At 36.2% G+C, this 144,179-nt stretch overlaps 1 long non-coding RNA gene across 1 annotated transcript; it reads right to left on the minus strand.

Annotated features, from left to right (window-relative positions):
• Positions 1-15,430: 15,430 nt before the first annotated feature.
• Positions 15,431-118,989, minus strand: LOC309871612. The gene is made up of 4 exons (XR_014315375.1): positions 118,899-118,989; positions 90,760-90,844; positions 15,872-15,927; positions 15,431-15,579 (listed from the first exon to the last, which is right to left on the minus strand). It is a non-coding gene; the product is annotated as an uncharacterized lncRNA (long non-coding RNA).
• Between the last annotated feature and the right edge of the window lie 25,190 nt (positions 118,990-144,179).

The following is a 144,179-nucleotide window of genomic DNA, read 5'->3' on the forward strand; positions in this document are numbered from 1 at the left end:
TAGTTCTTCAGTCACACTCACCATATGTTTTTATTGTTTTGTTTTGGTTTTGCATTTCCAACATGTTTCAAAGGCTCAGTAGCTACATGGGGCTAGTGGCTAAGGGGTTGAATGGTGCAGACAGAATAATTCCATGACTGCAGAATGTTCTATTAAGCAGAACTGTTGGAGAGTATGACTTTGCTTGATAAGGTGTAGTCATTGGTTATAAACTAGATACTCTTCAGAAATGGCAGTCTTCACAATTTTCCGTAGCAACAGATTATTCAATATGTCAGTCTGCAGCCCAAATTTTACTTACATGCAGACATACAAATATATGTACAGATACATATACAGATATAGATATTGATATTTATTCTACACAGATATCCAACTCCTCACATTCATTCTAAGGAGGAAAAGATCAGTCAGTCTGTATCAGCAGAATTTTACATCTGAGTAAGAGATGGTTTCAGTAATTCTTTGTAGCTTTTCCCCCATGATTGAAATTTTCCTGGCTGCTATAGTCTCAATGCGGATTTTGTTGGAGAGTATAACATCTGTAATTACTGTATTAGCTCACAGAAGGGTATGTGCTTTTGTAAGTGTCATTTGATATTTGCATGTAGCATTTAAATTCCTCCTAGTGTTAATGCATCACAGAGATTTTTGCATTATTTCTGGGTTGTTTCTTTTCTTTTCTTTTTTTTTTTAAAGATTTTATTTATTTATTTGATAGAGAGATCACAAGTAGGCATAGAGGCAGGCAGAGAGAGAGAGAGAGAGAGGAGTAAGCAGGCTCCCTGCTGAGCAGAGAGCCTGATGCGGGACTCGATCCCAGGACCCTGAGATCATGACCTGAGCGGAAGGCAGCGGCTTAACACACTGAGCCACCCAGGTGCCCTTCTGGGTTGTTTCTTTTGTTAATTTTGACTCTCCCTGCAGCAGGCATTTTAGGAATTAGTGGAAAAGTTAGACTTTTTGTTTTATAATGCCATTGACACTCAATAAGCTTAATAAAGAAATGAGAACTCAAGAATTACGTGAGGAGATTTTTAATCTCTGGTTTACTGTTTCTTTGAATTAATTATTGGAGAAATAGAATGGGGTCCCAAAAATCTGATCCTCAGAGTTCAAGGGAGGGCAAGAATGAAGACAAGTGTAGGCAGACATAGTAAACTGCAATACAAGTTGATTAAATATCATAACAAATACATCTTACCATGCAATCTCTTTTGAATTTCACATTTAGTTTTTATCGTTTCTATGAATGATGTCACTGGGATGGCTAATTTCCCCAGACTTAGAAGTGAAAGCATGTGGGGTACATGAAGTTTCACTTACATGCGAAATCTTCCTTATATTTGTGTATCATCTATTTTGGCATTTGGCACAATTTCTTACTAGTATCTTCAGTGACCATGTGTTTATTTCCATGAATGGAGTTGTTCATCTTACAAATCTTATCTGACTTTAAATATTTTTAATCCTATTTTTGATTTTTTGAGGAACCTCCATAGTGTTTTCCACAGTGGCTACACCAGTTTATATTCCCACTCACAGTGCTGGGGTGTTCCCTTTTCTCCACATCCTCACCAACACTTGTTATTTTTTGTCTTTTTTGGGAATTAGTCGGAGTCATTCCAACAATTCTGAGGTGATATCTCATTGTGGTTTTGATATGCATTTTTCTAATGATGAGTGATGTTGAGCATCTTTTCATGTGGCTGTTGGCCATCTGGATATCTTCTTTGAAGAAATGTCTGTTCATGTTTTCTGACCATTGTTTAACTGGGTTATTTGTTTGTTTTTGTTTTCGTTTTGTTTTTGTCTTAAGTTGTAGAAGTTTTCTTACACATTTTGGATACTAACCCTTTATTGGATGTGTCATTTGCAAACACCTTCTCCTATTCGGTATGTTGTCCTTTAGTCTTGTTGGTTGTTTCTCTTGCTGCACAGAAGGTCTTTATTTTACTGTAGCTCTGATAGTTTATTTTTTGCATTTGTTTCCCTTGCCTCAGGAGATATATCCAGCAAAATGTTACTACAGTCATTGTAAAAGAAATTACTGCCTGTGCCCTCTTCTAGGATTTTTATGGTTTCAGGTCTCATGTTAAACCTTAATCTATTTTGAGTTTATTATTGTGTATAGTATGAGAAAGTCAACTAGTTTCATTCTTTTCCATGTAGCTGTCCACTTTTCCCAACACTACTTGTTGAAGAGACTGTTTTCCCACATTGCATATTCTTGGCTCCTTAGTCAAGGATTAATTGACCATATAAATATAGGTCTATTTCTGGGCTCTCTATTCTGTTCTGTCAATCTATGTGTCCATTTCTGTGCCAATACCACACTGTTTTGATGACTACAGCTTTGCAGTACATCTTGATATCTGGGATCTGATACCTCCAGCTTTTTTTCTTCTTTTTCAAGATTGTTTTGTTTCTTCTTTTTAAGATTGTTTTGGTGGTTCTATATGTATTTTAAGATTATTTGTTCTAGTTCTATGAAAAATGCTGTTGGTATTTTGACATGGATTGAGTTAAATTTGTAGATTGCTTTGGGCACTAGGGGCATTTTAACAATATTTGTTCTTCCAATTCATCTGCATGGAATATCTTTCCATTTATACTCATGTCATCTTCAGTTTCTTTCATTAGTATTTTAGTTTTTAAAGTACAGGTCTTTTCCTTCTTAGGTAAATGTATTCCTAGGTATTTTATTATTTTGGTGCAATCATAAATGGGATTTTTTTCTTAATTGCCCTTCTGTTATCCCATTTTTAGTTAGTAACAGATTTCTGTATATTGATTTTGTATCCTGCAACCTTACAGAATTCATTTATCAGTTCTAGTAACTTTTTGGTGGAGTCTTTAGGGTTTTCTATAAATAGTATAATGTCATCTGCACATAGTGAACATTTTACTCTTCCTTACCATTTTGGATACCTATTATTCTTTTTTCTTGACTGACTGCTGTAGCTAGGGCTTCCAGTACTATGTCAATTAAAAGTTATGAGCATACACAGCCCTGTGTTTTTCCTGATCTTAGGGGAAAAGCTCTCAATGTTTCACCATTGAGTGTGATGGTAGCTGTGGGTTTTTCCTATATGGTCTTTATTATGTTGGGGGATATTCCTGCTACATCAGCTTTATTAAGGGTTTTTATCATGAATGGATTTTGTACTTTGTCAAATACTTTTTCTGCATCTATTGAAATGATCATATGGTTTTTATCCTTTCTCTTGTTTATGTAATGTATCATGCTGATTTGTGAATACTGAACCACACTTGCAGCCCAGGAATAAATCCCATTCAATTATACAAATTATTTTTAAAAATCTATTACTGGATTCAGTTTGCTAATATTTTGTTGAGGATTTTTGCATCTATATTCATCAGGGAGAGATATTGACCTGGAGTTCTTTTTGTTGCAGTGTCTTTATCTCATTTTATAATCAGGGCAATGCTGGCTCACAGAATGAATTTGGAAACTTTTCTTCCTCTTCTATTTTGTGGAAGAGTTTGAAAAGAATAGGTATTAACTCTTCTTTTAAATGTTTGGTAGAATTCACCTGTGAAGCCACTTAGTCCTGAACTTTTGTCTGTTGCAATATTTTTTAATTATGATTTAATTTTATTGCTGGTAATTGGTCTGTTCAAATTTTCTATTTCTTCTTGATTTGGTTTTGGGAACTCTTCTGTTTCTAGATATTTATCCATTTCTTCTAGGTTGTCTAATTTGTTGGCATACAATTTTTCATAATATTTTCTTATAATCTTTTTTTATTTCTGCAGTGTTGGTTGCTATTTCTCCTCTTTCATTTCTGATTTTGTTTACTTGGTCCTCTCTCTTCTGATGAATCTGGCTAAAGGTTTATCAGTTTTGTTGATCTTTTCAAAAAACTAATTCCTGGTTTCATTGATCTTATCTGTTGTATTTTTTTAGTTTCTATTTCATTTAATCCTGCTCTAATCTTTATTATTTCCTTATTTTTATTGTTTTTGGGTTTACCATATAATTCAGTAGTTCCACTACTGGGTATTTACCCAAAGAATATAAAACACTAATTTAAAAAGATGAATTCACCTCTATGAATATGCAGCATTATTTACAATAGCCAAATTATAGAAGCAGATCCACTGTCCATTGATAGATGAATAAGTAAAGATGTGGTATATAAGTATAATGGAATATTACTCAGTCAAAAAAAGGAATGAAATCTTGCCCTTTGCAACAACATGGATGGATCTAGAACATAATGCTAAGTGAAGTAAATCAGTTAGAGAAAGACAAATACCACATGATTTCATTCATATGTGGAATTTAAGAAACAAAACAAACAAAGAAAAAAGAAAGAGACAAACCAAAAAAAGACTCTTAACTATAGAGAACAAACTGATGGTTACCAGAAGAGAGGTGGGAGGGATGGGTAAAATAGGTGAAAGGAATTAAGAGTGCACTTATCATAATGAGCACTAAGTAATGTATAGAATTGGGGAATCACGATATTATATACCCGAAGCTAATACAAAACTGTATGTTAACTACATTGGAATTAAAATTTAAAAATAATAAAAATCAGTAAAAAAGTATTTTAAGATTATATGGATGAATTTGTTTGTTTTTTTTTCATAGAAAGGATCTTGCACAGTAATCCTTTGACCAGCTTTGGCACTTCTGTTCTTTGTGAAACCTCCCTGGGGCTCTTAGTCAGGGACTCATTAGCACATTCACTATCGTACACCCTTAAAATTAATAATTCAAGGTGATCTTACAGAATGCCTTAAAATTTTATAACTTCTAACTGGACTTCCTTTAAAAAGCTTATAAATTTTTAAAATTGTAATTCAAAACAAAATCAAAGAACACAGATAAAAAATGTTATCTGTTTAAAATGAATGTTCATAGTCTCTTTCCCCAATTCGTGCAAAGATATGCACTACCAATATCAGGGTTAGATCTTTTTTCTATAAATATAGATATATTCTATAAACATATATTTATGTATATATGCATTATATATTATATTTGTATATATACTAATATTTGTAGAAAGTTATATATTTAAAGATATATATAAATATATGCATATTTATATACCTCTTTGTAAAAATACATATATATTTATACATGTATATATACACACACACACATATATATATATACACATGCTTTTCACAAATCAAGGATCACATATTATATGTATTTTATTTTACTTTATTTTATTTTTAAAGATTTATTTACTTATTTTAGAGAAAGAAAGAGTGTGCAGCGGGAGGAGCAGAGGAGAAGAAGAGGTAAAGAATCTCCAGCAGACTTCCTGCTGAGCATGGAGCCTGATGTAGGGCTCAATCTTATGACCCTGAGATCATGACCTGAGCTGAAACCAAGAGTCGGACACTTAGACCGACCCACCCAGGTGTCCCAATATACATTACTTTATATGATGAATTTTTTTACTCTACTATTTATCCTGAATGTATTTCCTGTCCTATAACAACTTAAGAAATTAGGCTGTCCTAGAATATCATTTGTACTATTTGCAAAGAAGTCCACTGTTTGCAAATATCATAATTTAATTTGATACTACTCCCATCATTGGATAATTTGGTTGTCTCTAACATAGTGGTTTTATCAAAAATGACCTTTTGATTTGCTTACTCTAGTACTTTCTATATTAGGAAAGAAATTTTTGAAAATTATTAGAAATAGCCAAATTTTAGTATTCTTTGATTCTTACATTACAGACCCCCTTAATTATGCTCATCCTAAACAATAATCCATAACTCGTTTGAGTAGACCCTTGTGGAATCACCTGTTCACTCAGTATTCAACTCAACTTTTTGCCTGCATGCCAATGCCTCTTTTCTACACTCCCTCTTGCTCTCATCCTCTACCTTCCTAAAAAATCTACTCCTATGAATCTCATTAATAAAAAAGCACATTTAATGAATAATTACCTAATTTTTTCTTCCTGAGGTTATTTGCATTTTAACAGGGATCAGACCCTTATATTAACATGATGACACTCTACTGGAGGAATTGTAGGCATCTGCCAAAAGTCTGGGAAACAACCCTTATAAACAAATCATATAATGTATTGCTTATTCTTCTGATTTTAAGATTTCAGGAGCAAATGTTAGCTGCTTTCTATTTATTTGTTAGTTAAGTTTTAAATAGTTTTCTTATGTGGGTCGAGGTGGCAAACTAGAGAGTTAACATCTTAGGCAAAAATTATATGATGTTGTAATGCTGGAATGTCTATTATGGTGCCAATCATAGAACATATACATAATAAATATCTGTTGTTTAATTGATCAATTAATTGTACTTCAGGCTATGCTCAACCATCTCTAGATTGTTGACTTTATTTACTTTTGCTGTCAATCTTGCAATTCCATTACAGATCACATGCAGGAGATGCCCTTGAGCTAAGTTAATGGTTCCTTCATGTACAGGAGAAAGCATGGTCTTACAGAATCAGGAAAATTTGTACTGGGTCCAAATAGAGGAAACGAGAAATCGTGGTAAACAGGAAAAACTTCATTTCCATTGTGCAAAAAAAAAAAAAAAAAGATGAATGAAATAAGACCCTACCAACAGTCCAATACAAAGCCCATCATTTAAGTGACTTATTAGTATAAATATAATGATAGAATAATATACATAGTAAAATGGAACCAGAATCGGCTTGAAGAGGTCAGTTAAATCCTCACACAAGGGACACTGCTTGATCATGGTATTGAAGGATAAATGAATTTGCTAGTTATCTGGGAAGAGAGAAGGAATACAAGGCACAGAGTAGCAGAGGATCATATTGGAGATGTGAGCCTGGCATTATCACACAGATTCTGTGTGCTGTGTTAAGGAGCTGGGGTTCAATTCTCTAGTCCAGTGCTTCATCATCTTAGCTACATGTCAGTAATGTGCAGGGAGATTCTAGAAATACAGATGTCCACCCCCACCTATATACGTTTGAGGGTGGGAAGCAGAGATGTTAGTTCAACCTTGGATGTGGCAAGCTGGGGATACCTATGAGGCAATAAATATGGAGATGATGAATTCTCATGAGTGGTTGGATATATGTCTGGAGCTTTGCAGAAGTCTATGAGATCTGAATTTCTGTGGGTACAGAGAATGCATGGTTCATTAGCCCAAGTATAGGTAAAGCTATACTTGAGACCCATTATAACAAAATATTAGTTCTGTGATCTTGGGAAATTTCCTGCTTCTTTGAGCCTCTGTTTCCTAATTTGGAAAGGAAGATGTTCGGGAACCAAATAAGATCATAAATAAGAGAATGCTTTGTAAAGTTTTATGCGGCCATTTAGCCTTGCTATTATCTTTAACCACTCATATGTATATGTACGCAGAAGAAAATATAAGACCAGTATCAAGTGATCTGTCTTCAAGTTTCATTTGTCATTTTCTACCTAGGTGACCTTGATGCTTGACATCACTCCTTACATTCATAAATGAAAGCTGAACAAGATCAGTGGTTTTGAAACTTTGCTCAATGGAGCATTAGCATTTTTCAGCAAGATATCTCAGGGCTCCCAAGAGATGGAAGAGTAGCACAAGAGGAAACTGTAGTAGTCTTACTTTTAGTTGGCTTATTATATATTGGACTTTTTTTGTAAAGTTCTTTAAAAGAAAATGTTCTGAAGCTAAAAACAAAAGGTCTGAAAACTTCTGATTTAGGTACTCTCAAAAAAACCTCCTTTCTGGAACATCCTATGGTTCTACAGTTTTCTAAATGATCTGCTGTCTCCAAATCTGGGCTCTCAACACAATGTTGTTTGAATGAATATTTATGAAAAGGCTCCCAAAGCTATGAGATGATTTTCTAAAGTTGTTTCCTGACCATATCCAGAAACCAAATGATATTATACCTATATCTATATTCTGCCACATTATTGAATATTTTGTTTGTTACGTTTTATGTAGAAATATTATAGGTCAGGGATGGCAAACATTCATCACACATGCTAACTTTAGTGGTTGTACAGGCTCTGTGATGATCTGATATCTGCTCCTGCATTTGGGTTCCCTGGGAAAGAATGCTTGATTGACTATTAATTTCTACCATAAGCATAGAAAGAAGAACACAGGCATGTGTATCAATTTTTTTCCATTTTTCTCACAGAAGCAAAAATTTGATTCCAGAGTCACCAGTACAGCTTGATTCCATATATGCTTCCAACTTTCACTTTTGTATATATAGTTCTATGACTGTGGGGAATGCTAATGTCACAGATAAGATCTCTTATGGCACAAGGGAATTCTGTTCTAGCATTAAAAAAAAAGAAGTTGTGTTAATTAAATGTAAAAGAACTTCCTTGACCTGATAAATGGTATCACCTTGGGGGTGAAAGGCTTATCTCTAAGGTCAAGAAGAAGGTAAGGATGTCTGATCTCATCACTTGCATTCAACAGTGTATTGGAAGTTTTTGCTAGACTGAGAAAGCAAAATAAAGTTTCTGACAAAAGCCTTTTATCCAGAATATGTAATGAATTCTTACAACTCAATAATAAGAACATAATCCAATTAAACATTGGGCAAAAGATCACAGCAGACATTTTGTTAAAGAAGATATATAGATGGTAAATAAGCACAAGAAAATATGCTCGATATCACTGAGAAATGCAAATAAAAACTGCAACGACATACCCCTATACATCAACTAGGATGGCTAAAATAAAAAAAGATTGGTTATACAAAATATTGGTGAAGACATGGAGCTACTGGAACTCTCATATGCTATTGGTGGGAAAGGTATAACAACAGTGGGAGACAGTTTGACAGTTTCTTAAAAAGTTAAACACATACCTATCATTTGACTCAAATATATCACCCAGTCCTAGGTATTTACCCAAGAAAAACAAAAGCAAGGTTGACTCAAAGACTTGTATACAGTGCTCATGGCTACTTTATTTTAACAGCCCAAAACTGGAAAAAACCCCAAATGTCTACCATCACCACTTGACACTATGTAAATGAATAATAAATTGTAGTATATTCACAGAATGAAATACTTCTCAGTAATAAAAGGGTACAAAAATGATATATGCAAAACCAGAGATAAATCTCAAAATAATTTCTTGAGGTGAAAGAAGACAAAATATGGATACTATGTAATTATTCATAAGAATTCTAGAAAATGCAAATTAAACTGTAATAATAGATCAGTCGTTGCCTTGGAACAAAAGGGGTGGGGGGATGGCAAGGAGCAAAGAACAACAGCCGGAAAGGATTAAAAAAATACATGAAAAATTTTGGGGGGATTTAATGGATTTTGATGGGTATGTTCATTGTTTCTATTGTGGTGATGGCTTTATTAGTCTATACATATATAAAAACTAATCAAAATATTACCTTTATATATATGCAGTTTGCTGTATGTCAATTAGTTCTCAGTAAAGTTGTAACACAAATTAATTACCCATCGCTCTTGGTGACCATATTAATCTTCTACTTTTATTTCATTAGAAAGAAGCCCATAACTTGCTATGGAACTTGAGCAAGTTACTAACATCACTGGGATTCAATTTTCTCAATTTGAAGAAAGAATTGACTTCTACCATGACAAAAAATATTTTTCATCATCTCTAGTCTATGATAGGTAAGCCACACTCGGGAAGATGGAGGAAATCCTAAACTCTGATACTTATATCTTGATGATGAAAATTTTCCAGGATAAAGTTAAGAGTGGCAGCATTACCTATTTGACACACAGACTATGATTTAGGCTCTTGTACCATTAGCTCCCATGGATTCTTCCAGTGATTCCTCAGTTTGTGAGGCATCTGTAAAAGATTATGTGCCAACTTGGCCAACTCAGTCCCAAGATGAAAATTCAATTGGCAGGAGGGTAAGAGGGGATCTGAGGTCCTTGGGTCATTTGAGATTTCTGTTTAGGCTTCATACATTACTATATATTTTTAGTATTCATGAGATTGACATTGATGTGGGCTGAAAAATCTAAAGTTTTTAAAATTCTGTACCAAAAATCTTTCTCAAAATTTAAAGACAATGTCCTTAGTAATGATAACAATAAAAAGAAATGTGAATAATTTTACTAATATTAGTTTATTCTCCAAATTATAATTTTAAAGCCAAACAAATAAATAATGCTAGCATTCACTGAATGCTTACTTCATTCCAGGCACTGTGCTTAACATTTTGCATGTCATGTAATTTAATCCTCAAAACTCTTTAAGGTTAGTATTCACTGTCTTAACAAAGAAAAACAACAACAAAACAAAACCTGAAGCATTACACTGCTGAAATCCATGCCTAGCGTTACGCAGCTAGTGAAACACCAGGCATGAACTAGTCTCACTACAGTATTTACAGATCATGACCTAACCCAAACATGGTTTTTGGATTCTGTTCCATTCCACATCCCAGTGCCAGCACACATATCCACAGAGGACATAAAAATATGTCACAATCAGATGAGAAAGAAAACATCTGCATTGATAGTGCCACCTTCCATAAAAGTTTCAAAAACAAAGGAAACTGTCAACAAAACAAAGAGGCAACCCATGGAATGGGAGAAGATATTTGCAAATGACAGTACAGACAAAAGGCTGATATCCAGGATATATAAAGAACTCCTCAAACTCAACACACACAAAACAGACAATCGTATCAAAAAATGGGCAGAAGATATGAACAGACACTTCTCCAATGAAGACATACAAATGGCTATCAGACACATGAAAAAATGTTCATCATCACTAGCCATCAGGAAGATTCAAATTAAAACCACATTGAGATACCACCTTACACCAGTTAGAATGGCCAAAATTAGCAAGACAGGAAACAACATGTGTTGGAGAGGATGTGGAGAAAGGGGAACCCTCTTACACTGTTGGTGGGAATGCAGGTTGGTGCAGCCACTTTGGAAAAACAGTGTGGAGATTCCTTAAGAAATTAAAAATAGAGCTTCCCTATAACCCTGCAATTGCACTCCTGAGTATTTACCCCAAAGATACAGATGTAGTGAAAAGAAGGGCCATCTGTACCCCAATGTTTATAGCAGCAATGGCCACAGTCTCCAAACTGTGGAAAGAACCAAGATGCCCTTCGACGGACGAATGGATAAGGAAGATGTGGTCCTTATACACTATGGAGTATTATGCCTCTATCAGAAAGGATGAATACCCACCTTTTGTAGCAACATGGACGGGACTGGAAGAGATTATACTGAGTGAAATGTCAAGTAGAGAGAGTCAATTATCATATGGTTTCACTTACTTGTGGAGCATAGCAAATAACATGGAGGACATGGGGAGATGGAGAGGAGAAGGGAGCTGAGGGAAATGAGAGACTATGGACCCTAAAAAACAATCTGAGGGTTTTGAAGGGGTGGGGGTGTGGGAGGTTGGGGGAACCAGGTGGTGGGTATTGAGGAGAGCACATATTGCATGGAGAACTGGGTGTGGTGCAAAAACAATGAATACTGTTACGCTGAAAAGAAATTAAAACAATAACCTTTATAGGTCTCATACTTATCATTTACAGGTATATCCCAAATGTCAACCAAATTAATATTGTTTTTTTAAGAACAACATAATATTGACTCAACACTTCTATCCCTTCAGGAAGTGGGAAATCCATGCCCTTTCCCCACCTCCCCACCTTCTGAGAGATGTTTATTAACTGGTGCTTTCATGTAGGTCAGTAGTTCTCATTTTCTATTCTTGCTGGACTCTGAGTCTTACTGTTTTCTCATCCCCAGCAATGATTCTTTTTGCTCTGTCTTACACAAAACAGGAAGGGGTAAAGTCTTTTCCTTGATTTCTTCAAAATCATGTCAGTTATTTGTGTAGATGATTTCTCTGAAGTTTTAAGGCAATGGAAGAAGGCACAAAGTCATAGAAAACATTTTAAAACTGAATATTAGATAATCCCTTCCTTAAAATTCCTTCAATTGCCCTAAGAAATTATTCATCGACTAGCTCTCGTCAGGCTCCAATCTCTGCCATATAATTTGGGCACTTCCCTTGTGTGACTAATCCCTCTCTTACTTTTCTCATCCTCATTGAAACTCCTAAATTTGTGATAACTCTTCAAGCTGAACAGTTAGCTAACACTTCCACATATTTCCTTTCAGAGTATAAGCCTTAGTCCTCATCTTCTACACCACAGGCAGTTTCTTTTCAAAAACATTTAGATCCCTAAGAAAAACTCAGATGCCTACCACTAATATACACTTTTTAAAAATCTCATTTCATATTTAATGTACTAATACCATGCTAATTTTGAAGTTACTTGTTTGGTGACCTTAACACAAACCAGAAAGTAAGCATCAATGGCCCCTGGGAAGCCAAAGTTACCATCTCAGGCAATTTACTCATAAAATTAAAATGGTAGAAGTAGCAGGAATGATCAAAATGATAATAAAAACATTTAAAGAGTTTGTCTTAAATGAAAAAAAAAAAAAAAACCCTCAAGAGCCGAAGTTCCTTTAGTAAAAATGCAGAACTTCCATTTTTTTCTTTTATTTTCAGCATAACAGTATTCATTATTTTTGCACCACACCCAGTGCTCCATGCAATCCGTGCCCTCTCTAATACCCACCAGAACTTCCATTTTTTAAAAAACAGCTATAACAAAGAACTATAAGAAAAGGTCCTGGATATGACATGCTCTCAAATATGATAATACATCAGTGGATTAACCTATCATATGATGAATCTTGGAAAATAGCAATCACGATAAAATAAGATGCACACAAAATAAGTCTGCTGTAGAAAGTAATAGGAAAGAAAAAAGGAAACTAAGACATTACTGTGGAAAAAAAGAAAAAAAGCAACCATCATTGGAATATAAGAGCCTAGATTTCTTTTTATAACTAGTAACTAGCAGAGGCAGTATGAAGTTTTTAATTCAAATCTTTGAAATTCACTGCTGGTTTTTTTTTTTTTTTAAGAATTTATTTATTTATTTGTCAGTAAGAGACAGCACAAGCAGGGAGAATAGCAAGTGGAGGGAGAGGGAGCAGACTCCCCACAGAGAGCAGAGAGCTGGATGTGGGGGTTCCATCCATCCTAGGACCCCAGGATCATGACCTGAGCTGAACTGAGTTTAACCAACTGAGCCACCCAGGCACTCCAATATTAGTTTTAAATCCTGCACCACCTTCTAGAAATCAGCAGCTGTATGATGTAAATTTTGGGGGAAAAAATCTGGTTGATTTACATATTTGGCCACACATTTTAATAAACATAAACAAATATTAATTATTGACTGCCTACTCTGCATAGCAAAATCTTTAAGAAGAAGATGCCATTGACCTGGGCTTTAAAGTATAAATAACATTTACTATGTTTAGAGACACGGGCATTCCAGGAGGAGGGAGCACACTAGGAAAGGCACAAATGTGCCAATTTTTATTCCATCAGGAGGATACAAGATTACCATAAATGGGTAGAGTATAGCTCCTATAATGAAAAGCCAAGGGGTCACTTCTCCAAATGAACAAGTGATTGAACAATTCATTTAAATTAAAATAAGTACTTCTTAGGAATCCTTATAGAGTAGATAAAAGATGAATTTTCTCTCTCTCTTTCTCTCTCTCTCTCTATTTTTTTTTTTTTTTTTTTTTTGAGCGTGTTAGAGAGGTTTGCAGAAGAGGATTCAACATGCAGGCCAGTTACTAACAAAGGTATGTACAAAGATATCTAAACAAATTTACAGGTGTGTCTTGTGATATGAGTAATATCATTGTCTAATAAAATATCCAGAACACATTTTTCTTTATGTATTTATATGAATAGTTATTATTTACTCTATGCATGTTATATTACTTATATGTTACTTATCAAGTAACTCCAGATACCTGCATCATCTAGAGTTAGTACACAAGGAAATAAATAATAATCCTCAAGTAATCTAGTGCTCATTCCCACAAAGTATACATGCACCATATCCCTAAAATTTCAGTTGCTCTTTCCATTCTCCTTTAGCTGAAAGACCTTGTTTAGCCATACTTTAGAGCAAGAAGTGGTCTAGGGAATTTTATTCCTGGCAACTCACCTTAGTGCTCTGTCCATCTCACTTATTTTTAAGTAATATGCTAATGTTTGAATGTTGATGTTTCAAAACAATAGCTTTCTACAAATGATATAGGCACAAGTACACAAAGTATCAGCAACCTGTTATATTTCATGTAGACTCAAAAGTGCTTTACACCAAGTTCTAGTAAGATACAAAATAATTTATTCTGAAAAGTATTATAGTCTACCTTTTGATATTTTAAGAGTGCATTCCTTTCTCTTATGAATTCAAATGCTGTACTCTCTGGGCTTAACCTCTATCTCAAGCTGTCAAGATGATAACCATCTGTTTGATTGGTAATTGTTCTTTTTATTATGTTTGACACACTTTTAATTGTTTATATTGACTTATTCTTCTTAGCAACTGTTTGTGGTGATCAGAATATTTAGTAAATGTCTTTCCTGCTTGCCTTTGAGGAGATGGTATAAATCATGTTCAAAATGTATTTTAAAAAATCATTACCAAGACAGTATAGTGAACTTTGTACATGAAAAATGTAAAAAGTTTTTTGTAAATTTGCCCTTGCTCCCATATAGAAACCTTAAGAACAGGATTTAAAGTAGATAGTAATCTAAAACACACACACACAAACAAAATCAACTGAACAAGCAATAGGGAAAGATAAAAATTTGATGATCAACAAAAATTTCCATAGTGAGCTCAGAAAATTAGTGACCAGTTTGCTGAATTAAACAAAACTTGTAAGGCAATTATGTTTTCCACTTGGATTGTCGCATCTATCACTTTCTTCTTCCCCCCTTTTTCTTATCCAGGAATGGAACAGTAGTGGAAATTCTGCCGAAACTCTTACACATTACAAAAATTGCCCAAACAGCTTTCTAGAAGTTGTAGAATCCGAATTACCATCATATCTCTATAGGTTTTAGATGCATATTTATACAAATTTTATCTAGTTGCCACTTACAGCAAAACCGGACAATTTTCTGTCCTCGACTATACATCTAAGTTTTTGTACCACAAAAATGTACACCATACCAGGTTCTTTTCTAGAACATTTTCCTGAAACCCAGTGATGTTCTTCCCTCTCCCACCACAACATCCCACTGCTATGGGATGTAACTGTCTCCTTTAATCCCCCAGCACAGCAATGCCAATAGGACTTTTCATGGAGGAAGTACATAGGCAACTCTTGAACAACCAACTCTCCTGCAGATTGACTTTCTCCTCTAGTTTTGCTCCCTGATGCCCAAAGCAGCAACCTGAGCAGACATATCCTACATCATCAGATGAGAGAGATAAATGAACACTTTAGGGGGTAATATGAATTTTAAGATTGAAACTGAGGAAGAAGATCAAATCCCTCAATCTTTTTTACAGAACTAAAAAAATATATTGTGTGTATACTTACCTGATGGCAATCAGTAATGCTCTCTCTGTGCAATGAAATTAATCTCAAAGCTGGTGGGAATTATTTCTGACTTCAGAACACCAGTTCCTTCTGCTATTATCTGCTATAATAGCTCTTCAGAGATTCTTCTGGCTTTGTGCTGTGGACACTTACTTCCTGTAAAAATGGTTGAACACATGGTTTTATTTTGTGAAGGTTGGGCAAATTTAATCATATTGTGTTTTCATAAAACACAAAACATAAAACAGTTTCATGTGAAACTGAAATTGGGCACAAGTAGAGAATCGCTTTCTCCCCACTTATTTACCCTTTGCATCATAGAGCAGGTGCTGATATCTCAAGATGAGAGGAACTCTACATTTTAAGTCATTTGGGATGTTGAAGTAAGTCCTGAGTGAACAGGAAGGTTGGATGAGTCAACCAGAATTTCAGAATTGGCTGGACTTACTTTGGAGTGAGGACTTGCAGCTGGCAACTGGGCAGTGATTCAGGAGATAGCTACTGCTAAAAGAAAAAAATAAAATAAAGTATGAGACTTACATGCTTATAATCAGCTTCTAACCTTTTTAAAGACAACCTTCATCCTTTGTGGTGGTTTCTTTTTCCATCCAGAGGGTTTCTGGATATTAATTTTAATCTGATTTCATCAGGACACAAATGTGGGGTGAATAAAGGGCAAAACATATGAGTAGCAGAGGGATTTTATCTGAACCTCAATCACTTACTGGTGTCTCGGGCTGAAAATACCAGAAAAATGAAAGTGACAGAAATAGCTAAGAGCAAATTTAAGAAGAGATGCTGGAATGCTCAAATCTAAAGACAGTTATTAGAAGAAGGAGAAACTTGGAAATCAGTAAATGTAATGTGAGAAGAAGTTTGTAGAAGAGGAGGTGGAGGAGAGAGGAGGGAATCATGGAGAGAGAGGACAAGAGACATAAGAAGAAAAGGTATGGATTTAATTACTTGATTAGAGCTGGGTCCTCAACTCTGATTAGAGCTATGTCCTAAGCTGTCTGTTATCATAAAATGACCCCAGTATCTCAGTATGGTACAATAACATTTTTTTCTCTTATGCTACATGTCTATGGCAGGTTAACTGCCAATGGGCAATTCATCGACTTCATCTAGGATTTGGACTGAATGAAAAAGAAGCCTTCTCAGAGGTTTCAGAGGGGAACAGCATGATAAAAATCACAGTACAGAAAGCACTGAAAGACATACTTCACATCTGCTCACATTTCATTTGTCAAAGCAAATCACATGGCCAAATCTAATGTCAATAGGATGGGAATGTATATTCTGAACAATATATAATTGTCTAACATTATGCAATATCTAAAAATGTTTTGATTTTCATAATAAGATAAATAAATGCCACTTCCCTCTAGGGTAGTCTTGGCTGGGGCATTTTGTACAATGTTTACATTGTAAAACCTAGAGTTAAGGTTTTTCTGGTGATCTTCTCATAATTAGACTGGGATTATGGGTTTTTTGGGGAGGAAGATCACAGAGGAAAAGTGTCATTCTTATCACATGATATCAGGGTATGTTTTATCAACATGACTCATCATTGTTGATGTTAACCTTGGGGGAAGCCTTGTCAGATTTTTCCACTGTAAAGTCCTTGGTTTTACCTCTTTTCTACACTGTACTCTGGATGGAAAAAGAAACCATCATAACGGAAACAACCACTATGCACAGCCCACACTTAAGGAGTGTTGAGTTATGTTGCACCTATTTGGGGGCATTTCCCCCTCTTCACAGGTGAGGATCTGAGATTTAAAGAGTTTAAGAAGAGCAAGTTGACATAATTAAGTTGCATCAAGATCGAAACCCACATCTACCTGACTTATAAAATTATGCTTTTTTCAGTACAATGCAAAAAAGAAGCATAAGAATCAGGAAATGGTTAGAAAAGCAGAAGGATACATCTATGAGTTGTTTCAGTGAAGCATGTTGAAAGTCCTGGCCCCTTGATACTAGAGACATTCAGATAATGATTCCTTAAATTGCTACTCACTAGCACTGGACTGGAGAGTTATATTCATTGATATTTATAGCACTATGCCATTATTGTGCTGATATGGCCTCCTCGTCTTTCTACAAATATACCCTGACTTCATTCTAATCACTAAACCACTTTTCAAAAGGGAAACCAAGTCCTTGCAGCACTGTGAGGGGGAGCAGAGGATAAAAGTGATTTTATCTTCACTTTGTAAGGCCAGAGGATATCTTCTAAGCTTCCAAATAATTTTTTTTTTTAAAGAGAGTTATAACCCTAGATCTGTCTAATAAAGAGAAGGAATATTTCTGTCATAGAAATAGTTTTTGACAAATGAGAAAATGTCACTGAGCCTGAGAAGCAGACCAATAGCATATCGGGGGCAGGTGAAAATTCTGTGAAGTTTTTCCTTTTTATGTGGAGATACAACAGAATGTTGACATTTTCATGTATGTGTCAGGTTCCATATCCAGTTTCTTATGAAGTGTCATTGACAACAACCACATAACAGTATTGAATTGTGTTTTCTGAACTAGGATAATATGCCTCTTCTGACAAAAACTAAGTTACAGAGAATGTACAAAGATAAAACAGAGTTTGAGGAGATTTTCTAGATTTCATATGATGAAAAGTCTTTTTTTTTTCTATCAATTTTCATAAACAGAATAGAAAGTACATGGTGTCTGAGTCATAAGTGCACATTATATATTTAACTGTAATATTGTTACAGGATTTTTTTCTCTCTATGTCCATGGTTCTTGGTCAAGCTGCTTCAAAGAACAAAGAGATAGACCAGCAATGGTGGACACCCACGCAAGGTTTATTGAACAATAGCAAAGTGATAGTACAAAGCTCCAGGGGAGGGAGGGGACCCAAAAGGGTTCCACTGGAGTTTCTACACACAGGGAGTTTTATAGGCTTGTTGGGGGACTGTTTTAATCTGATTAACCCTCCATGCACCTGTCATCCAAGCAACCTTTTGTCACATGGGAAAGAGTGGAAGGCTCCTTCCAGGGTAGTATAAAATCCTTTTAAAGGTGGTTTCCTCTTGGTTGGGGGGGAGGGTTGGTCCTTGTCACTGCCTGCTTGTCTTCCAACTATCCTTCATCAATATGATACTTCTGTATATGATTAGTTTAAATATTCTAAAGTACAGTAATTTCCAAATAAACTGAGATCTTGGCAGACAATAAGGAGGTCTATTTCTTATACTATAGAGACATTTATACTTTCAGAAATAATTTTCTTCTTCAATTGCCAAGATTATCTGGACTTTCTAAGATTGTTACATTAATCCTATATAAGCATTGAGGTTTTAGGGCAGTGACTGTTTTGTTTATCATTGTGTCCCAGCACATGGTACATTCTAGAACACTATATACTTAAATGTTAAATGAATATTGAATAAATATTTTCAAGAGAGAAGCACTGTGTAAATTTAAGATAGTCTTAAAATACACAACTACATCTAATACGAAAGGCTAAAGGCTAGGATCATTAATTTTCTTTAGATCAGACCAGAACTTATTTTTATGAGACTGAAGTGGTGCAGGGTGAGACACCCCATAATGTGCCACTTGGCATAAAGATTATTTTGAGTTAAAAGTAATAAATACTCAGCAGATGCAGGAAAAGCTGTCTGCCTCCCCCATAACTGCCTAAATTTAAGTTGGAAGGCAGAGCCTGCCACAGGAAGAGAGCTATTAACGGAGACTCTCTGCTTAAGGAACCTAGCTGCGTAACAGGGCAACCTGGTTTTTCCAAACATCTCTTTCTGCTTTCTTGCTAATAAGATTTTTCCTTTCTGAGGGCGCCTGGGTGGCTCAGTGGGTTGAGCCTCTGCTTTCGGCTCAGGTCATGATCCCAGGGTCTTGGGATGGAGCCCTGCATTGGGCTCTCTGCTCAGCGGGGAGCCTGCTTCCTCCTCTCTCTCTGCCTGCCTCTCTGCCTACCTGTGATCTCTGTCTCTGTCAAATAAATAAATGAAATCTTTAAAAAAAAAAAACAAACCAGATTTCTCCTTCCTGTGTCCTCAGACCCTCCACCTCTCCGTAGCTCCAGTAAACTTCCTGTGGCCTCATTGTCTTTGGAATTTCTTCTCTGTGTAGATTCCCCATACGTTTGTGATTACACTGAATTTTCTCCTGTCAGTCTGTCTCATGTCAAGTTAATTCTAAGTCCAGCAAGAAGAACCACATAGCAGAGGAGGGTCTTCGTCCCCTACAAGACCAAGTATAACACAGTCTGTATCACATAACTTGTGTGACAACATGTCTTCTTCCAAATATCCTGACCAATGGCAAGAATCCCAAAGGTAAATACTGATTGATATGGGATAGAGAGGCAAAAGAAAAAAATTGTATTTCCTTATTACTTATAACCCATTGTCAAGTCTTAGAAACAGGCAGAGTGACCTTCCTCTGGAAACTCAGCTGCCTTGATATTGACAGTTTACCAAGGGCAAAAGACAATCTTAGCCTGATCCCTCCCAGGATCCTGTAAATCTACTTCAAACATATAGGAATTTCTTTGGAAACTTCCTTTATCTTCCCCCTCCAAGATATATGTTAGTAAGCATCCTTCAAGCATACGGCCCACTGATACACATCTGAAAGATCTCAAGGGTGACTTTTTACTAAACAGTGATAACTTCTAGATATTTATCAAAAATAAATAATCAGGGGTGCCTGGTTGGCTGAGTGAGTTAAGGCCTCTGCCTTCGGCTCAGGTCATGATCCCAGGGTCCTGGGATGGAGCCCTACATCGGGTTCTCCGCTCAGTGGGGAGCCTGCTTCCTTCTCTCTCTCTGCCTCTCTCTCTGCCTACTTGTAATTTCTGTATGTCAAATAAATAAATAAAATCTTTAATAAGTAAATAAATAAATAATCAGAGATTTTGTCAGAGATTAACATTTGAAGATATAAGGGTGTTTGTTACATAATACTGAAAATTTTGAATAAAACATAAATGGTTAATAATATGGAATTGCCTAAATAAATTAGGAAATAGTCATTCAATAATTTATTATCCACCCCTTAAAATGAAGTATCTGTATATGCAGAGGAGTGGTGTTGAATCCTTGTTTTTCCACTTTCAGGTTCTATGACCTTGAACAAATGTCTTAACTTGATTGTGCTCTAATCAAATTCACACACAATCATAATTTGAAGAATCAAATTGTTGTACAGGCTTATTACAGAAAAACAGCAGAATTCTGACTGATTTTTTCCAATTTTTATTCCTTAGAGGCTCTGCTTTCAGCTCCTTTACCTGATTCTTTGGGTATTTGCCTCCATACTTCCACCACTCTAAAGGCAAAGAAAGAAACAAACAAGCTTGGTTTTTAAGTTTAAGGCATTATCTACTGACTTCCTACTATGGAAACAAAATTTAGCTTTCCTTCATTGCCTCTATTCCCAGCACATACACTCAATCTCTCTCTCTCTCTCCCCTTTACTTTCTACCCTTTATTCCCAACAGAGCTTTATTATAATTTTGATTACATCATAATTTTGATTACATCACTGCATCACTGTATATAGCATTAGGACATAAACATGAGCCTTAATGAGTCATATTGGGTATTATTATTACTTTCATTTTTCTAAGCAAGTTTTGGTTTTCCTAGTTGCCTTTAATTTTTTTTTTCTTTTTGGGGTGGTGGTGTTTATTTTTAGCTTCCTATGTATTTGCAATTCTTTTATTCACAAATATTTCCCCAGTTATGCAAGTCTTTTTTCGATACACACATATACATTAAGCATTAATTCCATCCTCCTAGATTCCCATGTGCCTTCTGACTTCCCACATCTGGACCAGCTAATTCTCAGCTGTTTTTCTGGGGCCTCCCTTCCCAGTAAGCCTAGGAATTCTCTTTCCATCTTTTGCATGAGATTTCCTTTTTTCCTGGATTCCATGTCTTCCTCTCTCTTAGTTTTCTTCTTTGTTTTGTCAGAGCACAGATCCCCCAAAGCTGCTCATAGAAGATAAACTTTTTAACACAACATGTGTCTGAAATATAAAAAACTTCACTCATATTTAACTAATAGTTGGCTAGGAGTGGAATACTAGACAAGAAATCACATATCCTCAGAATTATGAAGGCTTTGATATATTTCCTTCTAATGTCTAGAGTTGCAAATAAGAGATTCAATAACAAAGGCTAACATTTTATCAGCACTGACTATGTGTCAGTTATACTTCTGTATATATTGATGGTTATTATCTCATGTAATTCTCACAGCAAATGTTTAAGGTAGGTGATATGTTTAATATCCATTTTACAGATAATGGAACCTGAGACACAAGTTTGGAGTAACTTTACCAGAGTTTTAGAGCTACCGAGTCTGGGATTAGAATCCAGGTAAACCAGGTAGAAAGTTAATGCTCTTAATCATGATTTACTGACAATTAATTAGTAAACTTTTCAATGAAACATGAACTTTTAATTTGAATATTTTTGTTATTATTTTTATTATTTTGCAGTCAGTGTCCCAAAATGTCACAATGCTATGTCTTGTGGTAGGTCTTTTCTCTTTCATTGTCACATGCATGTAGTGAGATATTTCAATCTGGAAATGCTGTGTGCTTCGATGCTGGAGAAAGTTCTTGAATTATTTATATATTCTATTTTCTCTATTCTCTGTTTCTAGATTCATGGACTGGTCCCCCTAATTTTCCTGTACTCTGTTCTATTTTCTATAGCTTTCCCTTTTTGCTCTTCTCTGTACAATATTTCTCTGACTTTATCTTCCAAAATTTCTTATGAATTTCTTAAATTCTCCTATTATATATTAATACCCAAGAACTTTTCTTTGTGTTCTCTGAATGTACTTCTTTAAAGCATTCAAGTTTATTTTCCCTCAGAGGTTTATTATCTCATGGATATATCTCATATTATTCATATTCACATCAATCAGAATATTTTGAGTTTTTAAAAGCATTTCACCCAAGTTGCTGGTCTTAATTCCACCTGTGTTGTATTTGCGTAATACCTGGTGTCCATAGACTATTTGTAATAGAAATGTGACCAGAAGCTTTGTGCAGGTGGGTGAAACTTGTTGGCAGGACATCTGTGTAGTGAAATGACTGGGCTGTTTCATTAGACTATTTTTGATGTCTGTGTCTTTCAGTTTTTCTTTTGGGCTTGGCTGATTCCTTTTCTTTTCTTTCTTTTTTTTAGGATTTTATTTATTTGACGGACAGAGACAAAGTGAGAGAGGGGGAACATAAGGAGGGGAAGTGGGAAAGGGAGAAGCAGGCTTCCCACCAAGCCGGGGGCCCTAGCAGGGAGCCCGATGCAGGGTTTGATCCCAGGACCCTGGGATCATGACCTGAGCTGAAGGGAGATGCTTAATGACCGAGCCATCCAGGCACCCAGGTCTTGGCTGATTCCTAAGCAGTAAGTATTCTAGTCACCTGCCCACGTGGTTAAGAGTCTGGCTGCTAGCATTTTGGAAGGCAAGTAGGCAAAGAGAGCCTTGGCATACACAAGGTATCGACTTCCCTGCTTATAACATAGCACCCTACTTTAAATGTAGTAGTGTTTCCCATTTGAGGGATCCTCCGTCTTACCCTTTCCCTGGACTTAACATTCAGTATATCTCTGGGGAGGGGTTTGGGAAAGGAGAGGGAAGAAGCAGGTATCTCTATGGATGGATCAGGAGTCCATGTCCAGGGCTTGAAATGCGGCTTCAACACTATCATCCATTTTTCCGTTTGTTTTTTGTTTTTTTTTTTTTTGCTTCATCTTCCCTTCTTTTTGTTGTCTCCCCTGAGTTTTGAGATCAGTTACGAAAGGCAAAATAAACTGCTTTTCTAATTTTCTCACTACCAGGTTGACATTCAGCTTTCTGAATTTATGCAGATCAATTACACTTGTTCATCTTCCTTTTACTGCTCTCCATTCTTGGTTATGGTGTATATAAGCATTTTCAAAAACTCCCCTTTTGTCATTTTAATCAGGTTTGAAGAGGTGACAAAGGCAAAAAGTGTATGTGTGTGTGCGTGCATGTGTGTTAGGGGGGAGGACAGTAAACCTGCTATTCCTAAATAGTACTTTCTGTTTAAGTGCTTTAAGCTTTGTTTCCTCGTATGAAAATGAAGACAATACCTTTTAGGGTTGATAAGAAAATTAAGACATTAAATGAGAGAAATGAGCAAAAACACTTAGACTAATGCCTTTCATGTAGCAAGTTGGTCATTATTAATATACTCTGACAAGGTATTCTAAGGATAGACACTCTAAGTTAAAAATTGAAACATATTTATTTATGTATCTATCTATTATTTTTTTAACTGAAACTTATTTAAATCAAAAATGTGTTTAAAGTTTGGGTATCCATTTGGAAGGAACATAGCAGGATCTTCCTGCAACTGGAGATGCCTCTAGGCTATTATTCTCTTCTGTCCTATCCCCCTCTCTCCCTGGACACAAGAATGTCCAATTTCTCTAGCTTCTTTTCATCTCTGGGTGTCTCCTCTATTCTCTTGTTTCTCCCTCCAGACAAGCTTTCTCTTCTTAACTTAAGGTGCTTACAGCTGAAAATGGCCTCAAGCTCCAACATAGATCTTCACCTGCCTGCCTCTTTCTGTTCCTCAATTCCATTTTCTCAGGCAGCATTGGTGTATTGGTCCTACTTGGCAAAGAGTTCATTCTTTTTTTTTTTTTTTTTTAGTTTTTTTTTTTTAAAGATTATTTATTTATTTGACAGAGAGAGATCACAAGTAGGCAGAGAGGCAGGCAGAGAGAGAGAGAGGAGGAAGCAGGCTCCCTGCTGAGCAGAGAGCCCGATGCGGGACTCGATCCCAGGACCCTGAGATCATGACCTGAGCCGAAGGCAGCGGCTTAACCCACTGAGCCACCCAGGCACCCAAGAGTTCATTCTTGTTCAGTTAGCCAGAAGTTGGGACCAGGTCATAGGGCTACCCCTGCAGGCAATGGAATGAGGGTACCATGGAGTTAACAGGTACCTGAGATACTGTAATTTATAAGAAAAATAAATATTTGGTCGTTCAGATGACCAAAATAGATTTCTCATATATTTGGTCTTTCTCCTTGGTCCCTCACTTATGGCTCCCAAAACTCTGGCTATTTTCTAAGTGCTGAGTGTGATAAAGGTGTTTTTTCTTATGTTTATAAGGTGACTTTGGAAAACCGCCTAATGGGAACTTGTTGCCAGTGAAACTAACCAAGTGATTAGAGACTCGAACTTCTAGTTCCCAACCCCAGATCTCCTTGGAGGAGAGACAGGTTAGAGATTGAGTCAAATTTTCCATGGCCAATGATGTTTATCAATCATGGCTGTGTAATGAAGCCTCCATGAAATCTCAGAAAGCTGGGTTGGTGAATATGTGGAGATTTGGGGAGAAAGGTGCACCTGAAGAGGGCATGGAAGCTCCATGCTCTTCCCATATACCATACCTTGCCCTGTGCATCTCTTGCATCTGGCTGTTACTGAGTTATTTAATTTTATAATACATTTATGATATAGTAAACAAAACATTTCTCTGAGTTCTGTGAGCCGCTCTAGCAAATTAATTAAACCTGAGGAAGGGTTCATGGGAGCCTCTGATTTATAGTCAGTCAGTCAGAAGTACAGTAACAATCTAGGCTTATGACTGGCTTCCTGAAATGGGGAGGGTAGTTTTGTAGGATGGAATACTTAACCTGTGGAATCTAACGCTATCACTGGGTAGATAGTGTCAGAATTGAGTCTAATTGAGTTAAATTCTGGGACATCCTACTGGTGTCTGAGCATTGTCTATCAAAGGTGTAGGGAACTACCTTCCCCAAACATTAGAAATTTGGATTCCAGGCACCAAAAGAGTACCTTTAGTGCTGCTCATAATATAATCTTAAGAAAAAAGAGAAGAGAGGGAGGAGTCAAGATGGCAGAGAAGTAGCAGGCTGAGACTACATCAGGTACCAGGAGATCAGCTAGATAGCTTATCAAACCATTGAAAACACCTACAAATCCAATGGGAGATTGAAGAGAAGAACAGAAATTCTAGAAACAGAAAATCAACCACTTTCTGAAAGGTAGGACCAGCGGAGAACTGAATCCACAGCGATGGGAAGATAGACTGTGGGGGGAGGGGCCGGCTCCTGGCAAGCAGCAGAGCAATGCAGCATAAAATCATGACTTTTTAAAGTCTGCTTCATGGAGGGACATCGCTCCAGAGGCTAAACTGGGAGGAAGCCCACGTGGGGCCAGTGTGGCCCTAGGTCCTGCAGGGTCACAGAAGGATCAGGGGTGTCTGAGTGTTGCAGAGCTTGCAGGTATTAGACCGGGGAAACTGGCAACAGAGACAGAGCCAAGGAGTGAGCTCTCAGCTTGGGGTTACCTTGAACTGGTCGCAGGCTGGGTGAGCTCAGAGCATGGCCACAGGTCAGGGAGACAAGAGTGATGGGGCTCTTTTCTCTGAGGGCACACTGAGGAGTAGGGCCCTGAGCTCTTGGCTCCCCCAGGCCAGAGACTGGGAGGCCACCATTTTCATTTCCATCCTCTGGAACTCTATGGAAAGGGTTCAGGGGACAAAAGTTCCAGAAAGCGAACTGGAGCAGATTACATTGCCTGGCCCCTGGTAAGGGCGGAGCAATTCCACCTGGGGCAAAAACACTTGAGAATCACTATAACAGGCCCCTCCCCCAGAAGATCAACAAGAAATCCAGCCAAGACAAAGTTCACCTACCAAGGAGAGCAGAAGAACTCCAGTGGAGGAGAAAGCAAAGCACGGAACTCATGGCTTTCTCTCCATGATTTTTTAGTTTTGCGGTTAATTTAATTTTTATTTTCTGCTAAATTTTTAAACTTTTACCCATTTCTTTTTTAATGTTTTTTTAACTAGTTTATCATATATATATATATAATATATATATTCCTTTTTATATTTTTTTCTTTATTTGATTTCTTTTTTTAATTTTTTTTTTTTCTGAACTTCTTTTTATTCCCTTTCTCCCTCCCACGATTTGGGGTCTCTTCTGATTTGGTTAAAGCGCATTTTCCTGGGGTCTTTGCCACCCTTTCAGTATTTTATTTGCTCCTTCATATACTCTTATCTGGACAAAAAGACAAGGCAGAAAAACTCACCACAAAAAAAAAAACAAAAAAAAAAAACAAAAAAAAAGAACAAGAGGCAGTACTGAAGGCTAGGTACCTAATCAATACAGACATTGGTAATATGTCAGATCTAGAGTTCAGAATGACGATTCTCAAGGTTCTAGCCAGGCTTGAGAAAGGCATGGAAGATATTGGAGAAACCCTCTCTGGAGAGATAAAGCCCTTTCTGGAGAAATAAAAGAACTAAAATCTAATCAAGTTGAAATAAAAAAAGCTATTAATGAGGTGCAATGAAAAATGGAGGCTCTTACTGCTAGGATAAATGAGGCAGAAGAAAGAATTAGTGATATAGAAGACCAAATGACAGAGAATAAATAAGCTGAGGAAAAGAGGGCGAAACAGCTACTGGACCATGAGGGGAGAATTCAAGAGATAAGTGACACCATAAGACGAAACAACATTAGAATAATTGGGATTCCAGAAGAAGAAGAAAGAGATAGGGGAGCAGAAGGTATATTGGAGAGAATTATTGTAGAGAATTTCCTTAATATGGCAAATGGAACAAGTATCAAAATCCAGGAGGTGCAGAGAACCCCCCTCAAAAATCAACAAGAAGAGGTCCACACCCCGTCACCTAATAGTAAAATTTACAAGTCTTAGCATCAAAAAGAAAATCCTGAAAGCAGCCTGGGAAAAGAAGTCTGTAACATACAATGGTAAAAATATTAGATTGGCAGCGGACTTATCCACAGAGACCTGGCAGGCCAGAAAGAACTGGCATGATAAATTCAGAGCACTAAATGAGAAAAACATGCAGCCAAGAATACTATATCCAGCTAGACTATCATTGAAAATAAAAGGAGAGATGAAAAGCTTCCAGGACAAACAAAAACTGAAATAATTTGCAAACACCAAACCAGCTCTATAGGAAATATTGAAAGGGGTCCTCTAAGCAAAGAGAGCCTAAAAGTAGTAGATCAGAAAGGAACAGAGACAATATACAGTAACAGTTACCTTATAGGCAATACAATGGCACTAAATTCATATCTCTCAATAGCTACCCTGAATATTAATGGGCTAAATGCCCCAATCAAAAGTCACAGGGTATCAGAATGAATAAAAAACAAACCCCATCAATATGTTGCCCTCAAAAAACTCATTTTAGACCCGAAGAGACCTCCAGATTTAAAGTGAGGGGGTGGAAAACAATTTACCATGTTAATGGGCATCAGAAGAAAGCTGGGGTGGCAATCCTTATATCAGATCAATTAGATTTTAAGCCAAAGGCTATAATAAGACATGAGGAAGGACACTATATCATACTCAAATGGGTCTGTCCAACAAGAAGACCTAAAAATTTTAAATATCTATGTCCCTAATGTGGGAGCAGCCAACTATATAAACCAATTAATAACAAAATCAAAGAAACACATAAACAATAATACAATAATAGAAGGAGACTTTAACACTCCCCTCACTGAAATGGACAGATCATCTAAGCAAAAGGTCAACAAGGAAATAAAGGCCTTAAATGACACATTGGACCAGATGGACATCACAGATATTTTCAGAACATTCCATCCCAAAGCAACAGAATACACATTCTTCTCTAGTGCACATGGAACATTCTCCAGAATAGATCACATCCTGAGTCCTAAATCAGGTCTCAACTGGTATCAAAAGACAGGGATCATTCCCTGCATATTTTCAGATCACAATGCTCTGAAGCTAGAACTCAATCACAAGAGGAAATTTGGAAAGAACACAAATACATGGAGACTAAACAGCATCCTTCTAAAGAATGAATGGTTCAATCAGGAAATAAAAGAAGAATTGAAAAAAATCATAGAAGCAAATGATAATGAAAACACAACTGGTCAAAATCTGTGGGACAGAGAAAAGGCAGTCCTGAGAGGAAAATATACAGTGGTACAAGCCTTTCTCAAGAAACGAGAAAGGTCTCAAATACACAATCTAACCCTACACCTAAAGGAGCTGGAGAAAGAACAAGAAAGAACCCCTAAGCCCAGCAGGAGAAGAGACATCATAAAGATCAGAGCAGAAATCAATGAATTAGAAACCTAAAAAACAATAGAACAAATCAACGAAACTAGGAGCTGGTTCTTTGAAAGAATTAATAAAATTGATAAGCCCCTGGCCAGACTTATCAAAAAGAAAAGAGAAAGGACCCAAATAAATAAAATCATGAATGAAAGAGGAGAGATCACAACTAACACCAAAGAAATACAAACTATTATAAGAACATATTAGGAGCAACTCTATGCCAACAAATTTGACAATCTGGAAGAAATGGATGCATTCCTAGAGACCTATAAACTACCACAACTGAAACAGGAAGAAATAGAAAACCTGAACAGACCCATAACCAGTAAGGAGATTGAAACAGTCATCAAAAATCTCCAAACAAACAAAAGCCCAGGGCCAGACAGCTTCCCAGGGGAATTCTACCAAACATTTGAAGAAGAACTAATTCCTATTCTCCTGAAACTGTTCCAAAAAATAGAAAGGAAGGAAAACTTCCAAACTCATTTTATGAGGCCAGCATCACCTGGATCCCAAAACCAGACAAGGATCCCATCAAAAAAGAGAACTACAGACCAATATCCTTGATTAACACAGATGTGAAAATTCTCACCAAAATACTAGCCAATAGGAGGATTCAACAGTACATTAAAAGAATTATTCAGCACGACCAAGTGGAATTTATTCCAGGGCTGCAAGGTTGGTTCAACATCCACAAATCAATCAATGTGATACAACACATTACTAAAAGAAAGAACAAGAACTATATGATACTCTCAATAGATGCTGAAAAAGCATTTGACAAAGTACAGCAGCACTTCCTAATCAAAACTCCTCAAAGTGTAGGAATAGAGGGCACATACCTCAATATTACCAAAGCCATCTATGAAAAACCCACCACAAATATCATTCTCAATGGAGAAAAACTGAAAACGTTTCTTCTAAGGTCAGGAACACAGAAGGCATGTCCATTATCACCACTGCTATTCAACATAGTACCAGAAGTCCTAGCCTCAGCAATCAGACAACAAAAATAAATTAAAGGCATCCAAATCAGCAAAGAAGAAGTCAAACTATCACTCTTTGCAGATGATGTGATACTATATGTGGAAAACTCCAAAGTCTCCACTCCAAAACTGCTAGAACTTGTACAGGAAATAGTAAAGTGTCAGGATATAAAATCAATGCACAGAAATCAGTTGCACTTCTCTCCGCCAAAACAAGACATCAGAAAGAGAACTTAAGGAATCAATCCCATTTACAATTGCACCAAAAAGTGTAAGATAACTAGGAATAAACCTAATCAAAGAGGCTAAGGATCTGTACTCAGAAAAGTATAAAGTACTCATGAAAGAAATTGAGGAAGACACAAAGAAATGGAAAAATGTCCCATGCTCCTGGATTGGAAGAACAAATATTGTGAAAATGTCTATGCTACCTAAAGCAATCTACACATTTAATGCAATCCCTATAAGAATCCCACCCATTTTTTTCAAAGAAATGGAACAAATAATCCTAAAATTTATATGGAACCAGTAAAGACCTCGAATAGCCAAAGGAATATTGAAAAAGAAAGCCAAAGTTGGTGGCATCACAATTCTGGACTTCAAGCTCTATTACAAAGCTATAATCATCTAGACAGCATGGTACTGGCACAAAAACAGACACATAGATCAATAGAACAGAATAGAGAGCCCAGAAATAGACCCTCAGCTCTATGGTCAACTAATCTTCGACAAAGCAGGAAAGAATGTCCAATGGAAAAAAGACAGCCTCTTCAATTAAATGGTGTTGGGAAAATTGGATGGCCACATGCAGAAAAATGAAATTGGACCATTTCCTTACACTACACATGAAAAGAGACTCAAAATGGATGAAGGACCTCAATGTGAGAAAGGAATCCATCAAAATCCTTGAGGAGAACACAGGCAGCAACCTCTTCGACCTCAGCCACAGCAACATCTTCCTAGGAACATCGCCAAAGGCAAGGGAAGCAAGGGCAAAAATGAACTATTGGGATTTCATCAAGATCAAAAGCTTTTGCACAGCAAAGGAAACAGTTAACAAAACCAAAAGACAACTGACAGAATTGGAGATGATATTTGCAAACGACATGCCAGATAAAGGACTAGTGTCCAGAATCTATAAAGAACTTAGCAAACTCAACACCCAAAGAACAAATAATCCAATCAAGAAATGGGCAGAAGACATGAATAGACATTTCTGCAAAGAAGACATCCAGATGGCCAACAGACACATGAAAAATTACTCCACATCACTCGGCATCAGGGAAATACAAATCAAAACCACAATGAGATATCACCTCACACCAGTCAGAATGGCTAAAATTAACAAGTCGGGAAATGACAGATGCTGGTGAGAATGCAGAGAAAGGGGAACCCTCCTACACTGTTGGTGGGAATGCAAGCTGGTGCAACTACTCTGGAAAACAGCATGGAGGTTCCTCAAAATGTTGAAAATAGAACTATCTTATGACCCAGCAATCACACTACTGGGTATTTACCCTAAAGATACAAACGTAGTGATCCAAAGGGGCACGTGTACCTGAATGTTTATAGCAGCAATGTCTACAATAGCCAAACTATGCAAAGAACCTAGATGTCCATCAACAGATAAATGGATAAAGAAGATGTGGTATATATATATATTTGAATACTATGCGCAGCCATCAAAAGAAATGAAATCTTGCCATTTAAAACGATGTGGATGGAACTAGAGGATATCATGCTTAGTGAAATAAGTCAATCAGAGAGAGACAACTATCCTATGATCTCCCTGATATGAGGAAGTGGAGATGCAACATGGGGGGTTAGGGGGGTAGGAGAAGAATAAATGAAACAAGATGGGATCAGGAGGAAGACAAACCATAAGTGACTCTTAATCTCTCAAAACAAACTGAGGGTTGCTGTGGGGAGGGGGGTCGGGGGGTGGGTTTATGGACATTGTGGAGAGTATGTGCTATGGTGAGTGTTGTGAAGTGTGCAAACCTGGCAATTCACGGATCTTTTATCCCCTGGGGATAAAAATACATTATATGTTTATAAAAAAAAAAGATGAAAAAAAAAGAAGAATTTAAAATGGTACTTATGGTACGTTACATGTTTAGTATGTATATGTGTGTATATATATATATGTTCATATATATAATAATAAATATACACTCATGAGATTGTTGAAAGAGTTAAATGAGAGAATGCATACAAAGTATTTAGCATAATTTGTGACACATTATAAATATGATAAGTATTTTATGTTATTTAAAAAGTGCTAAAGGGAAGATAGTATTTGTGATTTCAAAACCCCCCCAAGAAGTATAGATAATGGATTTTTATTTTCTTATTTATACTTCTTTCCAATTTCTTTTACAATGAACATGTATTTTTTGTAATCAGAAAAATAATTTTATAAATCTACTGATATAAAAAAAGGAATGGATATATAAAAGTGTAGCAGTTGTCTTTAATTTTATCTTCAAACCACAGGATCATTTACTTATTTGACAGCTTGAAAACACTTTCTATAATAACTCATTTCTGCTATTTTCCTATTTTTTTCCAGTTTTTGAAATTTTTATGGTAAGGTGAGGGAACTTGAAAGTATGTGAGCTTTGTGATAGAATAATTTACAAAGTTTGATTTTTCAGTTCTATGTATCAGAGTTTCCCAGTTCTATGTATAAAAGCTCATAAAGCTTTGAGCAAATATTCAAAAATAAAGAGTTGCAACATAGGAAGAACTATGTCTAAAATCTTTTTACCAAAATTATGTATTTAAAAATGACAGAATTAATACATTAATACATATAATGAATTAGTGTTATCTTTTTTCTGTTACTCTGGCATTCACTACCATCTTGAATATTATTTTCCTTTTTCAAGACAACTTACCTTGTTTATCCAATTCCAGAGTATAATTATAAACTCAGATTCTCAGAAAGGTAGATTAAATGTCATCTCTGAAAATCAGAAATTTTCTGATGAAAAAGTTCAGGCTAAGAATTTTCCCCCCTTTTCTTGGTAATAAAACTAATAAGCAACGGTATCAAATATAAAACCATAGTTTCAGATTTTAGCTTGATACCCTTTCCGTTGTAAGCCTCTCCTACTTCCCTGTGGTTTGTTCATCATAAATTTCCAGGTCTTTACCGACTTTGCCAAATTAGATTGCTTTTTAAAATGTTTACTAAGGCACAGGTGATCTTTGCGGCACCAGTGGGTTGTACAGGTTGATTCTAAATTTCAAAACTCATAGCCAAGTGGGTAACCACAGCATTTTATGAGAAAAGGAAATGTCAGCCTATACCATTCAAGTTGTATCTACTTACCCAAATGTATTTCTTTTGGAGAAAACAAAATACAGTAACAACAAAAATCCCACATTAAAGCAGATTGCTTTGGGGTGCCTGGGTGTTTCAGTTGGTTGAGTGATTGACTTTTGGTTTCTGCTGAGGTCATGATCTCTTAGGATCATGGGATCAAGTCCCACATGGGGCTCCATGCTCAGCAGGAAATCTGCTTGAAAATCTGCCTCTCCTATGCACACACACATTCTTTCTCTCTCATAAATAAATCTTTTAAAAATTTATAAAAAATAAAGCAAATTGATTTGCTTTCATAAAATTGACTCTGTGACTCATAACTAATGCTTCCTTTTGTGCTGGGCATTCCAGGAAGCTCAGAACTAATCAAATCCCTAGTGAGGTATTTTGGCATTAGTGTTTTTTTAGTAATGTGGCCTCCCAGCTTCATATTCTTTTCCTACCTTCATTTTCTCTGTTCCTTGACCATATCATTTTTACTGACATTGTTTCATAAAAAATTTCAAGTACTTTTCTGGAATAAGGCATTATCTAAACAAACAAGTGAAATAATTTTCTTATGTTTTTTTCCAATGCACCTGTTGATATAGGTATATACAATTTTTAAAAAACCTGTTATACCTTATTAAATAATAAGTGTATCTTCATGCCTTACTCAGTGTTCACTATAGAAAGCTTCCATATTGCCTTTTGTGAGGTTATGAAATAAAATGAATAATTTTAAGACTTAAAGTTCTTTAGCTGTGTAAATCAGCATTGCCCTTGAATCTCTGTTCAGTTCAATTTTATCTATAAGGCATATCTCTTTCTATAGTTCTTGATAGATATTGTAATTCAAGATAGAATATATATGAAGTTATATAAATAAAATAAAGAGGCATATCAGATATACAAACATGCCCTCAAAGATTATTTCAATTTATATTGAACAGAAATTATATAATTTGTATTTATGCAGATATCTCACAGAAAAATTGACAGGGGTATCCAGAAAATCTTTTGGTTTGTAGCTCAGATTAAATCACCCACTGAGCCTCTTTTTTTTACACACATGTTCTTTTAGTAGAGGCTCATTAATTGTTGTTGTATTTACTTGTGTCAGCAAATCATACTAGATAAGGTATATCACAGGTCATTTTATTCTAATTATAATTATCTGTATTGTGATATTAAGATATATGAAAATTATAGCTTTAATTCCCACTAATGTGTGAGTATACAGATCTTACTGTTAAGAAAACTGTTTTATGTTTGTAATTCCACTATTAGTATATTTGTATGATACAATATAATAAAAAATGTGATTCCTATATAACCCATAGGCCATATATATATATGAAACTATAGTTTCATATATATATATGATATAGATTATATATATAATCTATAGTTTCATTTGCCTAAAAGTATTTTCATATATATTATGAATATTATTCACACATATACATAATACATATTATTGTTAAATCCTCAAAACAGTACTACAAGCTATATAAGCAAAATAGTATAAACACAACTTCAGAAGTGTAGACAGTGAATGCCAGAGCAATCATGTGACTGATGGCCAAGCAGTAGTAAAGTGACAGTGCCAGAACTGGAAGGCAGGTCTCTTCACTCCGGGTCCAGGATGTTTCCACTGCAAGCCACTATAGCTAGCTTCTATGCTTCTAAAAACCACCTGCTCCTTAAAATGACACAGAACTTCTTATGACCTCATCCTGTTCTTTCTCTTGTTAATACTAAACAGGAATAACTAAGGAAATGGAGAGAGGTTTATATATCTGTCCATCACTACCAATCTTCCCACATTGCATTTACACTGGGAGAAGACTAGTCATTTTTTAAAATTAAGGCCTGGACTTTCTTGGAGTCTTCTCAGCCATGTATATCTAAATCCTGCACAGAAACTTTCAGTTTGCATACAATGAAACTTCTCAGAGAATTCCCTCTATACATCAAAACATCATCTAATATAGTGTCATACATGAGTTTAAAGAACATATTTCTTCTGAAATAAGGTAAATTCAAAGCTAAATCAATCATATGAAGTGCATATATTCTGAAAAGAAAAACTATAATGCTAATAGGTGTAAGGGCCTACTTAGCCAGAGGGAGCCATTTTGTGTTTATGCAGTGAACTTAGATTGACTCTGCCCCTCCCAGAGGAACTTACTTGCAAAGCCCAGATACAAGAATGGGTCAGGCCAGGAGGAGACATCCAATCAGTGGGGCACGCATATATCTATTAGGGTAAATTGAAATTCAATTGGCCACCCATGTGTGACCTAGCATGACTGTGCAGTTGTCTCTGTGTGTTGCTGACCTAGCATGACTATGCAGTTGTCTCTGTGTGTTGCTGACCTAGCATGACTGTGCAGTTTTCTCTGTGTATTGCAATCTCATTGGCCACCTGTGTATAGCCAGGCTCAACCACCTCTATAAAAGTTAGTCTCTGAGGCTGGGAGGGATCGCCTCTTTGTAAGAGATGGCCCTGATGGGTCAGTTTGATTCTCGATGCTTGGTGCAAAATAAAGCTTTGCTTGACCTTTGCTTTGCATCAGTCTCGCTCCTTTGATTATGGACCCTAACAATAGGTATTTGAGATTCTTTTTTTATTTGTTTATTTGGTTCATTTTTGTTTTGAGATTCTTTAAATGTCTTTTATTCTTTTGAATTTTCCAAGCCTAGCATCTCAAATTTACATGTAATCAGAACTCTTGAATTTCTTCCCGGCCCACCACACAAACCAGGTGTGTGCAGCCTTCCAGTCTTCTACAAATTATAAATGGCCTCTTCATCCTCTTGCTCAGTCCAAAAACCGAATCTCATTCTTGACTCCTCTCTTTAGAGGAGTACATATTAGTGAAAGTACATCCTGAATTTGACCACTTCTGATAACCTGTACTGCCATCCTTCAAATTTTACCTAAATTTTACCTCACTAGCCACCTACTTGGCTTCCCTGTTTCCATTCTTGCCTATTCCCGTTTTCCCACAACCCCCAGCCAGTTCCCTGTGCAGCAGCTGGACGAGTCCTATTAATACGTAATTCAGATCATATCATTCTGTTCTTCTCCAGTGGCTTGCTTAAATTTTTCCCCAGGCCTGTATAAGATCTGGCCTTGGCCAGCATCTCCACCTCTTTATCACTCCTCTCTAGCACCATTCCTCAGTCACAGTGGCCTTCCTGTTCAACATTTCTCAGCCTCTTTTCCTGGCATATACTTCCCCAGGTCTTTACAGAGTCCATTTCCTCAATTCATTCCTATCTCTGCTCAATTTAGAGAGTTTCTCCTGACTCTACTCAAAATATTGCTCCTTCATCTTTCTGTTCTTGTCTGTTTCCCTGCCTTGCTTTGTTTTTCTTCATTGCACTATCACTACCTCACTTCTATTGAATGTACATTAATTTATAATCTGCTGTCCTCTTAAGGATGTTAGTGCCACTAAGGACAGGGACAACATTGCTCGGTGCTCCATCCCTAATGCTTACAGCAGTTCCTGCTCAACAAATATTTTCTTTCCAGTTATAAAGTAGTACTTTCTAATTAGAAGTAACACGCATACTTTTGCTAAACATAAATCAAAACTCCAATTATAGACTGGAAACATTCTACAAAGTGCAGCTTTGACAAAGGAAAAGAATGAGCTGTCAGGAGAATTGAGAGGTTAAGTGAAGAAAGTGGAAGCTGAGCAGAGCTTGACCTGAAACAAGGCATTATAGAAGCTAAGGAGAAGAGAAATAATGGAAGAAAGAAAATAAGACTGCAATTAAAAATAGAAAGTTCACTGAAGGCCAATTTCTGTGTTACGAGTGACTGAGTTCCAGAGAGGACCAGATCTATAAAAGGCTGTGGAAAGGGGTTTGACACTAGGCACAGACTGCCAAGGTTATTACTCTGTAACAGAGCTCTGTGGACCCTTTAATAATGATGGCAGGCACTCAGTGCAAAGGTTAGCTGCAGAGGACACCTGAGATGGAAAGTGAACAGCAAAGTGCATGACATGATTCGGCTTAAATCTATTAACTGTATGGCAGAAGACTGAAAAGTTCATTACGTAGATAGAGATTTCAAGCAGAACAGGCACATGAGATACGGCCCCAACTGTTTTCAAAGATCAGGTTTACTGGAATCTAAAATGAAGTTAAATCCAAAATATCCACAAAAAGAAACTATTCAAAGAGAAATGGAACTGGTAAAGGAAGAAAGGTAAGAGAGAGATGGTTCACACACATATGCATATTGAGTTGACTATCCGTGGGCAAATGGTGTTGTGAGGAGAGAATAATAAGAAATCTGAAAATGGCATCAGAAACACTGCGCATGTGAGCACATACACACACACACAAACACACTCTCACACATGGTGTGAAACAGATGAACCAGTTTAAGATCTCTTGATAACTATTTGGCAGCACTGTGAATTCAAAGCCAGAATTCCTGGGGTTTAAAACAGGCCAGATTACAAATTAGTTGAGAGATCTTATGTGAATCATTTCACTCCTCTAAGCTTAACTCTTCTTATGGGTAAAATAAGAGGATTTAATTACATGATTCCTAAAGTCTATTGCAATTCTAACAATCCCTGTAATTATAACCATTGGCATTGATTTGAGGTAGGTGAAGTAAATCACAATTGTAACACGGCTCCTAAGGATTAATTCTTTTTCTTATTCTGCTTGTAGTCAATCAAATAATCATTTACCATCCACCTATCCTTCATTCAACAAACATGTTTGAGTAACTTCTATATGCCAAGCACCACTCTAGAAGTTTCAACAATGTCCCTGACCTTAAAGACCTTAATATGATAATCTTCTACCAAAGGGGTTTAACACTATAGTTTTTAAAAGTTAATTGTTTTCAACACTTAGGTAAGACTCATTTGGTCAACTGATAAATTTGTTCATTTGCCAACATGCAGATTTATATATATATATGTGTTTGCATCTGTGTCATCTCCTGAATCATACCGGAATTTTATCTGCCAGGTTTATGCAAATGTGTGTGTGTGTGTATGCATATATATACATGCATATATATGTATATATATACACAAGAGTATATATGTGTATGTGTGTGTACATATATATATGTATATATGAAGTATATATACACATGGATATATGCCCTCATTTTTCCATAGTATTTATAGCTCAGTCCTACTGACTTATACATAGGACTCTAGGCCCCATTGCATTCCATACTTGGTCATGGACAAAAGAATACTATTACTTGAGCAAGAAACCTGTGTCCTCATTGAGCTGAACCTATTGGGTGGCTCGTGTACAGCAGAGCCCCCTCCCAGGGACTCAAGTTGTGCATTAGCCTCTCTTAAAAGTCTATTCATTTCTGCCACTGATGCCCATATATTGAAGAATGAACTCATTTCTCATTCCTTCCTCATCTTGAGAATGGCTCCTATGACTTGGAGATTTTTTAACAGTCCTCCCTGGCAAGTTGTCTTCTCCTTATTCTGATTTGCCACATACCTAGCATTCACTCAATTTTACCAGGACTTTGTTTCACTTTGAAGTTTTTATTATCAGAAAAATAACTGACTCCTAAACATCTAGACAAGACTATTTTGATTATGGGATTTATACCTCTTTTTTAAGGAATGAAAAAAGACACCTTTCTTTATGTAAAACCACCTGCTAAATAAAAAACTCATGCTTATTTAAGAGCCAGATAGTCATTTCCTCCTGTTCTGTTCTATCTAATAATCCAGAGATGTCTGGTTTTAAAGAGAAATATAAAACTTTGAATAAGAAACATTATTATTTGCTTTACTTAAAAATAAATATGAATACCAAATAATAGACAAATTACTATTCCAACATAAATTATATTTTTCTTATCCTTTTGTGGAAGGTGCTTAATACCACTGTTCAATGGCAGACATGGAAATGCACTGCTCAGCTCTGCCTTCAAAGAAGGACTTGCTGTAAATGTAGAGAATGTGGTCAGCTGACAGCCTCTGTGCCCTGGGTCTGGGTTGTGCTACCAGGCAGCTGTGGAGAAGAGCAGATCTGGTAGCTACGGACGAGGGGACTCTGGAAAGTTGAGTGGAGGAGTGAGATAAGAAGCACCAGTTGTTTTCCTGAGACCAACGTTACCTGTGGCAGCTACAGCCTATCCTACTAACCTCTCTTTTCTAAGTTTCTTTTAGGAAAATAAGTCCACCAGAATATCAGAGGATATGCTGCCAAAACAAGCGGAGAAGGAGATGGAGGGAGTATACAAATGGACTGCGGTAGACACAGAAATGTGCTGCCCATCCTTCCTCAAGAAATACATTTCTGCCCAGGTGCAAGGAAGCAGAGGATAGCAGACAGCCCCTCTTCATTGGCTTCTTCAGAATTTGCCTCAACTTCAGGGAGCCAGCGCCTCAGTATTTGAGTGGTTGGCAACCAGTGATTGAACAACATGAAGGTATAAGCACCTGTCCATTTCAGCCCATTGCAAATTCCTCTGATGGTCAATATTTGCTCTGGACCTCCCATTATGTGTGCAGAGGCCCTGACAGACCTGCATCACGATCTGAAGCCCTCCCCAATCTTGCTTCCTACCCACCCTCACCCCCCACTCACTTCTCTCTTGAAGAGGTTTTGCTTGTCTTACTCCATCTCAGGACCTGCTTTCAGGGCACACAACCCATGGCACTCACCCCCTCTCTCACTCACATGTGACAGTGTCTCTTACTTTGCATCCTCACCTCTTAGGCTAGAGGAACAAGGAATGTTCAAGGTAGCCCACAGCACAGAGCTCTGATGGTCAGAGTCTGGCAGAGTGGGAAAAGTCAAAGGGCAGGAATAAAATTATTTCAGTACTTTTTTACTTTTTATCTCAGTCACCAGGTACAAATACCATTGTTAATGGCATGGGAGATTTTTGATGGTCTGAAGTATAGATACCATGCTGCTTGGGGTAATAGACAAATCTTTAAGAAATTGACCCATCTTCAAATGTTCTGAGGGTACTGGTTGGTTAAAAATATTTGCAGTGACTCCTTTAGTTTAAAAAAAAAAAAAATGGCCACAACTATTCTGATTAATGCTATCTCAAGGTTTGGGGAGCAGGAGTGGTAAGAAAACAACTTTTACTGTTAGCCAAAATGTATTTTTAAAAATATCTGAACTTAATGTCTTCACATTGAAGATAACATTCCTTCCTCTTCTCCAACCTCTTAAACAGCTCCTGCTCCCACACCTGTTACTGGTGTTTACTCTTTTTCATGGAACTTAGCACTGCCCCCTTGGCCTACCACATGCAATTCTGGAGAGTGGCTTACAGTGCCTGCTTTGCCCAGGGCCAGCCCAAGAAGAAAGGGAGCCAGGCCAGTTGGTTCAAGCACTTCTGTAGCTGAGAACCACACAGATGGAGCACAGCTTCTCTCCACTCTGGGCTTTTCCACTTTTCCAAAAAACTTTCCAAGTGAGAGCTGAATAGGCTGATCTTCTCTCATGTTTGTTTCTTCATCTATGTATTGAGGACTTTCACAGGCACAGGCTTGCTTAACTGAGACGGCAGGTCCCACACAATGCCTGGCACACAAAAGCTGCTCAAAAAGTGTGTGTGCTTGTTTAATTATTCTTGGCCTTCTATCGGGAATGTATAAAGATATAATGCATGTTCCTATCTGAGCCCATGTACCAGTCACAGCTAACAAGGTAAAAGGGAAGGGAACCAATCCTTAAGGAGACTTCCTTTTGGACTTAAGCTATCATGCCTTTGCTTTAAAACTGCCCCACCCCATTCCCATCCTTTCTGATTCCAAACTCTCCATTATAATAATTCCAAGGAGTTCTCAGCTCAAGGGGATGGTAAAAAGTACTCAAGTGGCCTACCCTAACTGTCTTAAAAAGAAAACCAATAAACGTTCACAGCCTCTAAGAGTTTGGATGGCACCTACTATAATCAAATACATAAAACGTCACTGGTTTACAAAGTGTAAGAATTATTTTTTATTTGCCATTTATTATTCATTGTACACTAGATACTGACATTTTATTTCCATTCTTTCATCTGCCTTATAAACCTGTGCACTGGAGAAATGGTTCCTAGAGAAGTGAGGTATATAGTGTGGGGTCACACAACCAATCTGCTGTCGATTTTCTGTAAAGTTAATGCTGCTTAGGTTGCATTTTGTTCCTTTCATCTTCTCTTGCTATCTTTCTTTACTATCTGAAATTTTTTTATAGTGATTTGCTTTGGTTCTTTTGTCTTTTTTTGTCTCCATTATAGGTTTTTCCTGATGGTTCGTTCATGGCTTGCATAAATTATTTTATAGTAGTTACGTTTCTATTTTAAGTTGATACCAAGTTAACTTCAGTTGTACTGCAAATGTTCAGTGGTGGCTGCCGGGGTCTTCCTGGTCTCTTCTTTTCCCCATCCCACCCTGTGAACCAGTCATGCCTGAGGGGATCCCTCTTGGTGTCAAGGCCAGGAGCATAGGTACCTGCACAGCAGCAGCAGTGTCAGTCTGGGGGCATGGACACCCACGCTGTGGCACCAGGACTTGGGGGAAGTAGGGTGAGAAAGGGAAGGGTGTGGCCCTGAGGGGGATGAGGAACAGCTCCTGCTTAGGGAGCACACAGTGGCATGGAATGTGGGCAGCTCTGTCAGCTGAAGTCCTTGGTAGTGAAAGTCGTAGGTGCCCATGGTGGTGGTGAGAGCTTTTGGGGTCCTCAGAGGTGAAGGCTGTTGAAGTTTCCCTATTGGAGATATTTGTGGTAAGGGGATCCCTCTTGGCCCTAAGCTGTGCCAGCCTGTGGGATGGGGTGATGCAGGTAAAAGGTTTCTCATACTTTTCTAGGCAGTCATCTTCCATTTTTTTGTTCCACTGGGTTGCCACAGCTTTGCAATTATTCACCGGAGCTATTCTCATCAGTGAATAGTTATAATATTGTGGGGATTTTTGAGAGGAGGCATGAAGGCTAGGACTTCCTAGTCTGCCATCTTTCCAGTGTCACTCCTCATGTTATTTTTCTTAAAGTGAGCATCTAAAATTGGATCAACTCCTACAGCAGTAAGTGGCAAAGCTGATTCAAACCCAGATCTGTGATTTCAAAGCTACTCCTTGAAGTTTTTTTCTTCTCATTTGTTTATAGCTTTGTTCTGTTCCTCCCCTATTATCACTCCCATGAGCCTCTGCTCTCTTTCCATTGAAACCCTTCCCCCGTTGCCAGAAAACATTACTGAGTCACTCGTTTTATCTTCTCACCAAAAATGAGATGGTGATGCTTCGCTGACAATTCCTTTTCTCTGATAATACTCTCTTCTGGAAGCAACACCTTATACCATTTGTCAAAATTCTCAGAATATGAATAGTAAGCTCCTTGCTCCCTACGACCATCCACAGACAAAGCTGACCTCCAGAATAACCACCTACCTTCTTTAAATAGCATTTGTCTCCAGTGTCCTCAACAGCTACATTTCTTAGTAATTTTAACCTCTTCCCCTACTGGCGTCACAGTCTGACGACCTTCTGAATACATATGGTCTGTTTCTCTACTCCATTTAAGCCACCCACAGGCATGACCACATCCTGAAACTTGGCATGCCTCAGAATAACTCTGTATTCCACTTCTTCAAAACAAAATTTTCCCTCCTCCCACCCTAGGCTCTTTTTCATTCTTCAATTATTCTAAAGCTACTAATTATCTTCCTATAGAAAGGCAAGAAGCCCGTTCATTTTGTTCCACAGTGGGTTCTTGCTGCCTCAAATGTATTAAATCTAAAATCTACTTGGTATTTTCAAAAATAATCTACATTTGTCTACTTATGACATTTTTTAAAAAACCGTTTTCTTGATTTTTTTTTTTTCTCCCTCCTCAAAGATTAGCTAACTGGTATTAACTTTCTAAATAAAACCTCAGCTCCTACTTTACAGGAAAGATGGAAAGCAACAGGCTATCTAATCTTCTCTCTGCTTCTCAACAGTTTGGCTTTACAAGCTCTTATTTTCCCATCCATCTCAGAGGAAGAGATTCTGTTTCAAGGCATCCCTTCAACTGTGGCCCCTATCCCCTCCTTTGTCACCTGTTGTCATTCTGACAACTTGCTCCATCAATTATTTTTGTATTTTCTATTACTCTCCTCCCTGAATCATTCTCCTGTGTCCTAGATTGTGCTTTCTACCATTCACTTGAAATGACTTTTAATGGCATCCTCTAGGATTGACGGTGTAACCTGGGCTTCAAATATGTCAATCTCTTCAGTCCTAATGAAAGATCAAGGAGGGTACAAAGGTGTTGGGGGGGCTTCAACGAGGTTCCAGAGTGCACAAGAATACAGGGACCTACCAAATCTTTAAGGTAACCAACATTATGATAAGTAATAGAAGTTTATCCAAAATTGGGATGATTATTTCCATCAATTTTTAGATTTTAGGACATACAGCCAGGTAATCAGGAAAGAGTGCTAAAGCTGCTGAAGAATTTCCTAGCTGAGGAAGATTACTGGTAACTGTCCTGGACCTCACCCAAGGTACATAAATCCCTTTAGGCAAGAAAGCAGGTGTAGGAACAGGAGCAGCAATATGCACAGGTGTCTCAGTCTTAGAAGCACAACTATGTCTCCATATATCATTTTCAAAAGGTGAATAACTGAAAGGACATTTGAGATTCATCCAGCCCAGAAGTGAGTAATAACCTGTGGGCTATATTCTTCCCATAACTGATAAGCTTCCTTTGGCCTGCATTGTGTCTCTCAGAATAATTGTATCAATACATTAAGATCTGGAGAATTTACATAAATGTCATCTTTTGGTTCTTAGAAAATGTTGGTAGATTTCACAGGCTAAGAGTGAAATTTCAGCCAGAAAACCATTGGTTGGATCTGAGTAATGACTGCCTCATTAGATGGGCTATGTGCTCTTCTGTTCACCCTCATCCTTATCATTCATTCAGGAGGCACCAACATCTGGATTTCCCAGGCACCAACATCTGGATTTCCAATTTCTGACTAAGTCCCATGTCCTAATATTACAAATGATGAAATTAGAACCCAAGGAATTTTTGTGGTAACTCCAAAGCCATATAAGCTAGTCAGAGGTAGTGTCATACCTGCCTCCTAGTGCTGTGTTCACATTCTACATTGGTTCAAAAGCTTCTTTAGCCTAACATTTTTGATGTACAGAGCAATGAACCTAATGCTATTGGAGGTACAGAATTCAGGTGACACTTTTTGCCATTATTAGCTTTCAAGCCATCCGTTTGGAATAATGCAATTCACTCAGGAAGTCTTGTCACTGGGCAGATCAATAGCTCTGACCTACTTGATTATGTAACTTGCAATTGTGTTTTCATTATAAAACTCATTACCTAATACAGAGAGAAAAAAAAATCCTCACTTATCTTTTTTAGAATCTTTTCTCAAGCTACGTATGCTAAAGGTCAGGGTTCCTTTCCAGCGATATAGCAACCATTTTGGTTTTTGATTGGGCAAAGAAAAAGTAAGATTGATTCAAGTAAGTCTGATTCAACAATTTATTCTCATACTGAATACTTAAATTCATATTTAGATGGCTTTAGGTATGTCATCCCGGGAATTCTTTATTTCTTTAGCAGCTTTATACATTTTATTTGTTTTTGCCATAAGAAGTAAAAAGAAGGGAGACTTCTCCATTCCAAATAATGATATAGGATTCATCCTTATCTTTCCCTTCCCACCACTCCCTTCCATGCATTTCTCTTCCTCACCTTCCTCTCCCTTTCCTTCTTCTTCTTTCTTTTTAAAATTCTCTTCCTTCCCTTTCCTTCTTTAATCATTTATTGGTTGCTCACTGCATGGTAGTCATTGTGCAAGAAAATCTAAGGTAAAAGGAGACTGATAAAGAACAAGGTTAGATGAATGAATCCACAAATTATGTAATACATTAATTAATGAAAAAATAATTTAAGACATATATAGCAGACACTCTCAGTGTTCCACTCCTATTCTCTCAGATCCTCTTACTATGCATCAGCTTGACTTTCAAAGGCAGCACTGATATCTTTGTTGGTGGGTTGCCCTCAGAAGCCAAAAATGCCTATACTGGTACAGGGGTAGCTTGTAACCAATGACAAATCAGTGTAGGAATAAAAATACCCAGATCCCACCTTCCTGGATAAATTTTGCGGTTTTCCATAGTTTCCCAATGGGATAGTAATTATCAGTTACCCACAATAGTTGACTTAATAACATACTTCTTAAAGGCTGCCTTCCTTCCCTGACTGCTTCCTTCCTTATCTGTACATGCCTCTTGCACCTCTCAAAAGACTGCTTAACTCAAATCCTGGTCCCAGACTGCTTTGGAGAACCACCGAACTAAAGTCCTATGGGAACTTAAGAGAAAACAATTATGCGTGGAAGAGTTGGAGAAGGTGCCAATTTAGGAGGTGACATTTGAACTAGGTTTTAAAAAAATAAATGGAGTTTGCCAAGTACAGGTTATGAGATTAATAATACTAGCAGCTAAAACACTTTATATCTGCTTTCCCCTTTGTTTCCCAGAAAAGTTTGTTTTTTGGTTTTTTTTGTTTGTTTGTTTGTTTTGTTTTTGTAAAAATTCTCCATTTTTACAAATGAGGAAACTGGGGTTTGGAGAGATTAATCAAGTTACATAAGGTTACTCTCTCTATAAATGGCAAGGCTAAGATTTAAACACAGTATCATATGGGTTCAAAGGTATAGCTCTTTGTGACAATATACTACAAAGAAGAAAGAAAGCAGGCTTTCAAAGCAGACACATTTGAGCTTCAACCCTCCTTTGTATTAGCTGTGGGTCTTTAAGTGAAAATTAACCTCTAAATCTGTTTTCTCCACTTAAATTTGAGATTACTCTGAAATACTCTGAAGAATGTTTTCATAAAGTTTAATGGAAGTATAACATGTAAAGTACTTACTAAAATACTTGACATAAGAAGGCACTCAGCAAATATAGTAGTAGTTGTTATCATGACATATGACTATTATAAGCAGATGAAACTATTTATAATACAAAATAAAAAACAAAATCTTTTTTTAAAATAAAAAGCAAAATAAACTAAATCTTTTAAAAAATGATTCCAATTTGAAAAATAGTGTGTGCAAAATTTAAATATGGATGTTAAATGTGTGTGTGTGCACACACCTGTGTGTGTGTATGTGTGTGAGTGTGTGTGTGTGTGTGTGAGAGAGAGAGAGAGAGAACAGAAGGTAAAGAGAGGAAGGTTAGGTTATAGCCCAAAAAGGAATACTTAAAGGTGAAAGAGGAAAGCAGTTCAGTTAGTTTGACTGAAGTATATGTGGTCAGCATTTTCTCTGAGGAAATCAATATCTAACTGTGATAGCCAGCAATAAAGTTTTGAGGTTGCCTGACTCCAGTTCAGTGCTCCTTCCACTGAGTTAAGTTTTGATTGAGGAAACAGAACAAGGAGAGACTGGGGAAGAACTGGCTAGGACAAAATGGCAAAGACTTCATAAATACTATCTTTTTTGGGAGGTGGGTAAGAGAAGGTAGGACCGAGAGAAGGAATAAAGTAGGATAAAGAAAAAAAACCCACAATTTGGATGAGAATTGGTGAAGAGCTTTAAAGCAAAAATGGAATTGCCATGAGAGGCAACTGGAAGCTAGTGCCAACTAGTAATTTATTACTGAAAGCTTTTAAATGTCCAACTCCATCATGAAATGAAGGTTAGGAAAACTCAAAAAACAATGCTGTTGGCGTATGTGTGACTGGATTAAACTTCATAGAAAGAATAGGTAATGATGAACCAGCTGCTGTCTGGAATCTGATGGCAGTTATAAAAATATATCTCTGTTCCTAAAAAAGTTGTTTACTAATTTTTAAATTAAATTTAATTTTTTTTTCAGTTTTCTAAGATTCACTGTTTATGCACCATACCCAGTGCTCCATGCAATATGTGCCCTCCTTAATAACCACCACTGGTTGTTTATTAAATTTAAGAGTTTGCTCCTTCTTAAAACTTTCACTAAGAAGACTTCTGCCTTTCCTTACCAAGAATTCTTATACATGTTATTTGAAAACCTCTAAGGTTTCATAAATATTCACATATACAAAGTGAGTACTGATAGAGTGATAAAACTGCATGCATGAGTCAACACCTTCGAATTTATTTCCATAGTCTACAATTTGTAAACCAGAAAACAGCTTGATTTCTCATCTGCACCTTCTAAGGTTTCAGAAGCATGACTGATTAACTCCTGAATAAGGGAATCATGGCTTGGTACCAATAGCAAACATGTTTCTAGTTTAAAAGGGAAAAGCATGCTTGAAAAGCAAAAGCTCCTTATATTGACAATTATACTATAATCTATAATCATATTTCTGGAGAAAACTTCTTTCTGATATATTATTTTCCTTTAGTTAGTAAATATCTAAAGAAATCAATCCATGTGGTCATGAAAGGACAAACCAATATATATTTTCATTACTTGGACAGCTGGCCATGTGTCTTTTTAAAAAAAAAAATTAAGTATAGTTGACACACAATATTACATTAATTTTAAGTATACAACATAGTGATTCAACATTTCTGTATATAGCATGCCTCTCTATGCTATGCTCACCACAAGTATAGCTACCTCTGTCACCATATGAAGCAATTATGAGATCATTGACTATATTCCTTATGCTGCACCTTTTATTCCTGTGACTTACTCATTTCACAATCAGGAGCCTGTATCTCCCAATTTCCTTTGCCCATTTTGCTCAACTCTCCAACCCCCTTCCCTGTGGCAACCATTAGTCTGTTCTCTGTATTTATAGGTCAGATTCTGCTTTTTGTATGTTTATTCATTTGTTTTGATTTTTAGATCCACATATGAGTGAAGTCATATGTTTTTTTTTTCCCCCTCAGTCTGACTTACTTCACTTAGTGTAATATATGCCAGGTCCATCTATGTTTTCACAAATGGCACAATATCATTCCTTTTTATGCCTGCATAATATTCCTCTGTGTGTGTGTGTGTGTGTGTGTGTGTGTGTGTGTGTGTGTGTGTGTACCACATATTCTTTATTCATTCATCTTTTTTTTTAAGATTTTATTTATTCATTTGACAGATAGAGATCACAAGTAGGCAGGGAGAGAGGAGAAAGCAGGCTCCCCGCTGAGCAGAGAGCCCAACGTGGGGCTTGATCCTAGGACCCTGAGATCATGACCTGAGCCGAAGGCCGAGGCTTTAACCCACTGAACCACCCACATGCCCCTCATCTTTTGATCATATGTCCTTTTCCCCCACTTTATTTTCAGTGTTCCAAAATTCATTTTTTAAGCAACACACCCAGTGCTCCATGCAATACATGTTCTCCATAATACTCACCAATTTTGAAAATTATGTATAAGAGGCTTTATGGACAAGTTCTAAGAGGGTATACATCACCTTTAATCTCATTTTATTGGCCAAAGTTTACTCACAAGGCCCCATTTAACTGCAAAGGAGGCTGGGAAATATAGTCTACTGAATATCCAGCAAGAAAATGAAAGATGTGGTGGTATCACCCAGCAACTTTTGCCACAACAGCCAACTGCTTTATACTTCTTAATGTCAATGCTGGAGTCTAAATGAATAGAAAATTTATATTTACCAATATTTTGGGTGAAGAAATATAAAACCACCAGCTAATTTTTCCAAGTGCTTTGATTTGTCATTGTCTGGTTTTCAGGAATGAGAATGAGACCACTTCTTAGATTTTGTACTACTATTGACAGAATTACTTAGATTTACTTATTTTAGTTTGCCTAAACCATATAATCATGAGCTCTTAATTTTTAAAGTGATTTTCATGTATCCTACTGCCATTATTGATCTAAGTAGAAATCAAAAAGTAGTTTATGATACCAAATTATCTCATTTATGTTGACTGCGGAAACTCTTCAATCATAATAGCACCAAAACAAGAAAGCTTCTGACCCCTCCTTTCTAAAAAATACTCTAACAGTTTTCTTTCTTTTTTTTTTTTTTTTTGTCTCTAAATTACACTCTGAAATCTGTACTATGCTATAATTAAAAGAAGCAGCATTCTTTGGTAATGGGAATCATGGGAGTGTTCTCAGACCAATTTATTTCTCAGCTCAAGTTTACCATAAGAGCTGTTTTTGGTTCAGGGACTCTCAAGGGAAATCAAGAGAACCTCAGGAACTTGTTCAGAATTTCCAGGTTAAGTGGAATGGGAAGGCTGTGACAAGTGGCTGTGCCACCTGCAATCTGATGAGCAGCCAGGGGCCCAAACCAGAGCATCTTCCCGGATATCTGCTAATTGCTCCTCTATGCACACACATAAATCTTATTTCAACTTGGCCCACCAGTGAGCCAGAACTTTAGATGGTCTATTTCATTAGGATGTTATCATTACTGTCATTAAAAAATTTCAAAACTATTATTGGAAAATAACCTACAGAAGAAAAATGTTTGTTATATACTATGTCAATAATTCTTTGTCTACTGAATGACTTGAGTAACAGTAGTTAGTCTTCTCAGACTACAATGGCCATAAAATATGTCTTTCTGGGAAGTGTCACAGGACATTTTGTCACAGCACTCAACTCATAATTTTCATTTACTGCTTCTAAATTAATGATAATTAAAGAATTTTTCAACAGGAAACACACAATCTTACCATCCTAACTATTAACTATTTCTAACTTTTCTAATTTATTTCTCATCCTTATTTGTATGTATTTAAGTTCTTGTTAGTGTTGTTGGTGGTGTTGGTGTTCCTGTTGATATCTGCTAACCTTGTGTTTTCTTTTGTTTTGTTTTGTTTTACCATTTAGTATACTACAAAAGCCTAATTTTGAACAGAGTAAGTATTTTTGTTGACAAGTATTTACTGAGCTCCTGCTATGTGCTAGGCATTATGCCAAGTCATGGGAGGCAACAATAACAAATATAAATCTTGCCTCATGTAGCTTACATTCTAGGAGTGGGGATGCAGAGATAGACAATAAGACATAAAGATGTAAATAAGACAGTGCCAAGTGTGGAGAATTGAGACTTGAATGATGAAAAAGATGCAGCTCTGTGAAGACCCAGGGAAGAGTGGTTGATCCACGCAGAAAATAACACTGAAAAGGGTGCAGTTTTGGTATGCTCCAGGTGCATAACAAAGGCCATAGTAAAAAATAACATAAATGAAGAGACAAGAACAGACAAAGTAGAAGAAGTCAATGAGGGATTTTGGAGTCCTTGTAGATGGTACTAAAGAATTTATTAAGAAGCCACAGAAAGTTATTAAGCAGAGGCATGGTAAGATTCAAATTATGCTTTCATCACTCCAGTGTCCAAGTTTCTATGCAGACATAGAGAAAGGCAAGAAGAGGAAAGCCTGAGTAGAAAGATAAGTCTGGTCTTAAGCCAGGAATGTATTAGGGGAGATACTGAGAAATGCTGGGACTCTGAGTATATTTTGAAAGTAGAGACAAAAGGGTTACCATGAATTAAATGTGTGCTTTGAGAAATAAAATGGAATCAAGGAAGATTCCTAAGCATATGGGAATGTGGTACCATTTATTATAATAGAGATGATTTGATGATATTCATTCATTCAAACATTTATTAAATGATTATTTTGTGTCAGATACTATGCTAGGCTCTGTGGGCAGGAAGAATCCCTTAAGGAATCTTAATCTCAGTAAGAAGTGACAAGAGATGGCAATAAGGCAGAGGGAGAAGGATAAAGAGGAAATGACAAATTTAAGAAGTATGTGGGAGGTGGATTTGGCAGACTATGGTGTCTGATGTTCAGAGTGGTAAAAGATTCTGGGATGACTGGAAATTTATGATTTAAGTAGGTAGATGACAATGCCATTAATAAAGATGGGGAATTTATAATAAGAAATTAGTTTGTGGAGAAAGTCCTTATTAAATTAAAAATGGAAGTTAATGTTACTGATCACTTCTTATATACCAGGTACTGTGCTTCCTGCTTAACATAAACAACCTCATTTAATTCTCAAAACACTTCTTTTACATTATTGTATCAGTATTGATATACTATTTTTGGCCCTATTTTTATAGAGAGGTGATCTGAAAATTGCCTCTGGAGGTTAAATAACTTGCTCAGTGCTACATACGTAGTAAGTAGGAGGATCTTTGAATCCATGACACCAGTATTTGTAGATGTTAGGTTTGAGATGCCAGAGATATTTGGCTAGGGGCATTTAGTAGACTTAGAAATAAAGACCTGTATAATATGGGACATCACCTAGAGATACAGATTTGAGGACAACCAGCCTAAAGGGGAGTGATTACATACTGTGGATCAGCATTCTTCTCTTCCGCATCTTGCTTTCCTCTACCCCTAATGTGTTGTCTGCAATCAACTTCCAAAGAATCTGTTTGCACTTGTATCCTTGTCTCAGAGTCTGATTTTGAAGGAACTCAAACCCAGACAGAACAGGTTTAAAAAAATATATAGAAGGTGAGGAAGAAAGAACAACAAACTCTTTCTTAGGAGCTTGACCATGAAAGGAGGGAATTCATAGGTAAGCAACCATAAGAGAACATACAACTATGTTTCAAGAAGGGAAAACAACCAAATATATGCTGGGAGGAAAGTTAGTCAATAGGGAAACACTGAAGAGGTCTTGGTAAAAAAAAATCTATTATTTTCTGTAAGGTTGAAAAAGTTTTCTGTTCAGCAGAAGGAATGAGAGAGAGAAGATAGAGTGGGGTTTTGGGTGACTGATGAAGGGTTGAGAGCACAGGACTTTGGTGATATCAGTTTGAGTGTTTGCATGATTTTTACCATCAGAACTTGGCAGTCACAGAGTAGAAGTGAAGAAGATGATTGGAGTAATATGAGACCAGGTTAAAACTTCCAGGACTGACCTATTTGAGTAATACAAGTGTCTAGGGTAGAATCAACAGTGACTAGGTGAAAGTGACAAGAGCCCAGGCATTTCTAGCTATTCTAGTTCTTGCTGACCTGGTTGGTCACAGACTACTTGACTGAGACCTCAAACCCCCAACCGTCCTTGCTTTCTTTGTCTTCTTAAATCCTTTTTGCCTGACTACTTTCTGACCTATGACTTTCCTGACCTTCAGATTTCATGAATAGTCTTTTTTTTTTTTTTTTAAATAAAAGGAGTTATGGAGTGACTGAGTTGAAGAGGTGCTAAAGTTAGAAACACTTTTGCATACAATGAAAAAGTGCCAGAGAGTTTCTCACTTGCCAAGGTTATAAAAAAACAGTTATGGGAAAACCAAGAGACTGCTTTTTCTACTACACTGAGATGTTTATGGTAAAGGTAGGAACAATGAGGCAAAAGCAGAGAGGGTAATAATGCAAAAATAGACTTTGTCCTTTTTTAAATATTGGAATTTGCATTTTTTTCTTAATTTCTGCTAGCTATTTTTATTTCTGTGATTTATTACTTGGATTTCCATCATGGATAAGATACAGTCACCTCATAACCCTGTTTCTCACCAGAATCATCATCATTTTGTCTTTCAAGCAATGACCTTCCCTCAGCTACAAAGGAGGGGTAATAAAGTGGCTAAGACTGTCGAGGTCAGTTGAAGAGCTGGCATCCATGACTGAGGATACCTTTCTCTCCCATAAGGAAACACCTCTGCACCCAGCTCTGTCTCAGGAGGCAAAGGGGGCAAGAGATCAGGAAGCTAATTAACTCAGATCTCTCCCTTTGGCTATGGAAATCATTAATCATAGAGCCACCACATGGCCACTGATCTTTTAATGATGATTTTAATTTGCATACTAAGCAAACAGTCTCAAAATGTTGTTTTGGATAGAATTTGTAAGCCACGCTTAGCCAGATTATTTCAAAGTCAATTGCACTTTAATACTCTTTTCCAAAAAGTCACTCTTTCATTTTGACAACTTCATTTTGTAATTACTGTCACTGAGCTGTGGTTTGTTTGGTGATGGGTGAACTAATCCCAACCATGCATTTATTAGTTTTAATAAAAGAGTAAAAACATTCCAGTTTAAAATTGCTTTTAAAATTGTAATGGTTGTGAAATAGTCTGGGTTTTAGAATTTGAAGGGATTTTAGATAGTAACTACTCCAAGTGATTTGCAAATTTTTAAAATGAAGATCTAGACATGTTAAGTGACTCACCAGAGGTCACACAGAACTGATTGGTAGAGCTGAATTGGATCAAAAATCTAGTATTTTCCCCTCAAACTATTAATGAAATTAGACACATTAAGATACCACAGTGATTTAAAACAATGTACTCTTTTCTTCAGAATCAATTAAATCCTACATAGTTGAGTGTATCTGCATTCCAAATTAGACAGCTTGGCTCACTAGCATTAATGCTGTCAAAAGCCATATCATCTCAAGCTAATTTTCTTAATTTGAAAAGCAAAATCCATTTACTTGTTTTTCATTAAGTAATAATACTTGTCTTGAAGTAATGTGGCCCAAAAATTGGAATCATGAAAAGAAACAGCTTAACTGCACTCAGAACAGTGCTTAAAAGAAACAAAGACTTCAGAGTGTAACATATAGGGAATAAAGTGCCCTGCTTTAACAGTAGAGGACAGGATGTTTGAGGTGATTTACAGTTTAACAAGTGATCTACATCTACTCTCACTATTATAATGTACTCAATGATTGTTATTGTTTTGTATAACTCAAAACACAGGGTTGTTATGTGATGGTTGGTGACTCTACCTAAATTAGATCCTGGGCTCTAGGTCTTCTAGCTCTCAGTTCAGAGTTTCCCTGACAAAATACTAACAGTCCTTCATTAAACTGTATGTGATATAATGGTCACCGTGTTCTTGTTGGATGCTGACTTACAGCTGCTCACCAAGTGAGTGTGAAAGCTACTTCTAATCTCCTCATTTGAGGTCCTATCTCTAGGAGAGCTGAGACAGAAAGCATTCCTCCTTACTTCATCAGAGTCCTCTTAACTCCAATGTGGGCCCTGTGATTTCTCTGACTCATTTAAATTCCTGCTCTACCCACAGCAAGGCTGCCTCTGCCAGAGAATACCGCACCCCTTTTTGGAAAATGCTTTCCTTCATACTCCATGGGCAATACCACTGATGGCCCCAAAACACGCTCACTTAGGATTTGAAGAGAGGGTGGAATAAAACCTTTTAAAACAGTCACTCAATATTAACAGATAAGGAGAGAGGAGGGTGGAAACAGAAAGATGCACATAGATGTGAAGGCTACAGCCTAAATGGCTAAAGCCTAAGAAGTTCTGGAAAGAGAGAAGAGAGTTAAGGCAAGGGTTTTATATTTCAGAGGTAGCACATTTCACTGCCCAGGGACACTTCTCCCATTACACTACTGTTCAACATAGCAGGCAAATTTAAAACATTCTACTTGTACTCATTTCATATCTGTAGTCTGATCAACTCAGACTAATATTAAGGACCTTCGAACTCTGATACATATTGCAGTTGCACCTATTAGTACTCTTCCATCTTTTTTTTTTTTTTTAAAGATTTTATTTATTTATTTGGCAGAGCGAGATCACAAGTAGGCAGAGAGGCAGGCAGAGAGAGAGAGGAGGAAGCAGGCTCCCTGCCAAGCAGAGAACCCTATGTGGGACTCGATCCCAGGACCCTGAGATCATGACCTGAGTGAAGACAGAGGCTTAACCCACTGAGCCACCCAGGTGCCCAGTACTCTTCCATATTTTAAAAATTTGATCATACCTGAACTTCTCTCTGTAACTGGGTAGATTTCATGATGGCAAAAGGGAAAGATTATATTACTCTTTGCAATATTCAGCTGTGTTTTCATGAAGTTTTCTTTTGCTCATGATGACCATATATTCCAGTGTGTGCCTGATAATATAATTACCCATAACATCCTCTTTTACTTTCAAAGTATCCCCATTTGGAACAATATGTTATGTGGTAACCATAGCCATATTTTAAAACATAAATTTGCAATATGTTGCAAACAACTTTGCTGTTCTTATGCCATACCTTCAACAAATATTTACTGAGTGTTTGATATATCCAAAATATTATTTTAGTAGTTCCAATGCTAAAGTAGAAATATGGTTTCTGTTGCCTAAAAGTTCACTATCATGATGAAAAGATAGACAACGACAGAAAAAAATGAACACTGCTATAAAGTAGAATGATATGACTTATAAACGGGATTTCAATATTGTGCTGAAGAGAGGATTTTTAGAATTGAGGAGTTTTAAAGAAGTATAAGACCTGAGCAGGCATTCCAGGCAGAGATAGTAAGCAACAATAACACTAAAAGCAAAAACAGCAGTAGCAGATATAATTTATTAATGCCTGCTATTTTCCAGGAATGATGCAAGATGCTTTAGAGATATTTCTAATCACAGTTTAATCAAATCTAATTGAAGCATAATTTCTATTAATTCTCATCTTGCATTATTGATGTTAGAATCTAAGCAGAGCATATGACAAGGTAGGTTGGGAGATGTCTTGCTATGCAGGACCTTGAAAACCAAACTACAGACAGCAGAAGTCATTTCACGTTTTGACTGTCAGTGAGAATAAGATTAGATGGCAATGGTGGAAGGATGGTCAGAAGGGAAACACACTAGGAACTCGTTAGAAGGCTATAGAAATATTGCAGACATAATGAGGGATTGAAGTAGGTGAGGGACAATGGAAACTAGGGTACAAATTTGAGAGCAACTGCAAAAATAATGTTATTATTTTTTACATTTAATAAGTTATGAGAGGGCGCCTGGGTGGCTCAGTGAGTTAAGCCTCTGCCTTCAGCTCAGGTCATGATCTTAGGGTCCTGGGATCGAGGCCTGCATGGGGCTCTCTGCTCAGTGGGGAGCCTGCATCTCCCTCTCTCTGCCTGCCTCTCTGCCTACTTGTGATCTCTCTATCTCTCTCTGTTTCAAATAAATAAATAAAATCTTAAAAAAAAAAGTTATGAGATTTTCTTGTCCTGATAAACTCTAATGAATCTCTAATTCTTAGGATAAACTGTTGATATGTGTGGATGAATGGATTGTTGTATTTGAAATTACTCTGAATTTTTATCCTTTTCCCCTTCATTCCTGCTTAGCCCATTATATTTTAAGTTATCTTTAACTCATTGAGTAATTTCAGTAACTTGCAGAAAAAGAATATTTGCTCTATAAATTACTTACCTCATCTTTTTTTTTTTTTTAATAACTTTTAAATCCTGTGCAGTATCATGTAAATGAAGTTGCAGGGCCATGTCAAAATTAGATTTGGGAAATCCATTCCCCGGGAAATTTAGAAAATAAAATAAATGAAAAGAAAATATTATCTGGCTTAAGAGTGAATTTGTGGAGCACCTAGGTGGCTTAGTCAGTTAAGCAGCTGACTCTTGGTTTTGCTTGGTCATGATCTCAGAGTTGTAAGATGGAGCCCTGAGTCAAACTCTGTGCTGAATGCTCAGCACAGTCTGGTTGAGATTCTCTCTCTCCCTCTCTCTCAGCACCTCCCCACTCCCACTTGGGCTCTCTCTCTTTCTTAAATTAAAAGGAAAATAAAGATGTGCTATGGTGAGTGCTGTGAAGTGTGTAAACCTGGTGATTCACATACCTGTACCCCGGGGGATAAAAATATGTTTATAAAAAATGAAAAATTAAAAAAAAAAAGAAAAGAAAGAGTGAATCTGTGCATAGCAAGGTGATTTTAATAATCATGATCTGTAAGAAATTTATTTTGAATTGTTTTTCTACCTATGGTGCTTACCCATTCATATTCTTTCAACTGGTTCCTTGATTAAGAAGTAACTGTGATCAAGTCCAGAGATCAGACTCTTCACTTCAATCTCATTAGGAATGTTTTCACATCAACAAGAACTATGGGCTCAGCTGAAATACGTAGACTCAAAAATGACAAAAAGAGAGTTATATTAATGACTTTAAGTCATTAGGATATCATTTACCCTATTAATGGTAAATGAAATAGAAGTAGGAATAAAATGAAAAAAAAATTATTCCAGGAATTTGTCTTTAGCTTAAGTTAAATGTAGGATTTTTAAAAATGTGTATTTTGTCTTAAAATTTGTATCAGGTACAAATTTGCAGGTGACATTCAAGTTCACATCCATAAGGCAGCCACTCATATTCTTTGCATCCAGAAAAGAAGTTACTTTTAAGAAGTTACTTAATATGAGGTGTTTATGAAGAATGTCTACAGTTCCCATAATTAGCTGCAAACAAGACTCTAAGCACTAATAACTGACAGTGAGCCCCTTTAAATTATGTGTTCATCTCAAATTGGAAATAGATTCCTAAATAATTTCACTTAAAAAGTAGGTATCTCCTAACATACTCTATCAAGATGTATTGTTATTACTTCAAGGATCACTTAACATTTTCTACAAAGTTATTTGGACCATCTCTGTAATATCATTGACCTAGAAATGCCCATACAAAGAACTTCTCAATGCTTTCTCTTTCATTTGGCTAATGTTTCTCTCTTAATCCTGTCTTCTCTGTTCCTCACCTGATGTCAAAAAATACTAAGCTTTTCATGAAAAGAAAATGACTTTGCCATATGTAATATTTTTGACTATTATCTCTTGAGGAATGAGAATTTCAGTGGAGGCTTTCTTTTCTCACAAATAGCTTTTCCTTTACAATTAACAATAGTACAAAAAGAATTTATTAAAATTTTATATTACTTTATGCTTTCTTTTTTGTTTTGTTTTTTTTTTATATAATTTAAAATAACTTTCTACTTTACGCTTTCTAATACACTTTAACAAAAATTATCATACTTGATCCTGAAAAGAAAACTCCAATTGAAGTAGGGCAGGTGTTACTCTTTTTCATATATAATTGAGAGGATACTGAGGCCCACTTAAGGAGCAGGTGGTGGAGTGAAGATTTTCCTGTTAGTCTGATTTCCTATCTAGTGAATCCTGCACTGTATCCTAAGGACAATATTTGTGCCAATATGAAGGAATAACAGAACACTGGTAAATAGGTACAGAACTTCTCTGCCAATTGAAAAATATACAAAAAGAAAGAATCTTACATTGCTAGTGACTGCTGGATTGTACACTGCAGCTTTGTATAGACAACAATGGTACTTAGTACAGATGGTGAGATCTCACCTTGGCAGGGCAGAGCTTTTACCTATCTGCAGAGAACAGGGGAGAAGGGTGGCAGAACTTGGGGCCAGGTGAGGGAGGCATGTTTATAAGGGCCCCACAGCTGCGATGTATGTTACAGTATCTAGTGTGATGGTACATGCAGAGCTTCACCCCTGGACATGCTGTCCAGGAATTTGAATAATGTCCTGGTCAAGTACTAAGCATCATGCCTAGCTCAGAACCACTACTCTTTTCGTCCAGATCCCATTCTTCAGTTGAATAAACATACCCAAATCCTCTTTCCTTTTGATGGTGCTGGAGGTGTGGGGGGTAGTTCACTGTTCCTGGCAATCTGGACTCCATCAGGTCATCTCTTCTGGGAGACACTGTATAAATGCTTCCTTTTCCTATGTCAATCATCAGCTGACTGAATTATAGAGATGAGAGGAGTGGAGTTCAGCTAGCCCAACCCACCAGCTGTAGCTAATTTTTAGCTCTGCCTCAATCAGGACATCCCTGATATTTAGAAGTCACAATACCAAAAAATACTAAATTAAGAACCTGACACAGAAAACAATGTATATACCATTTTTCAAATTTGTACAAGATTTATAAATTTGCTTTGGAACTTGTGCCCAGAGTTAAGGGATGAAGTTTATGTAGAGCAGGCGGGAGCTTGAAGCCAGTAAGAGTCCAAACTGCCTTTCAGAAGTTTATAGGGGTAAATGTGGCAAAGAAATATGCCCCTCCCAAAAGAACTCTGCCCACTTTTCTAAAGTAATGCAAGAGCATAGATGGGGTTTTATATTTCTTTTTATTTCCAGCCCTAGGTCTCTGGATTCTCAACACATAATATGTGTTCAATACATATTTATTATAAAAAATGAATCAACTTGGGGTGCCTCCAACTCTTGATTTTGGCTCAGGTCATGATCTTGGAGTTGAGCGATCAAGACCTGCTTTGGATTAGACGTGGAGCTTGCTTGGGATTGTCTCTCTCCCTCTCCTTCTCCCCCTCCCTAACCCTCCCCACTCCCCCAGCTCACAGGTGTACAGGGTTTCTCTTGTTCTTAAGAAAAATTGAATTAACTTTTTCATATTATAGTCATCTTCAGTTTCTAAAAGTGATTAATTTACTGAAGTAAGGAAAGCTGAAGTACTATAAAGAAATTTCAATGTATTTCCTCATTTCAATTTTGCATAGTTTGAATTCTCAGATACAAAGGACTTTTGTGTCTGGAGTCCATAATTGACAATAGTGCTACCTCCAGACAAAGTGTGTGTTTGTAGCTTAGTTCTAATGCAAGCTGGGGGAGAAACATTTACCTGTTTAATCAAACTCAGTGCTCCCTCTTTCTTAGTGGAAAGGTATGGCTGGGAAGCAGCTAACCACTGGCAATTAATCTATTTTCCCCGTGCATTTGGGCTGGACTTTAGGAAAGTTCTTGTCAATGCAAAGGAGAAATGTTATGACTCACTCCCTGTTGAGGCCCTTGAGAAGAAAATGTACCTCCTCCATGGGAGGGGATGACAGACCATAATGGAATAGCCCAAGTTTTTGAACCTCATTGTAGAAGGCTGCCCTCCAACCAAGGAACACACACATTAGACTATTAAATGAACATAGAATGACCTACTATTGTGTTAAACTCCTGAAATTTGGGGATTTGCTTGTTAAATGGCTAGAGTTACTTAGCTGAGTACACATCAGAAGCAATATAAGGAAAAATTGGAAAAAGTAGCTATGCAACAATTTCAAATATTCTTGAATGCAACGCTAAGGAAATCCCAGATACAACAGGGAGAATATATAGGCAAGTGGGGAGAGAATGGCAAAGAAATCTCTCAAACTTGTAAAAGAAAGAAGAAAAATAATTTTGTTTAAAAACACATGCGAGTTGCTAAGTAAGAACTTTATCTTTCCATATATCTTTGCTATTGTAAAACATGACAGTGAGCAGAGCATGGATTTGACCACTAGATTCTGTTTTTTCATAAAAGATGTTTAACTCAAGTCTTCAGAATTACTATTTTTAACTCCAAAAGCAAATATACTTTAATTTTAAAGAGATGCCAAAAATAAGATTCTCTAAAAATTTTTAAAAATTTGATCTTATTTAAATTCAGCTGTCCTTGAAAGTGAAGATTATCTATTAGTGGGCTACATGTTAATTGATCATCTGCATAGATGACTTAAGGTATTTAAATAGCTATATTAGTTATTTTGGAGTCCAGTAGAAGAAATTCATTTAATAGTTTCATTTCAAAAATATTATTGCTATTAATTTTTCTTGCTAGAAAAACTTCCTTTCTTGTGAAGTTATGATATATTACAAAAATCTTCTATGATGCCACTTCAAAGACATAATCATTTCCATGGGATAGCAATTCTTGTTTATGATCTTGAAGAAATTCTTCTTCCTAACAACTTTACTTGTGATATAACCGTCATTTCTCTCAGAATGACCCAATACTGTCATAACCCATTTGGTAAAAATATAGTTTTAAAGTTATGGCCCCAAATTTTAGTAATAAACTAATACTTCTCAGATTTTTGCTCAACTTTAAAAATGTGTATCTTTGATTTTGCTTTTCCTCTAGTTACAACAATTTCCTGAGGCCAAATAAATGTGGACTTGTGTGCTGAATATCAGCTGAGTTATAGAAAGATGCTGTTAATACACTTCTTAAAATACTATATATCATGTTTCACTCCTTCTGGAATACTGAGTGCCCTAATTCCTTTGTATTCAGCTTGCTATTAGCTAAAGACTGAAAAAGATTATATTACAAAGTTTAAAATAACATGGCCAGCACACAGAATGCAATCAATGCTGTTGAAGACAATGAATAATGCAGAGATTAACTTGATTATGATGATTTTCATTTTTATTTTGTCTATCATCCAATTATTGCCACGTTCACATTTAATTTCAATCCCATGGTGATTTGTTTAGTGACTCTTCTGTTACATTACCTATGCTTTTTAGAACCATGCTTAATATACAATAGATTCCCAATAAATATAGATTCCTAATAAATATGGTTAGCTTTCTGAATTTTTTAAATAAAGCAGATATACTATTTGGTTCTTGTTGATTTAGTTGAAGATTCTGAATTTTGTAACAAGCTCAAGTCAGGATTTATCCTGTGGTGATTTGATATATTCTGTTGAGAGCTATGCTTATTCCTTTCAGGCCTGCAGGCAGAAACACCCACACCAAGAGAGCTAGCCCCAGCAGTCCAGAGGATTTTCCTCTGGGTTTTGTAGATGCCCTCTTTCTCCCTGCTCTGCATTTCTCCTATGATTTCAACTTACTTAAAACTAGATTGTGGAGCATGTCAACCTACAACTGACCAGGATGTCAGTCTTTAAAAAGTCCTAAGAAACCAACAGGATAAATAAGAAACAGGTGCAAGTTAACTCAGGTTCCCACCTGCCGTTGCTATTAACTAGCAAAATACAAATTGGTATTGCCTCTGTCTAAAGGAAATATAAACGATCCTGTTTCATGGTGCCTATCTATTCTATTGAATATTCTGAGGAACATGAAATCAGCAATCATATCTGAAAGTTTTGATGTAAAGGAATGGCAAAAGGTTATTTAGAATGAACATATGATAGATATATTTTATCATCCAAATATTAAATCCTTTAATATAGTTCACATAAAACATTCTGTTTCAGAATATGGACAAAGAAAACTGAAGAGAGAACGTGGATGATAGAAAAGGAAGAAATGGCTTTCTCATTTTTCGCCTTGAAAAGATTGAATCTGCTTTAGTCAGTAGAAGTGAATTTATTAGCATGTTACCTCTTTTTGGTCTGTAATCTTTATTAATAGATAATCAGTTTCTCTTCATCTTTAGTAAATAAATGTTGAATAGGTATTTGAATCTTATCGGTTTGAGAGAAATAATATATTAGCATTATCTCTGTCCAGTCCTAAAACATTTCTGGCAACTGGATCTCCAGTTTCATGGGAGTTACTGCTGTGTAGACCTGACTCATTTCTGCTCTCTGATTCCAGTAAATATTTACCCTCTACCTTGAGAATATGCACTTTGGTGCTTGCTCACTATTATATGCTCTCTTTTTGAACCACATGAGCAATAGGAACATCAGCAAGGCTATTATACGAAAAAATGATACCCAGTGAAGGCAGAAGTTAGGCTTAAAGAAGGCAACAGTGGCCAGTGATGCAAAGGACACATCTATTCAGTATCAGCAACCTACAAAGATTCTGATGTCCAACAAGAGGTGGTGAGGTATTTTCCACAGTTTTTCAGGCAGAGGAGACCAAAATGACACATATTATTGCTAGTGAGATTGGTTGCAAATTAGAGAAAACTTGATTAATGGTGGTTAAACAAATGGTTTTTTTTTTTTTTTCATTTTTAAATTAACCTACAATGTATTATTAGCCCCAGGGATACAGGCCTATGAACTGCCAGATTTACACACTTGACAGCACTCACCATAGCACATACCCTCCCCAATGTCCATAACCCCACCACCCTCTCCAACCCCCCACCCCCCAGCAACCCTCAGTTTGTTTTGTGAGATTAAGAGTCTCTTATGGTTTGTCTCCCTCCCAATCCCATTTTGTCTCATTTATTCCTTTCCTACCCCCCAAACCCTCCACGTTGCCTCTCCACTTCCTCATGTCAGGGATGTGACATGATATGTGATATGATAGTTGTCATTCTCCGACTGACTTATTTCCTAAGCATAATACCCTCTAGTTCCCTCCACGTTGCCACAAACGGCAAGATTTCATTTCTTCTGATGGCTGCATAGTATTCCATTGTATAAATATACCACATCTTCTTCATCCATTCATCTGTTGATGGACTTCTAGGTTCTTTCCATAGTTTGCCTATTAAACAAATGTTTTTCTGACATGCCAAGAAATATAGCATAAAATCTAGCTGCTACATTGATTCAGCCACTGACCAATGACATCAAGGACATAGGCTTTTCCAGCTTTGCACTCTGCTATTTAAGCAGCTTAGCTTTCATCTTCATGTCCATAGATCATGATTATAATAAGGATGCTGCTGTTTATACATCAACTTCATGTCTAAGCCAGGAAGAAGGAAAAGATAAAAGAGACCATAACAGAGTCTCTTTTCACCAGGAAAACAAGAGCTTTCCTAGAACCACCCAAGAACAAAATTATTCTGGAGTCTCACCAGCCATAATGGTGTCAGATGACCACCTCTCGCTACTACAAAACTGAGATAGCTGGGAAGAGGTCAGCCATAATTTAGACTAACCAACTACCTATCCCTACGACTGAGTACACTGCCATCCTGAACAAAGGATTCTGTTAGCAAGGGAGAAAGGGAAAATTGGAGCCAGTAAGTAATTAAAAGTGTCTTCCACTGCCAGGTGCCTTGAGATGAGAGGTAAAGTAGGAAGCAAGAGAGGAAATTAAACAGTGGCCAGCATCTCAAAGATGACATAGTTACCCACTGGAAGTATTATAGGGAAAAATGTGGGGAAGAGGAAAGACTTAGAAAATGAGTGATCTTATAATATGGGTTGGGCAAGATCCCTGAATATAATAGTTCTTACCATTACTGGCCCATATTTTAAACTCATACTATACAAACAAACAAACAAAAAACATTTTACATAGATATAAGAGCCTCTAATTTTATCCATGGCAGGGATAATAATCACATTTCCTCCTTCACACCACACCACTGTCCCCCACCAAGAATTTTCAGTTTCGCTTTGGTTTGAATTTTGGATCCAAAGGCTGCTGGTAATTTTAGGATATTTAGAGTACTCATTTTGAGATTTTGGGCTATTTTGGAGATCAACAGAAAGAGGAAAGACCCACTTATTCCATTTGTAAATCTGGAATAGAAAATACCAAATTTAGAGAATAAACATAGCCAAGGTTTTTTTTTTTTTTCCTAATAGCAGAGACACTCTCTATAAATATATTCTTCATATCTTGAAACAAACAAAAAGAATTAATATTTGTGAATTTTTCATTTCCTAGGGGAGGTACACTCTTTTGTAGCTATTTGAGGAGGCATATTAGTAAAATTGAAAGTGTTATGACATATGAACACTTTGATCATGAATAGTTGTAGTGACCAGCAAGGTTTTAGTTTTACTTTTATCTCCTATTGCATCAGATTCCTGATGCTTTGAGGTATGTAAGTAGGGACCCCTTCTACTGCAAATTATATAAGCACTATTTATAGCTTAAGTGCAAGTAAAAAAGAATATATTGCCTCACACAAAGGGAAATTCCATGGCATGGCCCAGAGTTTATTTTTATTTATCCAGCTCTCATCTCTATTTTACATTATGTTTTGACTTTATTTTCTCCTCCTTCAGATGACCCCTTTCATGTAAGCAAAGGAGATATGGGAAAGCAGCTCTAGTTTATATTATCTTCACAACTCCTGACCTGAAAGGAGGAGAGTTCTATTTTCTCCTAATGTGCCCATATCACATTATAGGGAAGGTTCTGATTGGCCCTGTTTGGATTATGAATCCATCACTGAAGGACAAGACATAATAGTCTTATTGAATGAATCTGGATATTGAGCTCAGATCTGTGGGTAAAGGGTTCAGCCTACCTAAACATATGAAAAGGGAGAGTTTCTCAAAGGAAGGAATACATGTTAGATGAAAAAGTAAAAGAGGGGCACCTGGGTGGCTCAGTGGGTTAATCCTCTGCCTTCCGCTCAGGTTATGATCTCAGGATCCTGGGATCAAGCCCTGCATCAGGCTCTCTGCTCAATGGGGAGCCTGCTTCCACCTCTCTCTCTCTCTGCCTGCCTCTCTGCCTACTTGTGATCTGTTTGTCAAATAAATAAAATCTTAAAAAAAAAAAAAAACAAAGAAAAGAATAACAGCAACAAACAGATGACTGTTCATGGGCAATTTGCTATTTCATGGAATCTAATACTTAAATATATAAAAGTGTTATTTAAATTTTGCCTACCTTGAAGAGAATTGCAATCTTTATCAGGAGGTACTAGAAACATTTTGAAGATATAAAAGACTGTCACTAACGTAGATCAGGTAATAATAATAATAATGTCTACTAGCACTGAATGGTATGCTGAGCCAAGCATTATATTAAGCACATTTTTTTTTTCCATGTAATCCTTAGGGAAAATTTTTTTAAATGGGGAAATTGAGGTTTAGAGAGGCTGAGTAAGTTGCTTAAAGTCATGCAGCTAGCTCATGGCCAAGATCTGGCTTGAAAGGCCTACTCTTTATAATAAGATTCATTATCATGAACTGGTTGAAATCTGTTTATGTTGTCTGAGATTTTTTGAAACATTCTGAAATAGTTCTGTTGCTTTCAAGAATATAAGCTAATACATAGAACAATGTTATTTAGCAGAAATCTTTGGTCTCCCTCCTTATTCTATAAATTTAATTGAACATTTACAATTTATAAATTTAGTAAATATATGAGAATGACTAGTAACCACTATATGAATTTCCTTTCTCTAAATTAGTTCTTAAAGCATGTGTTTCCTTGAATAATGTGAACATTCTTGCTTACAATATAAGGGAAATTATACCATCTTTGAAAACATATTTGTTAAGTGGGAAGTTCAGTCTTTGTCTACATTTTTACAAATTTTGAAGTTAGTGGAAAGCAAATTAATGTGCATTTCTCCATTAAATAAAGGTTAAAAAAAAAAAAGCAATTTCTTGCTCTACTAGGATGTGAAGTGTTAGCAGAGTCTTGAGGGGAAGATATCTGAAAAGATCCAAAATGAAATTACAAATTAGGTAGGAGGAGTTCAATATTGATCTGTAAGACATTTTGTTGTTTTTTCAGGGCTTGTTCTCTTGAGTCATCATTCAACAATCAACACATCTATTTTGCTAGTTGTGTATCAGGCATTACCATAGGGGTTGGGAAACTAACAACTTAAAATATGAGATTCCTGGTCCAAGGGAATCTCAACAATTCTTCAACAGAAGAATCTAGTCTGGGAGACAGATGAATAGCCACAGAACTAAACAGAGCGTGAGGAGTGCCAAGCTGGGGTACACACAATGAGCTATGGAGAGCCATAGAAAAGGCTCCCAAGACAACATAGGTGATCAGGATTGGGTTGGAAAAGTAATTAGGAAAGCTTCCTGGGAGGCTGATGCCTCAAGTGAGTTGTGAAGAATAAATGTAAGCTGCATACAATAAGAGCTGATAGAGACAGAAAAGGTTCAAAGCAGAAGAGGCAGCATACACTAGGGATCCATTGCCTGAAGGAAGACAGATGGAAGAAGGGGTGGGGTGGGGGAGGTATTTGGAAGCCTAAAAATAGTTCGCTATAATTTAGGATGGAATGTGAAGAGAGACAAGTGGGAATTGATGGGAAAGAAGAATTTGAATTCCATCCCACCAACACAGATAGCATTTTTGAACCTCGCTTGTCTATAAGTAGATTCCACTTACATATAAGTAAATTCCACTATAAAGAAAAAGTAGACAGCACAGCATGCAATCCATGAGGTGTGGTTCCAGGAGCAGCCAAAGTCCATCATCAGAGGACACTAACTGATACCAGGAAGTGCTCAAAGCTGTAACTGAGGACAAGAAATGAATGAAAACTTGAAGACAATTATGGGAATGAGACTGAAAAGTACAAGGAGCAGTTGGCAGAGCATTCTGACCAATAGTACCAGACAGTTCTTTGACATATTTTTATTTTGGAGGCCTACATACTCATGAAATCTCTGTCTTTCACCTGATAAAATGTACATAAGATATACTTGGCTACCAATGTGTAGGATGACTGGCAACTATACCAAGCAGGACTACAAAACCTCTTCCTTACAGGGGAACAATGTTCTGCATAAGACCAACAGCAAGGAAATGCAGAGCTTTTTAGATTCCTTGGCCTTGTCCTCTCTGACAAGAAATTTTGTTAGTATCACTGGAAGCCCATTAATAGCAATTTCTAATGAAGAAAGTTTTTTTAAAAAGAATCATAGATATACCCACTGTACTTAGGGAACAGCAAGCTGAAGTCTTCTTGACATAAACAGAACTCTCAGAAATAAAAAGTACTTTCTTATATATGGGAGATTGTTGAAGAGAATCATACATTCTTTAAGATTATGGTTATCTCTACTAGTAGATTAAATTTTAAGATGATTTTATTAATATAGGAATGTCTAACATGTAAAGAAAGAAAATATGTGGGAAAAATTATCTGACGATGAGTACTTCCAATTCTTTGCCCTTGTTTCACTCATGTGACTTATTCCAGAAACATTTAAGCCAGTCACAAGAAATTATAGCCACTGTCTTTTGGGTTGGCCCAAACTATATTTTAGTTCTGTAACAAGGTTCCTGATATTCAACCCGGGCCCACCCTTCTCTGAAAACATGAATGGATATGCACTCCCCCTGCTTTTGGCTAATATCCTTGACACTCTTTCGTGGATGTCATTTTTATACTTGGTGCCTGTCTTGCATACTCCACTGCTGGTGAGAGTGTGAAAAATGACCATGTCAAGGCATTTATTTTGGATAAGCAAAACCCTTTCTTTTTCCCCTTCTTCCTCAAGAGGAGGATAAGACAATTAGAACTAAAGGTTTCACCATCGGGCGGGTTGAGAAGGCAGCATTAATAGACCAAATGGCTACAGAGAGTCCCTGGTTCTCAAAAGATTGAGTTCAGACCCAAAACATTCTTTAAAGAAACAAATCAATCTGAGTTGATTTGTTCCCATACCCTTAAAAATGCCTTGCCCATATTAATCCCCATTAATTACAAATAAGAAAGTAAGTAAGCTTTCTTTTTTTTTTTTAAGATTTTATTTATTGATCAGAGCGGGGGGGGTGGGGAGAGAGCAAGCACAGGCAGACAGAATGGCAGGCAGAGGCAGAGGGAGAAGTAGGCTCCCTGCTGAGCAAGGAGCCGGATGTGGGACTCTATCCCAGGACGCTGGGATCATGACCTGAGCGAAGGCAGCTGCTTAACCGAGCCACCCAGGCGTCCCAGTAAGTAAGCTTTCTGAGGATAAAACAAACTTTCATTGCTCCCTTTCAAGTACACAGATAGGGTGTGAAAAGTGTTCTTATGGAATATACAAAATACTAACCATAAAAGAAAAGACTGATGAACTGGGTTACATTAAAATTAAGAATTTCTATTCATCTAAAACTCTGAAATTAAAAAGAAAATTCTGTTCATCAAATGACACCATAAAGAGAGAGAAAAAGACAAAAAGACAAATCATGGAATGCCTGTGTGGCTCAGTCAGTTACACATCTGCCTTCTGCTCAGGATCATGATCCCACAGTCCTGAGTTCGAGTCCCACATCCGGAGCCTGCTTCTTCCTCTGCCTGCCACTCCCCCTGCTTATGCTCTCTCTCTCTCTCTCTCTTTGGCAAATAAATAAATAAAATCTAAAAAAAAAAAAAAGACAAATCACATAATCACATTCTGGGAGAAGATTTTTGCAAAACATGTAACCAGCAAAAGGCTAGTACTCAGAATTTATAAAATACCGTCCAACTCAGTAAGTAAAAGGATAGATGATGAAATTAAAAAAATGGACAAGACACTTCAATGGACATTTCACTAAAAAGGATATACAAAGAACAAATAAACATATGAAAAGATGTTCAACTTAGGCATCATAAAAATGTAAACTAAAACCAAGTGAGTTAGGGGCGCCTGGGTGGCTCAGTGGGTTAAGCCTTTGCTTTTGGCTCAGGTCATGATTCCAGGATCCTGGGATGGAGCCCCGCATTGGGCTCTCCACTCAGCCGGGAGCCTGCTTCCCTTCCATTCTCTCTGCCTGCCTCTCTGCCTACTTGTGATCCTGTCTGACAAATACAATCTTTAAAAAAACAAACAAAAAACAAATGAGATACCATTACACGTCTTCTAGAGGGCTAAAATTCAAAGAACTGATAATAACATGTGTTGGTAAGGATGAAGTGCAGATATATACACTTCTGATAAGAACAAATATTGTATAACAACTTTGGAATGCTATTCAGTAGTATCTGTTAGTATATTACCAATATAAGTACACTATATAATCTAATAAATCCACTCCTAGATATATATCCAATATATATACACATATATGTACACCAAAAATGTCTGTATGTATGTCTATAGCACAATCATTAGTAAAAACCCTAAACTCAAAACATTCTCAAATCTTATTAAAAAATAAAGTGAATTTAGAAATTGTGATATGTTTATAACGATATGGTTAAAATGGAATAATATGCTGAGATAAAGAAAGCCAAACACAGACCAATATTTTTTTTAAAACTACCGCATGGGGAAAAAGTTATCTATAGCATTAGAAATAAGGATAATGATTGCTATAGTAGGAGTAGATATGAGAGAGGCTTCTGGGCTGCTGGTAATATTTTGTGACCTAATGGTACTTACAATGGGGTGCTTATTTTGTAATAACTCAGCTAGCTATATACTTATTTGCATTTTTTCTATATGTATATTGCATTTCAGTAAAGGTTATTTTAAAGAAGTGCATGGAAGTCCCCTGACCCTCAGTTAATATTTAAATAATTTCCTGCACCTCTGCCACCCAGTGTTCACTTGCCAAATATGGTTGTGTTTACAGTGCTGACAGAACTAGAGCAGGAGAGAGGATCCCTACATAGTTTGGCCTGAGGCTAGTTGGGACTCCTTGACCTTTAGGGGGAAGGTGAAGGTTAGCTGTCTAATTAACATCTATACTTGTAACCTTAACATATAAAAAGGGAAGTACTGTGTAATTTTATCACTAAATGAAAAGTCACACAAAGGCTTGGTAAAGACATGGATGTTGAATATTCATAAAATGAAAATTGCTTGATGATTTTAAAATGTGTATCATTTTGTTGTGGCATGAAAAGTATCACAGTTCCTCAGAACTAAGTAGATAAAGGATGTGTGTGATATCTGGAAATAATTGGGCCCTGGTGGGAATGCACTATGGACAAGGCAATCAGTCTGTTACCTAAAATAATTCTCATGTCTCCAAGGTAACATCACATAATCAGAGTTGTTTTTCCACAGCATGTTTAGCATAGCAAAATATAAACAGACTGTTCTAGCTTACAGATGAGACATTTTAAAAGCTTAAATTGCTATTTATTTAGTTATGAAATTGTAAATTATTAGATAAAAAGACTGAATTCAGAAGCTACATATCACTTTCAGGGTCAAGTCTCTCTGCTTAGCATGAAATGTGAGGTTCTCGTGATCTGCTTCTTGCAAATTTCTCCATCTTCCCATCATCACCTCTTCCCATTCCATCCTCTCTTGAACCATTTTATACTCCAGTTATTGCTAAGTACTTTTAGTTCCTGAATATTTGCTCTTCCCAACTTCCATAGTTTTTGCAACTCACTGCACTAAAGAGCCCTATCCCTAATAATCTGCCTAAAAAATTTCTATTCATCTTTCAAAGACTTCCTCAAAGATTAATCACTCTTTATTCTAATTGCAAACTGTTTTGTTTCCATTGTTCATCTTATTTTTATCTTTCTCTTCTTTGATACTTAGAATTTCTAGAAGATAGAGATTACATTTAATGCATCTCTATCCACTAACTCCTGTTGTTCCAACATCTAGAGCAGAAAATTCTAAAGAAATATTTACTGAATGGGAATAATGTACATTATTTTTTCCATAGAGTTTAAATAGTTAAAAAAATATATAATATCTGTGCCACTGCTGATACACTAAGTTAGGTAGTTTTTAACAAGTACTTTAAAAATATATATAAATTTGTCCTATAAATATATGACTAGTTCCCTATTCTAATGAAACAATCCAACAATGTGGGTATATACTGAAGTGCTAACATATTTACAGTGTTATTTATAACTTAAAAAAATGGAACTTAAACAAAGGGCCTGACATTAAGGGAATAGTTTAATCCCCCTAAATAATTGTGATACATACCTATAATGAGACATTGTGCTTTACAGTGTTTAATGGCATGGAAAAATGCTTATAACATAATGTTATCCAAAAAAGTGAGATAGCACAACGCGTATGCATATATAGTATTATTTTTTAAAGATTTTATTTGTTTATTTATTTGGGAGAGAGAATAAGCAAGGGAGGAGCAGAGGGAAAGGAAGAAGCAGGTTCCCTGATGAGCAGGGAGGGATTGGGCTGAAACTGAGGACCCTGGGGCATCATGACCTGAGCTGAAGAGAGCCGCTTAACCAACTGAGCAACCCAGGCACCCTGATATAATAGCATTCTAATGATTAAAGATTAAAGGGAGGGACACCTGGGTGGCTCAGTCCTTGGGCCTCTGCCTTCTGCTCAGGTCATGGTCCCACGTCCTGGGACTGAGCCCTGCATTGGGCTCCCTGCTAAGGCTCCTTGCTCCGCGGGAAGCCTGCTTCTTCCTCTCCCACTTCCCCTACTTGTGTCCCCTCTCTCGCTCTGTCTTTCTCTGTCAAATAAATAAAATCTGAAAGAGAAAAAAAAAAACTAAAGGGAAAGTACTCTGAAAAGATAGCAGTTGTGTTTCTAAGGAAGGAAGTTAAAATTTGTTTCTGCTTCCACATATTTTCATCGAGTGCCTAAATTCCTGTTACAATATCGTAATCAGGAGAAAAGCTGATCCTTCCCACAATGTTTTCTTATATATAAGTTAAAAACACAAAACAAAACACTTTTAAATGCAAGCAAACTTTGGATAGGGCATGACTGATTATTAATAAAATTCTAAAACACAGAAAACATTTTTAAATCATTTTTTATTACTCTCTAGTGACTGGATAACTAGAATTGGTCACTAAAAAAGGAGAGCATTTCCCAAAAAAGGAAGACCAGGAATCATCAAATATTACTTAAGAATGTGGAACCAGGTGATGGGCCAAATCTTATACACTTCCTTAGTAGTTAATTGCCATGGAAATACTACAGAGCAGATAGTGTTATCCACAAAATTGATGGTTTGTCCAAAATCAATCTAGTGTATCGCAGTCAGATTTTGATCCCAGGACTATTTGCTTAAAAAAAAAAAAAAAAAAAAAAAAAAAAAAAGTCTTGTTTGTTCTATCACAATTAAGTAACACTCTAAGCAAAATAAGAGTTCACAGCCCCACTTAATGAAGAGATACAAATTATTTGTAGTGAGTCATACAATTTACTAAAAGCTTTTTATTAAATAGATTAAGTTTGCTCCCTAATCATAATTTACTCTAACTTTCCACCAAGGGAAACTCTACCAAACAAAGAATGCCTTAAAAGTAGGGACAGGTTATAAGTGTTGTTGAGTTTGTTGTCCTGAGTCCTGCCCTGGGGCAAAAGCAACTCAGCAAAATCTTCATGAATTAAATTAATTAGATCATTAAGTAGGGACTTAAATCTTTTCAAGACCAAAGTTACCCCAAATTTCACATTAGGACAAACTAAATAAATACAATTTTACTGTTTCCTCGTGCATACTTTCTTTTTTTTTTTTTTAACTTTGGCAGTGGGTTTTACTGTCGGCAGATAAATCTCCCTTAAGATTTTAGTGCACTCATTAAAAAGACTCTCTTTCAAGATCTATGAAAAATTACATTTTATTTTAGCAGCAAGAATTAAGGGCTATTGACTTTAGTCTCTTCTAGAAACACTTGTTCATTGATTTTTGTGGCCATTACTACAAATGCTATTTTGTCAGGGGCATGTGGGAAATGACCAAGAATTCAATGACATAATTCTAAATAAATGTGAGCTTTGAGAACTGCCCCTTTCAGTCAGTTTTGGATTTTGTGCTAATTTGATGAAGATTATTGAAATTAAAGCAGAGCCAAATGTATGATTCAGTGGCTAAATCTTCTTCAGAATCTTCCTTTCTTCATCTTTCTAGGGAAACAATTCTTTGAGGACTATTTCTAAATAGGAAAAGGAGGTGGGAGGTGAGCTCCCACTATGAACTAAGCACTCTATACGCATTATTGCATTTGTAATCACAAATCTCCTCTAAGGCAGGTATCCCTCTTCTCATACTGCTGATGAAGAGACTGAGATCTAAATGTTAAAGCAAGGTCTCACAGCTAGTGAAAGGTTGAAAGGATTTTTGAGCTATTTCTTTGCTCTCAGATATTTTCTGCTCTCTCACTGAGCCTGCTCTCTATTGGAAGGAACTACACTTTTCTAGACTCCTTTGTTGTGGCTTCTGGATATATTTGGCCAAGGGATGGGAAAGTTGGGAGCAGGTAGTTACTGGGAGGCCACAGAAAAGACTGAGTAGTCCACCTCCTCCTAGCAGCTTTAGCCTTAGGGGTTGCCGCTTCATGTTCTTGCTAATCTCTGAATTGCCCAACCAAACCCCTTCACAAGAGCTTCTCAGTCCTTTCCTCAACTGCATAAACAATTTTTTAATTTTTTAAACATTCAAAATGTTTAAGAAGGGAAGAGGAGGGAAAAGGGGAGGAAGATGGGAAAGGAAGGGGAAACCTGGATTGGTTTCTCTGTTCCTGAATCATCTGATTAAAGATTCAAATTTTAGTTAATTTGATTACTTTGCCTAGCTCTCTTTCTATTGATTCACAACAGCACACTGCCCACAAAAAAGTGATAGTTTTTTTTTTAAGGATGAATGTGTGTCACACATTAAAATATGACAATAATTTCTGTCTCTGACTCTTTTATATGTCCCCAATGTCACTTTATGCATTTTAATAGTTTTATATAACTGGAAACTGTTATTGACACAGCTATGTTAAAAAAAAATTTGTGTTTAGTTACTGCAGCATGGCCTGGATTCTGGCAGAGAAGCATATGAAGCTTAAAAAGTATGCCACACAACCACGAATTTTAATGTTTTATTAAGACTCATTTCCCTTTGGCTACCAGTCATATAATTTGTCATACTGTCAGACTATTGAACCTGAAGTTCAACATGTAAAAAAGACTCAACATTCATAACTTATCTAACCCATAAGCAGTCTAAAGCTATTTTTTTCCAAGCTTTAGAATGCTTTCTGGTAAGTGAAGATATTCCTTTTCCTAAAACTTATGAAGTATTATATCCAATTTGTTGAATTGTAAGGACCTATTTATCCAGAGTGGCTCCACCTCGGTTGAACAGCCACTTTGCTGTTTATGCAGTAAAACTTAAACTGACCCTGCACCCCCCCACCAGGGGAACTTCCTTAAAAGCAAGTCTGGGAAACCAGTAAAATAGGGTTGACCAGTCCCTGATAACAGAGCCCAAATACAAGGGTGGGTCAGGTGAGGTGGAGATAACAGCCTGAAGGCAGGGATGAGTTGGTCCAGGTGGAGACATCCAATCAATGGGGCATGCATACTGTCTCCCTAGCTACCAAGGAGTGTGGGCCCTGCCTTTTGGGTGCCAATTCTGACCAAGGTGATAGGCTAGTTCAAATAGCTACTGTGGGGTGAATTGTAATTCAATTGGCCACCCATGTGTGACCTAGCATGACTGTGCAGCTTTCTCTGTGTGTTACAATCTCATTGGCCACCTGTGTGTGGCCAGGCTCAACCATTATGGCCTTTGCTCTATAAAAGTTAGTCTGTAAGACAGGGAGGGGTTGCCCTTTCTGTAAGAGGCAGCCGGGAATGGTCAGTTTGATTCTCAATGCTTGGCGCAAAATAAAGCTTTGCTTGACCTTCGCTTTTTATCAGTCTCGCTCCTTTGATTACAGACCTAAAAGAATGAGGTAGACTCAGGAAGGTACCTGCAGGGACTAACCTTAGTCTTCTCACCACTCAGCCGGGTTTTTCTCCCACTGTTAGGACGTTATGTACGCAAGTCCCATAGCTTTTTCAGTCACTTCTATATTGTGCACGGATACTTCCGTTGTTTTTGTATGAAAATTCCCCTTCCACCTTTAATAATAATAAAACCTATTAATTAATTTAACAAGTATCTAATGAATACCTGTTTACCTGGTAGTATTCTAAACTCTGCAGTTACGGCAGTAAACACATCAAACATAAAACCTTATTCTCATGGTTCACACTCTGGTGGGGAAATAGACAATACATATAAGGAAGTAAAATACAGAGTATGCTAGTGATAAGTACAAGGAGATAAACTGTAGATATACTGATGATAAGAGGACTTTGCAGTTTTTACTCCCTCCTACATGGCTGATGACCTTGCTTTCTATTTGCCTGAGGAAACTGAAGCACTCAGAAGAGAACTTTAGATGCCCCCACCACTAAACCCATCCATCTATCAGCATCTGTGCCCATATTTTCTGCCTTTTGTCCTGTTAATTTGGAAGAACTACCTATTCAATAAATCCAGCACCTCCATTTGTGCACCAGATCCAATCCCCTCTTGCTTAAACGAGAACATTGCTTCAGTCACTCTCCTCTCCCCTTCTGGTATCACCAATTTTCTCTTGCTCAGTGGCATGTAAACATCTCTCATCTTAAAAATCCACTTCTGCTTCCATCAGCCACCCCATTTTTATGTAGATCCAAACTCCTCCCTTTGTTTATACTCTCTACCCTCTATAATTCTCCTGTTTTCTCTAGTCTGTTCAAATCAGGCCGTTGTCCCTATGACTTCCCTGAAATTGAAAGCTCACTGACAAACTTAATGTTGTTAACTGCAATGGTTAGTTCTCAAAAGTCATTTTGTGACTTTTCACCACTATTTCACAAAGGCCAATAGTCCAACTCTTTGAAACACACTGTTCACCTGACTTATAAGATGCCACACTAATCTGCTTTTCCTTCCACATCTCTGGAAGCATCTGCTCAGTCTCTGTTATTTCCTCCTTATCAATCCATCATCTAAACATTGGAAGGCCCCAGGTCTCAATCTCTGAATCTCTCTTTTTTTCTATTTATACTTATACCCTCATTATCTCATTTAGCTTCATGGCTTTTAATATCACTAGAATCTTGAAGACACCCAAATCTATGTATCACCAGGCTTAAATTGATTTTATTTTTGTGGAATTAAAACTTTTTTCATTTTCACTTATGTTTCTTCCAGATTTATTGAAACCCATATAACAAAAAAGTTTGTATAAATTTAAGGTGTACACATAATAATCTGTTCTATGTATGTATTGTGAAACAACTACCACAATAAAGTTAGTTAACACATCCATCATCTCACATAAATACCTCTCTGTGTTTTGATGAGAACATTTAAGATTTACTCATAGTAAATTCATTTACTCATAACCTCATAAATGAGGTTTTTTAACTCATTTATTGAGTTATTATGAAATTTACCCATAGTAAATTTCAAGTATACAGTATATTATTAACTTTAATCACTATATTGTACATTAAACCTCCAGAACTTAGTCATCTTATAACTAAGTTTCTACCTTTTGACTAATATCCCTTTATTTCTCCCAACCCTCTGGGCCCTAGTAACCACAATTCTATTCTGTTTCTATAAGACTGACTTTTTCAGATTCCATATATAAGTGATATCCTACAGTATTTGTTGTTCTGTGTCTGGTTTCTTTCACTTACCATAATGCATTTGTTTCATCCATGCTGTCTCAAATAGCAAGATTTCCTCTTTTTATGGCTGAATAGTACTCCATTCCACATTTTCTTCATCCATTCATCAGTTGACAGACACTAAGGTTTTTCCATATCTTCATTATTGTGAATAATGCTGCAATAAACATGGGGTGCCAATATCTCCTCAAGAAAATGATTTCATTTCCTTTGGCTTTATATCCAGAAGAAGCATTGCTAGGTCATATGGTAGTTCTATTTTTATTTATTTATTTATTTATTTATTTATTTTTAGGAAACTCCATATTGTTTTCCATAGTTGCTAGACCAATTTACATTCCCAACAGGGGTCTCTTTCCTCCAAATCCTTGCCAACATTGTTATCTCTTGTTTTTATAATAACTTATAATAACTACTCTAACAGTTGTGAAGTGATATCTCACTGGGGTTTTGATTAGTGATGATGATTAGTGATGTTAACCACTTCTTCATGTACCTGTTCACTATCCCTATGTCCTTTTTGGAAAAATGTTTATTCAGGTCTTTTGTCCATTTTTTAATAGGATTATCTGTTTTTTTGCTATTGACTTATATGAATTCTTAATATATTTTGGACATTAACCCCTATCAGATATATATTTGCAAATATTTTCTCCTATTCAGTAGGTTGCCATTTCATTTTGTTGATTGTTTCCTTTGTAATGTAGAAGCTTTTTAATTTGATGTAGCCCCATCTACTGATTTTTTGCTTTTCTTGCCTTTGTCTTTGGAGTCACATCCAAAAAAATCAAGACCAATGTTAAGGAGATTTTTCCATGTTTTCTTCTAGATTTCTGGTTTCAAGCAGGTCTCACATTCAAGTCATTTTTTAAGATTTATTTATCTATTTTAAGAGAGAGAAAGAGTGAGAGAGAGAGAGAGCAAAAGAGCAGGGGGGAGGGGCAGAGTAAGCAGGAGAGAGAGAATCAATGTGGGGCTCCATTTCACGACACTGAGGTCATGATCTGAGTTGAAATCAAGAGTCGGACACTGAACCGACTGAGCCACCCAGGTGCCCTGAATTAAACTCTTCAGTGAATTTGAGTTAATTTTTGTGTATGGTATAAGATAGCAGTCTAATTTTATTCTTTTGCATGTTGATATCCAGTTTTCCCAATACCATTTATTAAAGAGATTTTCCTTTCCCCATTGTATATTCTTGTCACCCTTGTCATACATGCAGGGGTTTGCTTCTGGGCTTTCTAATCTGTTCCATTGGTCTATATGTCTGTTTTTATACCAATACCATACTGCTTTGATTACCACACTTTATAATATAGTTTGAAATCAGGAAGTGTGATACTTCCAAATTTTATTCTTCTTTCTCAAAATTGCTGGTTATTCAGGATTTTTGTGGTACCTTTTTGGTTTATTAATGCTTTTTTTTTTAATCTGTAAGAAATGCCATTGTAGCTTTGACAGGCATTACACTGAGTCTGCAGATGGCTTTGGGTAATATGGACAGTTTAATAATATTAATTCTTCTGATCTGTGAAAATGGGATGTTTTTTCATTTACCTGTGTCTTCTTCTATTTAATTCATCAATATATTATAGTTTTCAGTATAGAGACCTTTCACCTCATTGGTTAAATTTATCCCCATGTATTTTATTGTTTGTGATAATACCATAAATGGGATTATTTTATTTCTTCTTTTTTTTAAAGACTTTATTTTTATTTATTTGACAGAGAGGCAGGCAGAGAGAGACAGAGAGAAAGAGGAAGGGAAGCAGGTTCCCTGCTGAGCAGAGAATTTGGGGCTTGATCCCAGGACCCTGGGATCATGACCTGAGCCAAAGGCAGAGGCTTTAACCCACTGAGCCACCCAGATGCCCCTATTTCTTTTTCAGACAGTACATTGTTAGTATATAAGAACACAACTGACTTATGTTTGTTGACTTTGTAGCCTATAGCTTTACTGAACTTGTTTATTAGTTCTAAGAATTTTTTTGTGAGGTCTTTAGGGTTTTCCAGATATAAGACCATGTTATCTCCAAAAAGAGACAATTTGGCTTCTTTGTTTCTGATTTGGATTCCTTTTTCTACTTTTTCCTGACTGAATGCTTTGGCTAGAACTTCCTGTAGTATATTGACTAGAAGTGGTGAGAATGGACATCCTTTAACCTTAAAGTTTAGATTCCTAAATCCAACTGTCTATTCAACATCTCCATCCAAATGTCCAATTTCTTTTTTTTTTTTTTAAGATTTCATTTATTTATTTGAGAGAGAGATAGAGAGATAACAAGAGGGAGTACAAGCCTGGGGCACAGAGAGAAACAGACTCCCTGCTAAGCAGGGAGCCCTGTGTGGGGCTTGATCCCAGGACCTCGAGATCATGACCCCAGCTGAAGGCAGATGCTTAACTGACTGAGCCATCCAGGTGCCCCCCAAATGCCCAATATCTTGAAGTTAACATGTCTATATCAGACTTTCCTTCTCCATCCCAAAATGTTCCAATTAAACTTTGCCTCTCACCCTACCACAGGCCTGGATGAGGAAATAGCTGGCTTCTTTTCTTTCCTCATTATACCTTCCCCTCTCTCCCTAGTTTCTCTGCAGTATTAAATAGAATAGGGAGGAGAGGGAAAGTGGCATAAAAGATCTTCAGTGACCATCATGTGTCTCTTGCTCTGTATTCTGAAAATTAGTGCAATATTTCATGATAATTTTTTTAAAAAATGAATTAAAGGATAGAAGATGAGAAAAAGAGGGTCCAGCCAAAATTGTGAATTATTTCCACAATTCATGTAAGAAATCACGATGGCATAAACTAAGAAATAGTAACAGGAAGAGAAAAAGTGGACAGGATGGTAAAGTTTTCAGGCAGTAAGTTAGCCAGGAGTTGATGACTGACTGTATGTAATAAAAAGTGAATAAGTGGGAAAAGTAAGAATGATTTCAGATTTTGATTTTGGGATCTGGGTTGATACTGGTGGCATTGAGATAGAGAATACATGGAAAGCACATGATTTTTCAGAAGGAGTTCAATAGCTCAATTTCAGTCATATTACAAGCTGATGCTAATTGATAATACACACCCACAACAGGCAAAGCGGGCCATAGCAACCAACTGAACTGAAGTTGAATGTGGCTCACCCACATAAGAGACACTTCTAAAGTGCTTGGTTTTGGTAAATAGGGGGCATTGTGCTACAGGGTACCACAGGACCTCTTCTTCATAAGATCACTAGTTTTTTTTTTGAAAGATACCTTTATTGGCTTTTTAAAAGACAAATGCAAATTAGAATATCTTATTCAGAAAATTAATTTTCAAAAGTGTCTTAAATGAAATAAATATAATATCTAATAAAATCTCTTCCTGAAAGATTCTCTAAGATGGCAATCTTAAAAACAAGCTTCTCTACTGAGAATCCCTAAACCTGGCATGTCCCTTAAAAAGAAAACAACAAAAAGATGTTCTTCTAAAGGACATGTGGAATACCCATATCTTCTTAAAATCTGTCCTAAAACAAACTATCTTTAACACCCAAATTTTCTCTATATATTAAGTTCACTTAATTTTAAATTAATTGAAAAGCTATCCAGACACAGTTTCTAAGAAAACAATGCAGAAAGTAATTTACGTGTGGTTATTTACAGAAAGATTTTGCTAAATAATAATCTAAATATCATGTTCAAAAATCCGACAAAGCTTTTCTATAATCAGCACTGCAGTTTTCAAAAAACTATATGTAACAAGGGGCGTTTCATGTGTAGAGTTACTAGATGAATCTAGGAGCCAGAAACTAAAGCATTTGACAAGGTTAATTATTTCATTTTTATTATACTAAATATCAGGTCAGAATCAATGGCATTTACATGCTGGAAGACTGTTTCTCACTCATCCCTTTCAATTATATCAAACACTGATTAACCAAATATGACTGGACTTTACTGCTACAACTTAATAGTTTCTTTCAAGTATATGCAAATCTTTAACATGGGCACATATGCAAATGTGCAAAACAAATGAAATTTAAATATTTAAGAGATTGAACAGAAGTGGTTTTTAAGCATAAACCATCCTGCCATTCAATTTTGAAGATCTATCTTTTCTTTGCTAATTTGTCTTCTGCTTTTAGTAGTCTTCTATCCTATTAAAGTTGTAGGTTTACAGATGATCTGGAAATTTCACATTGGTTTAAGAAAAGAATGTCTGGTTGATGCAGTCTCTATAAGAAGAAATATCTTGTTCTATGAGCAGCTGCCATACTTTCAGACATGTTTCTGACTTTTTTTTTTTTTCATGTTTCTGACTTTTATATAATTAACAAATCCTCTAAAGAAAAGCAGCAGGCCAAGTACAAGAAATATCCACCAAAGCCAATACTGTCCATTGAAATATCCAGTAAAATAATCAGAAAACCTAACAATAAGAATCCATTTGATCAACAAAAGTCCAAATCCACAGATGGCACCATACCTTCTAGCTATGGTACTGGTGATACAGAAGGATAAACAAAATCCAAGCCAGTTGAAAATAAATGCCATGGAAAATACCAGCATGAAAATCCCATCATTACGCACTCTAAGCTGGTCTGCATCACTAAAGTCATCTCTTGGTTGACACTCTTCCTCCTGAATTCTCTGGGCTGTCTGTTGCTGCAGCTGCCATGGCAACAGCTTTGAAGGCCACTATTTTTAAAAGCAGGAGATCTAGATGACGTTCCTAATGCAGAGAAAAAATAAAGAGTGAGACAAAATGAAAATGAGGAGATAGAGAAATATGTCCAAAATGAAAGAATAGGACAAAATCATAGGAAATAAAAGCTAAATTAAATAGAGATAAGCAATATGCCTGATAAAGAATTTAAAGTAATGGTCATAAAGATACTCACTAGACTTGAGAAAAGAGTAGAAGTTCTCAGTGAAACCTTCAACAGATAAAAAGAAATCAGAGATGAAGAACTCTACTGAAATAAAAAATACAGTGGAGGGACTCAGTAGCAGATTAGAGGAGGCAGAAGAATGGATTAGCGACCTGGAAGACAGAGCAATAGAAAACCACAAAAGTGAAGAGCAAAAGGAAAGAACAATAATAAAAAAATGAGAATAGGTTAAAGGAATTCAACAACATCGTCAAACAAAATAAGATTCACCTTGTAGAGATCCCAGAAGGGGGAAAAAAAGAAAGAAGAGAGAAGAAAAATTATTTGAAGAAATATTAACTGAAAGTTTCCCTAATTTGGGTAAGGAAACAGATGTCCATATCCAGAGGCACAGATAGCCATCAATAAAATTCACCCAAAGAAATCCACACCAAGACACATTGTAATTAAAATGGCAAAAAGTGGTGATAAAGAGAGCTTTTTAAAGCAACAAAAGAAAATAGTTACACATGAGGCAAACCCCATAAGACTGTAAGATGATTTTCCATCAGGAACTTTACAGGCCTGAAGTAAGTGGCAAGATTAGTACGTGACTCCTTGTTTCTGCTGCATGGCTCCCCACATATATTCAAAGTTCTGAAAGAGAAAACCTGCAACCAAGAATACTCTGCCTGCAAGATTATCATTCAAAATGGAAGGAGAGATAGATTTTCCCAGACAAAAGTTAAAGATTTCATCACCACTAAACCAGGCTTATAAGTAACTTTACTAAATAAGTAACATTAAAGGGAAATCTTTGAGTGAAAATAAAAGGTCATTTTCATGAGTAAAAATATATGAAAGGAAAAAACTTTCACAGGTAAATGTAAGCATAGAGTAGATTAATCACGCAAAAAACCAGTATGGAGGTTAAAGCACAAAAGCTGTAAAATCACCTCTATCTATAGAAATCAGTGAAGAGGGTGTCTGGGTGGCACAGTTGGTTAAGAATCTGCCTTTGGTTTAGGTCATGATCCCAGGGTCCTGAGATCAAGTCCCATGTCAGGCTCTGTTTTAGGTGGGGAGCCTGCTTCTCTTTCTGACTCTTGTGCTCTCTCTCCCACTCTTGGCTTATTCCTTGAACATAGCTAGATAAATATCAAATCATTATGAATACCCAAGAAATCAATCTGAGTACTGTCAGAACAAACTGCACAACTAGAGAAAGAGAAGAGGTTACATCATGGAAAGTATGTAGTGCTGAGACTTGGTTTGGGGGAAAAAATACATCATGAGTGCTGCAGAAGGGAGGGAACCCTGGTCATAAAGGCAGGAGGAAGAGAGAGAAAAGAACACACTGGGGATCACATAAGGAAAATACATGAGTTTCATGAGTTTTTGCAACCAGTAGGGATCAAAGACTGGAATTTTAGAAGTCTGTTGTGTACTTGGTATAGAACTCTGAGGGCTCTGCATACTCCAGTGAAGAAGGCAGGCAGATAACCTGGGGGCAGACAGAGCAATATGAGGATCACCTAAGATGCACTGGTAGAGACAATTCACTCTTCTTCGAGTACATCTGAAAGAGATGGTATTGCCTCTATGGGACAAAAGAGTTAGTGGCTGCCATTTCCTTCTCCTACCCCTCAGCAGAGGTGCAGAGACAACTGGTGAGGTCAACCAAACTGGACACTAGCTCTTTAGTGTACTTTACTATAAACCACATGCTCTTGCACTCTGGTATGACTGTCCTTCTAGGTCAAACCTGCATTAAATACCAATGTGGTGAAACCCACCCTCAGAAGACCAGTGCAGGTTCCTACCACACCAGGTCCCTAAAGTCTGTAGTTTTAAAACTCAGATGGCTTGGCTGAGATGGAGTGCAAAGTGTACTACACTGCTCCAGCAAGCATGCAAGATAGACACAGACAGTGTGACAACAGTAATCTGAGAAAAACCTAGGACAAACAAGGGAAAAATATTCACTCTTCAGGGAAAGCTTCCTTGACACCAGGGACAAAGGAGCTGGTTGCCACCATTTCCTTCCCCCACCCCTCAGCATAAATTAACTTCAGTAAACAGCAGTGTCAACATTAGCTGACTAAACTGCTTAGATCAGGTCTTGCCCTGCTGTGTTTTGCTGGTACTGCTTTTCTCTGGCAGGTCTGCTTGAGAACCAAGGTGATGGCTCCTCCATCAGAAGACCAGCACAAGCCCCTGCACACTCACATCTACTAACCATACAGTGCAGCAAAGCATCAGCTTTAGTGGAAATAGGACCTGGCCTCCTTTTTTTTTTTTTTACTTATTTTCAGAAAAACAGTATTCATTATTTTTTCACCACACCCAGTGCTCCATGCAATCTGTGCCTTCTATAATACCCACCACCTGGTACCCCAACCTCCCAACCCCCCGCCACTTCAAACTGCTCAGATTGTTTTTCAGAGTCCATAGTCTCTCGTGATTTACCTCCCCTTCCAATTTACCCCAACTCCCTTCTCCTCTCTAACACCCCTTGTCCTCCATGATATTTGTTATGCTCCACAAATAAGTGAAACCATATGACAATTGACTCTCTCTGCTTGACTTATTTCACTCAGCATAATCTCTTCCAGTCCCGTCCATGTTGCTACAAAAGTTGGATATTCGTCCTTTCTGATGGAGGCATAATACTCCATAGTGTATATAGACCACATCTTCCTTATCCATTCGTCCGTTGAAGGGCATCTTGGTTCTTTCCATAGTTTGGCGACCGTGGCCATTGCTGCTATAAACATTGGGGTACAGATGGCCCTTCTTTTCACTACATCTGTATCTTTGGGGTAAATACCCCAGGAGTGCAATTGCAGGGTCATAGGGAAGTTCTATTTTTAATTTCTTGAGGAATGTCCACACTGTTCTCCAAAGAGGCTGCACCAACTTTGCATTCCCACCAACAGTGTAAAAGGGTTCCCCTTTCTCCACATCCTCTCCAACACATGTTGTTTCCTGTTTTGTTAATTTTGGCCATTCTAACTGGTGTAAGGTGATATCTCAATGTGGTTTTAATTTGAATCTCCCTGAGGGCTAGTGATGATGAACATTTTTTCATGTGTCTGATAGCCGTTTGTATGTCTTGATTGGAGAAGTGTCTGTTCATATCTTCTGCCCATTTTTTGATATGTTTGCCTCTTTTAAGAAGCAGACCCATATCACACCTAGTTAAAACTTATCACACTCTAGACAAGGTCCAAACCCTTTCCACTGCAGGCAAGGAGAAACACAGCAAACTGATCTGAGGGCTAGAGTAGTCATAACACAGCAGAAGAATGCATGCAGCATACACCAGAGACACTTCATGAAGCACCAGGCCATGGACATTATATGACTTCTTCATAATGCCATTACTCTTAGGAGAAGGAAACATAACAGGCTTTTCCAACACAGAGATGACAGAGACCTAGATAAAATGCCAAACACAGGAATTCATCCTAAAAGAAAGAACAAGAGAAAGTAATAGCCAGGGATCTAATTGAAACAGATTTAAAAAATATGCCTGATCCAGAATTTAAAGCAATGATCATAATAGCTGGGCTTGAGAAAAATATAGAAAACATCAGGGATACAATTACTGCAGAGATAAAAGAGCTTAAAAACAATCAGGTTGAAATGAAAAATGCAATAACTGAGATTTGAAACTGACTGGTGGTAATGACCACAAGGATGAATGAAGTAGAGGAACAAATAAATGATATAGAAGATAGAATTATGGAAAATAATGAAGCTGAACAAGAGAGAAAGAAAACTGTTGGCTCATGAAAGTAGACCTAGGGAACTCAGTGACTCCATAAAACTTAATAACATCTGTATCATAGGAGTCCCAGAAGAAGAGAGAGAAAAGGGGGTAGGAGGTTTATTTGAGAAAATTATAGCTGAAAATTTCCCCAATCTGAGAAAGGAAATAGACTTCCTAATCTAGGAGGCACAAAGAATTCCCACCAAAATAAACAAAAGCAGGTCAACGCCAAGACATATTGTAGTTTAAATCTGCAAAATATAGGGCTAAAGAAAATCCTAAAAGCAGCAAGACAAACGAAGTCCTTAACTTACAAGGGAAGACAAGGTTAGCAGAGTATCTCTCAACAGAAACTTGGCAGGCGAGAAAGAAGTGGCACGATAATTCAACATGCTGACTGCAAAAAATATACAGCCAAGAAACTCTACCTAGCAAGACTATCATTCAGAATAGGAGACGAGACCAAGAATTTCCCAGAAAAACAAAAACTAAAGGAGTTTGTGACTGCTAAACCAGGCTTGCAAGAAATATTAAAGGGGATTCTTTTGAGTGAGAAAGAAAGACCAAAAGTGACAAAAACTAGAAAGGGACAGAGAAATATCCTAAAACAAAGACAAAACAAGTAATAAAATGGCACTACATTCATATCTATCAATCATTACTCTTTTTTTGACATAAATTTTTTAAATTTAATTTAATTTTTTCAGTGTTCCAAGATTCATTGTTTATGCACCACACCCAGTGCTCCATGCAATACGTGCCCTCCTTAATATCCACCACGAGGTCGTCCCAACCCCCTATCTCTCTCCCCTCCAAAAGCCTCTGTTTATTTCTCAGAGTCCACGGTATTTCATGGTTCTTCTCCCCCTCCGATTTCTGAAACTCACTTCTCTCCCTTACCCAATGTCCTCTGTGTTATTCCTCATGCTCCGGAAGTAAGTGAAACCATATGATAATATACCCTCTCTGTTTGACTTATTTCACTCAGCATAATCTCTTCCAGTCCTGTCCATGTTGATACAAAAGTTCGGTATTCCTCCTTTCTGATGGAGGTACAATACTCCATAGTATTTATGGACCATATCTTTATCCATTCATCTGTTGAAGGGCATCTTGGCTCTTTCCACAGTTTGGCAACTGTGGCCATTGCTGTTATGAACATTGGAGTACAGATGACCCTTCTGTTCACTACATCTGTATCTTTGGGATAAATACTCAATAGTGCAATAGTAGGGTCATAGGGAAGCTCTATTTTTAATTTCTTAAGGAATCTCCACACTGTTTTCCAAAGTGGCTGCACCAACTTGCATTCGCACCAACAGTGTAAGAGTGTTCCCCTTTCTCCACATCCTCTCCAACACGTGTTGCTTACTGTCTTGTTAATTTTAGCCAATCTAACTGGTGTGGGGTGGTATCACAATGTGGTTTTGATTTGAATGTTCCTGATGGCTAATGATGATGAACAGTTTTTCATGTGTCTGTTAGCCATTTCTATGTCTTCTTTGGAGAGGTGCCTGTTCATGTCTTCTGCCCATTTTTTGACAAGATTATGTTTTGTGTGTGTTGAGTTCATAATTTTATTAATTTGGGTCCTTTCACTTTCCTTTTGGTTAAGCCTGGCCAGTGGTTTATCAATCTTATTAATTATTTCAAGGGACCAGCTTCCAGTTTTGTTGATGTGTTCTACTGTGTTTCCTGTTTCTAATTCTTTGATGTAGCAAAAGCAGTCATTAAAGGGAAAAACATAGCAGAAAAAGTAGCAAGAAAAATCCCCAGTATGCAGCCTAGCCTTACACCTAAAAGAGGTAGAAAAAGAACAAGAGAAAACCTAAAACTTGCAGAAGAAGGGAAATAATAAAGATTAGAGCTGAAATAAATGATAGGAAAACAAACAAAAAACCCAGCAGAACAGAGCAATGAACCAAGGAGCTGATTCTTTGAAAAAATTAATAAAATTGATAAACAAACCCCTAGCCAGTCTTATCAAAAGGAAAAGAGAAAGGACCCAAATAAATAAAATCACAAATAAGAGGAGAAATCACAACCAACACCACAGAAATATAAATAATTTTAAGAAAATATGAAAAGTTATATGCCAACAAATCTGGCAATCTGGAAAAAAAAAGTGGATTAATTCCTAGAAATAAAACAATTGAAGTTGAACAGACTGATAACCAGCAAGTTAATTGAACAAGTAATAAAAAGTTTCCCCAAAAACAAGTCCAGAAACAGATGACTTCACAGGGAAATTCTTCCAAACATTTATAGAAGAGTTAATACCTATTCTTCTCAAACTATTCCAAAAAACAGAAGTGGAAGGAAAACTTCCAAACTCATTCTATGAGGCCAGCATTACCCTGATTACATAACCAGACAAAGATTCCACTAAAAAAGAGAACTACAGGCCAATATCCCTGATGAACATGGACACAAAAATTCTCAACAGAATACTAGCAAATTGAATTCAACAGGATGCTAAAAGAATTGTTCACCACTGGCTGGATCACTTAATATTTGTGATAGTAATCTCATTTGTGCTATTCCATAAATTAAAGATATTAATGCTTGATACACATCATTATTTTATTTTATTTATATTTTTTAAAGATTTCACCTATTTACTTGACAGACAGAGATCACAAGTAGGCAGAGAGGCAGGCAGAGAGAGAGAAGGAAGCAGGCTCCCTGCTGAGCAGAGAGCCCGATGCGGGGCTCGATCCCAGGACCCTGGGATCATGACCTGAGCCGAAAGCAGAGGCTTTTAACCCACTGAGCCACCCAGGCGCCCACACATCATTATTTTAAAATTTCACACAGAATGCACTAACCTGGCATATCAAAAGAGTTCTATAAGTCAACAACTGATAATTAATTATATCTATAACAATAATCACAGTTTTAAAAAGTCTAAAAATCAATAACAAATTTTGTTTTCTAAATACCCTTGACTCAACAATGTCATTGTTACTACTTAGCTGTAGTAAATGTCATTTATATCCATCATTTTTTTACAATATATTTTTTAAAAGATTTTATTTATTTATTTATTTGGCAGAGAGAGAGAGATCACAAGGCAGAGAGGCAGGTGGGGGGTGGGGGTGGAGGGGGGCAAGCAGGATCCCTGCCAAGCAGAGAGCCCGATGTGAGGCTCAATCCCAGGGCACTGGCATCATGACCTGAGCTGAAGGCAGAGGCTTTAACCCACTGAGCCACCCAGGTTCCCCTATATCCATTATTCTTAAACTTATTCCTAACAACAGAAAAAGATAACAAAGTCAGCCTTTCTATTATTGTCCTATAGTCATGTCTGGGATACCAAAAAATGAGAAAACTTAGTTCACTCTAGTTCATGGAACTCTTACATCATGAAACAAAAGTAAAAATGTTTTGCTAGGATGTTCTATGTCAGAACCTACTTTGAAGATAAAGATAAGTATAAATTTTTCCCTAGAGCACTATTCCCAACTATGAGACTTAGAGTCACTTTGAATTTCCTCAAATATATCTAAAAATTCCTGCTTTCTATCTGAAAAGGAAGTTCATTGTATCTTTGAAGCAAATATGCAAATATTAATGTACCAATCCTTATTATAACTCCTTTAAAATTTTTTTAATGCTTAACAAATAGCATACAAGATGATCTGTGGTCTACTAGGCATCACTGTCCACTTCTTTCTACATCTCCTGTGCATCACAAATAAGAGGTCAAAACTATGTTTTCCAGAATACCTAACAATCTGAGTCGATTTTGATGATGAGAAGCACTTGGGCTAGATTTGGAAGGTTGAAGAGAGAAGCGTCTCTGCTAGCAGTGTGAGCAGATGGACAAACTCTAGAGAAACATCCTCTTTGATACCCCAGATGGAATATTTTAAGTAATATCCATTTTTCTGATTGGAACCAATATAGACAGTATTTGTAATATTTGTAAAGATTTTCTGGGAAAATACCTAACAATCTGAGTCGATTTTGATGATGAGAATCACTTAGGCTAGATTTGGAAGGTTGAAGAGAGAAGCGTCTCTGCTAGCAGTGTGAGCAGATGGACAAACTCTAGAGAAACATCCTCTTTGAGACCCCAGATGGAATATTTTAAGTAATATCCATTTTTCTGATTGGAACCCATATAGACAGTATTTGTAATATAAGTAAAGATTTCTGGGAACTGCTTACAATAATGGATAAAGAACAAAAAAATTAAAGCCTATTAAAAGATTAAAACATTTTTGACCCTTTCTCTTAAAATTCATTTCAAACAATACTCCAGAGATTTTGAGGGGCATTGAGTGGTTCAGTTGGTTGAGCATCTGCCTTTAGTTCAAGTAATGATCCCAGGGTCCTCGGATTGAGCCCCACATCGGGCTCCCTGCTCAGTGGGGAGTCTGCTTCTCCCTCTGCCTATCGTTTCCCCTGCTTGTGCTATCTCTGCCAAATAAATAAATAAAATTAAAAAAAAAGAAATTTTATTTGTCATTTAATTCCCTTTTAATGCCACATAATGTTCTTTTGCTTTCTCTTTAAGCCCAGTGTTATTTTGGTACTAGCGTATGGTCTTCTAAAATGAAGCTGGAAAATTTAAATTTTCTGTTACAAATTGTATTGGGCCTGTCTTTACAAATTCTGAAAGGTGCCTTAGCAGAGACAGAATACCAAAGAGACATTTTTAAAATAGTTGCTCAAAGTCCCTTAGATCTACAAAATGAGATCTTAAAAACATGTACTGAACACCTATACTGCTTGTGCTGTCTAGAAACTTGAAAGTTAGCGTGAAAAATGCAAGTGTGTAAATGTAGAAAATAATAAAACATATTTAAATAACATTTTAAGACAACAGTAGATGAAATATTGCAAGGTAGTGGAGAATTCACTACTCACATTATTTACCAGAAGACTCAGAAACACTGTAGGACCCTTCTATGAACACTTTCTCTGCCTTGCTGTTTGCTCTAAATATTCTATGTCCCATCTTTAAAAGTTCTGCTCAATGTCTTGGTATAGGGTAGTAGCTGAGCCCATCATGTTAAAAGATGCAAAGTCAGCCAGGCTCATAGCAGGAATTGTTAGTTAATGATATGATGAGTTTTGTTGTGCCTAACTTACCTCTCTTTCTGTACCTTGTTATGAAGGTACAGATCTCCAATTCTTATTTCAGCTGTTAATTATAGGCAAAGACTGAATAGGTAAGAAACTTCAATTATCAACATAGAAAGAAATTAACCTGTTTGCTTAGTTTGGGTATTAAATATTGCATAAGAAACCAAGACTGAGGAAACATGATCCCCCATGGAAATATTTCCAAGTGGTGTGAGATGTTACTAAGAAATGTTCTTCATTTGTCACATAAATGTTCTTCAAAATGTCACATAAACTACGTTCTTCAGGTTTGACAATGGGCTGTATATCAATGATAAATTAAGTCAAACCTGTTCAAGACAGAGAAACCACCTACCTATTAAAATCCTCTCTCATAGTTCCTCTTTTACCTTTAACACTTCTATTTGGGACTTTGTACTGACTGAGCTTTGGCTTTATGCTCAGAAATTCACTCATTAGTAGACTACAGAAATCTCTCTCGGTGAATTACAGGCTGAGAGTAAGGATTGAATTAAAAGAGAAGGTAAACAAAGAAGGTCACAAAGCCTGCCCTGGTTACTCCTATTCACCTGATCTTCCTTTATCCATACACTCAAGGCATTTTATATCTATTATATATCATTTATCCTTTTTAAGTTTTAATGGTATGGAGTATATTTATTCACTGAGTGTAAGGACAAACATTAAAGTTTCTTGAGTTTTTCTTCAGTTTTGTATTCCTCCCACTTACTAGTTCCATCCTTAAGTCAAACTTCAAAATTTCAGATTCAGGAAGGAGGGAATTTGGCTTGCTCCAATTTTCTGGGTCTCATCACCTGGAAAGTAAATAATTAAACGGATTTGCAATTCACTCTCCTCAATTAACAGGGGACATCTCCAGGAAAGAAAAGATGACCTGGTCAAATATCCTCATAAATGTGCTAAGGCTAATGACTCCCAGAAAACAAACAAATGGTATTTGTTAGCCATATAGTCCTCATGGATAGCAGTATGTACCTGTTATAAAATTATTTTTTAGTTTATAAATGCCTGGAATCTATGGATTTATAGACAGCTTCCTGGGAAAATGTCACATAAACTACGTAACTATTTGAGTTTAAAATGGAGATGTTTTACAACCCAAACAGCTCTTCCTCCATAATTGACTATACACTTCATTCAAGACTTCATATATTAATCTTCATATATTAATCAGGGAACATCCTGCTGCAGAGAGGGGAAAAAAAATAAGGATGCAGTAAGGTGCACTATTTCAGATCTTTCCTTCCTACCCCTATGTCTCCTGATTGTGTCCCTGAAATCCTTATTAAAACTTGTTCCTAGCACAAATTTCTCATTTGTGTGTCTGATTTTGGTAATCCTATTTTTTTACATTTTCAGTTATCCACTGTATAGTAGATCATTAGTTTTTCGTGTAGTGTTCTATGATTCATTAGTTATGCATAATACCTAGTGCACATCACAGCATGTGCCCTCCTTAATACCATCACCCTGCCACCCCCTGTCCCCACTCCCTTTCCTTCTGAGACCCTCAAGATTGTTTCCTAGGGTCCATAATATCTCATGGTTCATCTCCCTCTCAGGTAATCCTATTTGAATTATCTCACCATCCAATCATACTTACTACTTCTCTGCCTTAAAAGCCCTGCCTTAAAAAGAAGTGTTCTACTTTGTTCTTGAGACTCGGTCCCTGCTCTGTATCCCAGCTCTGCTCAGCAGCTCTTCCCTAGCTTCTGTCTTCTGAAACCTTCTCCTGATAAACATGTTAAGGATTTCAGAATTTGTAGGACCAATTTCTACATTTTTAATGACAATTTCTACCACAGATTTGAATTTTGTCCCACAACGTGGCACAATGACCATAGATTTTGTGTTTGTGGAAAGATGTGATTGATTTGGCTTGTGTGCTTGACTTTAAGAACATCACCCACTCCTGGGCTCTTGTCATCTCTATATCACATGTTGTAACTGCAATGGATCCAAGCTGAATCCTTTATAAGACTCTGCAAAACTGTAGATTCTATCTTCTGCTGTCTTTTTAACAACTGTGGCTGGCCTTCTTCCCACCTAGATAGTAGGAGTAATTCCAAGCTCAGCCTTCCTTAATTTGACTGCCATGCCCTTATATGTGACAGGTATTGTAACTTACAATTTATTTATATCCTACTTAGTCCACAGAACACATAATAGATACTCAGTAATTGCTTGTAGATACAGAGAAGAGAAAGAACCCACATAATGACCACAGATTATTTATACTCACTATGCACCAGGCATAGTGTGAGGAATATTACTGTATATAATTTCAACTTTCCCAAAAATATACTGAAAAAAAAAACCCATCATTTTAGTGATGCAGAACATGAAACTTAGAAAAATTAACTTTGTTTAAGGCATTCTAGCTAGTAGAGCTGAGATATAGAGATAGGCCTTTCCTGGTTCAAAGCCCATCCTAGTCCATGATACCATAGTGCCTCTTTTTGCATTCTTTCTTTGATTATCCTCCAGTTTTTTTCCAGGAGCTAAGGTAAAGTAAAGGAACTTAATCAACTGAGCAATGAATTCAACAGAAACAAGCAAAAATCTGATTTAGGGTATGAAGAAAATGGCACAAAAATCCAGGGACTTAGCCACAACAGAAGAAGGAAAATCACGTGACAGAAATAACTTCATATTAATTTATTTCCTACTTCATTTAAATTCCTTCCAGAGAGGTTCTTATCATTGTTCCCATTGCTTTGTTTCCTCTTTACTGTTTTCTAATACATAATGAAAAATTCAATTTAGTTATGGGCTACATGGTTTTCATTTGGAAGGTCCAAATTGGAAGAAGTCCCATAGCTCTAGACCTAGCCTTGAAAAATTACTTACAATTATTTACACTGCAATTCCGTCAGTAATAGTTTTTCACACTCATATGCAGAACCTAATTCAGAGGCTCCTCAAGCAAGAAGTTCTATTTTTACATTTAACTCTTGAAGAGAAAGCATACTTAGCAGAAACATCTTTAAAAATGAACATGGAAATGTACGGATCATTAATCAAACAAGAATATCTACGTTTTAAGGCAGATGAATGTAGAAACCAATTTACGCCAACCCTTCTGGGGTCTTTGGATAATCTCAGTTGATTTCTTGAGTCACCATACAATACATTTGGGCACTAGAACTTAACATCCTGTGTAACATCTGTATTTTAGTGCCCAGGAGATATGCATTAGGTGTTTTAATAACTGTCTCTTAACAAGTGTTTGTCAACTAAACAGAAAGCATCTCTGCCTCTGGAAGAGGAAAGGAAAAGGCTGGAATAGTGAGAGGAAAAAGAAAGGTAACAAACAACCTTTCATAATTCCTCCTTTTTCTACATTCCTGTAGCAACAATTAGAATTCTTTATCCAATGAACATTTATTTCATACCAACTATGTGTTCAGAGGGGAATAGGAGATTATATGAGAGACAATATCTCTGTTCTTTTGAAACTTATGGCATATTAGGAAAGACAGCAAATAACAAATATTAAAGACAAAAAGTTCTACACAGGAAAAGAAGAGAATCCTATGAGATCATCTAACAAACAAACCTAACATAGACAGTGTGGAAAGGCATCTATTAGAAAGTAATATCTAAGTTTAAAAAAGGAGGAGGAATTATCCAGACTTCAAAATTTGCTAGGGAGGCTGAAAGAAGGTTTTAAAAAATCTAAGTAACATTTGAATTTTGTAAACATTTTAACTACATATCCTTAATCCAAAGAAAATAAAAATTGAAACAAATATTAAAACTTTCTTAAATTTGTTTTTAGAAGTATAACAATTCTGAAACATTTTTGTATGTACTGTAGAAGAGAACAACAAAAAATTTTTTAAAAAAGAAGAGAACAATTAAATAAGGACATTGATGTGAGGATCCCAGGATCTCACTGCAAAAAGGAAATATAAATGGAATAAGGTAATAAAGAAAGAGCTCTATGGAATGGGATTGAAATGGGAAGTCTCAGTATATAAATGTGTGTGTGTATGTTTGTGTGTGTGTTAATAGGGGGTGAGAATGTGTTTTCTAGCTTTCTTTGCCAAAGGAAGCAATGAAATCTATCAGCAAGGGGCACAACTAGCATACAAGTCTCTATTTCTAAATATCTTTCCACACGAATAGCATTCAAACATCCTTGGAAAATAAAGAAGTGCTCCAAAAAATGGGGGCATGATAAACCAGGAACCACTTTAAAGAAGCCCCCACTGGCCACATCTAGAGAAATTTAAACATGAAACTAAAGACAATAATTCACTGAATAAAAGAAGAATCCATGACTCCATAATGCTGATCAGATAGATAGATAAATGATAGATAGATAGATAGACAGATATAGGTAGATAGGATAGATATAGATAGATGAATGAGAAGGAAAAGTTCCTTAGATAGACTACCAGCTAACAGGAACAATGAATTTAGAAAATTATGATTTTTACATTAATAATATATACAAAAAATTGATTCAGACAGAATTAAAAACTGCTAAATATAAAGATTTTGAAGGTATAGCTAACTGAAAAGAGCAAGAAGCAGCACAGGATCTTGCATCTGGTAAAATTTTTATATATTTGTAAATATGAAAATATGTATTTATAAAACTCAAAGTTATCTGTCAAAAGAAAATCCTCCAAAAGAACCACTTGGTTTTCATCCATGAGCTGACACAGAAGGAATGTGCCTCTCTTCACATGCCACACTTCAGTGCAATCCCAATTGCCAAATACCAAGCATGACCATTTGTTCTGTTACACAATATAGGCACAGAGCCCAGGGCCTCTGAGCTTTTCAAGGGCTTACTAAACACTAGAGACATGAAAAATATACATGCATCAGTTTCAAAATATGAAAAGAAGCAAATCTAAATCTATAAATGTTTAAATATTTAAATAAATTATAACATGTCAATTTCATTCTTAGAATTTGCAAACCTTGTCTTTATATTAGAAAACAACTTTTAGGTTAGACTTCTTATTCCATTAATATTTCCTAATATATATAATTATTGTGAAGAAATAAAAACTGATTTTATTTAAATAAATTATTTAAAACTCTTACTGTCTTCTACCACTTTCTGTAGCGTTGTACGTGTAATGATATATCAATTAAGCCAGGTGAGGTAGCATGGATGAATGAACATTTCAATCACGCACAGCTAAGTCAGTAGAGAATACAATGTCTCTAGCAGCCAAGAATTTTCCAACCAGGCAGGCCCCGATTTAACCCCCAATTTTAATATACTCTGCCAAATTATTACCCTTATCCTTTGCTGCATAAAGTCCCTCCAAACGCCTAAGATCTCCAGATTGGAGAAGGAGAGGTTCCTGTGATTTCACCTCTGATTATTAATTATCTAATTATTAATTTTTTAATTTTCATTTTAATTTCTTGTTATCATAACATTATCATGATACAGGATTTAGTTACTAAGGTAGCAAGAAAGGTCATTGTGTAGCTTATTCTTAATTAAACGTTTTCCTCCATTTAGTCAAAATTCAGCTGTGTTCTTGGTTCACCCTTCCTGTGATGGCAAAAACACTACAGTTTTCAGCTTCCTTCTTATTTTGTGTGCTATTAACAGATTTTAATTTTATTTCCTATTAACAGATATTTCTAAACTATATAATTTTTCTTGAATTTGTTAATAATGAATTTAATTTTACCTATGAAGTCTTGATACTCTTCTTTGATGCAATAGATACCCTTTTTGATTAATTTTGCCATTTGATAGGAGTAGTCACATAACTTCAAAATCAGTAATGTTTTTCAAATCTTACTGGTAAAATTATATTTAATATTGTATATAAGTATACACTGATATTTTGATATAATGTATGTTTGGCTTTCTAAATAAGAGTGACTAGCAGGGCACCTGGGTGGCTCAGGGGGTTAAAGCCTTTGCCTTCAGCTAGGGTCATGATCCCAGGGTCCTGGGATTGAGCCCCACGTTGGGCTCTCTCTGCCTCTCTCTCTGCCTTCTCCTCTCTCTCTCTGCCTGCCTCTCTGCCTACTTGTGATCTCTGTCAAATAAATAAATAAAATCTTTAAAAAAAAAAAAAAAAAGAGTGACTAGAGCCTATGAAGGTCTTTAAATGGCCCTGAAGCTAAGAAGTGAGCTAGAGAGTTCACACATTTATTCAATAATTAGTTGAGAATCTATCACATTCCATAAATTCTGTTAAGGTGCTATGGGACAGGCTCTGGAGGAGTCAAGATGGCGGAGAAGTAGCAGGCCGAGACTACTTCAGCTAGCCAGAGATCAGCTAGATAGCTTATCTAAAGATTGCAAACACCTGCAAATCCATCAGCAGATCGAAGAGAAGAAGAACAGCAATTCTGGAAACAGAAAAACAACCACTTTCTGAAAGGTAGGACCGGCGGAGAAGTGAATCCAAAGCGACGGGAAGATAGACCCTGGGGGGAGGGGCCGGCTCCCGGCAAGCAGCAGAGCAACCGCGCACAAAATCAGGACTTTTAAAAGTCTGTTCCGCTGAGGGACATCGCTCCAGAGGCTACCCGGGGCAAAGCCCACACGGGGTCAGCGTGGCCTCAGGTTCCGCAGGGTCACAGAAGGATCGGGAGTGTCTGAGTGTCGCAGAGCTTGCGGGTATTGGAACGGGAAAGCCGGCTACAGAGACAGAGCCGACAGTAAGCTCGCAGCTCGGGGTGACCTTGAACCGGTCGCAGGCTCAGTGAGCTCGGAGCGCGGCCGGAGGTCAGGCAGACGGGAGTAACTGAGCGCGGTTCTCTGGGCGCGCACTGAGGAGTGCGGCCCTGGGCTCTCGGCTCCTCCAGGCCGGAGACCAGGAGGCCGCCATTTGTATTCCCGTCCTGCGGAACTCTACGGAAAGCGCTCAGGGAACAAAAGCTCCTGAAAGCAAACCGAAGCGGATTACTCACCCCGGCCCCGGGTAAAAGCTGTGCAATTCCGCCTGGAGCAAAGACACTTGAGAATCACTACAACAGGCCCCTCCCCCAGAAGATCAACAAGAAATCCAGCCGAGATCAAGTTCACCTACCAAAGAGTGTGGTTTCAATACCAAGGAGAGCAGCAGAATTCTAGAGGAGGAGAAAGCAAAACACGGAACTCATGGCTTTTTCCCTGTGATTTTTTTTAGTCTTGCGGTTAAGTTAATTTAATTTTTTTCTTTTTTTTTTCTTTTCTTTTTTTTTTTGCCTTCGGGTAAAATTTTTTTTTTTAACTGTTACCTTTTTCTTTTTTAACGATTTTTTACTAGTTTATCTAATACATATATTTTTTTTCTTTTTTATATTTTTCTTAGGTGTTTTCTTTTTTTTTTTAATTTTTTTTTCTTTTCTCTTTTTTCTTTTTTTTTTTATTGTTTCCTTTTTGAACCACTTTTTATCCCCTTTCTCCCCCCCACGATTTTGGATCTCTTCTAATTTGGTTAAAGCATATTTTCCTGGGGTTGTTGCCACCCTTTTAGTATTTTACTTGCCCCTTCATATACTCTTATCTGGACAAAATGACAAGACGGAAAAATTCAACACAAAAAAAAGGACAAGAGGCAGGACCGAAGGCTAGGGACCTAATCAATACAGACATTGGTAATATGTCAGACCTAGAGTTCAGAATGGCAATTCTCAAGGTTCTAGCTGGGCTCAAAAAAGGCATGGAAGATATTAGAGAAACCCTCTCGAGAGATATAAAAGCCCTTTCTGGAGAAATAAAAGAACTAAAATCTAACCAAGTTGAAATCAAAAAAGCTATTAATGAGGTGCAATCAAAAATGGAGGCTCTCACTGCTAGGATAAATGAGGCAGAAGAAAGAATTAGTGATATAGAAGACCAAATGACAGAGAATAAAGAAGCTGAGCAAAAGAGGGACAAACAGCTACTGGACCACGAGGGGAGAATTCGAGAATTAAGTGACACCATAAGACGAAACAACATTAGAATAATTGGGATTCCAGAAGAAGAAGAAAGAGAGAGGGGAGCAGAAGGTATACTAGAGAGAATTATTGGGGAGAATTTCCCCAATATGGCAAAGGGAACAAGCATCAAAATTCAGGAGATTCAGAGAACGCCCCTCAAAATCAATAAGAATAGGCCCACACCCCGTCACCTAATAGTAAAATTTACAAGTCTCAGTGACAAAGAGAAAATCCTGAAAGCAGCACGGGAAAAGAAGTCTGTAACATACAATGGTAAAAATATTAGATTGGCAGCTGACTTATCCACAGAGACCTGGCAGGCCAGAAAGAGCTGGCATGATATTTTCAGAGCACTAAATGAGAAAAACATGCAGCCCAGAATACTATATCCAGCTAGGCTATCATTGAAAATAGAGGGAGAGATTAAAAGCTTCCAGGACAAATAACAACTGAAAGAATTTGCAAACACCAAACCAGCTCTACAGGAAATCTTGAAAGGGGTCCTCTAAACGAAGAGAGATCCTACAAGTGGTAGATCAGAAAGGAACAGAGACCATATACAGTAACAGCCACCTTACAGGCAATACAATCGCCCTAAATTCATATCTCTCAATAGTTACCCTGAATGTTAATGGGCTAAATGCCCCTGTCAAAAGACACAGGGTATCAGAATGGATAAAAAAACAAAACCCATCTATATGTTGCCTCCAAGAAACACATTTTAAGCCCGAAGACACCTCCAGATTTAAAGTGAGGGGGTGGAAAAGAATTTACCATGCTAATGGACATCAGAAGAAAGCAGGAGTGGCAAACCTTATATCAGATCAATTAGATTTTAAGCCAAAAACTATAATAAGAGATGAGGAAGGACACTATATCATACTCAAAGGGTCTGTCCAACAAGAAGATTTAACAATTTTAAATATCTATGCCCCCAACGTGGGAGCAGCCAACTATATAAACCAATTAATAACAAAATCAAAGAAACACATCAACAATAATACAATAATAGTAGGGGACTTTAACACTCCCCTCACTGAAATGGACAGATCATCCAAGCAAAAGATGAGCAAGGAAATAAAGGCCTTAAAGGACACACTGGACCAGATGGACATCACAGATATATTCAGAACATTTCATCCCAAAGCAACAGAATACACATTCTTCTCTAGTGCACATGGAACATTCTCCAGAATAGATCACATCCTCGGTCCTAAATCAGGACTCAACTGGTATCAAAAGATTGGGATCATTCCCTGCATATTTTCAGACCACAATGCTCTAAAGCTAGAACTCAACCACAAAAGGAAGTTTGGAAAGAACACAAATACATGGAGACTAAACAGCATCCTTCTAAAGAATGAATGGGTCAACCGGGAAATTAAAGAAGAATTGAAAAAAATCATGGAAACAAATGATAATGAAAATACAACGGTTCAAAATCTGTGGGACACAACAAAGGCAGTCCTGAGAGGAAAATATATAGCGGTACAAGCCTTTCTCAAGAAACAAGAAAGGTCTCAGGTACACAACCTAACCCTACACCTAAAGGAGCTGGAGAAAGAACAAGAAAGAAACCCTAAGCCCAGCAGGAGAAGAGAAATCATAAAGATCAGAGCAGAAATCAATGAAATAGAAACCAAAAAAACAATAGAACAAATCAACGAAAGTAGGAGCTGGTTCTTTGAAAGAATTAATAAAATTGATAAACCCCTGGCCCGACTTATCAAAAAGAAAAGAGAAAGGACCCAAATAAATAAAATCATGAATGAAAGAGGAGAGATCACAACTAACACCAAAGAAATACAAACTATTATAAGAACATACTATGAGCAACTCTAAGGCAATAAATTTGACAATCTGGAAGAAATGGATGCATTCCTAGAAACATATAAACTACCACAACTGAACCAGGAAGAAATAGAAAGCCTGAACAGACTCATAACCAGTAAGGAGATTGAAACAGTCATTAAAAATCTCCAAACAAACAAAAGCCCAGGGCCAGACGGCTTCCCGGGGGAATTCTACCAAACATTTAAAGAAGAACTAATTCCTATTCTCCTGAAACTGTTCCAAAAAATAGAAATGGAAGGAAAACTTCCAAACTCATTTTATGAGGCCAGCATCACCTTGATCCCAAAACCAGACAAGGATCCCACCAAAAAAGAGAGCTATAGACCGATATCCTTGATGAACACAGATGCGAAAATACTCAACAAAATACTAGCCAATAGGATTCAACAGTACATTAAAAAGATTATTCACCACGACCAAGTGGGATTTATTCCAGGGCTGCAAGGTTGGTTCAACATCCGCAAATCAGTCAACGTGATACCACATATCAATAAAAGTAAGAACAAGAACCATATGATACTCTCAATAGATGCTGAAAAAGCATTTGACAAAGTACAGCATCCCTTCCTGATCAAAACTCTTCAAAGTGTGGGATAGAGGGCACATACCTCAATATCATCAAAGCCATCTATGAAAAACCCACCGCAAATATCATTCTCAATGGAGAAAAACTGAAAGCTTTTCCGCTAAGGTCAGGAACACGGCAGGGATGTCCATTATCACCACTGCTATTCAACATAGTACTAGAGGTCCTAGCCTCAGCAATCAGACAACAAAAGAAAATTAAAGGCATCCAAATTGGCAAAGAAGAAGTCAAATTATCACTCTTCGCAGATGATATGATACTATATGTGGAAAACCCAAAAGACTCCACTCCAAAACTGCTAGAACTTATACAGGAATTCAGTAAAATGTCAGGATATAAAATCAATGCACAGAAATCAGTTGCATTTCTCTACACCAACAGCAAGACAGAAGAAAGGGAAATTAAGGAGTCAATCCCATTTACAATTGCATCCAAAACCATAAGATACCTAGGAATAAACCTAACCAAAGAGACACAGAATCTATACTCAGAAAACTATAAAGTACTCATGAAAGAAATTGAGGAAGACACAAAGAAATGGAAAAATGTTCCATGCTCCTGGATTGGAAGAATAAATATTGTGAAAATGTCTATGTTACCTAAAGCAATCTACACATTTAATGCAATTCCTATCAAAGTACCATCCATCTTTTTCAAAGAAATGGAACAAATAATTCTAAAATTTATATGGAACCAGAAAAGACCTCGAATAGCTAAAGGGATATTGAAAAAGAAAGCCAACGTTGGTGGCATCACAATCCCGGACTTCAAGCTCTATTACAAAGCTGTCATCATCAAGACAGCATGGTACTGGCACAAAAACAGACCCATAGATCAATGGAACAGAATAGAGAGCCCAGAAATAGACCCTCAAATCTATGGTCAACTAATCTTCGACAAAGCAGGAAAGAATGTCCAATGGAAAAAAGACAGCCTCTTCAATAAATGGTGCTGGGAAAATTGGACAGCCACATGCAGAAAAATGAAATTGGACCATTTCCTTACACCACACACGAAAATAGACTCAAAATGGATGAAGGACCTCAATGTGCGAAAGGAATCCATCAAAATCCTTGAGGAGAACACAGGCAGCAACCTCTTCGACCTCAGCCGCAGCAACATCTTCCTAGGAACAATGCAAAAGGCAAGGGAAGCAAGGGCAAAAATGAACTATTGGGATTTCATCAAGATCAAAAGCTTTTGCACAGCAAAGGAAACAGTTAACAAAATCAAAAGACAACTGACAGAATGGGAGAAGATATTTGCAAACGACATATCAGATAAAGGACTAGTGTCCAGAATCTATAAAGAACTTAGCAAACTCAACACCCAAAGAACAAATAATCCAATCAAGAATTGGGCAGAGGACATGAACAGACATTTCTGCAAAGAAGACATCCAGATGGCCAACAGACACATGAAAAAGTGCTCCATATCACTTGGCATCAGGGAAATACAAATCAAAACCACAATGAGATATCACCTCACACCAGTCCAAATGGCTAAAATCAACAAGTCAGGAAATGACAGATGCTGGCGAGGATGCGGAGAAAGGGGAACCCTCCTACACTGTTGGTGGGAATGCAAGCTGGTGCAGCCACTCTGGAAAACAGCATGGAGGTTCCTCAAAATGTTGAAAATAGAACTGCCCTATGACCCAGCAATTGCACTATTGGGTATTTACCCTAAAGATACAAATGTAGTGATCCAAAGGGGCACGTGCACCCGAATGTTTATAGCAGCAATGTCCACAATAGCCAAACTATGGAAAGAACCTAGATGTCCATCAACAGTTGAATGGATCAAGAAGATGTGGTATATATACACAATGGAATACTATGCAGCCATCAAAAGAAATCAAATCTTGCCATTTGCGACAACATGGATGGAACTAGAGCGTATCATGCTTAGCGAAATAAGTCAAGCGGAGAAAGACAACTATCATATGATCTCCCTGATATGAGGAAGTGGTGATGCAACATGGGGGCTTAAGTGGGTACGAGAAGAAGAAATGAAAGAAGATGGGATTGGGAGGGAGACAAATCATAAGTGACTCTTAATCTCACAAAACAAACTGAGGGTTGCTGGAGGGAGGAGGTTTGGGAGAAAGGGGTGGGATTATGGACATTGGGGAGAGTATGTGTTTTGGTGAGTGCTGTGAAGTGTGTAAACCTGGTGATTCACAGACCTGTACCCCTGGGGATAAAAATATATGTTTATAAAAAATAAAAAATTATATTAAAAAAAAAGGTGCTATGGGGCATACAAATAACTATAAAGTACTATTTATGTCTGTTAGGAACTAACAATATAGCTGGGGAGTATGCAAGTGACTAATTGTTCACCGATCTTTGTTCTCATTCTTTGGCATATCACCAAGCTACTATTAGTGTTTCCCTACAGTTAGAGCATGGGACTGACTTCGTCTGTCTAGTCGAATGGGGGTAGAAGTGACGCATACCACCACCATTAAAACCTCATGTAAATATCCTTACTCTCTCTCCAGTTTGTAAAAAATGCTGCTTAAACAATATAGAAGTTCAACGTGCTAGGAATAATTTCAGTTTGAAAGCGTAAAATGAGGGATGGTCATTCTAACAGGGAATAGTACCTAAGCCAATAGCCGATGGATTGTCACAGTCCCCAACACACACAAATTTTCCTTTTCTTTTTGTTTTTGTACTCTTTTCTTTGAATGTGCACATTCCCATTTCATTTTTCTTTTTAGAAAAATGAAAATTTTCTTTTAGACTTAGTTCATTTTTCCTTTTAGACTTAGTTTTTCAAGTGTACATGTACCATCCTTTATAGTGCACATTTTATCTACCACTTTAGGCTTAGTTAGCTTTTAAAATTTATAATCCTCTTTTTATGCATACAATGTTATTCTGTTAATACATATTGTTTCCATTTCCATTTAATCTCAACTATTAAAGCAAGTCCTCCAGGATCAATGAAATTTTGTTCATATGTATTGTTTGAGTTATTTTATGTATTTAAAAGACAAGCATTTATTTAACATTAACTCTCTACCGTGCATCAATCTAAGGGAGAGATATGTTATAGGAATTAATTTAATAGTTAAGGATGTAAGGTTCTAGGGCACATTTATTTGAGTTTAAATCTCTGCTCTACTACTTACTATGTGACCTTGGATGAATTATTTAAGGTGGAAATGATACCTGTCTGCTCCACAGAATTGATATATGTCTTCAATGAAATAATATATATGAATAGTAATACTAATTATACATGGTTATAATATAAAATATATCTGTATTTTATTTATTTTTTTTTAGATTTTTATTTATTTATTTATTTGACAGAGAGAGAGATCACAAGTAGGCAGAGAGGCAGGCAGAGAGAGAGAGAGAGAGAGGAGGAGGAAGCAGACTCCCTGCTGAGCAGAGAGCCCAATGAGGGACTTGATCCCAGGAACCTGAGATTATGACCTGAGCCGAAGGCAGAGGCTTAGCCCACTGAGCCACCCAGGCGCCCATATCTGTATTTTAAAAACCCTGCTCACAAGAAGGCCAGCATCTAGTATAGCCCTATAATTGGTCATAATCAATAAAACATCATTACTCCTATTTCTTGACCAAATATTATATCTAAATCTTTATAAAGCTCTCTGTAATATTATACTCTTAGAGCAAATCAACAAAGTTGAAATGAATTTTTTCATAAACAATTTATTTTAAATCTGTAATTTTGCAAAATTTTTTGTAGCACTGGTCTATTGTATTATTTTTCTTCCTGATGACATTGTGATTTTAAGTGAAGAATTGCAGTGGATGACATTTTTATCATTGTTTTGCTTTTTCATAGATAATAAAAATGGTAGGCATAGACAGATTAATATTAGAGTGTGCTTAAATTATGATGAAAAATTCTCAAGTTGTCTCCCTGGCTTCTTTCAATCCATCCTTCACCCTGCCTTCTTGGTCTATAAATAGGCAAGTCTAATCACATGATTCCCCTGTTCAATCTTTCCCTCCTCAGTCATAAAATCCTTGTAACTTTCAGTGGCTTCTAAGGCCTTCTGTTAGGTAATCTCACTCAACTTTTTAGTCATTTTTCTCCATATTCACCCTATGCCTCAACCAGATGAAACTATTTGCAATTCCTAGAGCATACAAGGTTTTTGCTCAAAATGTTTCCTCTGTCTAGAAGGCATTTTCCCTTTGTTTGCTATACACCTGCCAGGAGTATAGGACTCAACGTAAGGCTTTCTTCTTCCTGTATAGTAGAATTGCTCCCTGAATTATCAGTGTCCAATTATTCCCTGTAATAATTTATCACATCCACTTGTGTTTATTATCAGTCTTGTCTACTAGACTGTTGGTTCTATGAAGGTAAGGCTAGTGGGGATTTCTCCAAGGAATGAATCCTAGTAGATCCACATAGATTATCATTTTATGGCTCTAAATTGCACCTAGTTAATCATGCTAAATATGAAATAGCAAAAGGAAGAGACTTGGTACTTAAAGGCAAGACCTTTGAATCAGAGCTGGGTTCCAGATCTGCCACTTATTAACTGAATGGCCTTCAACAAATTACTTAAGATTACATAATTTTTTCATCTGTAAAATCAAGACAATATTAATAATTCATGCCTCATAGAATTTTAGGTAGGATGAAATGAGGCAATGCTTAGCACTCAATAAATATTATTATTATTCTTTATGTAGCTATGCATTTGTTTTAGGAAAGTAAGAAAGTACATATCTTGTTTAAAGAGTGACATATAAACCAATTTGGAAGAGTAAAGTTGTTTCCTATTTGAAATATAACAAAGAAAAACCTAGGAATTTTCTGATAATTTTTCTAATGTAAAGGATTTGATTTTTCTATATGGGCTTAAAGTAAGGCATATATCCCTATTGATATAAGTTTACATTATAAAATATATTCATTCAACTGATGCTAGATTTCCAGTCTACTAATTTGGTCACTTCAAGACATAATTCTTTTTTCCTCTGGCTATCTCTGCAGCTTTATCCAATGTTCCTCCAAGTGGAATGGCTGCGGTTCCCTAGATGTGATCTACCAGTCCCTCACCCAAACTTCCGCAAAGCTTTTTCCTCTGCCTAGAATTACCTTTCCCTCCATAGCTAACACTCCATGTCCAGATTCAGCCTAGTAGTAATTTCAGATAGAATATTTTCTCACCACCTTCATCTTTCTTATTTTTCTGCATACTCTTATTGTAACATTTATTGCTTTTCTGATTGCTTTTCTCTTCCTAACTAGCTACCTATTCTTAGGGCCAGGGCCATAATCATATTTCCAGAGCAGCAGCCTCAACATAACTCTCACAGACTTGTTAGAAAGGCAAATTCTTGGGCCATACCCCAGATCTTTAGGAAAACAAATTTGGGGTGGAGCCCAGGAATCTGTTTTCACAAGCCCACCAGGTACTTCTGATGCACACAAAAGTGAAAATTAAGGCTCTACAATAATGAAAGTGAAAAATCTATAACTACACACAACAATACAGAGGAATTTAGAAATACACTGTTGAACAAAAGAAGCCAGACACAAGAAGAGTACGTCCTGTGTATGTATCTCAATTTATATGCATTGTAAAAACAGGCAAAATTAATCATTGCTATTAGAGTACAGTATAAATGGCTACCCTTCATAAGTCAGACTACATAATTTGCAGGGCCCAGTACAAAAAGAAAATGCAGGGATCCTTGTTTTAAATGCAGTCTTTAAATACTTTCCACACCTCTTAACCTCTAGAACTTTTACTCTCCCAATGTCTACATTTGGATGTATTTATCTTTAGCATCAAAAATTGTCCGAGGTACATTGATACAACATGAAAAGAACCTGTAATCGTGGAAGGAAACTGGTCCTTGAACAAGGAAGAATTTGGTAGAAATTAGTAAGAGCTCAAGAAATGGCAAATCCAATTTTATTGGAAAAAAAACAGAGTATCAAGCAATTTATCCAGAAATACATTAAATACAGGCAGCCCCTTGATTTTTTGCTATTACAGCATAATATATTATTATACAGGGCTTAATAAACTTAGTCTTGTCTTTTTTGTGCCAGACATCTAGGACAAACAGAAGCTTCAAGAACTGGAATCCCGAATGTGAAAGTTAGCAAGAAATACAGCCCTGTTTCCAGTAGAAAATATGTCAGTAATCAGTAATATCTAGAAAACAGGTTTTGTGAGGGAGATGATGGAAAACCACATAAACACAGGCACCATGTAAGGGTAAAAGAAGATGCCAAAGGGAACAAAAAGGACATGAATCAGCTTCTTCTACCTTATATTTTTGTACAAGGCCTTTCTGTATTTAAGCACCCTAATATGCCCCAGGCTCAAAGGGTAAATTACTTTTGAAGCTATAAACATAGACAGCTGTTTGCATTTGAGAGAAACCTGACACACAGCAATCTGACATATTTTTCTGAGACTGGTGTTGCTTCAGGGGAATAAAAAAGATGCTATATTTGTGAGAATTAAGAACACTTCAGTCTCTTTTGAACAGGCAGCTCTAGTTTGGTGTCTTTTGGGGCAAGGTAGGGAGAACCTTCATATTCCCTGAAATATAAAGTGTATTAATAATAGGAAGTATATAGTCTCTTGGATGGTCCTTAAGGCCCTTAATTAAGTAACATAGCTTGTTCAGAAAAGACATATGACTGGAAAGTAATAACTATATTTTTCATCCTAATGTAATAAAAATACGACCATTAAGTCCTGCAGTTTAGAAACATTGCTTATATTATCTCATGAGATATATTGTCCACTGACATAACTCAATGACATCTTTCTTCATCATTGTCATCATAATTATCAATCAAGTGGTACATACTACAAATACAATTGTTCCCTAAAGAAGACGCCAGTCTACATAGACACACACATTTCAGGTATTTTAAAACAAACTTTGGACAACCAAATCAGTTTATGCCAATAGTTGCAAAAATACAATGTCATGATCCCTGCCCTTTTCAAACCGTGAAGGTAAGATACTAGAATTCTAACAAATGGATGGAATTCTGTGAAAAAGAACTCCTCAGTAAAATGAAAGCATCATGTCTCAATTTTCATGGCTACAATAATTCTCTCCTTTAGTAAAAACAAAACAAAAGAAAAAACCTCTTTAAAATACTAATTCAGTGTTTTTACAGTACTGGGTATATAGGATTAATTCAATAAATCTCCAAAAGTCCTTTGCACATCTAGTGACAAACTCATAATTATTTGTACTTTAATGTTCAATTTATTAAAATCATGTATCTGATAAACAAAACTTTGGAAACCAATTTTTCTTGAGCATTTAAACACTGATTACAATTTGATTGTTTTTGTACAAAACTGCAACTACAATTTACCATAACTGATTCTTTGAGTATATCAAAACACACACAAATGTAATAATTACAAAATGTTACTAAGTATACAATTAAACTTATTATAAAATATCAATACATGGCTTAGTTCATTTATTCACCTTGTGTTTTTAGAGCTTCTTATTGTACTTATTGTAATAACTTCCCTGAGTTTTGGCTTTCCAGGTTTGCTACAACTTCCCTGGAATTGGCATGGTATTCTTGTACCCAGAATAAAGTACAAGTTTTTTTTTTTTTTTTAAGATTTTATTTGACAGAGAGAAAGATCACAAGTAGGCAGAGGCAGGCAGAGATGGGGGGGGAAGCAGACTCCCTGCTGAGCAGAGAACCCCATGTGGGGCTCGATCTCAGGACCCTGGGATAATGACCCAAGGCGAAGGCAGAGGCCACTGAGCCACCCAGGCGCCCCAGAGTACAAGTTTTTAAATGATTGTTTAAGGGACTTGTTTTCTTCTTTCAAGGTGTTTTTCAACTCTAAACTTTAAAAATCCATATCTTTCACATAGGTTTTACTTTTGAACAACTTGGTTGTCTTTCACTAAAAGGTGTTTTTTATTTTTTTTTAATTTTTTTTAAAGATTTTATTTATTTATTTGACAGAGAGAAATCACAAGTAGATGGAGAGGCAGGCAGAGAGAGAGAGAGGGAAGCAGGCTCCCTGCCGAGCAGAGAGCCCGAAGCGGGACTAGATCCCAGAACCCTGAGATCATGACCCTAGCCAAAGGCAGCGGCTTAACCCACTGAGCCACCCAGGCGCCCCAAAAGGTGTTTTTTAAAAAAAATTTTATTGTGAAAATTTCACACAAAAAATGTAGCAAGTACAAGCAAACTTTCACATAGTCACTCCCTATCTTCAGCATCCATCAGTATTTTGCCATAATTATTTCATCTTTCATCTGTTCCCTTCCTCTCTTTTTCTTGAATATTTTAAAGCAAATACAAGATACAATGTCATTTCCTCTTTAACTACTTCAACATGCATTTAAAACTGGAGTGGGGTAATATCGCCTCAATGTTATCTTCACAGTTAACAAAATAATAATTCTTTGCTATGGTCAATTTCCAGCCCATATTCAAATTATCTACTATTTCATTTTATTAAGTTTTTTCAAATAAGTACCTAAACAAATCCACTCACTGTATTTTTTAGGTCTTTTAAGTTGTTTTTAAGACTCTCTGAATCTAGAATAGTATCTTTTTATTTTCATTACTCTGATTTGTTGAAGAAACCAGTGAATTGTCCTCTAAAACATCTGCAACATGTATGTGTTTTATTGCTTTCTTGCTCAAGAACTGGCTGGTTCCTTATCTTCAGATATTTCCTATTGATTACAAAATGGTACTAAAGGCTTTAAAGAACTGGCTGGTTCCTTATTTTCAGGTATTTCCTGTTGATTACAAAATGGTACTAAAGGCTTTATTTGGCTCACATTCAATATTTAGGGGAAGAGGCTTAAGAACACTACATAGAAGGTGTAGACTCCTTAACATCCCACCACATGTGAAGGCATATTGGTTATTTCACTTTTAATAGTGCTGCGATAAATCAGTGTGTGTAAGGGATTGGCCAGCTTAATTTCCTTTGTTGTAAAGTTCTCTATCAACATTCGCCTGATAGTTCTAGCATTTGAGCCCTGCTTCAATAATATATTTCATTAGTGTTTGCAAACTAGTGATTCTAGAATTCTTTTATCCTTCTGTATTAATTAGCTAGAATACTCTAAATTCCTTTATTCACAGAACTATGCCATTGAACCAAAATAAAGTTTATAAAGAAAGTCGAGGTAAATGCTTAATTCTTTCTTTATAATTGCCAATACTTGAAGTACTGTGTTGATGTCCTGGCAACATCCAATGGCTTCCATGAGTTTTGTTTGTTTCTTTTTTACAGTCCTCCTTCTCCTCCCTCTCCTCCTTCTCATACCATTAGGAACACAGCCTTTTCCCATTAAATATGATATAACCAAGAGCAGTCTTTGGCTAAAAGGAGTCTCCTTATGTTATCTCCTATTTCCTTTATGACCCCACTGGTCAGTCTTTGTTAGCTCCTTTGCTTCCTGGCACAATGATATATCACAGACTCATCTTGAACATTCTAACCCCACATATGAAATCAGCCATCTCCCCCAAAGAGCTCTGACTCCTTTTAGTAGAGAAATTTCAATACTACAATTTGGCATTCTGCGTGCTCATCAATTACTCCTGCATTGTCATACTTCCACACCTTTTCAGTGGACAAAGTTGGGAAATATTTGTTTTTTATAAAAGGAGATAAAGTGTCACAAATTCTGCCTAATAGTTCCAACTGAAATTTAAATTCGTAAGATTTTTACTTAACATCATTGGCTCTTTCTCAATCTCTCTCTCTCTGAAAATCTTGATTCCTAACATTAACATAATTATTTGTTTTTTCCTATAATATAAACTTATAAGTATATGCATATATCTAAAATAACATCACTGATACTATTACCAACAATAAAAATCTTGACTGTAGATTAAGATGTCTTTGTATTTCACAATCTATGATCAAAATGATGCATTTAAGGTTAGTGCAATAATCATTTTCTTTGGATGGTTATGTTAAAAGATATACTTTAAAATTCTCACTTGGCAAGATTTATTATAATCCACTGTCCTGTCCCAGGATACTGAATTATGTTGTTAACATTATTAAAGTTCTATATACTTAACATTATTATTTTTATTAGTAGGGCCAGCTGAAGTATCTCCCAGGAGACTGGGATTGTGTGAGCCTCAGCTCTTAGTTCTCTTCTTTAGTTCATGAGGCTAATTTATTATCTTGAACACACAGTTAAGCCCTGTTCCTCCTTAGTTATTGTTGTGATCACTGATGCTGATTCACAGCTCAATTCCCTTCCTGGCTGGTTATTTTGTGTGACCACTAGTACTAATTAGTCCTTGGTGTAACTGCTAATTTTGCTAGAGATATACTCATAGTTCCCTACGTTTATATGGAGTCAAATACCTATCTATGCTTCATTAGCATATGTACATTAAGTAGAAGTAACAACACACCCAAATATATTATCATTAGCGTTCCCTTGTTTCTTTAAATAAAAATTAAATATGCCTTATTGCATTCAGTCTTCTTCTTTGTTTTGTTACAACTATGTTTTGCATACTTTATATTATTATAAACTCCTGGCCCAATACAGATTCAACTTATTCAAATTGATCACAATTATCATCATTATTATTGTGATGCTTATATTATCACAACTTTGTCCTTTTAGCATTGCCACAACATCTTTTAAAATGTACTTGGTTTCTAGCGACAACAATTTTTTCCCTATTTAAATTGCTCTTGCCTAAAACCTGGAATAAGCTATCCTAAAATCTTGGTTCCTTTTAGAGGAGAATAATAGTTGTACAATCTCTGCCCCACACTTTCCCCTTTGCTTTACCATTCTAGTTACCGCTAGCACCCTTTCTGAAATGCTAGCTTTCTGCTCCTCTGTTCCTAAGGCTTTGTCTGGCAGCTGGGTTCTACTTTCTGATTGGCAGGCTGGAAGTTCCAGGGAAGTGGCACCACCTGGGAGCCGCACTCAACTAATGATTCATGAAAATTGGATATAAATACTCCCAACTCCATCATCCACAGGAGGGATAATTCTGAGGCTTGAGTTTCACATTAATTCCCAGAGTTCCAAGTTACCAGCAATTATAACATGCAAGGTATATATCTTCTATCAGCTTCATTCCCTTCCCTATCTCATTTTTTAATTCCTCTCTTTGCACTGGAATGTTTTGCCTCAATGTCTGCTTCTGGAGCAAGCTAGATTACATAAGAAGGATCAAAACATGATCCTGGAGTGCTGACAGTGGGCAAAAAAGTCCTGCAGCTGGAGCTGCAGTGACACAAGCTGGAAGCTTCATGTCCTTTTTCACTGATTAACCATGATTTTATTTTTCAGATGAAACGATTATGCTGCTAAACTCTACCTTTATTAAAGGATACGATTTCACTGACTGTTAAGACTTTTTTCTGCTTTAACGAAGGGCTGTTAATAAATGTCTGATGATGGCAATGCACAAGAGTGATAGAGATGAGCTCTGTGTTCTAAAGAACTGAACCTTTTCAAAGAATTCATTTAGATTCTACTAGTATTTATGAGGGATTTATGTGTCAACCACTAGGCTAAGAGCTAGGAATGAAAAAGTACAAAAGCTGACATTAGTAAATAAATATTTGCCTGTCAGAAATTTGAAGAATTAAAAAGGCCATGGTTTGACATTTATAATCCTATAAAGGTCATATTTTCACACAAAAATGATTCTTTTGTATTAAAGAAAATAGGACAGTCATATGAGACAAAGACATGGTATTTTTTCCATACTTAAGGAAAATTTGTGGTAAGAGACTTTCTTGCCCTGCCTTAAATCATTTTAAAATCCTCATTAACCTTAGAAAAAATATTTTTTTACACAAGATGTTAAATTGAATTCATAATTAATAGCAATACAATAGAAGCAATACTTCTGTTAGCATTTAAATCCTATCAAAGTGTCTTCTCTGTTTGAGGGTTCTGTATTTTAAAGACCACTGACAAGCAAGTTTTAGATTTAGATTAGACTGAATTGTATGGTATACAAAGCAACTGTAAATTCAACACTGAGGTATTTAAAAATATATATCTGTGCTTATTGTTTAATTATAAGAAAAAAACATATTTCTATTAGCTTATTTCTAGTCAGCCATGCATAATTCACTAAAAAAAATAATCAAAATGAAATGTCAGACTAGGAGAAAGTCCTGGTTTTCCTATCTTAGGTCTTAAACTTCTTTTTATATTTATAACGAATTCTTCTAATTATTGGAATCTTCTTATTGCTGAAATGCATTAATTCCTGTTCCTTCCCTATTCCCAAGAGATACTCCTCTTACTTTATTCCCTTATCATTTCAGTACTTTGGGAAATAATATATGCCAGTAACGATTTAGAATTGTCTTATATCCCCCTCCCAAAGATGATGCTTAAACATGCCAGTTTAAATAAATTTGACTGATGTATTTGGCAATAGCAACAAATTCATGCGCCACTGCATGGACTGATTTCACCAGAAAATATAGTGCATACTTGTGTTTTCATGCCACTAGTCAGCATTAAAAAGTGGTAAAATCTTGTTTTTTGTTTTTGTTGTTCTCATTTTTCACAGTGATATTCATGGGCCTATACCTAGTGTCCTGGTAAATACATGGGGTTGATATTAACATATTCAATACAGAAATGTAGAAACAGGAGAGGCATAGAGGAGACATTTTACTATTTATCAGGATTTTGAGTACCCATGCCTCATTTTTTTTTAACATTTACTATTTTTCCTTTAACATTACTTATTTTTTCTTAAATAAAAGTAATTTTTTAGAGCAGTTTTATGTTCACATCAAAACTAGGTGGAAGGCATAGGCATTTCTCATTTACTCCCTGCCTCCACACATATACAGCCTCCGCAATTATCAACAACACTCACCAGAGTGGTATACTTGTTGCAAGTGATAAACGTACAGACAGACACATCATTATCATCATCACCCAGACTCTATAATTTACATTAGATTTCACTCTTGGTGTTGTCTATTCTATGTGTTTGGACAAATTTATAATGCCTTCAGAATGTCATATAGTTGGAATCATTCAGTATGTAGCCTTTATAGACTGGCTTCTTTCAGGTAGTAATATGCATTTAAGTTTCCTCCATGTCCTTTTATGACTTAACAGCTCATTTATTTTTAGTATTGAATAATATTCCGTTGTCTGGAGGGAACGTACCTACTGAAGGCCATGTTCATTGCTTCCGAGTTCTGACAATTATGAAGAAAGCTGCTATAAGCATCTGAACATAGGTTTTTGTGTGAGTATGTTTTCAACTCCTTTGGATAAATATCAAGGAGTATGACTGCTAGATCATATGGTAAGAAACTGCCAAACTTCTTCCAAAGTGACTAAAACGTTTTGCATTTCCACCAGCAATGAATGACAGTCCCTGTTACTCCACACCCTTCTCAGTATTTGGTGTCATCAGTGTTGTGAATTTTGGCCATATTCTAATAGGTGTGTAGTGGTATCTCACTGTTGTCTTAATTTGTATTACCAGATGACATATAATATGGGACATCTCTTCATATTCTTATTTGCCATACATATATCTTCTTTGGTGAGGAGTATATTAAAGAATTTGGCCCATTTTTTAACCAGGTTATTTTCTTACTATTGAGCTTTAAGGGTTCTTTGTGTGTGTGTGTGTGTATATATATATATATATATATATATATATATATATATATATATATTTTTTTTTTTAAGATTTTACCTATTTATTTGAAAGATGGAGATCACAAGTAGGCAGAAAGGCAGGCAGAGAGAGAGGAAGGGAAGGAGGTTCCCCGCTGAGCAGAGAGACCAACTCAGGGCTCGATCCCAGGACCCTGGGATCATGACCCGAGCTGAAGGCAGACGCTTTAACCCACTGAGCCACCCAGGTGCCCCTCTTTGTATATTTTAGATAATAGTCCTTTATTAGATGTGTCTTGCAAATATTTCCTCCCAGGTTGTGTCTTGTCTCTTCATTCTCTTGATAGGGTCTTTTGCAGAGCAGAAGATTTTTAATATTATTCAAATTATCAATTCTTTCTTTCATGGAGTATGCCCTTAGTTTTTTCATTTGACTAAAGTCACCACCAAACTCAAGATCATCTAGATTTTCTCCTATGTTATCTTCTAAGAGCTTTATAGTTTTGTGTTTTACATTTAGGTCCATGATCCATTTTTGAACTAATTGTTGTGAAGAATGTAAGGTCAGTGTTGAAATTCATTTTTTTGTATATGAATGTCCAGTTGTTCCAGCACCATTTGTTGAAAAGACAGTTTATGCTCCATTTTACCTTTATTCCTTTGTTAAAGATCAGTTGACTGTATCTTTAATGACCTTCTTTTGAACTCCCTATAGTCTATTCTAATGATTTCTTTGTCTATTCTTTCACCAATACCATACTATCTTGATTACTATAGTTTTCTAGTAAGTTGGAAGTCAGGTAGTATCAGTCTTCCAATTTTGTTCTTCTCCTTCAACACTGCATTGGCTATTCTGGGTCTTTCACATTTCCATATAAACTTCAGAATCAGTTTGCTGATATGCAGAAAATAACTTACTGAGATTTTTCCTGGAATTGTGTGGAATCTATAGATCAAGTTGGAAAAAACTAATATTTTGACAATATTGAGTCTTCTCTCCAGGAAGATGGAATATCTTCCCATTTATGCAATTCTCTTGATTTCTTTTGTTAGTTTGTAGTTTTATTCATAGAGATCTCATCCATATTTTGTTAAACTTATTTCCAAGTATTTCATTTTTGAGGGTGCTAATGTAAATAGCATTGTTTTTAATTTCAAATTCTACATAGAAGAATTTGTTCGTTTTTAGTACATTGGAAAACAATCAACTTTTATATATTAACCTTGTATCCCACAACCTTGCTATAATTATTAGCTCTAGGAGGGTTTGTTGTTTTTTGGTTTGGGGGTTTGTGTTTTTTTTTGTAGTCAATTGTTTTGTATTTTCTACATAGACAATCATATGACCTGTGAACAATGATAGTTTTATTCTTCCTTCCCAAACTATCTCCCTTTTATTTCTTTTTCTTGCCTTACTGCATTAGCTAGGATTCCTTATTACTTCATCTATCCTTTCTCCTTTCTAAAGATCAATTTGGTGAGAAGAGAATTGGACTTCTTTAGACTTTTGATATAAGAGAAGAAAAATCTAAAATTTCATTTCAGATCTGAAAAATTTTTTGAAGTTCTTTTTCTCCAAAAATATGTCTAAGAACATATTAGACAGAAACTTAAACAGAGACCAAGCTATAATACAAATTAGAGTAAGTAGATGAATGCTGAACACAAGTCTGTTGAATACATCTATGAATCTAGAACTTTAGGGATAGTAAATATATAGTTTGCAGGCTGTCACTTCTCCATTCTGAACTCCTGGCAGACACTGCTAAACAAACTCATCACGCTCACCTGTTAGGCCAGGCTTCTTGCACAATCTTCCTAGCAGCACTATTCCTATCTCAAGGTCAGTTCACGGAATAAAATTATTTACCATCCCTGAAGTATAATATAAATAGTTTGTAAAATAAATAGATTTTTCTTAATTCTCAGGATGTACTTCAGCCAGAGTAAAATGGAACGTGAAAGAATTATAAAAGTTGTTACTTTTTCCCCCCTAGCTTCTAAAATTATGCAGATAGCTGCAGCTTTTGCATAAATCAGTTTCTTCTATCCTAATGATGATGATAACTAATTATATATATATATGTGTGTGTGTATATATATACACATATATAAAGAAACCAGATAAATTGCTTTTATTAATAATCAATGACCATATGTCTATGGTAATGACCATAAATAATGTTATTTCAAGCCAAGTTTAAATCTTTGGACACTGCAAGATGCTCAACATCATTAATCATTACAGAAATGAAAATCAAAACTACAGTGAGATATCACCTTGCATCTGTCAGAATGGCTAGAATCAAAAAGACAAGAAATAACAAGTGTTGGCGAGGATGTAGAGAAAAAGGAACCCTTCTGTACTGTCAGTGCAGTGGGAATGCAAATTGGTGCAGCCACTGTGGAAAACAGTATGGAGCTTCTTCAAAAAAACTTAAAAACAGAAATACCATATGATCCAGTAATTCCATTAGTGGGTATTTACCCAAAGAAAATTAAAACACTAATTCAAGAAGACATACATACCCTTATGTTTATTACAGCATTATTTATAATAGCCAAGATATGAAACAACATGTGTCCATCTATAGATGAATGGGTAAAGAAAATATAGTATATAGAAATAGTGTAATATTACTCAGCCATAAAAAAAGAATGAGATCTTGCCACTTGTGAAAACAGGATAAACCTAGAGGGTATTAAATTAAGTGAAATAAATCTGACAAAATAAGATAAGTACTGTATGATTTCACCTATATGTGGAATCTAAAAAATAAAACAAAAAAACAAACAAAAAGGAGAAATAGACCCATAAATACAGAGAACAAATGGTTGGTTGCCAGATGGGATAAGAGTGGCAGGATGGGAAAAAGGGTAAAGAAATAATGGGAGATACAGACTTCCAGTTATGACTTATGAATAAGTCATGAGGATAAAAGGTACATCATAGGGAATGGTATAATAGCATTGTATGGTAACATGGTAACTACACTTGTGGTGAGCACAGCATAATGGATAGAAATGTCAAATAACTAGTTGTACACCAGAAACTTATGTAACATTATGTATGAACAATACTTCAATGAAAAAAAAATATCTGGGTACTGTAGATCATTCTGAGCAGAGCTAAAATGATGTTCCCATTTTTCTTCTCAGGTTTCTATGGAAACACTTTTTGAGATGAAGTTTGCCAGAAGAAAATATTTTATTTTTAAGTAAAATGATAACAAGTAGTTTTTATCTATGCAAAACAAAAATTCTTTATAGATGTCTGAACTCAAGCTAAAATGTGATTTCATTATTTGTCTCCCAAGACAACCAAATCATAGAACCAACACTACTTAGAGTTTCCAAGTATGCATGTGAGAAGAAAATTATGCCTTATTCTTTAGTTCAGGAAATGTATTATTTGTTATACTTATGAAACCATTTTATATTCTCATGCAAAATCCAAGATAATACACATTTTAAGGCATGACAAATTTAACAGATGCTGATAAAATTTTCAATTCAATTAAGTTTTAATGGGTCTTTAATGTGAACTCTGTCTTTAATAAAAATAAAAGATAACATAAACATACACACATGCCCACAAACAGCTGTCTATCCCTGCTATAAAATAAGGGCTTCTTCTAAGGGTATAAATGGAGCACCTATGTAAAGTAGGCTTGTTCTCTTTAAAAAAAAAAAAAATGCACTTTCAGAATAAAGAGCTTATTTTTATTCAAAATTTTACTTCCTAGAATTTTAAAAGTGAACTAAGAACTCTGTGTCTACATTATGCATGGTGTTTATATATTTTTAAATATTAATCCTGGCCAGTATCAGCCTTGGTCTGTTCTCCCTAAAGAGATCTTGTTGGTCAGTCTACAAGCAGCATTCCTCTACTCTTCTGATCATTTTTCTTGTCTTTTTTGTGAGATCCATTTACTATACTTGTATATAATATCCCAGATGCAAATGGACAATTGTTTTATCCTAGAATTAGGGCAACTTACCAGATACTCTTTTTTGTTAAGAAAACAAAAAAGGAGTATCTGGTAAGAGACACAGAAGCCTGCATCTACATTATTATGTCTAACATTGAAAATGTCTGTAACTGATCAATCAAGAACAGCAGAATAATTTCATTACTTAAATATTTTAAAGTATACCAGAGGGACACAGATAGATGCCCAGAAGATGGCTACCTTTTAGGTAGGATCAGAAAGAGGAGTTGAGTCAGAGACAGCTATTATTATAAGCTTTTTAGTAGTACTGTACTATTTAGACTAGGTCCATATATTGTTTTGCTAATAACTTTTTAAAAATATTGGAAAATTAAAAGTAGGGAGGAAACTCATTTGGTATTTAACCAACAGATATGTTAGGATATATGTCCATTGACCAGGATATTTAATTCATAAATAACACAAGGTCAAATGCAAAACGGGTATTTACATTGTCCTCCTCCTCTCATTTACTTTTTATCTCTTAATTTGAAAATGTTGAATAAAACAAGTTTTCTCAAGAAGAAATCTTACTATATCTTTCTCTATGCAGAAAAATATTCACCTATTCCTCCTCTGGGAATTTGTCCCAAGCCATCTTTCATATCAAACATTTGTCATTCACCTTGAAATCCTATGGTAATTCATTTTCCATAAATCCATTTGAGTCCTCAGAAAACTCTAAAAAAACTCCTTATGGCTGTATTTATTTAAGTTTGTACATAAAATATTCCTTCCAATTGGTCATACTTATTTAAATTCTTTTAAACTAATTCTCACTATAGACCCTACCATCTTGCTCAATGACACACAGCTGTCTTTCCTTCATCATTTTTGTTCAGTAAGAATGCTTCTCTCATTTGCCTGTATAATGTCCAACCTCATCTGTGTGCTCTCTTTGCAGCCAGGTCTTCTCTGACTCTGGTCTGACTTCTGTGCACACTTTCAAAGTCTCTGTGCCCAGATCACTGACCTAGAGCTCCTGTGACAATGTCTTCAGTCCTCTGCTGAGGGCTGTGCCTCTGGATAATGTAAACTGTCACCATCCATTGTAACATCACAATAGGTAGCAAAAAAGAATCAAAATAAATTAACCTCAGCTGCTATGTGCTGCAGTACATTGTCTAGAAGTTGTTCCTAATTCCTTCTTTTCATAAAGTTAAGACAGCATGACACCAACAGAACAAACCCCTTCACCTTCATCCCTACAGCTAAAAATACATCTCCCAAATAGAGGTTTAAAAGTGACAAACTTTTTTTCATCTGGGATGGTTGACATTTTTAAGACATAATAACTAGTTCTGAAAATTTCAAACATGAGATGAGAGGTCAAAGTCCTTTATAAAATAACAATTCTTATTATAGAAACAATATGGTAATATATGAGATGTATATGTAATACAATACTGATATGTAATATATGAGAAATATATTGAGAAAATGTAATATATGAGAAGCCAGATTTACAAAATCAATTAGGTGTTGTTTTTTTTTAAAGATTTTATTTATTTATTTGACAGAGAGAGATCACAAGTAGGCAGAAAGGCACACAGAGAGAGAGAGGAGGAAGCAGGCTCCCTGCCGAGCAGAGAGCCCGATGCAGGACTCGATCCCAGGACCCTGAGATCGTGACCTGAGCTGAAGGCAGCGGCTTAACCCACTGAGCCACCCAGGCCCCCAATTAGGTGCTTTTTGCAGTACAAAAAGCTTTCATCATCTGAAAATTTTTACCATAAAAATTTTAGAAAATGAGTTTCCAGACATTTAAGATTTTTTTTCTCTTCATAGATCATTTACTATTTGACTTCTTTGACCAAGAGGAAAAGACAGATACTTTTAAGCCTAGCCTATTCTATTGTGAACCATTGCCAGCTAAAGACATTTAAAAAAACATGATGCCACTATCAAATTTATGCAAAATTTTCAAAATATAACTTATTGTATAAAGCATACATTCACAGATATGTCCAAAAGCAGGTAACTAGTCTTTTTTTCCTCTTCTTTCCTCCTTTTCCTTTTCCTTTAAAAAAAATTTTTGTTTTTGCTTTATTTTTTGAGACCACATATAAAACTTCAGGACTATTAGATAAAATCTAGGCTCCTTGCTTCTCCTCAGAAAAACCCGAGGATCTGGCAACTCACACTTCCACTGGCAACAAGCAGCTAGAGTTGAAGAGCTAAGTTTTCTTTCATGTGCAGCATGAATACCCTATGTCATAAAGGCCCCATTCACACACTATTGCATACCACATCCAGCCAAATCCACACATTTAAATTACCTGCTTAATGTCTATAGGCATTTGTTTGATTTTGTGAATATTTAGTTTCTTAAATAAACTAGTTACAGTACTCATTAGTTAATTATGGTACCCATAAATGATGATCTTAATAGTTACAGGAAGTCTCAATAGTCATAAGATATTCTATTTAATGGCTAGTTTTCATGAATAAAATAATCTTACATTTAAATTAATAGTGATAGAAATAGGGCTCTTCTGTGGAATAAAAATACATTTTAAAAAATTGAGCTTTTTTACATTTTATTATTTCTTTTTTAAAAAATTGAGCTTTTTCGCGAGCTTTTGTGTAACTCAGTTGAAAACTGAAACCAGACAAACCGTGATTTTTCTTGTTTTGTTACTAATCTGGTATAATATATATTAGTCTTCTCAGGCTGCATTACAAATTATCATAAACTTGGTGTCTTAAAATAACAAGAGATTTATTGTCTCATAATTGTGGAGACTAGAAGTCTGAAATCGAAACACTGGCAGGGCTATGCTCCCTGGAAACCTGTACAAGAGAATCCTTCCTTTCTGCTTCCATCTCCTGGTATTCTTTGGTTTGTGGCAACAGAATTCCGGTCTCTGACTTCATGTTCGCATGATCTTCCCTTCACTCTGTCTGTGTTCTGTGCCCTTTTTTCCCACAGGGACACCAGTCATTGGATTTAGAACTGACTCTAAATCCATATCATGTCACTTTGAGATCCTTAACTTGATTGTAACTGCAAAGATCTTATTTCCAAATAGGGTCACATTTATAGATATGGAGAGAGGGAGGAAGGGGTTAGAATTTGAACATTCCTTTTTCTGAGGTATAAAATTAAACTCACTACATTCGAATTTTTCACAGATTCAAATAAATCTGTGGCCCAGTTTGGTTTAAGTATTTAAGCTCTAGTCATTTTCCAATTTAAATTCACATGTTTAATAAAGTCAGACTATGAAAATAAAGTTTTCCTTTGGTTTCAAAACTAGGATCTCTGCTGAACCATAATTAGTTGCATCTAATGAGCCAGTTCTAAGCTACAAGACTAAATGGAGGTAAAGGAAGTCTTACAATATAAGCCACTTTTAAAATCCAAGAGTAGTTAACCGCTTTTCTTTCTTTGACTAGGGATTTTCAAGATCGGTGCACGGCCCCCGCGATGGATGCTGGAACAAGCTAATGCCACTTTGATTTTGTAAGAACCAACTTCTTAAGCTTCCGGGAATTTTGAAAGCTAGTAGTAGCTTGAAATTGGCCATAGTGGGAGTGTTTACATCACAAAATTTGGCAAATGCTACAAATCAAGGGCCTTCCTCCCCAGAGAGCCTGCTGTTACCAACACACCACTGCCTGCGCCTTATCAAGTGGTTCAAATGTGGTTTGGCAGTTTCATAAATGTGAAATGCAAGATTAATTTTTTAAGGTTTTATTTATTTATTTATTCATTTATTTGTGAAGGAGATAGAGAGAGATACAAGCAGGGAGTGGGGGGAGGAGCAGAGGGAGAGGGAGAAGCAGACCACCAGCTGAGCAGGGAGCTTGATGTGGGGCTCAGTCCCAGGATCCTGAGATCATGACCTGAGCCAAAGGCAGACATGGGGCTCAATCACAAGACCCCCAAATCATGTACTGAGCTGAAGGCAGAAGCTTAACCAACTAAGCCACCCAGACTTAGTCATTACCATCCCACAAATATTGCTGCTTCTTAATCATCATTTCCTCAAATGATGTTCAGGAGCAACAAGGTGAATTAGTTTCAGCTAGTGAATTCTCACATTTATGCCTTACATAAAGCAGGCATTCCAAATTGTTACAGTGTGTTGCATCTACTAAAATAGATCAGTGACTCACAATAATTCAGAAAAGCATAAAAGTAATGACAGGAAGGGGTAAAGAAATATATATACACACATATATTTGTATATAAAATAGTATTCCAGTGCAAATGTGGAAATTGAATGTTGTTCTGACAAAGATTCTATAACTGTATTGATTATTTGCAAATAAGACAGCTACAAATATCTAAAAAGTAGATTTTGTTGGCCAAGAGATACTAGTCTCTTCTATCCCACAGTGTATTGTATGCTATGAGACAATGAAATAATAATGAGGTAAAGAAGTTCTCTCATTTGCAAACATAGCAGTGACCATTTTAGTAAACCAATCACATATTTCCAGAATGAATGCATAATATATGTTTCCAGCATGAAACTGATTAACTTTGTTATCAACTTTTGTTAACTTTGTGAATCAATTTAGGGTGATGTAACCAAAACCAAGGAGACACTCTTCATAGTTTACTGCTCACAGAAAAAGGGGTAGACATTCTGTTATTACTGAAACACTTGCTAAATGAGCTACACAGTTGATAAGTATCATATTCACAAGAAAAGCAGAATGAGCTAAAGATAAATTCCTTTACCAAATGGCATTATTTATTTAATATAAGTTACACACAATGTGTAAGCAAGTATAAGTTACACACTTGTGTAAGCAAGTGCTGTGACATGTTTATTGTAAGAAAATGTGCACTTAGAACTGGTAGTGCAAGCCGTGTGTGTGTGTGTGTGTGTGTGTGTGTGTACAAGAAGGAGTATTGCTGGACAAAGAAATTGCACCCAAATGCCAGGCCTCATACTGCCTCATTCATAGAGAACTGTTAGCAGTCACCAACCTACTATGATTCCATATTGAAGGAAGTGATCAGATTTCAAATATGTTCTAATTGATTCAATAAACTTTTATTGTACATGATAGGCACTGACTGGTGGGGTTGGGAATATATCAGTAATGAAGCAGACAAAATAATCTGCTTCATTTTGCTGTGTGTGTTGGTGGGGAGGAGGGCAGACAATAAACCAAATAAACTGAATTTCATAGTTGATATTTGATAGTTTTTGTCCTACAGAAATAACAAGTTCATACAGTTCAACTTAATATTTTTTAAAAAAGATAAACACCATAGATATAAATAAAGCAGGGCAGAGGGAGAGGGAGTTTTGTAATGAGATAGGGGTTAAGGTAAGTGCACTGGGAGGTGAGGGAAGGTTTCACTAGTATGACTTTCTCAGTGAGCTGTGCAGAGAAAGTGGCAGGACAGGATGACTTTACCCACTAAATAATGCTAGCCGTTGAAAGGACACATGAGATTTTGAAAAGATAAGCAAGATAAAAGGATTTCTTCATGAACTGATAGATGGTTTTTTTATTTCAAGTGATTTGCTCCAGCTCTGTGCCTCAAAGATAAATCCTGTATCTTAAACAGTCTGAGATTATCACTTTATGGCCAAAACACAAAATTTTGATATTGAGATTGAGAATATCAGGATTTTTCTCTTTCTTTCTTTCTTTGAGAAAGAGAGGCAGGTGAAGGAGCAGAGGGAAGAGGAGAGAGAGAATCCTAAGTAGGCTCCACACCCAGTGGAGAGCCCAGTGCCAGGCTCTGGTGAGTGCCAACCCTGAGATCATGACCTGAGTCAAAATCTAGAGTTGGATGCTCAACGAACTGAGCCCCCAGGCACCCCAGAGGATATCAGGATTTCTTTTTCTTTTTCTTTTCTTTTCTCTCTCTTTTTTTTTTTTTTTAAGATTTTAATTATTTATTTGACAGAGAGAGAGAGATCTCAAGTAGGCAGAGAGGCAGGCAGGGTGGTCAGGGGGAAGCAGGCTCCTTGCTGAGCAGAGAGCCTGATGTGGGGCTCAATATCAGGACCCTGAGAGCATGACCTGTGCCTAAGGCAGAGGCTTAACCCACTGAGCCACCCAGGTGCCCCATCAGGATTTCTTAAAACAAGTGGTGGGATAGGAAACTTGGCTGCCAAGAGTTCAACACTTGCCAGAGAAAGAAATTAGGCTTATTTGTAATCTGAACCAAAATCTTGCAACAGAATATGGGTTATACTTTTAAAGGTAAGCATTATCTAAAGAACAAATTAGAAAACCATCGGCTATCTCTCCCAAGTTGAAGCTTTTAGGATTAGTGTACATTAACCTTGCCTACTTAGCATCCTTCGGAATAGTCAAAGTAGACTTCAGTGGAAAATTTCTTCATATTTTTGGATCCATATGCAGTCTGAAAATCTGAAACTATTATGACAGTGCCAACAAACATTTGCTGCCATTTCCAAGAACCTATAATTATGACAAAAGAATTTCTAATTTAGTAGAAATAAAGATAAAATAAAGGAATCAACTGCATATAGAACATGATATATAGCTACAGCCTTCATAGAATAAATACATCCAAGTAAAATGTTACAAACAGCATCATCCCTCTCACAGGTATGATAAAGGGTTTATACACCAAAGTGTAAGACTGAGTCCCATTTAACTAGCTGCATGGCCTTGAACAAGTTACCTAACCTTTCCATGCCTCAATTTCCATTTGGGAAAAATCATTATAATGCCAATCTTGTAAGAGTTAATGTGACTATCATATGGGTTAATGTATGTAAAAAAAAACCTTAGTGCCTGGTATAAAGTAAAGTACCTTAGTGCCTGATCTTGCAGTAAAGGCTTTACAAGTAGTAAGATTCCTCAGGTTGTGATGATTTGATGGATTTGGAGACCTAACAACAAATGAGAAGCACTATGTGTATACAAAAATCAATTATAGTTTGAAAACTATGCAGATCATTTAGTCCGGTATATCAACATCCTTCTAAAGCCTAATGTGATCAGTCAAGCCTAAAGAAAGGGAAAGGGTTAAGAAAACTTTATCATATAAAAATAAAATAAAGTGCTTAAAAATAGCTTGTTCTCTTCTTTGCCCCTTTCTTCCCTTTTACCCTCATGGACCCTTCTCATCTGCTTAATAAGTAAGCCCCTTTGTCATGTCCTGAAATGTTTATAAACTCCAACTCGTTAAGTCAAAGTTTATACTGTTTTATTAAGGGCTCATTTAGATCTTTACTGCTTTATGGGAATTCAAATAAGTTTTCTTCACAAGATAATGGCAATCCATTAAAATCTGGCTTTGCTTTCATTTTGTAACACATATCTGAAAGATTTTGCTTTAATTAATAAATCTCAGACATGAAATGCAGTAAGGTGTAGGGAAGAGAACAATAGAATCAAGCAATCTATGCCTGAATTCTGGTATTGAACTTTAGACCTCAGTGAAAATAAGCAAGTCACTGAAGCTTTTAAAGTTTCCCTTTCCATATCAAGAAAAACAGGGATAATAATTTTGAAAAAAAATAGGAAGATAATTTGTAAACTGATAATGCTATACATAAGATTAGGGACACTTTCACATTTTGTGAGTCTTATACATATTGGGAGCCTTCTCAAGAAAAAATATAGTATCATAAATACAAAATTAGATACAAAAGTAAATGTTAGTTTAGAATAACAAAATAAGTCACAACAAATTATAAATGTTAAGATACTGACAAATAGAAGAGTGATGAAATCCAGCAATATAGCATAATATTTTTATTAATTAACTACCTGAAAAGCAGTTAGAATAGGCTTTTTGTACATTTTTGGTTGCATACTCTTTAAACACCTCTTGAATACGATAATGATTTTATAATATAATTATTCTGTAGTGACTAAGAAAACAATTCAGGCCTTCCTCTAACATGATTGATTGAAATTTTATTAAAGTAACTGAGAATGGTTTCTTTTAGCTTTACAACTTGTTTTTGGTCATGTCATATATACTTTTTGAGTTATTGTAATATAACCTCTATCAAATACCTTTCCTGTGTATGTTCTATGATTTCAGAGCATTTCATGTTTTCCTATCTAGGGACTAACCTAACATACTCATTGACTTAGTGATACCCATTAAGCTGTTTGTCCTATAATTGTTATCTTCATCAGTTTCAGAACTCAGATCAAATTAAAATATTAAAATATTTTCCAAAGTGTCCATTTGATGCATTCCTTTTCATTAGTTGGGCTATGAAAACAAGCAAAAGCCTAATTCACTGTTTTTACTCCAAATGTATCCTGAAGTTAATTCCTATGGTGGGGTGACAAGCAATAACTTTATTATATAAGAGAGTAACTGCTAATCCCATAAATATAGTCCACAAAATACAAACTAAACTCAACTTCTCTTTAGTTGGATCCCAAAAATAACTCTGGCCACTTTGCTGTTTCCTAATACAAAAAGTGTAACAGATAAGAAGTCAGAGTAAAAAGAGACAGCAGTCTTGACCAAGTCTTGACCAATTGCAGTCAAAATATTTCATTTTGGAAAAGTTTACCAAACTCCTGACTTTGTGAACAGTTACATAGGGGGATTGGGCTCCTCCCAAGATTTTGGAAAGCTCCCAAGCTGATGACATGTAAGCTTCATTAGCTTCATAGCAAATCTGTCTCTGAAGTTTCAACTCATTTACCCACTGGAAAAATACCACTTTCACCTTAGTACTCTCCAGTCTTTTTTTTTTTTTTAAAGATTTTATTTATTTATTTGATAGAGAGACAGTGAGAGAGAACATGAGCGAGGAGGTCAGAGGGAGAAGCGGACTCCCCATGGAGCTGGGAGCCCGATGTGGGACTTGATCCCGGGACTCCAGGATCATGACCTGAGCTGAAGGCAGTCGTCCAACCAACTGAGCCACCCAGGAGCCCAGTACTCTCCAGTCTTGACAGCAAGTATACAAATGGGCTCTGGACACATGTTTGGTGAATGAATAAAATAGGATGCCCTACGATTAATAAGATTAATGAGGATTCAATTAGCCAGGTAGTAATAACAATACAGAAAGAGATGGTCAATATACAAGACGAAGCAATATGATGTGGTGGTACAGCATAAGCTGTGAAGTCAGGACTCCTGGATCCATCATATAAAAGCTACATATGTCAACCTTTTTGGTATCTCATTTTCATCTTTTGAATTGAAGATAATAGTAGCCTACTATGTAGGGTTTAAGAATTAAATAGCACTAAAGCATGTAAAATGCTTGAAAGAGTTTTAACACATGGTAAGCATTTGGTAACTACAGCTATTTTTCTTTCACAAATAAAATGTTCCCTCCCTCTTTCCAAAAATGTTTTAAGGTAGCATAAACAAAATTAATTCAAAAGGCTAAAATACAATTAATGCCTGGGGTCATCAAAATGATATGTAAATGAAAGATATGAAAAATAATAAAAGCTAGAAATGAAATCAGCACATGAAATGTATCATATGAAAAAAATGTCCCTTATACTTGTTAGAATCATGGAGGAAATCCAGGTCTTATGAATTCTATAAAGTGGCCTAGGCTGCTGAGGAACACCTCTGGGATACTATAAAGACTTCATCAATCTTTCCTGCTATTTGGCAAATATGCTGGCAAAAACGGTTAGTACTTAAGTCAAACATTTCTCCATTTTTCTCATCATCTTCAGATTTTAAGACATATTAAGCAGGTGCTGACAGTGACTTGGGAGGCTGGATTAGACTGAAAGAAATACGGCATTCCTAGAGCTTCTTGTGATCCTACAGGACCAGATGAATGTGAAGTCACAGCACCAGAAGAAATGCAGAAAAATGAGCATCAGACCAAATGTCCAGCAACAGATGAATGGATAAAAAAATGTGGTAATGCATAGAACAAAATATTACCCATCCATTAAAAGGAATGAAGTTCTTAATCTATGACATGGATGAACCTTTAGCTTTGTGAAATAGGCTAAAGGACAAATATTGAATGACTGCACTTACCAAAATTTCTAGAATAGGCAAATTCCTGGAGACAGAAAGTAGGTTGGAGGTTATCAGGGAATTGGGGAGGAGAGGAGGAATAAGGAGTAATTATTTAGTGGTTACAAAGTTTCTGTTTTGGGAGATGAAAAATTTTGGAAATATTGGTAACAGTTGCCTAATATTGTGAATATATTTAATGCCACTGAATTGTGTACTTAAAAATGAATAAATGACTAATTTTGTTATATATATATTTTACTGAAATTTAAGAATTTTTTAAATTTTGAAAAAGTCAGCTATATTAAGGATGTGCTTCATTTATGGTGTGCTAGTTAAAAACTAGTATTTCTGGCTATTAACTCCAAAGAACGAACCTAAAACTTTTGTTCCTATATTCAACTTTTCCTTAGTGTTGCTATATGAAAACTACCTCTGAGAATTTTTTAAAAATACCATTTTCTTAGTACACCCATGAATACAACTGAAAAATCCAGAATTGGTGCATTGATTTTCATTATAGGCATGTGACACCAATAACTAATTCAAAACCATACATGATGAAATTATTTTAATTGATCCATTCTTACAGAATGTCTCATATTCTTTGCGCAGCTAAGTAGTTCTTATCAAATCTATATGGTTCCAAAGAGTCCCATAATTTACATTAATAGGCTTAACTGAAGTAGTAATTCAAGTGGAAAGTTGAATATAAGCTTTATAAACTCTAGTAGAAAACATCATATCTGAAGTGGCACTTGGGGATTTTTGTCTTAGAGAAGGCACTAACATTTAGAGACTTGCTTTTAAGAAAAGTTGCAATATCAACAATAATAAAAGGATACTTGAGGATTTGCCTCAACTTCATTTTCAGACCAGAGAATTATTTTGGGAGCAAATAATGTTATAGTTTTTCAAGATTCTTTGGGTCAGCACAATTGAAATCCACAGGGCTTCATAAAACTTAATACTCTCTCTTTGCTAGTCTATCACAAATAATATCTTTGAAGTTTCTTTCTCATCTTTATTTTGTGGGGTTTTTTCCTAAGAAAATTCCTCCTCATTAATTTTATTATAAAATAAGAAAAGTCACAAGCACTTAGAGTTTATAGGAAGCAGGGATGGAACTAGCTCAATATCAGGAAGACTAGGAATGAGTTTAAAGAAGGATAAAAGGACTAAAGAAGAGACCCTTGATTGTAGACAGAAGATATTATATAGAGTCTGAATGCTAAAGAGCTTCATCTTTATTTGAAAATCTTCAGTAAAATCTTTTTGCCAGCATGGAAAAAAGAATTACCCATAAAGTATTATAAACTATATTAGGAAAACAAACCAATAAGACAGAGAGCTGATTAAGAGTTATGAAAGCTTTCATAATATTATTCCAGAATCAAAGTCTTTTCCCAGTGAGTTTTGAGAGACAGAAATGCAACCAGTTTTAATAGAATCACTGATACCTAGAGCTTTCAATCATCCCCAAGTGCAATGTACCACTGAAAAGTGCACAGCATGATAGTTTCCTAATACCATTGAAAAATGAATGTAACAGAACCTAACAATTTGCCACAGCATTTAAAATTGGAGAAGTGTTTTTGGAAAATAAACCTCTGTTCTTGGGGCACCTGGCTGACTAAGTCATAGTAGCATACAGCTCTTGATTCTAGGGTTGTGAGTCTGAGCCCCAAGCTGGGTGTAGAGATTACTAAAAATAAATAAATAAAGTTCCAAATATTCTTTTCTATAATAAATAAACTATATATAAAGTATCTGTCAAATTATGCCTTAATTAAAGACAGGATAAGAAATAATATATACCCTGGGGTGCCTGGGTGGCTCAGTGGGTTGAAGCCTCTGCCTTCGGTCTGGGTTGTGACTCCAGAGTCCTGAGATTGAGCCCCATATCAGGCTCTTTGCTCAGCATCCCTCTCTCTCTCTGCCTGCCTCTCTGCCTACTTGTGATCTCTGACTGTCAAATAAATAAATAAAATCTTAAAAAAAAAGAAATAATATATATCTAACTTTTTTTCCTTTGGGCATCGTGAGGGCAAAATAGCATGTACACTCAGGGCAAATAAACTCATAGTAAATCTCTTCACATGGTCAAAAAATATATATAACCCAAATAAAGTGGAAGGAAGATGTTATTGATATCAGCAGGTTCTGAATCCAGCTAAGCCAGTCAAAATATCTAGTTACCAGTTATATGTGTATGTAGCAAGTATGCATGTCATCTTAAATAACAAATCTTAATATAATCCAGAATACATGAATTTTTGATTCATGTTCTGTAAGAGGAAGAAAAATATTTCCACACAATTGTGTACTTACCAATAAAAAAAAAAAGGATAAAGCCAGCAACTAAATTAAAATGTCATGCCTTTATGTGTATATGTGTACATGCAAGTATGTGATCAAATACTCCCATTCTTCCCATCACCACATTACTGCAATATGCATATAGCACCAACATTCATTTTTGTTTACTGAGTATCATTGCTTACTTAAGGTTGCTGTGCTGAGATAATGGGAAAACATGACATAAATCCCTATGAGCAGTTGGTAAGTCTCTCTTACACTCCAAAAAGCAGTGAGACTATTTCTGAGATGTAAAGCTGATTTTTGCAAAGCATATCTTTAGGTCTCACAATTTTCATTCTGACTTTCAAGAGTCAGTCAAGATTAAAGAAACTCCTACATGTTAGAGAAGAAACACCTGATGACACTTTGAGACAAAGACTAGTTAAGAACAATCTACAGTAGTTCATCAGCTAAGGAGAGAGAAGAGGCCAGATTTATGAGCAAAGTTATCAAATTATAAATTACCAGCTCTACCTCTTTCCCTTGTGTTTTCCCAAATGTTTGGTAAACCTACTTTTAAATTTTACTTTCTGATCTACACTAGAATGCAAGCTCCATGTGAGCAAGGACGTTTGTCTGCTTTATTGACTGATGCATTCCCCTAGGTGTAGAACAGTGCCAGGGCACACTCAACAATTAACAAATATTTGCTAAGAATGACTGGAATTATGTTACTGGAAGATTAGTGCAAGTCTCTATAGTCATACTTTGACCCATATTTTAGGGAAACAACATTCCTGCAACCAAGGTAAGGGAAGCACTACTGGTGAAAAATCTAAAAGAAAAAATCAATCTAGGGAGAAGAGATTATGGCTATAAAATACAGCTATTCCTACCTCTGTGAGGATGTTATTCTATTGCCAGTCTAGAAAAATCTGGCTTTGATATGCTAAGGCAGGTTTGTGTTTGGAGGCAAGGTGAGGACAACAAGTGGATGAGGCCCTAGAGCTGCATTACATAAGCATAATCAGTAGTATATGTCATAGATAAGGGGATCAACCGGAGAATATAACAATTGGAAATATCTATGTACCCAAGTTAGGGGTACCTAAATATATAAAGCAAATATTATCAGACAAAAAGGGAAAAGTGATAGTAATATGGTAATGGTATGGGACTTCAACATCCCACTTACATGAATGGATAGATCATAAAGACAGACAATCAATAAGGAAAGAGTGGCTTTGAGTGTCACATCAAACCAGATGGATTTAACAGATATATACAGAATATTCTATCCATAAATAGCAAAATATACATTCTTTTCAGGTGCACATGCAACATTCTCCAAGACAGATTACATGTTAAGCCACAAAACAAATCTAATAAATAAAAATAAAATTAAAATAATAAATAAATAAATAAATAAATAAATAATAAATAAAATAAAGAATATAAATATAAATAAATAAATGAAATCATATCTAGCACCTTTTCTCACCACAATGATATGTAACTAGAAAACAATTAGGAGAAAAAAATACAGGAAAAAACCATAAACATGTGGAGGCTAAACAATATAGTACTACACAATCAATGAGTCAATAAAGAAATGGAAAAAAATTTTAAAAATACCTTGAGACAAATGAAAATGGAAACACATGGTTCAAAATCTTTGAGACACAACAAAAGCAGTTATAAGAGGGAATTTCATAGTGATACAGGCCTATCTCAAGAAACAAGAAATATCTCAAATAAATAATCTTACATGTAAAGGAACTAGAGAGGGGTGCATGGGTGGCTCAGTGGGTTAGACATCTTCCTTTAGCTCAGGTCATGATCTCAGGGTCTTAGGATTGAGCCCCCTATCGGGATCTCTGCTCAGTGGGAAGCCTGCCTCCCCCTCCCTCTCTGCCTCTCTGACTACTTGTGATTTCTGTCTGTCAAATAAATAAATAAAATCTTAAAAAAAAAAAAAAACAGGAACTAGAGAAGTAAGAACAAACGATGTCAAAAGTTAGTAGAAGGCAGGAAATAATAGAGACCTGAACAGAAATAAATGAAGAAGAGACAAAAAAAAAAAAAAAAAAAAAAAAGGAAAGAGAAGAGGTCAATGAAATCAAGAGCTGGTTCTTTGAAAAAAATACACAAAACTGATAAATCTTTAGGTAGATTCATCAAGAAAAGAATAGTACTCAAGAAAATCATAAATAGAAGAGAAGTTACAACCAACACCACAGATATACAAAGAATTTTAAGAAACTATTAAAAAAAGTTATAGCCAACAAATTGGACAATATAGAAAAAAATGGATAAACTCCTAGAAATACACAATCTTCTAAGACTGAATGAGAGAGAAATAGAAAATCTGAACAGACCAATTACTAGTAATGAAATTGAATCAGTAATCAAAAAGCTCCCACAAAGTCCAAAACCAGGTGAATTCTACTAATCATATAAAGAAAAGTTAATACCTATCCTTCTCAAACTATTCCAAAATACCAGAGAGGAAGAAAGGCTTCCAAATTCATTCTTTGAGGCCAGCATTACCGTGATACCAAAACCAAACAAAGATACTACAAAAGAAAAGAAAAGAAAATTACAGGCCAATATCACTGATGTATGTAAGTGCAAAAAACCCCCAACAAAATATTAGCAAACAATTCAACAATATATTAAAAGGATAATTGTCCACAATCAACTGGGGCTTATCCCAGGGATAGAAGAATGGTTCAAAATCTACAAATCAATCAATGAGATACACTACATTAATAGAAGGAAGGATAAAGGTCATATGATCATCTTAGTAGATGCAGAAAAATTCGACATCCATTTGTGAGAAACTCTAACATACCTCAACATAATAAAGGCCATATATAACAAAATCAGAGCTGATATCTCACTCAACAATGAAAAGCTGATAATTTTTCTTCTAAGAACAGGAGAAGAATGTCCAGTCTTACCACTTTTATTCAAAATAGTACTGGACATTCTAACCACAGAAATCAGGCAGGAAAAAGCAATAAAGGCATCCGAACTGGTAAGAAAGAAGTACACCTAGCACTATTTGCAGATGACATGAAACTATATATATAAAACCCTAAAGACTCCACCAAGAAACTACTAAAATATATGAATTCAGGAGGAGGAGCAAGATGGCAGAGGACTAGGAGACCTAAATATCATCAGGTCCCAGGAGTTCAGCTGGATAGTTATTAAACCATTCTGAACAGCTACAAACTGAACAGGAGAGAGAAGAGAAAAGTAGAAGCAATTCTAGCAACAGAAAATCGACCACTTTCTGGAATGTAAGATGTGAGGAGAAGTAAATCCGAGGCAACATTTGGGAAGATAGACCGGGGGTGGAGGGGACCAGCTCCTGGCAAGTGAGAGAGCAGTGGAGCACAAAATCAGAACTTTCAGAAGTCTGCTCCACTTAGGGATGTCACTCCAGAGGCTAAGCTGGGGGTGAAGCCCTCATGGGGACAGTGTGGTCTCAGGACTCCTGGGGTCACAAAAACATCAGGGGTGTCTGAGTGTGGCAGAGATCCCAGTTATTGGAGAGGGGAAACCAGCTGCAGAGATGGAACCAAGGAGTGGGCTTTCACCCTGGAATTACTTTAAATTGTGATCCGTGGCACATTCAGGCTACCAGTCTTCTGGTAGGGACCCAACAACCAGCAGATCCAGGAAGACTCACCTTCCTACTCTGAGAGGAGTGATGCAGGAGTGTGCTGTAGGAATCAGCTGGGTTTGGAGACTCCAAATGGGGCTGTGCTCCAGAGATAGAAACGCTTGGTCACAGGCTGGGTGAACTCGGAATGCAATGGGAGATGAGAGAGACAGAAGTGATTGACTGCTTTTCTGTGAAGGTGCACTGAATATTGGGCCCTGAGCTCTACGCTTCTATGGGCTGGAGATTGGGAGGCCACCATTTTCATTCCCATTCTGTAAAGCTCTACAGAAAGTGTTCAGGGAACAAGAGCTCCTGATACCAAAACCAAGCAGATTGCTTAGCCTGGCCCCTGGCAAGGGCAGTGCAATTCCATCTTGGGCAAAGACATTTGAGGATCACTGCAGCAAGCCCTTTGCCAGAAGATTAGCAAGAACATCCAGCCAAGACCAAGTTTTCTGATCAGTGAGAACTGCACAACTCCAGAGCTAGAGGAAAGCAACACATAGAATTCATGGCTTTTTTCCCCATAACTCTTAAGTCTCTCAAAGTTAATTTTTTTAATTTTATATTTTTCTTACTCTATTTTTAAAGGTTTTTCCTCTTTTCTATTTTAATGGTTTTTAATTATGTTATCTTATCAATACCTTTTTAAAAATCTTTTTAAATTTTCATTGTTACATATTTTATCCCTTCACTGTATTTACCCTTATTTTTTTTTTTTTGTATACTTACAGGTTTTTTTTTTTCCTTTAAAAATTTGGGATACAATATCTTCTAATAGATCAAAATATACCCTAATTCTAGCACATGGCTTTTTTCCAGCCTGGTCACATTCTTTCCTTTTTTCTTTCCTTTCTTTTTTCAACCAAGTTTTTATCTTATCAATTCCTATTATAGAATCTTTTTAAATTTTCATCCTTACAGTTTTATTCCATCCCTTCATCATGTTTACCCTTATTTTTGTGTATATATATTTTTCCTTCTTTAAAATTTTGGGAAGAAGTTTCTTCTAACAGACCAAAATACACCCAAAATGAAATGTGTAAAAATTTGTATCCCAAATTTTTAAAGGAAAAAAAAACCTGTAAGTATACAAAAAAAAAAAAATAAGGGTAAATACAGTGAAGGGATAAAATATGTAACAATGAAAATTTAAAAAGATTTTTTAAAAGGTATTGATAAGATAATATAATTAAAAACCATTAAAATAGGAAAGAGGAAAAACCTTTAAAAATAGAGTAAGAAAAATATAAAATTAAAAAAAATTAACTTTGAGAGACTTAAGAGTTATGGGGAAAAAAGCCATGAATTCTATGGGTTGCTTTCCTCTAGCTCTGGAGTTGTGCAGTTCTCACTGATCAGAATACTTGGTCTTGGCTCATTGTGAGGCTCATTTCTATTCACCAGCCTAATATATATATATATATATGTGTGTGTGTGTATGTGTGTATGTGTATATATATATGTGTGTGTGTATATGTGTGTATGTGTATATATATCTGTATATATATCTGTGTATGTGTATATATATACACATATACACATATACACATACATACATACATATAATTTTTCTTTTTTCCCCTTTCTCCCCTTTTTTCTTCCCCTGGTTTCAGATCTCTTCTGATTTGGTTAGAGTATATCTTCCTGGGGTCATTTCTACCCTTTTAGTATTTTGTTCTGTCATTCATCTATTCTTATCTGGATAAAATGACAAGGTGGAAAAACTCACCACAAAAAAACCCAAAACCAAAACCAAACGAAACAAACATACAAACAAACAAACAAAACAGGAGGCAGTACCAATGGCTAGGGACCTAATAATCAATATGCACATTAATAAGATGTCAGAACTAGAGTTCAGAATGATATGATTATCAAGGTGCTACCTGAGCTCAAAAAAGCATGGAAGATATTAGACAATTCCTTCCTGGAGAAATAAAATCTCTTTCTGGGGAAATAAAAGGACTAAAATCTAACCAAGTTGAAATAAAAAAAAGCTATTAATGAGGTGCAATAAAAAAAAATGGAAGCTCTTACTGCTAGGCTAAATGAGGCAGAAGAGAGAACTGGTGATATAGAAGACCAAAATGATGGAGAATAAAGAAGCTGAGCAAAAGAGAGACAAACAACTGCTGGACCATGAGGGGAGAATTTGAGAGATAAGAGATACCATAAGATGAGACAATATTAGAATAATTGGGATCCCAGAAGAAGGAGAGAGAGGGGCAGAAGGTATATTGAAGCAACTTATAGCAGAGAATTTCATTAATTTGGCTAAGAGAACAGCATAAAAGTTCAGGAGGCACAGAGAACCTCCCCAAAATCAATAAAGATAACTCTACACACTCTCTCTAATAGTCAATCTTACAAGTTTCAGTGACAAAGAGAAAATCCTGAAAGCAGCTTGGGACAAGAAATCTGTAACATACTATGGTAAAAGTATTAGATTGGCTGGCAGCAGACCTATCCACAGAGACCTGGCATGCCAGAATGGACTGGCATGATATATTCAGAGCACTAAATGAGAAAAACATGCAGCCAAGAATACTATATCTAGCTAGGTTATCATTGAAAATAGAAGGAGAGATAAAAAGCTTCCAGGACAAACAAAAACTAAAAGAATTTGTAAGCACCAAACCAGCTCTACAGGAAATATTGAAAGAGGTCCTCTAAGCAGAGAGAGCCTTAAAGTAGTAGATCAGAAAGGAACAGAGACAATATACAGTAACAGTCCCCTTACAGGCAATACAATGGCACTAAATTAATATCTCTCAATAGGTACCCTGAATGTAAATGGGCTAAATGCTCCAATCAAAAGACACAGAATATCAGAATGGATAAAAAAACAAAACCCATCAATATGCTGTCTACAAGAAACTCATTTTAGACCCAAAGACACCTCCAGATTTAAAGTAATGGGGTGGAAAACAATTTACCATGCTAATGGACATCAAAAGAAAGCTGGGGTGGCAATCCTTATATCAGATCAATTAGATTTTAAGCCAAAGACTATAATAAGAGATGAGGCAGGACACTATATCATACTCAAAGGGTCTGTCCAACAAGATCTAACAATTTTAGATATCTATGCCCCTAATTTGGGAGCAGCCAACTATGTAAACTAATTAATAACAAAATTTTTAAAAAAGCATTGATAATAATACAATTATAGTAGAGGACTTTAACACTCCTGTCACTGAAATGGACAGATCATCCAAGCAGAAGATCAACAAGGAAATAAAGGCCTTAAATGACACACTGGACTAGATGGACATCATAGATATATTTAGAACATTCTACCCCAAAACAACAGAATATACATTCTTCTCTAGTGCACATGGAACATACTCCAGAATAGATCACATCCTCGGTCACAAATCGGTATCAACTGGTACCAAAAGACTGGGATCATTCCCTGCATAATTTCAGACCACAATGCTTTGAAACTAAAACTCAATCACAAGAGGAAAGTTGGAAAGAACTCAAATACATGGAGGCTAAAGAGCATCCTTCTAAAGAACGAATAGGTCAACCAAGAAATTAAAGAAGAATTTAAAAAATTCTTGGAAACAAATGAAACAACTCTTCAAAATCTTTGGGACACAGCAAATGCAGTCCTGAGAGGAAAGCATATAGTGATACAAACCTTTCTCAAGAGACAAGAAAGGTCTCAAATATACAACCTAACCCTACACCTAAAGGAGCTGGAGAAAGAACAACAAAGAAAGCCTAAACCCAGCAGAAGAAGAGACATAATAAAGATCAGAACAGAAATCAATGAAATAGAAACCAAGAAAACAATAGAACAAATCAACAAAACTAGGAGCTGCTTCTTTGAAAGAATAAATAAGATTGATAAACCCCTGGCCAGACTTATCAAAAAGAAAAGAGAAAGGACCCAAATAAATAAAATCATGAATGAAAGAGGCAAAATCACAACCAACACCAAAGAAATAAAAACAATTATAAGAAGGTACTATGAGCAACTATACCCAGCAAATTTGACAATCTGGAAGAAATGGATGCATTTCTAGTGACATATAAACTACCATAACTGAAACAGGAAGAAATAGAAAATGTGAACAGACCCATTATCAGTAAGGAGATTGAAGCAGTCATCAAAAATCTCTCAACAAATAAGAGCCCAGGGACAGATGGCTTCCGAGGGGAATTCCACCAAACATTTAAAGAAGAATTAATTCCTATTGTCCTGAAACTGTTCCAAAAAATAAAAATGGAAGGAAAACTTCCAAACTCATTTTATGAGGTCAGCATTACCTTGATCCCAAAACCAGACAAGGATCCCATCAAAAGAGGGAATTACAGACCAATATCCTTGATGAACACAGAGGCAAAAATTCTCACCAAAACACTAGCCAGTAGGATCCAACAGTACATTAAAAGTATTATTCACCATGACCAAGTGGGATTTATTCCTGGGCTGCAAGGTTGGTTCAACATCTGCAAATCAATCGATGTGATCACCTCTACTATTAAACATAGTACTAGAAGTCTAGCCTCAGCAATCAGACAACAAAAAGAAATTAAAGGCATCCAAATCAGCAAAGAAAAAGTCAAACTATCACTCTTTGCAGATGATATGATACTATATGTGGAAAAGCCAAAAGACTCCACTCCAAAACTGCTAGAACTTGTACAGGAATTTAGTAAAGTGTCAGGATATAAAATCAATGCACAGAAATAATTTCCATTTCTATACACCAACAGCAAGACAGAAGAAAGAGAAATTAAGGAGTCGATCCCAATTATAAGTGTACCCAAACCATAAGATACCTAGGAATAAACGTAACCAAAGAGGCCAAGTATCTGTACTCAGAAAACTATAAAGTACTCATTAAAGAAATTGAGGAAGACACAAAGAAATGGAAAAACATTCCATGCTCATGGATTGGAAGAACAAATATTGTGAAAATGTCTATGCTACCTAAAGCAATCTACTCGTTTAATGCAATCTCTCCCTATCAAAATACCGTCACCTTTTTTAAAGAAATGGAACAAATCATCCTAAAATGTATATGGAACCAGAAAAGACCTCGAATAGGAATATTGAAAAAGAAAGCCGAAGTTGGTGGCATCACAATTCCAGACTTCAAGCTCTATTACAAAGCTGTTATCATCAAGACACTATAGTACTGGCACAAAAAACAGACACACAGATCAGTAGAACAGAATAGAAAACCCAGAAATAGACCCTCAACTCTATGGTCAACTAATCTTCAATACAGCAGGAAAGAATGTCCAATGGAAAAAACACAGTCTCTTCAACAAATGGTATTGGGAAAATTGGACAGCCACATGCAGAAAAATGAAATTGGACCACTTCCTTACACCACACATGAATATAGACTCAAAATGGATGAAGGACCTCAATGTGAGAAAGGAATCCATCAAAATCCTTGAGGAGAACACAGGCAGCAACCTCTTCGACCTCAGGCGCAGCAACTTCTTCCTAGGAACATCATCAAAGGCAAGGGAAGCAAGGGCAAAAATGAACTATTGGGACTTCATCAAGATCAAAAGCCTTTGCACAGCAAGAAAACCGTCAACAAAACCAAAAGACAACTGACATAATGGGAGAAGATATTTGCAAATGACATATCAGATAAAGGGCTAGTATCCAAAATCTATAAAGAACTTATCAAACTCAACACCCAAAGAACAAAGAATCCAATCAAGAAACGGGCAGAGGACATGAACAGACATTTCTACAAAGAAGACATCCAGATGGCCAACAGACACATGAAAAAGTGCTCCACATCACTTGGCATCAGGGAAATACAAATCAAAAGCACAATGAGATACCACCTCACACCAGTCAGAATGGCTAAGATTAACAAGCCAGGAAATGACAGATGTTGGTGAGGATGCGGAGAAAGGGGAACCCTCCTACACTATTGGTGGGAATGCAAGCTGGTACAGCCACTCTGGAAAATAGCATCTCCATGCTTCCTCAAAAAGTTGATAATAGAGCTACCCTACAACCTAGCAATTGCACTACTGGGTATTTATCCTAAAGATACAAATGTAATGATCCGAAGGGGCACATGCACCCAAATGTTTATAATAGCAATGTCCACAATAGCCAAACTATGGAAAGAACCTGGATGTCCATCAACAGATGCATAGATAAAGAAGATGTGGTATACATATATACAATGGAATACTATGCAGCCACCAAAAGAAATGAAATCTTGTCTTTTTCGATGATGTGGATGGAACTAGAGGGTATTATGCTTAGCGAAATAAGTCAGTCGGAGAAAGACAAATATCATATGTTCTCCCTGATATGAGGAAGTCAAGAAGCAATGTGGGGTGTTTGGGGGGGTAGGAAAAGAATCAATGAAACAAGATGGGATTGGGAGAGAGACAAACCATAAGACTCTTAATTTCACAAAACAAACTGAGGGTTGCCGGGGGAAGGGGATAGTTAGAGGGTGGTGGGGTTATGGACATTGGGGAAGGTATGTGCTATGGTGAGTGCTGTGAAGTGTGTATACCCGGTGATTCACAGACCTATACCCCTGGGGCTAATAATACATTAGATATTAAAAAAAAAATTTTGAAAATTAAAAAAAAAAGAAGTTACAGAGAGAAACACAAATACCATATGATTTCATTTGTGTGTGGAATCTGAAAACAATAACAACAACAAAATAACAAATAACAATAAAAGTAGAAACAGACCCATAAATACAGAGAACCAACTGGTGGATACCAGAGGGGAATTGAGGGGATGAGAAAAATAGGTGAAGGGGATTTAGAGGTACTATCCTCCAGTTATAAAATAAATAAGTCTCAGGAATGAAACATCATAGGAATATAATCAATAATTTCTAATAACCCTTTATGGTGACAGATGGTAATTACATTTACCATGGTGAGGACTTTATAACATATAAATATCAAATTGTTACATTGTATACCTGAAACTAATACTAAATAGTATATCAACTATTTTTCAACTGAAAAAATTACTACAGGTCAGAAAAAACTGGAGAGAGTAGGAAAAGCAGTTTAACTTAAGTGTCTTTTCAACTCAGGAGGCCATAGATCTGTTTCCAGTCCTAAACCAGATTCTAGAGGGAAGTAAAGAGGCACTTATTAGACACTTTGCATATGCCCTCTCACTTAATGCCACAGAAACTTGGTCAGGATAAACGAGATGGCACTTTCCTAAAAAGAACACTGATGTTGGTAAAGATTAAGTAGCTTTCTTTGGGGGATAGAGCTAGAAAAAGACTGAGCCTGGATTCACATTTGGATGTTCCTTTTGTTACTCCAGAACTCAAGATCTTCAGTCTGCCTAACTTCCAAATCTTACACTCAACATTTTGATCCTTTATTGCACTGATAACAGCAAAATAATTGTTTCAACATAGTAATGTGCCATTTCAGAATTATTTTGTGTTTGTGTGAGGGATATGGATATCAACCTCTACACGAGTGAAAATTACTGCTTGGTGGTGAGAGATTGGAAAACAAAACCAAAAATAGACTATCTAGAGATCTGAATAGGTTGCCTCCAGTGTCCAGTTTAATTATGAGTGATCATTTCATTAACAAACTGTTCCTTTCTTATGTGGTTTCTAAAGTCTTTTTGCATAAATTCAGCCTTAGCTAAAAATCCAGAGAGATTTTTTCCATGTATTTTTAAGTGGCCTTTGCTAACCTATAGAAAATATTTTCTGCGTTTATCAAAGATTCATTCTAGGTACAGCAAAATGTCTTGGGGCTATGTGCTTCTTCATAGGGTTATATCCTTTGGAAGCTGCTGATTAATATGAGGACACTCTGTGATGTGAATCATTAAAACAGGGAGGACTTTGTATAAGCTTCATATTCAATTGTTTGCATCCAATCTGTTTCTTCCCTACACAAGGCTCCTATCCTCTATTTTGTTATATTTTTCTAACCTCTATTTTCATGTGCTTTAATAACAGCGAAAGTATCAGAGGCACTAAATTTTAAGGATATTGAAGGATAAAGCAATTGGGTATGTAATAACAATGGGACATCATGAGTAATTGTTGACTCTAAAATAAAAACAAAGCTCCAAGAAAGCTGAATTGAAGTAGCCTCTCATAATTAATACAAAGAATTTAATTTGGCTATGGATTTGACTCTTGTCTTTAATTGCTAAATACCTACAGAAATAAATTTGAGGATGGGGGGTTTGTGGACTTATTTATTGAGAACCTGTGTACCAGATGCTATGCTAGGAAATACTTTATATATGCTAACTCATTACTCCTTACAACAGCTCTGTGAAGTACTTTTCTAGTTGAAAAAATGGAATCTTGGAAAGATTAAATAATTTGCATCAAATCACACTATTAAATGTGTCATAGGTAAAATATGTACACTGGTGGTTAAGGGTCCAAATGTTTGCTTTTTCTTACCATAGGTAAAAAGATTATTTTAATTAACTGCATCTTGGAATTTCATTATCAATAACTACTTGTTGACCAAGGTACTTTCTGAAAATAGACCATTGTCTTATTAAATATCTCTATCATATAAAGGTACAAAAAATATAGTTCTGAAAATTTACTGTCAAGAAAAAAAAAGAATGTATATTTCTACTTGTCAGATTGATTATTCTCAACCCAAATACTTTCATATTTTTGCTTTGTCAGAAAATTTGGAGCTGGATATAGTGTATACTTATAGCAACTAAACTGTTGCTATCCATATCCTCTTTCTAAAAGCCTTTCTTCTGTGATTTTTCCTCCATACTTCACATGTGTTTTATTTTAGAAACACTCCATAGCAGATGGTCTTTAGAACTAACTAGACCTACTTAAGAATTTAATCCTTAGCCTTCTTTACTGTGTCTTCCATCCTTTTGTGCCTATATTTTCTAATCTGTAAACTAAGGATAGTAAGAATGCTCTTATCACCTATCCTTCAGCATTGTTGGAGGATTAATTACAGAATGCATATAGAGACCATCCATCCTGGTACAGGGTAAGATCTCAATTAATGCAATGTATAGCTATTTAGTCATCTCAAACAATGGGAGTAGCTGTCATATAAAGCATAAAATAACAATAATAATACTCATTCCAATGCAAAGAAAATATTTATTTTCAAGATACAGTAATATGGTAATTATGAAATTACTAGGGATTATCAATCCTTATCTCTAGAATAAATACAGAAACAGCATATATCATGGCCTGAAATGATCCACTAAGTTTCTGAGCAATGGGAACAGTGCACACAGTGTATACAGCATTTGTTCATGGAATAATTGATAGAATGTTAATGTAAACAGGACCTTTGACATCTCTGGTTAAATCCTTCATTTTAGGGATTTAAATCCTTCATGCTAGGGAAATAACCAATTTTATCTATTTTTTAATGCACTGGATCTTTAACTCCATAATTTTTTTAATTTTAAGAGTTCCTTAGTACTTCTTGTGGGTCCTAGACCCCAGTCTTCATTATCCAATTTTGGATAATGGCTAAATCTGAAGGAAGTTGAGTATCTGTAAAACGGGAATAATAGTATCTTCCCTGCTTACTTCACAAGTTGTTTAGGGTAATTAAACTGTGAATTACTTTAGGAAGAATATATAGAAATGGGAAATTATGATTCTTATTTTCTTCTGTAGCATTTCTTTTCATCAGCAAACAAAATTCTGATATTGATCTTCCCAGACAATGAAAGAGCTTCTATTCCACAAAAGATAAACTATTTACTTGGTTTTATTTTATTTTTTTAATTCACCTACAGCTGAATACCTGATTTGTTTTTAAAGGGAGAAAAAAAAAAGATTATCATGGAACATCTTTTACCTATATTTTCTTATAACATGAATTTGAAACAACTACCTATTTAAAGTATGGGTATGAGGAACAGTGCATAGAATGAACACAACATCTGACCTTTTACTAGAATAAAGGTATGTTTTCTGGTGTCCAGGAAGACTGGTAAATAACAATAGCTCTGTTAAGATAAAAAGAAACCAAGCTGATAACAATAATCCCATTGGGTTGAGAGCTTTTAGTTTTCTTTCTACATATAAACGGATTGCTTCTTGATCCATATTCTTTCCTTCTACCTTTCCAAAAATCTCTTATACCTCCATTGAACAACACTGTATGATACTAAAAGAGAAGAAATGGATTAGCTTACTTTTAGATACAAGTATTATATATGGTCAAATACTTGTATATAATACAAGTATTATATATGGCCAACACAAACATAAACCAACTTTTTTTCTAAGTATAAA

Source organism: Mustela nivalis, assembly GCF_964662115.1.
Source record: "Mustela nivalis genome assembly, chromosome: 1".
NCBI lineage: Eukaryota > Metazoa > Chordata > Mammalia > Carnivora > Mustelidae > Mustela > Mustela nivalis.